This window comes from Bos taurus, chromosome 10, assembly GCF_002263795.3.
Source record: "Bos taurus isolate L1 Dominette 01449 registration number 42190680 breed Hereford chromosome 10, ARS-UCD2.0, whole genome shotgun sequence".
In the NCBI taxonomy this organism is placed as follows: Eukaryota; Metazoa; Chordata; class Mammalia; order Artiodactyla; family Bovidae; genus Bos; species Bos taurus.
In genome coordinates this window covers 21310151-21449632 of record NC_037337.1, presented here as the reverse complement: position 1 = coordinate 21449632, position 139482 = coordinate 21310151, and the positions used below count along the sequence as shown (strand labels likewise).

Here is a 139482-nt window from a genome sequence, read left to right as displayed (position 1 = left end):
TTAGTGACTGAGCCCACACACACGCAGTGTATAATATATAATTTTTAATGTTGTGTAAAGCAAATAAAGATCTCTCTCAAAATAAAAAGCGCTTAAATGAACATGTAATGTCTCATCATGGATATACTATAATTTATAAAGCCATTTCTTTTTGTTAGACATTTAGTATGTTTGCAGGTTTGTTGTATTTTCCTTCTATGATGGACACCCACGTCTTTATACAGAAATCTTTTGCAATTTTCTGAAATGAAATTTCAGGGGCAAAGGATAAAGAACACCATTCTGGTCTCTGGAGTAACTGCCCCTGGAGGAGCTTATTATTTATTTTTTCAAATAACTTATTTTTTGAGTAGGTAAATAAAGTAAACACTACAAAAGGGAGTAGGTACTACAGTGAAATTTCCTACCGCCTTCATCCCTCAGTTCCCCTCCCAGAGGTGTCCTCTGCATGTATAAGCACGTGTATGGATGAAAGTTTGTAAATATAGAGATCACAGTCCCACCTCCCAGAAATTCTAATGTGGTCTGAAGTGGGTCCTTGGAATGTCTGTTTTCCTCCCTAAAGCTTTCTCACTAATTCTCCTGTGTACCCAGATTTTTTGTTGTTAACGTTCAGTCGCCCAGTCGTGTCCGACTCTTTGCAACCCCATTGACTGCAGCACACCAGGCCTCCCTGTCCCTCACCATCTCCTGGACTGTGCCCAAGTTCATGTTCATTGCATTGGTGATGCTGTCCAGCCATCTCATCCTCTGATGCCCTCTTCTCCTTCTGCCTTCAGTCTTTCCCAGCATCAGGGACTTTTCCAGTGAGTCATCTATTTGTATCAGATGACCAAAATACTGGAGCTTCAGCATCAGTCCTGCCAGTGAATATTCAGAGTTGATCTCCTCTAAGATTGACTGGTTTGATCTCTTTGCTGTCCGAGGGACTTTCAGGAGTCTTCTGCAGCAACACAGATCAAAAGCATCGATTCTTTGGTGTTCTGCCTTCTTTACTGTCCAGCCCTCAGAATCGTATATGACCACTGGGAAGACCATAGCTTTGACTATATGGACCTTTGTTGGCAGCCAGATTTAGGAACCATCAAGTTAAATGAATTTCTGGGATTCTCTTCAGCTCTAAAATTTAATGACTAGAACTCACAGAATTAGTCATTTGAAAAATAATATTGATTAATGTTAAGACTCAATCATCATATATCATAAAGATTCTCTTGGAAATGCTCCCTGAGAACCAATTTTTGATACTAAATTTATTATTGTTAATACAAATAATTGCTACCATTTACTGAGTGCTTATGCCACGCCCTGTAAAAAGTACTTTTTATACATTTTCACTTAAACTTCATGAACTAGGTAATCCTTAAACCAAGGCTTTGGAAAAATTAAGCAGCTTACCCATGATCCAGGGACTGTTAAATGGCAGAGTGAAGATTTGAACTCAGGCCTCTCTTCTCCAAGCTGATGTTCATTCACTATCATTAAATTATACCATACCTGGTGTTTGGTAACTTGCTTTTTTCACTAAAAATGTGTCTAGAACATCTTTTGTTTCATACATAAAGGTGGCTTTTATTCTTTAGCTCATTTGTAGGTTTTTTTTTTTAATCATTATTTACTACACAAAAATACATTTCTAAAACAAATTTCAAATAATACAGATAAGGGAAACCCCCTTTGATCCTCACTCCCCAGTTTTTATAACCACTATAATCGAAATCATGTATATCTTCTAGATTCTTGGTTTTGTGTGTATTTTTTTTTTGACTGTACTGGGTCTTCATTGCTGTGCAGGCTTTTCTCTCCTTGTGCTGAGCAGGGGCTGTTCTCTAGTTGCAGTGTACAGACTTCTTCTTGTGGTAGCTTCTCTCATTGTGCAGCCCAAGCTCTAAGCATGCGGGCTTCAGTAGCTGCATCACATGAGCTCAGTGGTGAGGTGCCCCGGGGCTCTACAGCATGGGCTCTAAAGCACAGCCTCAGTTGCTGTGGCTTAGTTGCTCTGAGGCATGTGGGATCTTCCGGGACCAGGGATCAAACCTGTGTCTCCTGCATGAGCAGGCAAATTCTTCCCCATCGAACCACCATGAAAGCCCTTGTGAGGGTCTTATAGTTATTATTTTATTTTTACATGAATAAGAGCACACTATACATAGGGTTTTATAACTTGCTTTTCTATCTTAATGATATATCTTGAAAAATCTTTCCATATCACCACCTAAAGATCTTTCTCAATTTTTTCGCTGCTCCGTAATGTCTATAGTTTATGTAACTGTTTCCCTAATGATGGGAGTCATTGGAAACACTGCTGTTGTAAAGAGTGTTGAGTTTTTCTCATAAATGCCTACAATTGCTGGATAGAAGTTTTAAATGTTAATGGAGACTGAAGTTGCTTTCCAAAAAGGATAGTAAGCCAGTTTATACTTCTACCAGCAGTCCTTGAGAGTGCCAGCTCCCTTGCCAGTACAGGACACACCACAGCTCTTCCCCTAAATTTGCTTTATGTTAATTGCTTCTCCTGGATGGTCTCTTGCAGAACAAGCCAAATATTGACAGATCTCTTTTGATTAAACTCTAGGGTAACTTTTCCCCTATTATTTTTGACCTCCGTCCTGTTCTCTGGGCCTGTTCTCTGAGATACAGACTTCTTTTTTTTTAAGAGTCTAATTGTCTAAATCGTGTATCTCTTCTGGAACATCCTCATTGCCTGTCTGCATCTCCCTCTCGCAGTCTAATACTATGCCTGGTTTAGGCATAAAGCTGTTTACAGCCAGAATAACTTCTCTCAACTACCTACTGGCACAGGGAGAAGAGAGTTGAAGAATTACATGACACTTGGTTTTAACACATGGCTTATTTTCTGCTTTACTATTTTGTTTGGTAGCTGCTGTTATTTGCTATTTGTGATCTGTTTAGAATGGCTGGGTCGGGCTACCTTGAGTGGAAGCCACCAAAGGGTAAGGTCATCACCAGCTCGTCTAAAGGCCTCCTGATTATATGATACCTTTGGCTGGCACCCAGACTCAAAGTGTGCCTGCCTGCCCTGCTGACTTTTGGATCATAAAGTAGGCATTAGTAGACAACAAAGAGAAACAAACCGTTCTAAAGGTAAATGAGGAGAAATAAACATTGTTGCTATGTTACACTGTTCCTTAGTAGTTGCCCTAAGTAGTTATTAGAGGAAAAAAGATAGGAGACAGGTGAGTTCAGGAAAGTTTCTGTTCCTTCTCAGATAGCTCAGCTGGTAAAGAATCCGCCTGCGATGCAGGAGACCTGGGTTCCATCCCTGGATTAGAAAGATGCCCTGGAGACGGGAAAGGCTACCCACTCCAGGATTCTGGCCTGGAGAATTCCATGGACTCACAAAGAGTCAGACATGACTGAGCGACTTTCACTTTCTGTTCCTTAAGGCCTTCCATGATTATTTTCCTTGTAAGTAATGGAAGGATAAGTATATGGAGGGGGTAGGCACTCGTGCAGCCCTGGGGATCTTACTGTGTGTGTGTGTGTGTGTGAGGGGGGGTGTCCTTGAATAATTTATTGTATTTGCCTTTAATGACCATACAGCAGTTAGATAATTTAGCTTTCAACTCTTGGTGCCATGAACTGATGAAGGAAAAAAAAGTGACAGGGAGGGGTCATTCAAGAAATTCCAGAGCATTAGAACTGAAAGGAAGTTTAGAGGTTGTTTAACAGTGGCGTGTGGCTTAATGGGTTTGGGGATCTGAAAAATCCTGACCTTGACATTCAACCACTCCCTCGCTGCATACTTTTGGCAAGTCGCTCTGAGCCTCAGTTGCTTCCTTTGCTTATTGAAGGTACTTTGAACATGTGGTTGTCACATGGACCAGCACCATCATTTGCATGCAGAGACTGGTTCAGGGAGTGATGTGGATGGCATGAGTTCATGAGCTTGTGAGTAGCAGAACTAGGCCCCAGATTTAGTTTTCTAGACTTTTAGCCCAGTTTCCTTTCTACCACCACACAATGTAGTCTTTTTTCATTCTTTTTTTAAAAATTAATTAATTAATTAATTTTTTGCTGTGCTGGGTCTTCATTGCTGCAAAGGCTTTTCTCTAGTTGTGGTGTGCAGGCTTCTCATTGCGGTACAGGCTCAGTAGTTCCCAGCCTCTAGAGCACAGGCTCAATAGTTGTGGCACACAGGCTTGGTTGTTCTAAGGCAAGTGGGATCTTCCCGGATCAGGGATTGAACCTATGTCTCCTGCATTGGCAGGCAGATTCTTTACCACTGAGCCACTGGGGAAAACCCATTCATTCTTTAAGTAGAAAAAGAAAAAAACATGCTACCAATACTCCTCTCGCCTCTCCCTCCATTACTTATTCTTTGCTCTTCTTTGGGTGTAGAGAGACAAACTGGGACAGAAACCCTCCAGAAGTACAGGACAGGAGGCGGTATTCAGTGGGAGGGGCTTCGTTGACTAGCTTAACAAAACTGGCAGCAAACTGGTGTTGCTGGGTCCAGCTCCAGCTCTGAGGGTGAGGAATGCACTTTGAGCGCCTCCCTTCTTTCCTGTTACGCTCCCGCCAGCTGTGCTTGGCCGGGACCAAATGGATGAGGCTGATTGGAGCCAGCGTCCCATGGGCTACCTCTGTCTCCTGCTCACCAGGAGCTGCTGAGAGGAAAACGTGCGGTTGGACTCTGAGATTTTTCTGCAGTCTACAGAGGGAAGAAATGGTACAAGGGGGTGAAACTGGAACGTCCAAGGCTGAGGCTCTGGTCTCAGCAAGAAGATGCTAAGCCTGGGAATCTATGGCTCCCTTATGGCCAGATTCTGCACAGATCTTGCCCTGGATGAAGGGAGTCGGGAACGCTCACCCACTCTCCTTCTTGAGCTTGTGTCAGGGACTGTTGGATCCTGTGCTGATTAGCATGGCTGCCAGAACTCACGTCACTGGCACCCTCTGCTCTAGACCTTTACCTGCCTTTCTGGATCATATTTTATTTTTTCATACCCACCCCCCTTCTCAAAAAGCCTTATTTTTGTTAGGAGACAATGAAACAATGAAATCAGCTAGTCACTGCTAATGAGTTTGCTTTCTCATGGTATCCTTCCCAGGTCCCAAATGCCATGACCTAGCCTAGGTAAGAGAAGTGCATCTGCCTGCAGAAGGCCTGAGAGAACACTCCAGGCCTGGGCCACTGGGGCGTGTGGTGTCTGCTGCTGCTGCTAAGCCGCTTCAGTCGTGTCCGACTCTGTGCGACCCCGTAGACGGCAGCCCACCAGGCTCCCTCATCCCTGGGATTCTCCAGGCAAGAACACTGGAGTGGGTTGCCATTGCCTTCTCCAATGCATGAAAATGAAAAGTGAAAGTGAAGTCGCTCAGTCGTGTCCGACTCTTAGTGACCCCATGGACTGTGGCCCACCAGGCTCCTCCATCCATGGGATTTTCCAGGCAAGAGTACTGGAGTGGGTGCCACTGCCTTCTCCGATGGTGTCTGCAGCAGGCGGCATTTGCTAGGCGTGCACCCAGTCTTTTCCATTCGGCATTGTCAGGTGCTGAGAGAAGACACCAGCCCTCATGGAGGAATTCACGTCTAGAAGGGAGTCGGGCTCTCCTGGTGGCTCAGTGGTAAAGAATCCTCCGGCCAGTGCAGGAGACACAGGTTCAATCCTTGATCCAGGAAGATCCCACATGCTGCAGAGCAACTAAGCCGGTGTGCCACAACTACTTAGCCTGTGCACCCTAGAGCCTGTGCTCTACAAGAGAAGCCGCTGCAATAAGTCCGCAGACTGCAACTAGAAAATAGCCCTTGCTCGCTTCAGCTAGAGAAAAGCCCACACAGCAATGAAGACCCAGCACAGCCAAAAATAAATAAAGTTATTAAAGGAAAAAAAAGGAGGCAGGCATGCTAAAATGGTCACTGTGGTATAGAGTATGTGCTGGAGCACACCATTTCTATGTGGCCCTATGTGAGATGAACTGAGCAGATCCATTAATCAGGGAGATCTCAGGGCCTCTGTCCTGGCCTGGGTGGTAGCCATGGAAAGGTTCATTTTAGCTGTCTGTGGACTCAAAATCTTACAAAGACCTGATACTGTGGTGGATGCAGAACTCTTGAGGGCAGTTTATGCTGGAACAAGCACAGCCTGGCATCTGAGAGGAATTTTCTTGGTGGAGCAGAAGCCTTAATAGCATTGTTCAGTCACACCCAGGGGTAGGGACAGTCTTCACATGCTCTCATCCAGGCCTCCTACCTAGTGGCAGTAGTGTAGTGTTAGTTGCTCAGTCGTGTCCAACTCTCTGCGACCCCATGATCTGTAGCCCTTCAGGCCCCTCTGTTCATGGGATTCTCCAGGCAAGAATACTGGAGTGGGTTGCCATGCCCTTTTCCAGGGGATCTTCTCCACCCAGGGGTCAAACCTAGGTCTCCTGCATTGCAGGTGGATTCTTTACTGTCTGAGCTCTTACCTAGAGAATAACTTTTAATGAGCCCCAGTCGTGTGCAGAGTGAATATGGGAATCAGACATACAGACTCCTTCCTTGACCCCAAAAGCCCATGGCCACAGTTCAGGGCAAAGCTTGTAGGACCTAAAAAGGAAGGGTGAATGTTTAGTAATTACTATTAAAACAACTTAATGGCAGGAATTGAGTTACAAATAATGATATCCTTTTTTTTTTTTCTTTTTTAATAAGTACTCTGTAACTCTTTACTTGGAGCAAGTGTTAGTCGCTCAGTCATGTAAACTCTTTTGCGACCCCATGGACTGTAGCCCGCCAGGCTCCTTCCTCTGCCCACGGGATTCTCCAGACAAGAATCCTGGAGTGGGTTATTATTTCCTTCTTCAGTGGATCTTCCCAACCCAGGGACTGAACCTGCATCTCCTGCATTGGCAGTCAGATTCTTCACCACTGAGCCACCAGGGAAGCTCTTAATAAATAGTTGTTTGAGTAAGATCAATGAAAGATAAGTTGTGTGTGTTTTTTTTAATACTTTTTTTTGGCTACATCGCATAGGATATGGGATCTTAGTTCCTGGACAAGGGATTGAACCCATACCCCTTGCACTGGAATCTTGGAGTCTTAACCACTGGACCACCAGGGAGGTGCCATAGGAAAGTCATTTCTGAGGACCTTGGTTAAGTGATTTGCATCCCTTGAAATTAAAGAAATCTCCCTCAACTTTAGGATCCTTGGGAGGAGATGGTGAACTAAAGGCAGAATGCCATCATTAGTCTGGCCCGTGCTACTGAAAAAGGCTTCTCCTGTGATAGACAGACATAGATAGGTAGATAGATATTAGTCCTTCTTTATAGATGAGGCAACTGAAAAATGCGCTAAGTCCCCCAAATTCACCCAGCTGGTAAGTGGTGGAAGTGTGCATGGAACCCAGGTCTTGTCTGTCATTCATGATCCAAGGCACTTTTCTCTACCCCATGTGGCCTGAACTGAAAACATAGGCATCTCACATCTCATAACAGTACATGGTGAAGTAACTGAGGCCAAGAAAGGCTCTGTGACTTCCAGATTATGTTTTGAGTTGACCCTATCTTTATTTCTGAGAAAGATGTTTGGGCAAATGTTGTCTTCTCTGTGATCACTCCATTCAAAATTGCCCCTTGCCCTTCTCTCTATGTAGAGACCCCAACACCCCTTCTCTGCTTTATTTTTCTCTACAGCATTATCACTATCTAACATTTATATGGACGGGGGAGCCTGGTAAGCTACAGTCCATGGGGTCACTAAGAGTCGGGCATGACTGAGCGACTTCACTTTCACTTTTCACTTTCAGCATTGGAGAAGGAAATGGCAACCCACTCCAGTGTTCTTGCCTGGAGAATCCCAGGGACGGCGGAGCCTGCTGGACTGCCGTCTATGGGGTCTTACAGAGTCGGACACAACTGAAGGGACTTAGCAGCAGCAGCAGAGAGGGCTTGCCTACTGAACATTGCCTTATGGCACACTTTAGGCTGGCATTTCAGAAACCGAGGAAGGAATACAGTGATCAGAGTGAGCCAAGACATTGTCAGTCTTGGGCCTTGTCTTCTGTCTGAAAGGGGGTTCTGATGAGCAGAAGGGTCTTGGAAGTCTGCTTAGCTGAGCTCAGCTTCAGGTCATGGACAAAGCTAATAGTAGATAACATATGGAAAAAGTGATGTGGGTGGTAGGACTCTTGGGTTCCTTTTCTCCTGTGCTTGGTCCTGGGCTCCGCTGTGGTGGGGGGCGCCGGGAGGGCTCTGAGGGCTCAGATTCTCTAGAGTGAAGTCTACAGGTTTGTCCAGTTATGGATAAACTTCAGATCTACGTAAGATGTGATGGTTATTGAGTGAGGGATTACTCTTGAAAGGATTCTGGGCGTCTGTGTGCTGTGGATGCCAGAATCCTCGACTGAGACTTAGCAGCCCCAGGCTCTCATCTTGGCTCTGCAGCTCATCTTCTGGGTGGCTTTATGGAAGGCACGTCAGTTCTCTAAGGCTGGCTTTCCCTGTGTCTCTTTAGCTTGTAAGAATCATGACAGGTTTAAAGGTCTTTAAGGCCTTTGAAGGAAGGAGGACAAGGAATATTAATTAGCACTTATTTGGTGATTCCTAAAGTTGGCTTAAAGCTCAACATTCAGAAAACTAAGATCATGGCATCTGGTCCTTCATGGGAAATAGATGGGGAAACAGTGGAAACAGTGTCAGACTTTATTTTTCTGGGCTCCAAAATCACTACAGATAGTGACTGCAGCCATGAAATTAAAAGACGCTTACTCCTTGGAAGGAAAGTTATGACCAACCTACATAGCATATTGAAAAGCAGAGACATTACTTTGCCAACAAAGGTTCGTCTAGTCAAGGCTATGGTTTTTCCTGTGGTCATGTATGGATGTGAGAGTTGGACTGTGAAGAAGGCTGAGCGCCGAAGAATTGATGCTTTTGAACTGTGGTGTTGGAGAAGACTCTTGAGAGTCCCTTGGACTGCAAGGAGATCCAACCAGTCCATTCTGAAGGAGATCAGCCCTGGGATTTCTTTGGAAGGAATGATGCTAAAGCTGAAACTCCAGTACTTTGGCCACCTCATGCGAGGAGTTGACTCATTGGAAAAGACTCTGATGCTGGGAGGGATTGAGGGCAGGAGGAGAAGGGGACGACAGAGGATGAGATAGCTGGATGGCATCACTGACTCGATGGACGTGAGTCTCAGTGAACTCTGGGAGTTAGTGATGGACAGGGAGGCCTGGCGTGCTGCGATTCATGGGGTCGCAAAGAGTTGGACACGACTGAGCGACTGATCTGATCTGATCTGAACTGTCAGCCATGGAAATCCCACGGACAGAGGAGCCTGGTGGCCTACAGTCCACGGGATTGCAAGACCAGTCGGACATGACTTAGCAACTAAACAAGTGTCAGCCACAGCATAAGATGTTTTCATTGGGAGAATTAGCTCAGATATTCTTCACAACCACTTTTCAGACAAGGGAACTGAGGCCCAGAGGTTTGTCCTCAGTCAGGAACCTTTTCAGGGTTCTGGGTCTGCTTCATGAGCTCCTTCCTCAGACATGGGCCTTGGCCCTCAGGAGACTTCCAGGTGACCCTGCCCTGGGTGTTCTTTGGGGCACAACTGCTTCTCTACTGAGCTTCAAGATGAATAAATAAATAGGTTTTGTTATTCAGTGGTATTAAAATGGAGATCATGAAACACAGCAGTCTTAAACAGTGTTCTTTGTCAACAGCTGGGGACTGGGGACGTGTATAGATTAAAGTGGTTAGAAGATCTTGGGCTTTGCCCGAACCCAGTTGACCCCAGCATTTGACCTGTTGATCGCTTCTCCTAGAAATGCTTCACCCTCGGCTTCTGTGACCCACACTCTCCCCTTAGTCTCTGTCCTTTTGTTCTTTCTTGGTCTCTTTTGGCTCAAGCAACTTCTCCCACCCTTTTATGTTAAGATATCTTAAAGAGTCTGTCCTCCTCTTCATTTCTTACTTTACATGTTCTTCCAGAGTGATATCATTCATTCCCAAGGTTCCAACTCCATGAATTTCCTAATAATTCCTAAATCTCTATCTTCAGTTCAGATGTCTTGTTGAGCTTCCAACCCCTATATTCATTCATCTGATTGTTGGGTATCTCTGTCTGGATGATCCAACAGACTTGACCATAACATTTCTAAAGCCAGCTTCGTCATGTTGCCATCTCATCTACTTCTTGTATTCACTTTCCCAGGAGATGGTTCCATTATCTTCTTGATCACTCAAGCTCAGGTCCTGATCACAGAACCTGAGCATCATCTGGATGTTTCTCTCCACTCTACCCTGTATGCCATCAGTTAAGGAAAGCCATAACTATTTCCCCTTCCTATTTCAGTTTCCACTCTTTCAGTTCCTAATCAGCTCTAACTTCTACCAGCCACAACCTCCAGTTACCCCTGCATCATTCAAATCTAGCCTCCAATTAAATACCAAAGTCATCTCTCTGAAGCACAAATCTTACCATTATCCCCCTGCTTAAACTCCTTCAGTTGCTCTTAATAGGCTGCAGAGTAACACTGATGTTTTTTAATGTGGTGTTCACAGGACACCTCTGGACCTTCTCCTGTGTGTCTGCGTCTTATACTTTATGCTGCTCAGCAACAATCTGCTCTTGGTCCCATGCGCTCACTGCTGCTTTTTTGCAGGTGTAGCCCAGTGCCTGGAGTAGAATAAGTGCTCATTAGTCAAATGATAGTGAATAGTATAAATATGGGACCCACTGAACCAGAAGTATCCCAGGGTTGGAGCTTCTAGAATAGGATACTAGTGAACCAACTTAGCCCGAAAGTTCCCCCAACTGAGAGGGTGTGTGGACTCTACTGACTAGAAAATCGTGCCACACAGCTTATGGGATCTTAGGTCCCCAACCAGGAATTGAACCCCAGCCCACAGCAGTGAAAGCACCAAGTCTTAATCACTGGGCTGCCAGGGAACTCCCTGTAAACTTCTTTTCTGCTTTTCGATTTTGTGGTCGGGACTTGAGTCTCAGCTCTTTTCTGGGATTCAGAACCCTTAGACCTAGTCTTAAATCTGTCACCTGGGGCAAATCCCATCCCATCCCCAAGCCCAGAAGCAGTGAGTGAGCAAAGGAGCTAAGAGAATGATTTCCAGAGTCCAAGCTGCCTGATTGGAGCTCCTCCCTATCATTAACCTCTTCTTTCCTCAGTTTCTCCATCTGTAAAATGCGTGTGATAATAGTCCCTATCTCACACAGCTGTTAAATTAAATGAGTTAATATAGTTCCTGATGTAGAGGGCGTGCCAAATAAATGTTGGTTGCTATGATTGTTGTCGTTATTGAAGGAAATATATTAATATTTGGCCTTAGGAGACCTCCAGATGACAGATAATTATGAGCTTAACTTAGCAGAGGTATAGAGGGAACTGAGGGCTCCTTTTCAGTCCCTAGTCCTGGGGTCTGACCTAACAGATCATGTCTGAGTGACTCAGTGGAATGGGCATGAGTAATGCTTGTCTCTAGTAAGTTCCTGAAGAGTAGAAGAAAGACAACAGGGGTTAAAGAAGCCCTTAGGGTGTCCCCTGTCTCTGTTTGCGTCTTCCTCTTAGATGCTGTACCGTGGGCTCCCAGAGCCCTCATGCTGCTCCTCGGACCCTGGGATGGCCATGATATCCCTTCTTGCTCCTGGCGTGTTTCTCTTCTCCCAGGCCTGTATCCTAGAGAATCCAGGAGTCTCTGTGCTGAGGTCTGATTGCTTGTGCTTAGCAGTTACCCTTCCTGGACAGTCATAGTTGCCCCAGGGAGCAGAGGCCTCAGTGTTTGGAATACTGAGTCCCTTTCAGCCCCGTCCATTAGAGCTTGTTGGGCAGGAGTGTATGTTGGACCCAGTAATTGGAGGCACTCCAGCTGAGCTCAGGCCCAGGCCACTGCCATGGTATATTTGCTGGATTTCTCCATATAAAATGGACAGAGGCAGATGATTACATCATTCTAGACATGCTCATTTTTACCTGCTTACTTTCCAAGGTAAGATACTTAAACTTCGAACCTAACTGCTAAAGAAGCTGTGCAGGATGTGAGGTACAGGGTCAACACACTGGGATGTGGGCATGCTTTACCTTAGCTCTACACTCCACACTGCTCCTTCCTCCACTTCCTCCCTTCTTTCCATGTTTCTCCAACGTGCTAATTCTTTGTTTCTAGTAGAAAAGAAAATGGCAAGCAACCTCACAGGTCCATTTCTTCTGGTGCTAGAGCCACATCCTGGAGTTACGGAGATGCAGAGGAAACAGAAATACAGCTCACTTAATCTATTAATAGCGTAAGTCTGCACCAGAGTTCCTCAAGGTGTGGCCCAAACAATACCTGTTCTTGCCATCACCTTGGGGAGTGGAGAGTGTTGTTAATTATTTCTGGATCCTTCCCCTGTCTTATTGAATCAAGAGTCTCCAGGAAGGTGGCTTGGGAATAAGCACTGTAAACCAGCTTATCTGGTGGTTCCTGTGCTTACTCAAGCTGGAAAATCAGGGCTGTAGAGGTTGGTGTTTAGTCTGGGACAGCTTGAAGCAGGGGACTGAAGTCTTGGGAGGAAGGCTTAGCAACCTGACTGAGCACCAGATAGCAATGTGCTTGGGGTTTGGCAGAAAATATCCCACTTAAACATCCAGGTTTTCCTGAGTGGCATGTTCTAGAGGCTGTGATGGAGACAGGAGGATGTGGGGCATTCAGCAGCCATCTTGCCGGAAGGTAAGAGAGCACTGAAATGATGACCCATCTCTCCCTGTCCCCAACCCCAAGTGATGGAATTAGTCAGATGGGGCTGACCAAAACACGCACCCTTCTAACTTTAGCTTTATTCATTCAGCAAATCCTTTTGAGCTCCACCTATGTGTCAGGCACTGTTATTGGTGGGTTCACTCATGAACAAAGCCAAGATCCCTACCTTTGTGGAGTTTACCTGCTGGAGGTGAGAGTAGAAAATAAATAATAAGTCAGATAGAAGGTAACAAATGCAATGGATAAAGGGAAAAGTAGAGCAGGGTAAAGGGCTTGGGTGGGGTCAGGAGTCAGTATTGAATGGGAGACCTCCTGAGTAAAGGGCAGGAGGAGGTGGGCCGCTGGCTGTGCAGTTGTGTAAAGAAGTGCACAGGGCTTAGAGAACAGTCAGTGCCCAGGCCTGCAGTGGGGAGCAGATCGGGTGTGCCCTTCAGTCTGTGGCTCAAAGTCTTAAGCCCTTTTCCTAGGAAACTTACTACCGTGACCCTAATTCTTTTCATGCTTGGGACCAAAAAGGAAACCGACAGTAGCCTTAGTAAGCATGGGCTAAGCTGCAGAATTGGAGCTCAGTGCTGGAAGGAACCTCTGGCTCATTCCCTTCTTCTTACCAGAATACAGGACATCCAGGGCTGCGCTGAAGGAGTGGCAGAGGTGGGACCAGGCTGTGGGCCCCCCCTTCCTGTTCACTGTGTTAGATTCTTCTGGGGAGTTCTGTTTGGGATTAACCCTCACGTTCGGCTGTGGAAGTGGTGGATTCAGAGGACTTTTCATCTTTCCTGAGGGTCCTCCCCCCAACCGAGGCCATTGCTAACCAGTCTCTCTCCCTTCTTTGCTGCTAATGGTGGGAGCCCTAGAGAGTGGCTGTCAGGCAGAATAATGGTTCTAGAAGACAATATACGCTTTATCAATATTGAATTTTGTAGCTTGCCTCTGCTGCCACTGTAGGAGGGAGCCGGCCAGGCTTGGCAATGTTATTTGATAATAGAATAATCATCATTTATATTGCAGCTCGGAGTGCCTCTGCTACTGACAGCGACTCAGTGCCTGGGTGTTGGGGAGATAAAACAGACTAGAAGGGAGAGTGAACTGGCTTGGGATCCAAGACCCTGGAAGTTGGACTTTGGCCTCTCTCACTGATCTCTGAAAGGGGAGAATTTAGCAGAGATGTCCCCCAGGGATAAAAGCAGCCCTAAAATGCTTTCTATAAAACAATGTAAAAAAAAGGTGGGGGGTACCTGTGACCACACTAGGTCTTACCTCCTGCCCACAGGACCCTTGACCACATCTAGGTCTTACCTCCTGCCCACCCTAGTTGGATAGTTGACTCCACTTTGTACCCCCTTTATCACATCGTTCTTCTGCTGGGGGCGTAGCCAGCAGCTGGACAGCGAGGCACACTCTGAAGTGGCTCTGTGAGCCCAGGGGCGAAAGGCCGTCCTGTTGGGCACATGGCGGGGGAAGGAGGAGAAGAGTCAGCCCGTGCACTTACAGATTCTGAGATTAGAGCTCCGAGGGACCTTGTGATGTGCAAATTTGGATGTCGATCTCTTAAGCAAATCAAAATTATCAAAGCTATTCTGTCTTTAAATGGTGTGGTGAGTTATCTTGTGAAGAGGGCCATCATTCTTGTGCAGTTGTCGGGGAGTTTGGAAGGGTGGCTGTGAACTGGGCCAGACTCACACAATAGGACCCATGAAAGAAAGTAAAAGTCACTCAGTTGTGTCCAACTCTTTGCTCCCCACGGACTGTAACCCACCAGGCTCTTCTGTCCATGGAGTTCTCCAGGCAAGAATACTGGAGTGGGTTGCCATTTCCTTCTCCAAGGGATCTTCCCAACCCAGGGATTGAAGCTGAGTTTCCTGCATTGCAGGGGTTTCTTTACCTTCTGAGCCACGGGGGAAGCCCTTAATAGGATCCATATTCCCCTATATATTCTCACATAGCGAGACTCTCCTGGAGGCCCAGTGATTAGGACTCCATACTTTCACTGCCAAGGGCTCGGGTTTAATCTGTGGTCAGGGAACTAAGATCCCACAAGCCATGCAGGGTGGCCAAAAAAAACCCCACAGTTTAATACTGTTCTTCAGCATTTGAGATGTGCTTGACCCCATCAATCTCCATTGTCTGCCAGCTCCCCAAAGGTCTATGCTGGAAAAGATAGGCCCATGCTGTGGCAGAGGGATGGGTGTTCAGAAACTCGGGGGGCTGTGGGCCCTGGCACGTCTCCAAGGCTGGCTCTGGGGTCTCCTCACTCTCATGAGTCATGTGTCCCTGCAGGTTGAAGACAGCCCATCCTCCTAAGGACTGATGGCAAGGCCAAGCAACCCTGGGGACTGCCGGTGCTGAAGTGAGAAGGACAGGAAGAGGGAAAGTTGCTGGGAATATAGCAGGGGGTGTCCCAGAGACACCTGAGATTTCCTGACCAGGATAGGGTAGAATCTGTGATGGGAGTAGAAGCTTGGGGTCAATACCAGTGATGCGTAGTGGGGTTGGGGTGTCCTGGAAGGGAGGGCAGAGATGGCTCAGAGCTGATGTGAACCCAGGGTACCAGGAACACTTGGAGAGAGTCTGTAAAATGTGAACTTCCGCCACCCATCCACACCCCCAAGGGAGTTCACTCTCTGAAGGCGGTGGATGCTGTGGGTTCTGGCAAGCGGGCGGGGGCGGGGTTTAGAAGAGGGAGCCATGAGGGCCAGGGCAGGGTGGGAAAGACAGGCCCAGGCCTTAGTCACAGAGGAAGAAGCGGGTCTGGGTCAAACTTCTAGATAACATGTTTGTGATAAAACCTGTGCTGGCCTTGCCTGAAATTTTAACAGCAGAAAATAGAGGAGCAGAGCTAGAGGTCAGAAAATCCCAGTCCTAACATAAATGTTCAGTGACCTTGGACACGCTCTGTTACCTTGGACAAAGCACTTCACCTCTCTGAGTCTTGGTTCCTCTTACTCTAAAGTGAAAGGATTAGACTCAGTGGTTGCTGAGGTGTCTTTCCAGCTCTGAAGATACAGGTCTGTGACCCTAAGGGTGATATCATTTCTCCTCCGTGAGCTGGTTTGGTGCTTCGCTGCGCTGCACTTGGAAGACCGGAGCCTGGGCGCTGTGCTTTCTTTCTGGAATGCCACACCTAGGGCCAGCTTGTCCAGCTGCCGGCTTCCAGGCCAGGACCACCCCTGAGCACTTGATAGAGCTTTCCCCAAAGTGGGGCACTGCTTCTGTGGGAATAAGTACATTACATTAGGAAGATTTTAAATCAGAGTTCCAGGTCGGGGTTAAAAGCATTCAACACTTTTTTTTTTTAACAGAATTTCTCAGCGCCTTTAACACACCATTCTACATTTTGAATCTCTTAAGATGGAGAATATAGAGTATTTCCCAAATAATTTGATCATAAGATCCATTTTTCTGAGGCGCATCTCATCAGATTCTCATGTCATAGAGCACCCTCAGGAGTTTTGCTATACTGGCATCTCTTTTTCTTTAAAAACAACAACTCAAAATTATTCTTACTGTCTTTTCCCCAAATTCTTGGTCTTCAAGGTGGGTAGGAGTGTCCACTTTTCCTCCTCTGGAATCCTTGTCACAGTCTTCCTGCACGCAGTGTCATTTATCTTCAGCAAACTGCCATTGACTCCTGTGAAACTGACACCCCTCATGGGTCCCCATACACAGCTGCATGTCTCCCAGCAGCAGAGGCTCACAGGGTGCCCCCCACCTTGACAAGGGGTAGGGAAGGCCAAGTCAAGAGGGCTCCTGTGAGCCCAGAGTCTGGTCTTGGTGACCTAATCTGAGGGTCATTGTGGTTGGATGGACAGGTAGTAGCTGTTGACTGGTTTGGAGTTGGTTTTCTCTAAGAGACAGGAAAAAAGCAGCCAGAGTCTCCCACCCTAGGAATATATACTGATCCTTCTCCAGGCTGGATGGGGACGAGCAATAAGCTGTGTCTCATTCGGGCAGGAAAGCCTGGGTCACTCTCACTTGGACTCAGTTTTCCATGCCATTTTCCACGCCCCTGTCTCATCATTCTGTTCTCCTTCTCTTTCCTCTTCTTTTGGGTTCTCTCCATCTGCCCCCACGGTGCTCCTAAGCAGACAAGCTCTCTTTCCTTCTCCCCGATCCCAGTCTCTTCTTCACACCCCTTCTGTCCCCCCAGCCTGGCAGCCTGCCCTTTAGGAATGTTAATTAGCATTCATGGTTTAATTAATTCAGTAGCTAATTAATGATTGGGGGCTGGGAGTGGAGAGCTTGGGTGCAGGGGAGTTGGGGGCTGGAGGTGGCAGGGAGGAAAAGCGGAGGCTGCAGAAGGCATCGCAGATGGCTGTGCGGTGGCTGGCACGGTGCCCACCGCCATGGATGCAAACACTCACGCGCACGCACACGCACACACTCATACACAAAAAGGAAAGGGTGATCGAGGAATAAAATCAAAAGCAGGGAGAGAAGGGCACAGGGGCCCTGGGAACTGGTGGTGGGGAAGGCTCTAGATCTATTTGAATCTGCTCCGGAAGTGGAAAAGGAGGAAAAAAAAAGAAACCACCACAGGCGCAGAGAGAAGAGAGCTCTCCCGGTACCCCACCCCGCCCCCACCCCACCCCAGCCACCCCTCCTCCCTGGCATGGGATTCATGGGCACCAGCTGAGGACAGGGTGCCCTCCCTTTGCCTGCCATAAACATTGGCACTGAGGACCCAGACTCAGAAGGACACGACATTCCCAAAGAAAATAGTTTTCCTTTTAAGTTGCTTTGTAAAATATACATGTATCTGTTTTTTAAAAACATTGCACCCGTCTTGGTGTGAGGGCGAAAGCGAAGGAAAGAAGGTGACCGAGCCAGAAGGACACAGCACAGATGGCTTGGTGGTGGTGTAGTGTGGTGAGTTGTGGGAGGATGAGAGGGGTCCGGCAGAGGTTGGGGGTGGGCGGAATGAGGACCCTGTTTTCCTCTCTTCGTTTTGCTGTGGATGAAGGAGAGAGAGAAAGAGAGAGAAAGGGGGTGGGGGGAGAAGCGAGACAGATGGCAGAGTGGAGAGGCAGCAGCCAGTGCCGGCACTGCCCAGCCTGGGCGGACCCAGCTCCCCCCTCTGCCAGCCTCCAAATGCCACCCTTCCCCCATCCTCCCTATCCCCATCCCCCCAGCTTGGCACTGATCTCGGAGAGAGAGGGAGGGAGGCTGGGCAAAGAGCATCTGTTCCCTCCATTCTCCCAGCTCCATCGGCTGCCAACCTAGGGCCATCGCCTGCCTCCATCACCCCTCCGCCCGCCCGCCTGCCTGCCTACCCACCCAATCCCAAATGGGTGCTGGATCAGGTGCCGAATCTGGCTGCCTCCTCGGGTATACCAGTCACTATGCATTGCTGTGTGTCTGCCACCGCTGCCTGGCACTCAAGGGGCCGTGTGTGTGTGTGTGTGCGCGCGCGTGCGTATGTGTACGCAGAAGTGAGTGTTATATGTGAGCCTCCTGGGCATGGGTGGGGGTTGGCACTGCGGTCGCCAGTCTAGTGTCCCACCCGAAGGACAGAGGGATGGGGTGGAAGGAGGGGAGAGGTTTGGGGCCTGGGCGAGCAGAAGCAGGTGCCTGAGTTGCTTCATGCTGCCTGCTTACAGGCATGGCCCTGCAGCTGCCACCCTTGTGCCTGTGGAGATGGAAGGAGGCAAATGGGGAGGGGGCAGTGCCGGGAGTCCTGGTGCTCTGGGAGGAAGGCTCGGTACCCAGGAGCCATTGGCATCACATCCGTCAGGCTGGCGCTCCAAGCGGGTGCCGCGGGAACGGGCCCCAAGAGGCAGAGAGGAGGGGCAGGGATGTTTCTGATGTCGCTGTCCATCTAGAGCTCAGCTCTGGGAACTGGTCGGACTGTGAGGTGGTTAGTTCTCTTCCAGCCTGGGAACGTGAAGTGGTGGAGGGAGAGGCCAGGCAAGTGCCCAGAGAGCTTCTAAGAGCCAAGAGGAGAGGTTGTGCCACTGCTCCCCAGGGAGACTCTTTGAGCTGGCAGGCCGGCCTTTGAGAGGCAAGGGTACCCAGCAGGAGGCGGGCAGGTGCTGGCAATGCCCAGGGAGCCTGGCACGGGCTCTGGTGTTGTGTGGAGCGGGGGAGGGTGGCAGTGCCTCTTGCCAATCTGGTTGAGAGGCTTGTTGTGCCAGGAGTGAGAAGGGAAGAGGCAAGATGTTGGGTGTAAGAGTGTGAGAGTGTGTGTGTGTGTGTGTGAGAGAGAGAGAGTTGTTTGGGAACACAGACTTTTTTCTGCCAGGACCTCCTTCCCGTTCCCTCTTAGGCATGGGGAGTAGAGCGACAGACGGAGAGAGGCTTGAGGACACAAAGGAGAAAGCACGCCATTGCCAAGACCCCAAGGAAGGAGGATGGAGAGGCTGGCAGTCCCGCCTGGCCCCCAGCCAGCTTCCTGCTAAAGATGGCCAGATCCTCTCGCCTGGTCTGTATATGTTACTCTGCGGGCGTGGCGGGGGAGGGAAGGGCTTGCTTGCTAGCCGGGGTCTGGAATGAGAAGGGCACCTTGCTGTGGATCCCATTTGGACGCTCCACTCTAACAAGTGAGATGTCTGGTCTTCTCCCTAGTGCCCTCCGCCCCTCCCCCCTCCTTCCACCCCAGCCCCGTTTCATCTCCATCACCACCTGGGTCCTACCGCTTGGCACCCAACCAACTAGATGCCGCCACGCTTGGCAGCGCTGCACTGGCACGTGAACGGCATCCCAGACCCTGGCACTGCAGCAAACCCAAGCCGCTGAACATGCTCACGACCGCCACTTGGCGGCAGGGAGAGGGGTGCACACGGGCGTGCCAGGTACTGGGTGGAGCCCTGCTGTGGGGCAGCACAAGGATGTTCTCCACAGCAGGGCTGAATCTGCGCCCTCTAGTCAGCTCCGACTCCGCCTTCCTCCCAGCCAGACCCCCCTGCCTTCTACCCCCACCACCTCCAAGAAAGGGGTTGAGATGGTGCCACTATCCATATCTGAGCAGAATTCCAAGGGAAGCTAGAGCATGGAGGGATCAGGGCATGTTCAAGAGTCACAGCCAAGGCGCCAGGCTGGTGGACTCCACTCCTGTCTGGGGAGCAAGGACAGAAGAAAAAAAATCCTAAGAGGGCAAAATGAGATCCTAGAGAGAGGTCAGCCAGCTCTGTTGTCACAAAGATGGTGCCAGAAGAGACTTGAAGGGAAAGACGAGAAAGAGGGAGGGGCCCTCAGGCCTTGCTGTTGGATCGTGGGGTGGCTGGTGCCTATGTGGATTTCGTTCTGCCCTCTGTGTGTGATTGGCTCATCTGTGGTTGAGTTGAACCGGTTCTTTTTCCCTTGCGATAAGGCCCATATTCAATAGCAGTCCTAGAAAGATGGAGAGGTGATCAAGGCCTAGAGTGGTGGAAAGGCGTAGGGAAGACAAAGGCACCTTGAACTTATCCTTCCAGAAAGACCACTCTGGGAGATTTTGTGTTTACAAATTTCTCCTTGGCTTCCCAGTTCAAGGTGGACAGATTTTTCTATTTTTGAAGTCCACTCTTGGAAGAGAGACAACAGATCAGCAGTGAGCCCTCCGGGGTAGAACAGAAGCTCTTAGGAGCAGAACCCAAGCATCTGTGGTAACAGAGTCTGTCCCTACACCTCCAGATGCAGTGCCATCAGCAGTCCTGCTAAATTGGACTATGGGCCTCCATGTAGCAGGTTGGGCTTTCCTTGCTTCCTGGGTAGTCAGTGACTAGGAAAGTCTTCAAGTAGAAGAACTGGCGGCTCTGAATGATGTCATGGGAGCTTGGGTGGCTCTGATGAGGGCAGGACCTGCCCAGAGGCCAGTAAAGCCATTGCCCGGGCTGGGGGTATTCTGATTTCAACACCTCTGGAAGTGGACGCAGCAGAGGAGAAAACAGGGAGGACTCAGCCAAGGGGGTGAGTGGGTGATGCCTGTAACTTTTTTCCTGTTCAAGAACAGCCACCATGAGCAAAAGACGCAGTCAGACTTCCAAATGTCAGAGTGATGAGGAAGACAGTCTGAGGTGATGCTAGACCCTGTGGCAGCCCTGGGTGTAGCAGGGTTGAGCCTTGGATGCTGGAAAGTGGTGACAGGTCACAGATGTCTGTGGGGCTGAGCAATACACATCCGTCATTCTCAGACTTCAGAAAGCACAGAGTCACTTCAAGCCTGCAGAGAGGTTATGCTGCAGGCTGATTTAGTTGGTCCGCAGTGTGGTCTAGAAATGTGCATTTAAGACAAGCTCTCAGGTGACTGTGATGCAGAGGGACAAAACTCTTGACAACACTGTCCTAAGAGATGGCAGTCGCCTTAGAGGACAGTTAATCAGGTCTGGATTTCCCATGTCTTTTGCATCTTCCTTCATCCTCCCCAACCGTATTTGTGCCCTTATGTGGTCATTGTGGTGGGATATACGTATTGTGGGTTGTGGGGAATGTGTGTTTTAGGTGTGGGCAGCAGGAGGAAAAGGAGAGATTATGAGGTCAAATCAGGTAGATTTAACTTGTGAGAACTAGGTTTCTCACTGACAGGCATTATTGCAGAAGAATCCCTCATGGGACGCTTTCAACCCCCAGGTTTGATGGTTGGCTGCCCTGTTTCTGAAACCTCACCACTGAGAACCCCTTAGGTTAGGAGTGTTGTCAGGAGATGGCTGTCTGCGGCACAGGCAGTTGGGTGTGGACCGTGCAGCTCAGTATGGGCTGGGTCCTAGTTACGCTTCTTTTTGGAAGCAGGTGAAGGTCCCTGGAAGTGGAAGCAGGGCTTGGCAGAGGCCAGTGCTCAGTGAGCTGCAGCCAGTGCTGCTGTTTGAGCACTTAGCGGGGCGGTCCTGGTTCGAGCACAGTGAGGGCAAGCTGGCAGAGAGAATATGCTGCGGGCTGGGATATCAGGGAGGGCCTATAGATGTGGGCAGTGCTGAGCTCCTGCTGATGATTTGTTCCAGGCTTTTAGCCCACTGTCTGTGTAAGAGTCTGTGTATGGCCAGGGTGGGTATGAGTCAATGCTGGTCACCTTTCCCCGCCTCACTGTCTTTCTGGTCCACTGATAATTCACCTGCTTCCCTGCTAGCCTCTATCAGACACCTCTCCCAGGCTGGGAGCTGCAGGAAGCATGAGGCTCAGACTGCTGACAGGGAATAATGCCATTGACCCCTTGTCTCTCCTTTGTCTGAGGCTGTGGGGATTCTCTACACGAAGGAGAATGGTGGGGTGGGTCCTCACTCAATTTTATGTTCTTCTCAGAGTTTATGTCTTTCCCTGGGAGGCTTCCCCTGAGGATCACTTCCCATCTTGCTCTAAATTTAATGAGTGGTGGTCTAGGTCTTCTGCAGACATCCTCTCTGGGTTTTCTTTCATTTGATCTTTTCACAGTGTAGCCACGCTATAATGCTGTAACCCCTTGAGGCAGGGCCACTAGACTTTCTTATCGGAGCCAGAGCTTCGTTAGAATCAGGGCATTTCTTCCTTACTCAATCCTCTAGGAATGACATCCTGAGGGCTTACAAGTTTCTTATTAGTTGCTCCCCAATACCTGGCCCTTCCTGTAACACAGGCTCCCAGCCTAGTTTATCCCTGTGTTTTCCCCGGAGTTTCTCTCTGGTTTCTCTTCTACCTCCCTCTTCCCAGCATCACACAGCAGAGGAGTTTAAGGTCCTCTCCATGGATTAGTGGTCAACATTTGGTCACTCCTCCTGATACTGGTTACATTTCTCTGTTTATAAGCTTTTCTGAGTTAGTGTTGTATGAAGAAAATGACTGTATTGGAGGGTGTTTCTACTCAACGGGAGGGCCGCTGGGGATTCATGGCCCTTGTGCCTGTAAGCCGTGCAGCCTCTCCTTGCTGGCATCCGTGTGTATCCATGCAGCTTTCTGCGTGGTTCTGGTGCTGTTTCTGAAGGTGTGCTTGCTTGTTCTGTTGGTGCAGTTGCATTTGCAGCGTGCTGTATTTCAGGTGTATGTATCTATACAGGGGTGAATGATTAGATGATCGAGTGATCAGAGTGGCCAAGATTTGGGGATCAGTGATGTGGTCTAAAAGCCCTGAATATGGGGAAGGAACAATAGAAGGAATTAAACAGGTGGGTGCCACTGTGCCAGGAGTAACTGGCTTTCTTGGTTCTTGTGCATGCTTCTGTAAGTCTGTGCCAGGGGCCAGAGGGTCAGGGAAGAACAGCTCTCTTTCTGTGGTCCTCTGGCAGACTCTGACCCATTTGCCCAACAAGTCTTCATATTTTCTCATGTTCTTCTATAGATTTTGATTTTTGCTCCTAGTTGAGAATTGGGTACCTTAAGCTATCCGCACATAGGCTTTGGCTTAGAGCAAAGACAGCTAAGATCACAATAAGTAGGATGGACCAGAATTTGGGTGCTGTAGGATTTACGTATGTCAGAAACCCTAGGCCTTTGCCCCAAGCCGTGGAAGACCAATCTTGGGAGCCATGATTCAGGCTCACTTTAGAGCTGGGGGGAGGGGCGGGGGCGGGTCCTACAGGATGCGGTGGAGGTATTGTGTCCACCACAGGAGTGGAGGTACTGCACACGCAAGTTGGTTTACTGCTTCACAGAAGCTACACGTTTTAATCTGGGCAACTTGGCATTCACCTGTAGCATTCTTCACGGGGCCATGCCGACTCAGCCTCTCTCCACAGAACTACCCACTCATGTAATCTCCAGAGCATAAGTGGAGGACTTGTCTTGGGAAGGGGTTGGGGAGGAATGCTTCACGCCACTGGGAATGTGGAATGGCACCTTCCAGAAAGAAGCATGTTGACTGACTTTAGTCAGCAGTTGGCCAGACTCTTGTGTCCCCAGATTACAGGATTCCTGGTGAGGACAGCTCCGTAGTCAGCTTCAGTTCACAACTGTGAATGGACATGGTGTCCCGCACCAGGGAATCTGGGTGTAAGAGATTGTGTTGAAGAGCAAGAGGAGGATGAATCTGTGGCTATATTAACTCCTGGAAAAATATTCATAGTTCAAACTAAAGCCAACCTACCCTGGCTGTAAATCCCTAAAACGCATGATACCACACCTCTAATCATGCCACACCAGCTGTTTGCCAGTGTGTTTTATAAAATATTTCCTCTTCTCCTTTTTTTTCTTCTAATTTTTGTTTGTAACTTTTATACACAAATCACATTCCCAGAAAGCACAGAGTGAAAAAGCTTTCTTCCTCATATACATGCTGCTAAGAAAATAATTTTATACACAGAATTTCAACAGGAGAGAGCAAAGGATAGGCGGTGTGCATGAGAGATGCTGGGGTGGAGAAAGGTGGGGGCCACAAGAGCGAGCCCATGGTTGGGCAGTTTCATTCCTCTTGCCTGCATTTGTAACTGGCGTATTTAGCATCATCAGGATAACTAATCCACCCAACCCCTGATTTGCTAGAGTTGGAGCTTTTAATTTCAGAAATGAATGGGCCCGGAAGTGAGATTCACAGAACATATGGGGACTAGAGACCGAGCAGTTTTCCCTCCCCTCCTGTCTTTTCTGCACTACTTCAGCATGAATATGTTCGAGGAGTGACCGACAGACCACAAAATCTCAGTCCCAGGGCTGGCTGGATGAGCGGTGTGTATGTATGAAATGGATAATGGTAGCAGAGCAGCCTGAAGGGAGCATGTAGAAGGAAACCACCTAGAAAGAGGAGGTCTTAGGGGCAAGGGTTGGAGGAGAAGCCATCAGGAGGACTGGAAAGTTTCTGCAGGCTTCTGCTAAATACCTGCTTCTCTACCCAGTGCCACTGCAGGTAGGCTTTGGGGTTGCCACAGTTACCACTTGATTCTTACAGAAAAACAAGGTTAAAGATGGTTAAAGGTTAAACCCTTCTTCTAGCTGATTCCTCATCTGTTGGTTCCCTGGGGGATCTCTCCCTATCAAAGATTGACCTTGGGCTTCAGTCATCTCCTTGCCCACCCAGCCCCTTGGATGTCATCGGCTCTATGCCCTATGAGCCTCATAGGGAGCACCTCCTTTGGGGAGGTACCTCCAGAAGCTTCTGGTTCCTGGAGGAAGTAGATGTGGCTGGAGGAAGCTGGAAGCCAGGGCAGAGGATAGGGTTGGGAGAGGGGGAAGAACACAGATGGGGAGGAAGGCTCCCCACAAACAAAAAAGTTCAAGAAGTGCCAGAAATGTGAAGGGGGCACCAGGAAGGGAACAGAAGAGTTTTGTGAAAGAAGTGAATGAGAGCAGATGGAGGCAATTACATGCCTAACTGCCCAGTCCAGTCCACCCTTTCCTCCTGAGATGGCCAAGCCACTTTCAGTGACACTGACTTTTCTAACCCACAGCTGAGAATGAGGGGATGTTACCTGTCCTGAGAAAATACTCAGTTCAGGGGGCAAAGATGGGTCCCTCCCAGCGTCCAGGTTAAAGGTGGTTAAAGGTTAAACCTTTAACCTTTTCCCCATTACCAGCTTGTGGCTGGGCACAGTATGGGACAGGGCTGTACTGCTGGCAGTCTCCAGGACCGCTGTACCCAAGCAAGGACTAAAGTCATTGATCTTCCAGAGACAAGGTGGTTCAAAGAAACCCTTAAAATGGAATGGGGTGGGGAGTGACACAAACAGGAAAAAAAAAAACACTTGTTTGATGGGAGAGTTTTCAGGCTTTTTTTTTTTTTTTCTGTTTTCCAAGTTTGTCATTAGTTCATTCCTCTGGTCTGGTCTCTCCATCTCTCCCACACGAGAGTTCGTGCTCTCTCTTTTTTTTGGTTGTGTGTGTTTCAGTTTTTTTCAAAAGAACTTTGGATTTGCCGTTGGTGGGCAGTGCCGGTCCCGGAGGCTGGATCCCCATGTGGCAGGGCTGGGACAAGGGGCAGGCCCACGGCTTCTGAGAGGATCTCTGTGTTTAAAGCCTTTGAGAATAAGTTAACTGCAGTTCCCAGGGTGCAGGGTGGGGGTTGGCAGAGGGGTTCCTGGTGCCGGCTTCTCTAGAGTCCAGGCCACAGGGGCTCCCCTGTCAGGTGAGGAGGGAGGGCTGTGAGGAGAGTAAGCCGGAGCACTTCCCCCTGCTCACCTCCAGTTTGGTTAGAGTTTCTTGGGCTCCCTGCCCATCTCAGGCTTCAGCCTTGGGAGCCAGCTGAGTATTTGGGAAGAGTTTGTGAGCCGTATGGTACTCTAGCCGAGGAGGGTAGGAAGAAGGGGAAGTGGCAAAGTTTATTTTCCTTTCCCCTTCTTTGTCTTGGGTTTTCTTGTTTTCCTTTCTTTTGGTGTTTTCTCAGTCAGTGGAACAGCATGAGATAACATGTATTTGCATGGTTATAGGCGTTAAGGGGTGACTGGGAATTCAGTAGGAAAGAGGCTGTAGGAAGATGAAACCAAGGAGATTTTGTGCCTGGTGGGCAGGCAGACGTTAATGGATAATCAAGATGGGAAGATGGGTGTGTGCGCCCATGGAGACCAAGGGGCAAGAATTTGCGAAGGGTTGGCGTGTCAGTGGGGGTGGGGGAGGAGGCAGGATTCTGCTGGAGGTGAGGTGTGAAGCCCACTGGGGGTGGGAACGGAGATTCCCGTGAGGTGGGCGGGGCCGGGGGGGGTGAAGGATTTGCGCTCCCCACACACCCCTTGGAGGAAGAGGAGACCTAAGGCCCACCCTTCCCCCACATCTTGGTTTATCTGTTTATAAAGCTAGAAGTGTAGAGGTAGTAGTCGTTTTGGGGTTGGAGTCCGTGTGAGGTAATCTTGCTTCCTCTTTGGCAAAAGCCACCGCAGCCGTGGCGGCAGTGGCAGCGTTGGTGGCCGTGCCAGGTGGGCCCCCTGGGGGCGGGGCCGCCTTGCGCCTGTGGGCCGAGGAGCGCAGGTGCGAGGCTAGGGCCTCTCGCCCACTCAGCAGCACCTCACATGCCAGGCAGTGGTAGGTACAGACGGGCACCCGCAGCGGGGCAGGCACGGAGCCCCCAGAGCCCCGCCCAAAGAAGCAGAAGGATCTCTGGTGAGCAGTGGCCGGGGCCTCCCCATCAAACGCCATCTTGCACTGGCGGCACAGGTAGCGGTGGGTCACATCCACGGTGGAGATGCCAGGGCTGCCCGTCAGCAGCTCATCGGCCTCCCCAGCCTCCCCCTCCCTGGGAGCAGGCAGTTCGGGTGGCTTCGGAGGCGCTGTGGCTGTGGGCTCAGGGGCCTGGGGCGGTGGCGGGAGGAGGGCGTTGGGGAGCAGTCCGATGAGGGTCTGAGGTATCACCGGGTTCATGGGGAACAGCCCCTTCTTCATGCCATAGAGCTGTTGGAAGTAGGCCCCCGGCAGCTGGGGGCCGAAGACCGCTGGCGGTGTGGCGCCCCCTGCAGGAGGCAATGGGAAGGGCAGGAACTGGCCCCCCAGCAGGGCTGGGACAGTAGCCTTCAATGCTTTGAGGTTCTTGAGGGCGTCAGCGGAGGAGTTGGTGGGGGCTGCGACTGGCTTTCGCTCACCAGAAACCTTGTCCCCAGAGGGTTCGGGGGGTGGGCCCGGGGCAGAGTCAGTGGTGCCTGCTGGAGAGGGCTTGGTTTGGTCAGGAACTGGTCTCTGAGGTAAAGGGCAGCCTGGGCCAGCAGTCTGGACCACTGTGGTAGCAGGTAGGACCGAAGTGGCAAGGCCAAGGAGGCCTGAGGAGGCTGCAGGGCCTAGGAAGATGAAGAGTGACGATCAGCCACCTCCCAGCACCACCATCCTGCCTGCTGGAGATGACCTCCTGCACACTCACGCCTTCCACCACCTAGCCTCCATGCTCCCTTCCCTCCCGCACCAGTAGGAAACACAGGGAGGCCCAGGAGGAGACTGGAGGCAGAAGAGTCAGGAAGGAAAAGGAAGGACACCCCATTAGAGGGAGATGCCCTCTGAAGCCCAGCTCCTCCCAAGCTCTCACTCACCTGAACTGAAAGGAGCTAGGCTGCCCAGTGGGGGCTGGGCCAGAGCTGGGCCAGACAAGAGGACGGGGGCCAGGCGAGGCAGGGCCGGGGCAGCCCCGAGGGGCACAGAGGCAGGTGCAGTGGCGGGCGGAGCCTTGGGAGCCGGGGCTGCCTCAGGTGCTGGTGCCAAGTCGTAACACTTGCTTTCACTCTTCAGCTGGGCTCGGACTGCCTCCTTAAGCTTGGCCAGGTGCTGGCGGGAAAAGAGATGGCCTCGGCAGGAGACATAGAAGTCATATTTGACGTCACAGTAGGGGCAGTCAGTGCGCTGGGCTGCCAAGGGGCTCTCACTGCTGCCCCCAGCCCCACCAACTGCTGCCCCTTGGAGCTTGGCCTTCTTCTCCTTGGCGCGAGCATTCTGGAACCAGACCTGGATGACTCTCTTGGGCAGCCCGATCTCCTCGCCCAGCACCTCGCACTCCTGCATGGTTGGGGTGCGGTAGGCTTCATAGCAGGCTTTCATGATCTTCAGCTGCAGGCTGCTCATCTGGGTCCTATAGCGCCGCTGCCCCATCCCATCTGGAACTCCACCTCCACCTCCTGGGCCCCCACTGGCCCCTCCAGCCCCAGGGGACTCTGGTTCGGCCAGACTGGAAGCTGACGAATCACTTAAATCCCCTGCTGATGGACTGCAGGCCTCACTCTCTGGAGAAGCTTTTGATGGCTCCTCTGGGCCCTCGTCCTCACAGGGTGGAGGGGGAGCTGGGAGAGGTAGAAGTGGCTCTGGTGTCAGAGTGGGGGGCTCTTTCCCAGGTGGCAGGAAAGGCAGGGGCCCGGCAGCCGGGGTGACTGTGGGGTAGGGAAGAGCAGGTGCATCCCTCTTAGGGGCCTCCCTCCCAGCCCCATCATCTGCCTTGCCCAGCAAGAGGTTGAACTTGGGGAAGGGTGCAGGGCTGGGTGTAATGGGGGGCTTGACTGCTGGATTGGGCACTCCCCCAGGGGTGCTTCGAAACTGGCCCTTCCGCTCCCGGGCCCTGGTGTTCTGGAACCAGACCTGCACCACTCGCTTCTTGAGCCCCACCTCCTCAGAGATGCAGTCGAGCATCTTGCGTGTGGGATTGGAGTCCTGCATGTACCAGCGGTATAGGATCTCCAGCTGCTCGGGCAGGATGGTGGTACGCAGGCGCTTATCCCTGGGGGGCTCGCCCTCCCCACCCACCCCCACTTCACTGCCCGTTGGGGACAGGCTACCGTCCTCGTGCTTCCGTTTGAGGGGTGGCACTGGCGGAGTGCCTGCCACCAGGGGGTTTCGCTCCCCAAACACAAGCATGGGCAGGTCTAGGAGGTGGGGGGCAGCACTGGGCTGCACAGGTGGCAGGAAGTGGAGCCGGCGGTGGTTGGCCAGGAGGTCCTGGTTGGGGAAAGACAGGGCGCACTGGTCACAGGTATGGACTGGGGAAGGCGAGGGAGGGGCCCTGCCTTCGGGCTCTTTGCCCTCTGGCTTTGTGGCCTCCGCCTGGCCCAGGTCCTCCCTGTCTGGGGGTTCTGGTGGTGGGCCCTCAGGCCCTGCTGGGGGCTCCGGGCCCTGTTCCTCCTCTGCGTCATCCTCTGCCTCTTCCTCTTCTTCCCCTCTCTCTGCCTCTTCCTCCTCGTCGTCAGCAGGCTGGTCGTCATAGCATTTCTTGAGGTGCCGTACCAAGTCAAAAACACAGGAGAAGGTGGCATGGCAGCGCCTGCAGCCGGAGGCTCCCCCGGTACCTCCTCCACTGGGCGCAGGCCCACCATCGCTGGCATTTTTACGAGCTTTCTGGCGGGCGTTCTGGAACCATACCACCACCACGCGGCTAGCCAGGCCCAAGAGGCTTGCGAGCCGCTCCACCTCGCCGTCCTTGGGGTAGGCGCTGGTCTCAAAGAAAGACTGCAGGGCTTGGGTCTGAAACTCTGTGAACTTGGTTCTGGAGAAGCGGCGGCCTGCAGGCACCAGGGGAGGAAGATTCCCTCTGGCGCTTTCATCCTCCTCTGGGGGCCAGCGTCCTCCAGCCCGACCTCGCTCCTCAGGGGGACGGGCCCCCCCTACCTCAGGCTCTGGGACCAGGAAAGGTGGGCCCAGTTGGGGAGCAGGGGAATCCAGGGGCCCGTCGGGCGGTTTGGGGGATTCTGCAGGGGGCGGGTAGAGGCTATCATAGCTCTTTCGAAACTGAGCAGCATATCGGCTCAGGGCCTCGAAGGGCAGAAAGCGGCGGTGCACGTGCTCCTCATGTGTCTTGAGGATAAGCATATTGGAGAAGAGTTTCCCACAGGCCCTGCAGGCCAACTTGTCCCCGCCCCCCAGGGCCTCTGGGGGGGGCGGGGTCGGGGGTGGGGGCACAGTCTGCTTTCCTTCGTTGTACTGGATCACCAGCTCAAACCCGAAGTTTTCTAGAAGGGCTTTGGCTGCGGTGCGGGCTGCCTCATTGGGCGTTGGGTGCAGGGGTGAGGGGGGCCCTGCCTCAGCCCCCTCTTCTGTTGTAGGGGGCCGCTCCCACTCTTGCTCAGCCAGCTCAGCCTTCGGAGGCGGCGGTGGGGGAGGGGGGGCGGCCGCTGGCAGGGACAGCAGGGGTGCAGGCCCAGCCAGTGCTAGCTTGGGCCCTACCTTGAGGTCGTGGAGGTAGAAGGGCAGGAGCAGCTGCTGCTGCTGGAGCTTAAGCAGTGACTCAGGCATGAGAGGGAAAGGGGGCAGGACTGGGGGCGTGAAGAGCGGGGCTGGGAATCGGTGCAGGTCCAAGGGAGGTGGGGGAGGGGACAGGAAGGGCAGTCCAGATAGGAAGCCACCAGGCTCAGGGCCTTTCTTCTCAGGGCCTGCCTCCCCCTCAGTCTCGCCTTCCTTGGGCTCTTCTGGGCCTCGCTCTGGCCCCTCGGCCTTGGCGTCGGTCTTGGCTCCCCTGGAGCGAGTTTGGTGCAGGACGGAGCGCATGTGGATCTCCAGGGTGGAGCTCTGGTTGTAGGAGACCCGGCAGACCGTGCACTTGAAGGGCTTGTCTGTGGCGGCAGCAGTGGCAGGCGTGGTGCCAGCTTCTCGTGCTGGGCCAGAGGGGTCAATGGCGGCCTTCTTCATCTTGTGCAGGTGGGAGACCGAGTTATAATGGACCAGGAGAATGTTCTTCTGCGTAAAGGACTCCTTACACACAGTGCACTTGTAGGGCCGAGCAGGGTCGAGGAACTTGTCCAGGGCAAAGTTGGTGGTCTTCCGATAGGTCAGAGGATGCCGAGAGTCAGCCGGAGCGGGCTCTGCAGGGCGGGGCTCCCCACCAGCCCCCTCTTCCTCCTCAGCCATGGCGGGTGGAGGCGCTACTTCCTCAGCTTGGGCATCAGGACGAGGGGCTGGAGACTGGGCTGGAGATGGGGGCTGATCAGGGCTTCCCGTGGGCTTGTCTGGGGCCTCGACTGAGGGTGGGGGAGGCTCGGGAAGAGGATCGGGACTGGCTTCTGGGGTCAGGTGAGGGCCTTCTAGGGGAGAGAGAAGGGGGTGCAGTGAGAAGGGAACCATTTCTGAGTCAGACCCCACCCACTTAACATCTAGGGTAACTCCTCCTGGCTTCAGGCTTCCCAGGTGGCGCTAGTGGTAAAGAACCCACCTGCTGGTGCAGGAAACATAAGAGACGTGGGTTCAATCCCTGGGTTGGGAAGATCCTCTGGAGGAGGGCATGGCAACCCACTCCAGTAGTCTTGCCTGGGAATCCCCATGGACAGAGGAGCCCAGCGGGCTACAGTCCATGGGGTCACAGAGAGTTGGACACGACTGAAGGGGCTTAGCACACATGGTCCTTGCCTCGGCTGTCTTCAGATCTACTTTGTTCAAGGACCCCAGGTCCCCTTTCCTGCCACCTTGGGAGGTCTGCCATCCAATCCTTACCTGCGGCTTGGGCTCTGCTGGGCACAGGCTCAGGTGCGGGAGAGGGGGGCTCTGGGCCATCCCCCAGAGGGCTTAGAGCAGGCCCGGGCAGCACTTTGGTCGTCAGGGTCATCTCTACAGTTGTGGCCTGAGATGGAAGACAGGTCAGTGACTTCCCCCTACTGGCCCTCTACTCCAGACCCCCCGGCTCCACACCTGGTCGTGCCCAGCCTAGCTCCAGGCTCCTCTAATTTCCCACCTAACCCCTGGCTGCGGCCTCTGCTGTCCTACAGCCTCAGCCGTGCCTGCAGTGGAAGCCAGCTCCTGGCACGCCTCAGTGGTGCTTCCTCACCAGCGAGCAGAGGCTGCTGGACAGGTTCAGCCCCCAGGTTGCCTTCAGCTCTCAACTCCTGTCAGATCCCCACAGAGCCACTTCCTTCAGCACACACTCCCAGCCACACAGCTGCTGGCCCCCGCCCCCCGGACTCACCACGAGCAGCAGCCTCTCCACACACTCGGGCACCACGTTGTGGAGGTGGCTGAGGTGGAAGTGCAGGGCAGGCCGGCCCACCAGCTGCTCCTGGCATAGCGGGCACCGGAACGTGGGCTGCACCGCGTGCTGGGAGAGCGCGTGAGCCCTCACCTGCTCGGACTCCGGGCTCAGGAAGCTGCAGAATGGGCAGCAGAATGCCTGGGGGCACACAGGCGGGGTGTCAGGGATGGGAGGGCCCCACCACCTCTGGGCCCTGGGGTTTGTGGACATGGCTGGGTCCCCCCACTCCTGATGGAGGAGGAGCCCCAGTCCTGAAAGCTGACTCCGCCCTCGCTTCTCTCCCACGGGACCAAAGGCCCAGGCTGAATTGCCCTAGCCTGCCTTCCTCAGCCTGCCCTCTGCTCCGGTCTCCTTCATCCCGGTTCCTCTTGCTCCATCTCTGCTGCCTGCTCAGGTCTCCAGCCGACACAGGGCCCTGTCCCTACCCCTCTGGTTTAGTTTTCTTTTCTTACCTGCCCCTGCCCTGCCTGTATCTCCTCCGTGAAATGGCCCCCCTCCCTTCTGGCACTTCCTGGACCCCACAGGCTCCCTGCCCGCTCTGCCTCTCTGAGGAGCGGGCGCTCCCTACCTGTCTGCTCAGAAGCCGCCTCATTCTCCCTCAGAGACTCAGCAGCTCCCACATTCTCCGCCTGCCTTTTTCTCCCCTTTCCTTTTTAATGTAAACAAACACGACAGCTCCCCCAGTGGCCCAGGAGAATTCTGGCCTGGCTTGGCTGGCACATTCCTGCCCACACCTCCAGAGGGTGGGGCGGGGAGGCCCCTCTGCTTCCGCCTTCGTCACCTGACTGCCTGACCTCCAGCCTGCATTTCTGTCTTCCTGGCTCACTTCCTCCCGATGCCAGTGCCATTGGTCCAGGACTGCACATCAGGGAGGGAATGGCCAGAATGGAAGGGTATCCAGATGCTCAGCTTAATGCACTCAGGCCTGGGAGCGGACATCTTGAAGTCAGGATGCAAGGGAGCTGAGGACATATGCCGTTACTGCAGTGTCTGCAGTCGTAACACACACGGGGTGTGCGGTCCAGATTGGAGAGATGGGAGGCAGGGGTGGCACCTCAGGACCAGAGGCTGGGGATCCCCCCAGAGTCAACCTAAATTACCCTTGGGTCCTGCCTAGGTAGGCATCCAGACTGGCAGAGCTTGCTGTCTGATCACCTGGGTCAATGGGTTAGTTCCTCTGCCCAAGGAAGGAGGTGCCAGGGCAGCGCCACCCAGGGCTCTCAAGGAGGTGAACTTCATGTCTCATCTTTCTGCTCCCAACAGAAATAAAGAACTGGGCAGCAGCTAATGTTTTATTTTTGCCTTTCTCTCTTCATTTCTTTCTTCCCTCCCTCCATCCACTTCCAGTCTTTCCTCCCCTCAGAACAGTTTCTTTCGTCACCTTTCCCTCGAATTCCCACCATCGCTTCCTGTTTGTTATCCCCCTTGTGCTCCACCCCTCAGGGTCAGCTGTGCTCACATCTGCAACCAGACCTAGGTGCAGAATTGTATTCAGAGTGACATGAGTCACAGGCATGACAAAATTAAGTCTACCTTTGGTCTGAAATCCCTTGTCTGTAAAGATCTACAGTTTAGCCTTTAGAGTGTGAGCAGATCTCAGTAAAATCAGAGCCCCCCCAGCTCTTCCCCGTTACCCCAGTTCTGACCGTGGTCTGGTTGGCACTGTCTCCAAGAGGGCCAGTCTTGTTCTCTGCCTCTTCAGAAACTGAAGATGAAAAGAGAGATTCAGAGACTGTGACAGCCCTCCCTTTTCCTTTCACAGACCCCGGGCCCTTAAGATGGTCTGATTTGTAGTGCAGGGCTTGCAAGGTAGAGGGTGGGCCCTGGAGAAAGGGAGAAAGAGCAGAAAACTACAGAACTGGACTCATGCAGGGAGCAGGGCTTGGCAGGGCTGACCCCAGGCTGGCGGGATGGCCAGAGGGCGGAAGCACCCAGCTCTCTGTGGCTCCACCTCCCTTCCCTCTGATGAGCCATTTCTTTTGATCATGGTAGCTCCTTCTAGACAGGAGGCCTTGCTGGGTGTCTGGATTACCAAGAGGTTCCATGAGCACCTCAGAATGTATGAGAATTGTGGGGCAGGTGTTGGGGAGTGGTGAGGAGGACAAGGGATGGAGGGAAAAATGGACCAGATGAGCAACTCACCCAACTGTTCTGTCTTACTCTGGGCATCTTTCTCAGGGGTGGGTGGCCCAGCTAAGAGGGTGACAGGAGTCTTCCCTGTGTAGGATGAAGGGAGAGTCAATTTAAAAGGATGAAGCACTACAGAAGGAAAGAAAAAGGGCAGAGGAAGCAGGACAAGCGGCCAGGCAATGAAGGAGAAAATGGGTAGATGAATCAGTAGGCAGGAGAAGACAAAAAGCTGCCGAAAAGAAATACAGAGAATGAGGGGCAAAATTACAGTGTTAGGACTGGTTACTGTTGTTTTAGTCGCTAAGTTGTAGCCTATTCTTTTGTGACCCCTTGAACTGTTGCTTGCCAGACTCCTGTCCATGGGATTTCCCAGGCAAGAATACTGGAGTGGATTGCCATTTCCTTCTGCAGGGCCCAAGAAATCTTTGTGAGTCTAGCCTGGAAACTTAAAGACGAGGGAACAAGCCCAGCAGTAGACAGGAACAAGAACAAACTCAGCTCCCTGTCTTGACTGATCCTGGAAGCAAGGGAGCCCAGAAATGTAGTGAGAAGCACCAAAGTGGGGAGGTGAGGTTGAAGGGAAGCAGCTGTGGTGAGTAGGAGGCGGCAGGTCTGGCTGGGAAAGGAGATTACCACTCAAGCAAGAATTGACAGATGTGTAGGAATTTATTTTCGGTGGCGGCCTAATTAAAGTGTTAAAGTTCCTTAACTCCATTCAGCCCTGCGCCAGAATCGTTAGCTATTGATCTGGGCCCCTCCGGCACTTAACTCCAGCCAGCGTATTGGCAATTCAATTAGCACCAGTCAATGCTGCCTGTTCCTGGTTCTTGCTGCCTGTGCCCTCACCCTCACCCACCACCGGCCCCTGCAAAGCCCAGACGCCTGTGCCCACGTCTCAGAGTCCCTTTCAGGCTCTTCTGCACTGCCTGGATCAGTGGTACCCGGCAGGCTATTCCCAGTCTCTCTAGTACAACCTCAGCTGCCTAAGGGGGACCCTTAAGCCCAGCCTTGGGGCTGAAGAGCTCCTCGGAGACAGGAAGAGGCTGGGGAGCTCATCAAGAGCATCCCATCCTGCTGCCTTTGGGCCATGCCCCTGGCTCCCACCTCCTTCAGACGAGTCCTGGCCCAGCCCAAAGCTGTCTATTGTTTTTCTGTTCTTCTCCTTCCTCCTTTCCAACCAGCTCCTGCCACCCCCCAACCCTCAACCCCGCCAGCACTGTAAGCACACAGGTCACTACTCAGAGTCACTGGGTGGTTCCTTCTCACCTCCCTCCCTGCTCTATTTCTCCACCCCGCAAAATCTCTGCTCTTCTCTTCTTTCTCCTCCAATAGCCTCTCTTCCCCACTCCCCCCGGCTGCCCCAGCGTTCCTGAAAGCCAGTTTTAGCACCCTTCACGGCACCTTTCCACTTGCTCTGGACTGCACACAGACCCGTTTCTCATCCCTGTGCCACTCTCTCCTGGGCCCCCCACTCCCGCCCGGGCTGCCCTTCCCTTCCTCTCCTGTCCCCTCTTCCTCACCGCGAGGCCGGAGCTGCCCATGGCTGAAGCTCAGGATGCTCTGAAGAGCCGGGAGCCCCTCGTCAGTCGCGGGGCCTCTCTGTAGTAGCTGCAGGCGCCGCTGGGCCTGGGCGTCGCGGTGGGCAGGTGCCCGCAGGTGCTGCAGCACCGCGAGGCGGGAGGGCGTCTCCCAGGCACACAGCAGGCAGCGGAACAGCCCCAGTTCCGGCCCCGCGGTCGCGGTCCCCTCCATCTCCAGCAGAAACTGAAAGCACGGAAAGAGGCTGCTCAGGCCCAGAAGGACGGATGCCCCGGAGTCCAGGGGGCTCCTCTGCTTCCCCCAGGGGAGCCTGACCAGCGGCAGCACCCCCACGTCCCTTCCTCCCTTTTGAGCCCTTTTCTTTCCTTTGGCCACCTTAGTGTGACTGCTTTTGCTCCCTCGCCTCCCTTTCTTCCTCCCACCAATCCTGGATTTCCTCCTAGTTGTACAAATAGAATCGGTTCTGTCTTCTTGAACTTCTGGTGACGAGGGACTGAGCAGACGTGAGAACCCTCCCCCCTAGTCCCAAACATCAGAAAAGCCGAATAAAGTACTGGAGTCACCTGGTCAGAATCCACCATCCTTGTTCTCTTTCTCCACATCTGACTCCAAATAGCTTTCACCCTGGTGCCCGGGCCTTCTGCAATTCCGCTCCCCTGGGTTTTTATCACTTTCTCACTCTGCATCTCCTCACTCCATCCCAGTCCCCTTTTCTTCCTCTGTCTCCCCCAGGCTCTGCGCAGTGTCCTTTGGATTCCAGACCTTCCTGCCCCACTCTCACCTTATAGATCTGGCTGTTCTCTTCGTGGGCTGCCCCCCGGGCATGCAGCTGCATCTTCTCCTTGCTGTTGGACTCAAAGTCACAGATGTTGCAGCGCAGGTGCAAGGTGGGGACAGAGCCATAAGGAGCCCCATCTCCCAGAGGCACTGGAGAGGGCGTGCCCATGGCCCCACCCCCCTCCCTCAGGTGGGCTGCCAGCTGGTACTTCTGAGCATGTTTGTCGGTCTTGAGGTGGAGTTGGAAGTTGGCCTTGAGCTGGGTGCCATAGCAGCAGAGCTTGCAGCGGTGGGTGTCACCGGCCACCTCCTTCCACTCGGCCTCCGGGAGGCTCCGGCCCATGCTGCAGTGGTAGAGCAGCAGCTCCAGGCTGTCTGTGCTGAAGGCCTGGCACACCAGGCAGCGGAACACCTTCAGGGATGGGCTGTCGTCTGGGGGCGGCGAGGTGGGCAGCCCGTCAGACAAGGCTCCCAGGAGCTGACTTTGAGGCAGGTGGGTGTCTGGGGAAGGGCTTCCAGGGGCTAGGGAACAGAGACAGGTTAGTGACCCTGGGAAGGAATGGGGCAGGATTAGCTTGCTGTGTGGCAATGGAGGGGTGGGTGCTGAGGGAGCTGGCATTAACTAAGGGTAGGGGTGCTGGCCCTCAGGAGAAAGCAGGGAACCAAGTTTGGCCCTGGGGAAGGGAAAAGAGGAGAGCACCCAGGGAGCTTACCAGGTGCAGGGAACTTGCGGGCAGGCGCTCCAAGGTGGTGGAAGCCATTGAGAAGCAGCTGGGCTTCCAGGGGCTTGTCTGGCCTCAGCCCGGGGCCAGGCAAGGGAGCCTGAGGCTGCCCTAGGGCCTGGGGTCCAAAGTACTGAAAGAGGTCAGGGGGGGTGGCAGGGGCAGCCCCCGCCTGGGGAGGGGGGCTGGGCCCCACCAGCCCAGGCGGCAGGCCCAGCGGCAGCCCCTGGTGGAGCATGAGGACGTTCTGCAGGTGCTTCTCAGAGGTCATGTGGATGCGCAGGTTGCGGGAGATGTTGGTCTCATAGCTGCACACCTTGCACTGCCACGATGACTTGGTCTTGGGCTCCTTGTCCCCTGCAGGGGGCGGGACCACGGCTTCCTGGGGGCTCCCCTGGCCCCCGGGCCCAGCCTGGAAGCCCTGCAGGTTGGCCAGGTGCTTGTCAGACTGCATGTGGATGCTGAGGTTGCCCTTGGTGGTGGTGGAGTAGTTGCAGACCTCGCAGCGGTAGGGCTTGTAGCCGCAGTTGTAGCTCTCTCCCCGGGCGAGGCGGGGGTGTGCGCCCCCTGCAGTACAGTAGCTGCAGTGGCTGTTGCTCTCAGGGTGCTTCTCCCGCATGTGCACGTCCAGGGTCTGCTGGTACTTGTAGTGCCAGTTGCACTTGGGACACTTGAGCGTCTTGCAAGAGTTGCGTGAGTGCAGCAGAGACATGTGGCTGGACAGGCTGAGGCCCTGGAAGGCTGACGGGGCCAGGCTGTAGTCATCGGCCAGGCGATAGGGCTGGGCCGGGTCGCCAGGGTCTTCAGGGGAGCCCCCCAGGGCAGGGAGAGTGCCCCCCTCCTTGGAGGCGGGTGAGCTTTGGTTGAGTGGGGGGCAGAGCCCGCCATCTTCCTCATGCCCCTCAGGGAACCAGTCTGGCCCCGCCTCGCCTGCCAGTGTTGGTGATTCTTTGGCTTGGGTTGGGCTGGGGTCCCAGGTGGCTGGAGTGGTCTCGGGAGAGGGTGGGCTAAGGGCCATGACTTCGTCCATGGGCGGGACAGGGGCCTGGGCTTCTGCCATAGGGGGCCCGTTCTTGGTCTGGGCTGCATTGGCTTCCGCGTTCACGGTGCTGCTGTTGTCAAGGGGTCTCTCTAAAGGGCGAGCAGGCAGATTTGGTTCCAGGAAGCTCAGCAGGGCCATGCAGGCCTCGTCCCCCTCCTGGAGCACGGCTGGGTTGCCCAGCAGGCCCTGGTGTTGAGCAGCGGTTAGCTTCACCCCGTGAGACCGTGTGTGACCCACAAAGGCCTGGTGCCTGCTGAACCCCAGGCGGCACAGGAGGCAGAGCCAGAAGAGTGCCCTGGGGTCTCCTCCCCTGCTCCCCGTGGGGCCATCTTTGGGATCTCCGGGTGGGTTTGGAGCCAGCTGGTAGCTCCAGAAGGCTCCGTCCCTTCCCTCACAGGTGGCCGGAGATGGCGCTGAGGTATCATGGGACAGAATTTGGTCAGAAGAGCTAAAGCCTTGGATTGGGTCAAAGCCATGTTGGACGTGAAGGGCAGTGAGGTGTACAGGGGGCAGGTGGGCAAGGAGGGGCAGGCTGGACTCTTGCTTGACGCCTGCCTCACCCCGGGGGAAGCCCTTTGGTAATGGGAGCTCACTGTCACCTGCCGGGAACAGCTTGGCCACTAGGCAGGCCTCACCTCCAGTTGTGAAGAATAAGTGGTCACTCAGATCCACAGGAGGGAGCTCTCCCTCCTCCTCCTCCTCCTGCTCCTTGTCCTCATCCACCCCCAGGTCCTTTGGTGGGAAGCCACCACAGCCAGGCTCCTCCTGGGGCTCCCCTATCTCCTTTGGTGGGACGAGGCCACAGCCTGACTCCAGGGGCTGCCCCCCTGCCTCCAAGGACCTCATGCTCTCAGAGGGGGAGGGGGCATCAGGGGGATCTTTGGTGACAGGATCAGAAGGGGTGCTGGGGGAGGAGGTGTCCAGAGGCAGGGACGGGGCATCATGTCCAGGGGAGGGGGTGGTGCCAGTGTCAGAGGACAGGTTAAGGGTGGCCATGGCAGACGGAGGAGAGCTGGGGGTTCATTTCAGCGTGACAGCCAGGACCCTGTTGGGGAGACATGGAGAGAGCGGAGCAGTGAGGTGGCAGGAGAGACACTCAGCCAGGCAGCTGATTCTCCCGATACTCCAGGCCCACCCTCTTCCCTCAGCACCATTCAAGTACCCATTTGCCAACCTGAAGCTTCATTAGTGTCTAACAGACTTCAGACTCAACATGTCCAAAGTCAGAACTCTACTTCTGCCCAGAACTTGTTCCTCTCCATCTCTCCTATCTCAAAAATTGGTAGCACATTTATCTGGTTGCTTATGCTAAAAACCCAAAGTTTCCTCTCACCCCCGCCCACAGGCAGGCCATTCGACAGTAACCTCTCAAGTGAGCTCAGTCCTCCATTCATCCTCCCCACGAGCACCACCTTGGCCAAAGCCACAGCTGTCTCTTTCCTAAACTAGTGCAAGAGACTCCACGTTGGCCTCCATTTCCACTACAGCCCCTCCTTCCACTCAGAATGACCCTTCATTTAATTATTTAATTCTTAATTATGACAAATGCCAAACATAAAGATAGACCAAATATAAGGAATCCCTTTGTTTTTACTGATCACCCAGCTTCAACAGTCTTCAAACTTGGGCCAATGTGGGTTTTTTAAAATTAATTAATTTATTTGGCTGCACCAGCTCTTAGCTGCTGCATGCAGGATCTAGTTCCCTGACCAGGGATTGAAGCTGGGCCCCCTGCATTGGGAGTGCACAATCTTAGCCACTGGACCCCCAGGGAAGTCCCTGTTTTGTTTTTGTTTTTTAACTGAAATATAATTGATTTATAATGTTGAGTCAATCTCTGATATACAGCAAAGTTACCCAGCTATATACATATATACATTCTTTTTTTATATTCTCTTCCTTTATGGTTTATCACAGGATACTGAATATAGTTCCCTGTGCTGTATATTAGGAGCTTGTTAACTCGGGGCCAGTCTTGTTTCATCTGTATCATCAGGCACTTCCCCTTTCCCTGTATTGTTTCAAAGCAAAATTCAGACATTATAATCACCTTTCAAAATGTAAACCATACTATATTCTTACAACCCATCAGTGATTTCTCACTGCACTGTGAATAAAACCCAAACTCCACTCCCTGATCTACAAAAAGGCCTATTTGATCCGGCACCTGCCTACTTCCAGCATATCTTTAATACTCTCCACCCCACCTGGCTGGCCAGCGCCAGCCCACTGACGTTCTTCGTTCCTCAAACACAGCAAGTTCATCCCCACCTTAGCCGCTGGCCAGAGCTGTTGACTCTGCCTGCAGTGCTCTTCCCCCAGTCTCTGCCCAGCGGCTCCTTGTCCTGTCTGCTTAAACAGCACCTCTTCCAATAGGCCTCCCCTCTCTACAGAAGCTAACATAGCCTGGGGGGTCTGTTTTCTCCAGAGATCTATCACTACCTGATATTTCCTGGTTTCCTTATTTTTCCCTTCTAGAAACTAAATTCCATGAGAGCAGAAACTCTGGTTTATTGATTGTTCCATCATGGGTACCAAGAAAGATGCCTGCCACATATCCATACGTATCTGTTGAGTAGATGAACTTTGGAAAAGACCCTCAGATTTTCTACACCCTGAAGAGGTAATTTCCCTAAGTCAAGATCCTCTTGCCAGAGAGGCCACAGTGAATTTCCTCTGGCCCGCAGACCCCATGCTACTCTCAGATGCCTTCCAGATCCATCTCTGGTCACAGGTGGGAGCTTCTTGGCCAGTTGAAAGACAAACGCTTATATGAGATAATCCTCCTCCCCAGAGATTAAAACAAAAAAAGTAACAGTAATATTAAGCTGTCAAGGTACATATACTATGGTCCCCGCACTGCAACCTTATTTAATGGGTGACCAAGAAAGAGAGGCTGAATGAGCTGCTGACTGTCACGAAGTTCCAAAGTGAAACTAGAAAAGGACTGGTGGGGCGCAGAGCTAGACCCCAAAGCTGTGGCCTGGGCTCCGCCCTCTACTGGGACTGGCCCTCAGACAGAGTACGGGCAAAATGAGCCTCCAAGTCTAGAAACCAGGATTCCTGAGCTCCCTCCAGCTGATTAAAACTACCCAGCTCTGCATGCTGCTCCCAAACTTTTTAATCTTGGTTCCCCGCCTAACTCAGCAGTTTCCCACGCCTCACCTCCCCATACCTCTCAGTGTCCCACGTGTCCTAACTCCTCTTCAGTTTGTAGTATCAGCAGGTCCCTAATGATTAAACCTTTAGTGCTCAGGCCAGAGTGTTTCCAGAAAGTGGTGGGGCTGGTGGGGCTTCTCCCTGCTTGGACCACGTCTTACCCTCACCTTCAGATTCCTTGATTTGGAATGGGTCCTCCATCTGGCCCCAGTCAGCCTGGAAGCCTCCATTCCCACTTTCCTCCTCCTGGGGGACCAGCCAGGCGTGAAGTCAGAGTAGGAGCCATTAAGGAGCTCCGCGTGGGGCTGGCTCCGCATGCTAATGAAAATTCAAATCAGCACCTGGGCCAAGGGTGGGGGGTTGGGGGGGCTGGAGAACTAACAGGGAAGTAAAGGAATTGGAAGGTGGTGGGGGGTGTTATCTTAGATAACTAGAAAGCAGAAGCCCTGAATTTGTGGGATACAGGCATTCCTCCTATGGAATCGTTGGGGAGCAGGGGGAAGTGGGGGATACATGTGCTGGACTGGAGGGCCTGATTTTCCACTGTCACCCCCATAATGGGGGCTCACCTGCTAGGAAGAGCTGAGGCTTGGCAAAAGACGCTGAGGGCTGAACATGGTGGGTGCTGTGTCCCTGCTGGCCCACCTCACGTCCATCAGCAAATTCTCCCTAGCCCCAGACTCACAACTCTATATCACACTGCAGAGGAGGGCTACGAGGGCCTAAGCCCCAAATCCTCTCTCCAAGCTTCTACTTCCCAGGACAGAAGAAAGACACAGCTCATTCCTAGCTAGAAACCAAAGGAGCTTAGCTTTGGGCTAGCTAGTGGGTGAGACCTGGATCAGTGCAGGGAGGGTAGGTCTGCAGCTGTTTAAAATTGCAAATCTCTTCCCCACCTCCCCCCTCCTCCTCAACAGGAAAGAATTTCAATTGCAAATTTATCTCTGCCTCAGTGCATCTCCGCCCCCCCACTCCCCTCTCCCCCTTTCTTCTCTGTGCTTCCCCCATCACCCACTATTTATTACAAACCTTTAACTGCAGCAATTATTTTTTTTTCACTTTTTCCCCTCCTTCCATTTTCCTCCGCCTCAATCCTTTCTTCTGCCCCGCTCTGTGACCCTTTCTTTGCCCTTCCTATCTTGACCTCAGTTTTCACCTCCTTCTGGAGATGTTCAGTCTCTAAGTCGTGTCCGACTCTTTGCGAGCCCATGGACCGTAGCATGGAACCAGATAACAGGTCCCCACTCACCACCCCCAGGACCAGAGTCCTGTTCTCCCTCAGACCACGGACATCCCTGCTGTGGTTCCAGGCTTTCCTTAAGGGCCTCTCCTCTCCCTCAGGGTACATCTTAGCTGTGGGGCTAGGGAGAAGGCAAGTCCTCAAAGGTCTTGGCATTCCTGTGTGTGGAGGACGGAAGGAGGAAGAGGGCAAATCAGGTGCAGGGTGTAAGTGGGGGCAGTCAAAAGGAAGGACCTGGGTAGAGGCGAGGGCCGGGGGCCCTAAGGAGAGGGGTTAGGGGAGACAGAGCAGGCGGTGGTGGCGGTGTGATTAGAGCAGAGATTGATGTGAAGGGGCGCCACAGACGGCAGAGAGAGTCAATAAAACGAGAGGATCACATTAGAGGCGACAGAGAGAGCTTTAAATTACAAGGCTGCTGCCACCGAGGGGGATGGGAGGAGGCAGGCCTGGAGCCAAGGGAGGGTGGAGAGTTCTGAGGGTGTAGTCATCCCCGGAGATGAATCTTCCAGCTCCAAAATGGCCCTCAGTCTCCAGAGCTCCCTCGGTGCCCCTCCATTCCATCTCCTTCCCTAACGCTTCCTTCCCTCACAGGGTGGGGAGAGAGGGGAAGATGGAGAGGAAGCTGTGGGAGACAAGAGATTGGTTTTGGTATTGCCTCTCTCTTCCTCGGTGCAGACCCCACTCCCTGGCTGTTCCTCAAGGTGAGCAGGAAAGGATGGAGTGCTGCTTTCAAATTTCGTGGCCAGGTCGGGGGATGGCGCTGCTAGCTGCCCCATCATGAGAGTCTCTGAACAGATATTCCTCAACGGGAGGAGGGCCGAGAAGCACCCTGTAAAGAGCTGGACAAGAATTCCTACTTCTTGATATGCCCTCACTGTTCAGGGGGGCAGATACACTGTACTTAGAACAGGAAGAAGCCAGGGAACTTCCAGGAACCTTCAGTACAGCCTGTAGGGCCTGAGAGCTACTGAAGATGTTACGAGAGTGACAGAAAGGCTTGGATGTGAAGCGGAAAACCGCAAAGGGGGGTCTCTGAGACCACACTTGGCAGAACAGACCTCAGAATCTTGAGAATTAAGGAGCCAAAGGGACAAGGGCAAAGGAAGGACCAAAGAAGTGAGGCCTGAGGAAGGAATGTGCCCCTCACCAAGGGGCCAGGCTGGCCAGGGGCGCTCGCTCTGGAGCTGGAGCCCCTCCCATCTCGGGCAGAGCTGGAGCGGGAAAGCGACAGGAATGCTCCCTAGTGGCTACAAAGGGAACATCACTGAGGAGGGGACAGGCCTGCCTGGTGAAACAGTGGCTTTCTCCTCCCAGCTCCCCTCCTTTTAAAAACAAAGCCTCTCCTCACTTTTCTTCAAACCCACTGGCAGGGCAAAGTCCTTCCCAGCAAAGTCAGCCAGAGGGCACCAGACATATTTGCTTACAATTTGCATACAGTGATTTCCAGTCAGAGCCCTCTAGACTTGTTTGCCAACTTTTCAATTGTTCCATCTATTCTCCTTCCTTAGAGCCCGTTTTGGGGAACTTTCCTTTCGTTCTCTGAAACCCCTGACTCCAAGCTGCCCCCTCCACATTCACTTTGTCCCGCCTTTCTCTCCTTTTGGTTTCAACCTGTTGCTTTCAAGAGGCAGCCACAGAGGGAAGGGGAAGATGGGAGTCTGTGAGCCCACATTAGGGGGATCAGTTGGTACCAACAGCAAATAAATTCTAACCAGATGAGATTTCTTTTCTAAGGCAGTGGAAGAACATGGGCTAAGGATTCATGCAGACCCAGGTTCAGTCCTGGCTGTCCCCACTCACCAGCCGTGCAACCTTGGTAAGTTACTTATCCAGTCTGTTTCCTCACCTGGAAACTCCCTGGCCCTCTAGAGTGCTCACACAGAAGGGTTCAGAGCTGGCTTCGTGTCCTTTGCTGAGCCTGGGTCTCTCCAGTGCATCTGCAGGATCACACAGCTGTGCTCACCCGGCTTTTGTGAAGACTAGTGCAGGTAACATGTGAAAAGTGCCCATACTGGTGTCCATCAGGTCAGTTCCTTTCCTTCTCTCTGGCTTTCCCTGCACTGCACCTCATCCCACCCCACCTCTCCCCGAAGAGCTGGGCAAGATGTGTACAGCTAGGCCAATGCTTTCTTTCGTTCTTGCCCCTTCTTGACCTGGCCTCTTCCTCTCATCTCTGCCCTTTAACTGAGGGCAATTCTTTGTTGAGTAGGATTTCAATCTAGTCTGCCCAGCAGCAGTGTTCATTTCTCATAGGCCCTCTTGATGGCTGGGTCTAGATACACCCCATTATCCCGAACCAGAGACTGGAAGCTCTGCCCAGGTTCACACTTGGATCAAAACTATTATGTCTTCTCCCTGCATTAAAATTATCACTGCCTCTGTCTCTAAAGCTCACCTTCTATATTTAAAAAGAAAACAACAAAAAAGGTATTCCTATTCCTCCATTTTAATTCTACCTATCTCTTTTAGATCTCTCCCCAGCACCCCAACATTTAGGGAGTGCGTACTTTGTGCAAGAGAAGTTTTGTCCAAAAGAGAGAAAATAAGAATGGCAGGGATTGAGGCAGGCAGGGAAAGGAGTATCAGAGAGAGTGAAGAAAGGGACAGCCAAGGCAGATAAGAGGAGGGAGGGAAAAGGGAGGGAGAGGTAGGGAAGGGGCAGGGAGTTGGGTCTTGATCTGCACAGGTAAATACTGCAATCAGAGTCTCCTCAAGACCTCCCAGCTTTGGCATCATATTGGGCAGGGGCCTGTCCCCACTGAGAAGGATGGAGCAAGGAGGTTATCTCTTACACTTTGCAAGATGCTGAAGGTAGGCAGAAGGGACATAGGTGGGGTGTGAGGAGAAAGGAGAGGCTGAGAAGAAGAAGATGGGGGAGGGAGGGAGGAGACGGGGCTAAAAGGGAAGCTACAGATTAAAACCACAAGCAGAGAGGGACATCCGTGCACACTTGCGTCACTTTGCTGAGATGTGCCGCAGCATGCCGGCTGCTGGAGTTGAGGATGTCCCAGAGAGAACAGGAGCCTCTTGCCAATGTGTCTCCCTCAATGATGCTGAAGTGTTAGGACAGCAGTGTGCGGAGCTGTGTGGTCTTCAGGCGCACTGGAGAGACCCAGGTTTAGATAACCGCACCAAGTCAGCGCCGAACTCTTCTTCTGTATCAGCACTCCACAGTGAGAACAGGGGGCTGCACCCTTGAATTCAGATTCCGGACCCTGTCTGATCCTGGCATGGGGTACCTCTGTGGAAGATCTTTGATCTCCCTGAGCTTGAAAACAATTACATGCAATTCTTCTAGAATTATTTGGAAGGGTACCATTGTAAATGGCTGTGTATATAAAATCCTTCTCGTTCTTTGATTCTCATGAACCCTCGTGATGGTAATGACTATTTAAATACTATTAAAACAACAACAACAACAAATAATATCTTTAAATGTTTATCATGTGTCAGGTACTGTGCTGAGCCCTCTGGAAGCATCACGTCACCTAATCTGCCACTACAATCTGATAAAATAGATACAGCTAGTCATTCCCATTTACAAACATGGCAGCAGACTTAGATGGGTTATGTAATTTTCAAGGTCTCTTACTTGGAAAATAGAGTCGAGATTGGCCTCAGGTAGCCTGACTCCAGCACTCTGCTCTCAAGTTAATTTGTAAGCCTTTAAGCTTGGGCTGGTAGGTATTTGAATGAGATCTTTGAGTCTGAGTGTGCTCCTCTGCCCTTGTGTGTGTTGCCTTGAGCGTACATGCTGTCGCGCTCTTTGAGCTTGTCAGGGCCTTCTCCCAGTTGTTACAGTAAGATGGGCCACTGCTGTCTGTGCAGGGGCCCTGGCCATTCTGGGTGCATGTCTGTGTCTGTCTGGCTACTGGAGGTGAAATGGAGATAGCTACCACAGATTTGTGATAAATTCTGAAAGTCTACACATGTGTATTCATAATATGAATATGAATATGAAAAGTGAAAGTGAAGTCACTCAGTCGTGTCCCACTCTTTGCAACCCCATGGATTGTAGCCTACCAGGCTTCTCCGTCCATGGGATTTTCCAGGCAAGAGTACTGGAGTGGGGTGCCATTTCCTTCTCCAGGGGATCTTCCTGAACCAGGGATCGAACCTGGGTCTCCCGCATTGTAGGCAGACGCTTTTACCTTCTGAGCCACCAGGGAAGTCTCAATAGTAATATGAACTTAAGAAAAAAAAAAACAAAAAACGGTATGGTATTGTCTGGAATCAAATTCTAGTTCTGTTCCCTATGATGTAAATGTCCTCAGGGTGGGTTGCTTAAAGCTTGTTTCTTCATAAATAGAATGGGGAATAGTTCCTTATAGAGTTGTGCCCACTGAGATGATCATTATTGAGACTGGCACTTTGTATGTGATCAATAAATGGGAACGATAATTGCTCATCCACCTACCTAACTCCCTGAGTTGGGGTGTGTGTGTGTTTACTGCTTTCTGCTCTTATGTGTGGCCGAGGGCCTGGCTATAGCCTTGTCCGGGCACCTCTTCGGGGTTAGCGAAGGGGCCCCCCAGGCTCTCGGTTACACCCCCTGGGGCCCTGGGTTTCCCGTTCAAAGGTAGGGGTGTCCTGTGCGGGTGTGCTGCCGCGTGCTTGTTTGTGCGCGGTGGCCCGGCTGGCGCGGGCGTGTTTGGGGTGGTGGTAATTACTGGGATGGCCCAGCCCTAATGAGTGTGATCTCGTTACACTCTCACCGCCTCTAATGGAGCTAACCTCATTTCACAGCCATTAGAGATGGAGATGAGGCCCCGCCCCCAGCCCCGCCAGCTGCAGCTCCCACAGCCCCGGCCACGTTCTTCCCCTCCGGCTCGCCATTTCCCCTTGCCACCGCTCCTCTCCCTCCCGGGCCTCTGCTCCTCCTTCCAGGCTTCCCTCTCCCCTTCCCCATTGTTCTTTCCCTTCCCATCTTTCCGCGCTTCCCTCCCCTGCCCTCCTCTCCTCCATTCCTGGCTTCCTTTACCCCTCCCTCTGCCTACCCCCGGTCTGTCTGTCCGCTGCGTCTCCATCCCCCCGTCCCCTTCTCCGCTCCCCTCCCCCGCCCTTCCCTGCTGCGGGCCCTCCCCTCCCCCACGGTGCCCCGTCTGGCCAAAGGACAAATCTCAAGGGGAAACCTGCAAAGACAAACAAGGAGCAGTGACTTCATTATCGTCGTTAATTTGCCACTTCAGTTCCTCCCACAAGGGTCAGAGCCGGCACGGCTTGAACTCAGGACTGAGGCGGAGGCCGAGCCGGCCGCCTGCCTTTTCCGCCTTAAGCCTCTCCCACAGCCACTCGGCCTCCCCTCCTCCTCCCGGCCTTCATTTCTCTGCAGGGGGTCAGGCTCCGGGTTTTTCTCTTCCGTTTCGCAGTCCTCGCAGCCTCAGCCTACCGCCCTCCTTTTTCATTTAAATTATTTGGCCTTCCCTCCGGCTCTCCTGGCTCCAAAGGTTTATACCTTTCTTGTTCTATTCTCCCGGTTTCCCCTTTTCCCACTCTTCCCTGCCCTGCCTCCCTGACTCCCTGTCTTGGCCTTCCTCAGTCTTCCCTTTTCCTAACCTCAAGCACACTCCTGTCCCTAAAGCACTAGGATTTATCTCTAGGTTTGAAGACCACATAGCCTGGTGACGCAGGGAATGGGAGGAAGGAGTCTGTGGTACAAGCAAGAAAAGTAATACAGAAGGTGGAAATGGCTGGATTGAAAGGAAGACAACTGTGATAAGGGATGACAGGCACCTGAGTCAAGGCAAGCAGCAGAATCCAGACTCAGAGACTCAAGACACACTGGGTTCCAGAGAAACCACCTTACCAAGACCAGAGAAAGATGGGCCAGAGGGCCTTGCGGTGGGGGGTGGGAGGGTGTTACCGACAAGACAGGGAATGAGAAATCTGAGGATGGAAATGGTGCTCACCCCATCAGTTCCCCAGGGAAACACAGACTAACACTCCCCTCCCACCCTCTGCCCTCCTCCACTGAGAAGCCAAATGACTGACAATTGACTCTTGACCTTTAGCCCAATCCCAGCCCCAAAGGGAGAAACTGAAGGTAGCTGGCTGTGACTGGAGGAGGCACCGCAGAAATGTCTACACAGGAAGTAAACATTTCTTTACCCACCCCTGCCCTTCCAACTGTGCACTTCCACACGCTACACAGGACCACATTGCATATGAATGCCCTCTTCTCTCCGCAGAAACCGAGTGCTACTTATGCCTTCTAATTGCTCAGGCCCCAGTGCCATCACAGTTCCAGTGGATGGCCCTGCTGTGATTCCCGTCCTGGAACCTTGTATTCCTGCCCCAGTGCAGAGGCAGCTCCTATTCTCTCATTTGACTTTGAAAGAGATATTTTGAGGGAGTGCCATGCTGTCTTGGGAGGGATTAGGAAAAGGTGTCTTTTTCCAAGTATGTACAGCTTGGTGACAGGAGAACAGGTGGATCTCGGCTCTGTCAGCCCCTTAGCTGGGTACCCTAGACAAGTGGACACAGAGGCCCTGGTCTGCACGTGTGCCTGTAAGAGGGGGGCAGTGAGAGCCAATGGGATTACCTCAGGGTGCTGAAAGGCACCTCTAAATCCTTCACCCTATCTCACTGGCCTAGGGTGGAGGAGGGGTGGGCAGGCAGTCCCCTGGAGCTTTCCACAGAGAGGCAAGGGGCTCTGGAAAAGTGAGTGGTGGGATGACTGAGAAGCCAGAGAAGAAAGATGGAAAAATCAATGAAATGAGTTTCTAACGGTGAGGTAAAGGACCGCTGTGTCGACAGCCTGTCGCCTGCTGCAAAATATGAGCTGCCCAAGTCCATGGCAGCGGCTGACAGTGCATCCACCGCCACCGTCCTCGCTGGAGGCCCCCGCCCGCCAGACCCTTCTCCAGCTGCCCTGGCCATTCTTATTATAGACAGGCTCTCCCTCAGGGCTTTGCGACCTCTCTTCCAGGGCTTCTTTCCTACATTCCTTTGATCCATTCAGGGCATTTTTGACTCTTCACCACAGGCACAGGTTAAGTTATAATTCCTGACTGGGTGCATCCTTTTCCTCTACGGCTTCTGTGTTTAGCAGCCTGCTCACAGATCTCAGAGTTGTGATGAGCTGTGCATCTCTTGCCATCTCCTGTTTTACTCTATACCTCTAGACTCCAACAACGCAATGCATAGTCAGAGGTCAAGGCCCTCCCTCTTAGGGCTTCTTGCATCTAAGTCTGTGCCTCTTTCTGCCTTTTGGCCCACTTGGCCAACACTGACTTCCTCGTAATTGCCTAGATTTGGGCAAGATTTGGGGTCTGTATTGATTTATGAACTCTGTGGCTAGCATGTCTGTGCGCATGCATGTGTGTGTATTTACGTATTTACATATGGCAGATTCCATTGTGGTTTCATGACTGGGAATGGGGTGGGTTAAGGATGCTACTTCCTTTTTTTTTTTTTAAGGATGCTACTTCCAATTCAAATCTCCAAATCTGTCTTTAGAAACAACTCTTAACCTTTTCTGGAAATCACCTCCTTTCTCTGCTGCTGCTGCTGCTGCTGCTAAGTTGCTTCAGTCGTGTCCGACTCTGTGTGACCCTATAGACGGCAGCCCACCAGGCTCCCCCGTCCATGGGATTCTCCAGGCAAGAACACTCCTTCATATCTTCCTCCTGGGCTTCTAAGACTGTTTATTCATGTTTTCTCCCAGGATCTCTGCAGACTCCCCAGATCAGCTCCTAGAATCAGCCCTGGATGCCTCTGAGTGTGCCCCTAACCCAGTGTCTCTTCTCTCCGCCTCAGGTTTCACAGGCACTTCTGGTAACTGCCCTCCAGTCCTTTCCTCCAGTGTCTGCTTTCTCAACTTGCCCATTTATGCAGACTTAGGCCTGAGAGCTGGGGTGAAAGGAAGGCGGGCACCTCTTCCTTAGCCTCCTCTTATTTATTCACCATCTTGATCAATAGATATTAAGCATCCCTTGTGTGACAGACATTGTGCTAGGTGCTAGAAAACAATCAGAAACTAGACACAGGCAGTGCCGGCTCATATGGCCATCAGGACTAACCCTGGGTCTCTCACTGACAGCTTCTCTCAGAGTCCCCCCACCCCACCCCCACTTTTACCTTCACAGCCAAGTTCCATTCAAGATCCTTCCTTTTTCTGTATCTCTGCTTCACACGGCTCTCACATGGCTCCTATCCCCTCTAATCTGCATTTCCAGCTTCGTGTCTATTCCTAAACCCAAAGCCCAAAGCGAGCTACATCTTAAATTTTTAGTAACTCTCCTTCCTGCTCACAAAGCCCTTCTCCTTTCACATTCTGTAACTGCCCATTTCCACTCTCTTCCTTCTTTGCCTGTCTTTCAGTCCTACCATCCCATCCTCAATGCCCCGGTCTCCTGAGATGTTTCCTTTTGCTCCTGCAGGCTCTAGTGAACCTCAGGTGCCCACAAACAAGACTTCATTTAGAGCTAAGAATAGCTGCAGGGAGGCAAGGTCAAGCTACCAACCTAGGAATCCTACAGATTTGACTATGGCCCTCGCCAATATGTGTACAGATCCCCAGCAAAGCAGCAAGTTGTTCCTCTGTGGGTTTTAAGGTAACACCCGCTGCTCTGACATCATGGAGGGAGGAACCCTGTCAGGTTGCCAAGGCAACACCAGCAATTTATGACATCAGAGGCTGTAGGTCTTTGGTGCTCAGGGGCTAGAAAGATTCCAGTTCCTATCAGTTAAAGTAAATGGGAATTTCTAGTGTTTTTTTAATCTCTGTGCTCACTGTTGCCCTGGCTTGGGAATGAAATGCAAAGGCCTCCAGTAGCTTAGTGAAGAATTTGGCCAACAGAATGAGCCAAATCTCTCCTCTTCACCAGATATCTTTGCATTTCCTCTCCTCTCCTCTGGCATCCCTCTCTTTTGGGGATTCGCCCAATGGTATTTCTGCTCTGCCTTTTTTCCAAATTGCCCCTCCTGCGGCGCTCTCTTTGCATCCATCATGCTGTGTCCTTCTCACTCCAGAGGCATTTGTTTCCTTTGATACCTCATCCTCTCCTCTTCCGTACCAAGCTCCGTGCAGCTCTGATCTGCTTCAGCAGTCCTCTTTTTGCCTTCCATTCCCCTTCTTTGTACCATGTTTTCCCACCTCATCTTATTCTTTAGTTCCTCCCTTCCCCCACCTTAACACTGTATTTATTCATTTCATATTGCTTTTTCTGTTGACCTTCCTCTTGAGAAATAGTCTATCCTTTCTCTCCCTGTCTCCTTCTGTATCATTATTTATTAACTCATACTTTGTTTCATTCTCCCAATTTTTCATGAATCACCCCGATTCCTCCCCTGCCCCCATCCTGCATGAATTTTCTCTTCCTTTGCGTGTTCCTCACATCATGCATTTCTCTACCCTGTGCATTTCTCTCCTCTTCCTTTCTGTCCCTGTTCACCGCTGAAATCTTCCATCTTCTGCCCATATCTACCTCCTTTTATCCTTCAAGCCCCTGAAGTCTGGAAAAACAATGAGCTTAAAACAAGGTGAACTCTCCCACTCTTTATCCACCTTTCCCATTCTTTAGGCCTGAATGAACCTGGCCCTTTGCATAAGATAGCTTCTGTCACATGGATGAAAACTGCCTCCTGAAGCACACTGAATCCAAATATGGTAAGATCAAGGACCCAGGAAGAAGACAAATTAGAAAGTAGAGAAAAAGCCACCAGGGTCTAGAATGAACTGAAGGACAAGGGGCAACCAAGCAGGGTGGAGCTCTGAGTCCCAGAGAATGTCCCCTTACAAAATCAAAGTTGACAGTGAATGAAACATAATGGCTCTGACTGATGAAGGGGTTATATGCCCCTGGAAGCCCATTAAATTGATTTCTTGGCCTGTTTATGTGCCTTCACTAACCATACTCCCCAACTCTCCCAGCCCCTTTGCTCCCTGGTATTTTTGGCTGCTGCAGTTAAAATGCTGAGTGAGAGGGTAAGAAATACAAGAAACTTAGGGTGACCAAAGAGAAAAGGGAGGAAGAGGGCAGATTACAGGAACAAAGGTGAAGAATAGGCAAAGGAGATCATGGGAGATGGGGATGGGGAAAAAAGGGGGTGAAACAAAACGGGGAAATGAAAAAAATATATAATGGTAAAGTTAGGGAAGGGAGGAAAATCGAGTCAGTGATGAAGAACTATGTGGTGGGAAGCTCCTGGAGAGGCAGGTGACACGCAGGAGACCAGCGGTGAGGTCCTGATGGGGGACACAAGCACATGGCAAAGGGGACAGTTAACAATGCTAGGAAGTTCCAAAGTTCCCTGGGTGAAGACCGAAGACGAGGCCGGCCTGGCTATGCGGAAAGGGCACTTGAATCCTTGAGGGAGATACACCTATCCCTCCACTCTTCCAGGCCCCTGACCAGTGACTACCACAATCATCAATCATGACTGATAAGCAAACTCCAAGGCAGCCTGAAAAGGCCAGAGAGATCCATTCAGACCCCGAAGGAAAGGGCACGGAGTCCTAGATGGGTAGACCAGTTATGCAGCCAAGGTGTGACACACAGTGACAAGAACACACAGCGAGAGGATCGCCCGGATAGGAAGTCACATCCGGAGACAGTGACACACAGACGGACCCGGACCCAGAGACGGAGGGGTGGGGAGAATGAATGAGAATGGCAAGATCCAGAGGTAGGGACATGGACAGCGATCGGCAGGGCAACAGGCGCAGCGTGGTCCAGTGCTCAATGATAGAGCTATTCAGAGAGAGGGACAGACAAGAGCGGATGGAGAGTTGGGGGGCCAGGAGAGGCACACTTCACCTTGAACAGGAGCGGTGGCCTCCCCTCACCTACTAGTAGCACCTTTCAAAAACCAAAAAGCAACAAACAACCCAACTTCAGGCAAAACCTAAAAATCAAAGATTAAGGGTACCCACCTCCCCTCCCATCCTCCCACCCGTGGTGAGCTTGCCCATCCATCAGCCCGCCTGCTAGCCGCCGTTCCTCACCCATCCTGAGGCTGGCGGGGGGCCGCCGAGTCTCAGGCCCCTCCAGACTGACAGCTCCGAGCCCCCATAGTCACCCGGCCTCCTCTTCCCTCCAGGATCCCCGCTCCCCGTACTGCTCGGCGCGACCCGTCTAGCCTCTCGTTACCCTCCGCCCGTCCGGCTGGCTTCTAGTCCAGCTTTGATGCCTTTCCGTTCCCCGCCTCTGCCTCCACCCCGGCATCTTTCTCTTCGCACTCTCGCAGGCCCTCTCCTTCCCTCCCACAACCCTGTCTCTCCTTCTCAGGCTCTCGGTCTGTCCGTCTGTCGGTCTGGGTCCCCTCCCCCAGTCCCTTTCGGTCCCTCTCCGTGCCCTCCAACGGCAGTCTCCGAGCGCCTCCTCTCCCCTCCGTCTCAAGCTTCCAAAGAGCAAGGAAGGGAAGAGAGGGAGAGGAGAAGAAAAAAAAAAAAAAAAAACCAACCAACCCAGCAGCATCGGAAATCGATGCACTTACACCTCAGCTGGAAGCAGGGACGGGAGTCGAACCGCGGCCGCCGAGCAGCGCGAGGCGGGGAGGGGAGGGGGTGGCTCTTGGAAGGGACTTCTCCGATGTGTTGATTCCTTTTTTTCCCCTCCTCCTCCCTCCCTCCAGCGCTCACTCCGGGGCGTCGGGGACGGAGATGGAAAAAATAAATAAATTCACGGCGGTGAGGGAAGTGAAGGAAAATAATCAATGCTATTTGGCTGCGGCTGAAGTGTTTTCCCGGCTTCGTGAGGGGGTTTCCATTGATTCACCCTGGGCACTCGCTCGCTCCCTGCCTCCTCCTCCTCCTCCTCGCCCTCCTCCTCCTCCTCCTCCTCGCCCTCACTCCTCCGCCTCATTCAGTGGCTGGAGCCGAGGCGTCCCACACAATGGAATAATCAATACCCAGGCGCCCGGGGCGGCCCCACTGAGCAGGTGCAGCGGCCCGCCCGTCGCGGAGTAAGCCGGGAGTTGTAGTCCGCCGGCCCTAGAGCTTGGTGTCTGCTTCACCAGACTGTAGGCGGAACCTATGACAGGCGGACTGCGGTGCTGGCCACCTGCTTGACTGTGGCTCCAGGTCCAAGCCGGTGCCTGCAAAGAGCATTTTAAACACTTTCCCGAGTTCTCCTCCTCTTTCTTCTGTCTACAGAAATATACATGTGTTTTGTTATTATTACTCTTATTTTTTTTTTAATCAGCTCTAGAGCAAGCCATGGCTTCTATGAGCTTTCCAGAACCACCAGAGACCTCGCTTTTTTTTTTTTTTCTCACTTTAACTCCCTTCTTTTTGCCTTATTAATTCCCCTCCCTTCCAGTTGGGCACTATAGAACCTTGTCCGCCGCAGCAATTACTCTGAGTCACCGGAGCTTCTGTCTCCTTCACTCGGTCACATAGTCCCCAGAGTTGGGTGCAGGTGGGGTGGGGAGAGGGCCTGGTTCCCCATCCTTATTTTCAGTTTATCAGCTCACATAAACTCCGTTATATTCTAATAACTGCTGAAACTTAACGAGTGCTTAGGGACAGTACCAAGCACTTTAACATATATTAACTTATTTAATCTCCACAACTAGTCTCGTTTTACAGTTAGGAAGGCCTGCATGTATGCTCAGCCCTGTCTGATTCTTAGAGACTCCATGGACTATAGCCCACCAGGCTCCTCTGTCCATGGGATTTTCCAGGCAAGAATACTGGAGTGGGTTGCCATTTCCTCCTTCATGAGATCTTTCCAACCCAGGGATTGAACCTGTGTCTCTTGTGTCTCCTGCATCAGCAGGCAGATTCTTTCCCCTGGCACCAGAAACCAGGGCACAAACAATTCACTGGCCCAAGGTCACATGGCCAGTAAATGACCCAGCCAGGATCCAAATCCTGATGCTCAGACTCCAGAGCCCATACTAGCTGCTACAGCCTACTTCTATTAATAGAAGGAAAAAAAAAAAAAAGGTCCTAGGGTTCACAGGAAAAAAGGAAGGAGAAAGAAACTAATATTTTGAATCTCTATGATGTGACAGCATGTCATTGAATCCTCACACTTATCTGTGAGGGAGTCCACATTCTACTAAAGACAAAACAGAGATTTCAGGAGGTAGAGTATCTTTCCCAACACCAAACACCAATAAAGTGAAGACCGGAGTTGACTCCAGGTCTGACTGACTTCGGAGTCTAATCTTTCTTTCTCTTTAAACTGCTGCCTCTGCCCTATTGGATTTGAACCCTATAACTCAAGGAAGAAATTAAGTCTTCTTACTTTGAGCAACAAAACTTAAAAGCAAAGGACAGATGAAAAGCAGACCAATGAAAGGAGTTAGGGGCTGGGATCCCTCTCTTCCCTGCACACTGGTTCCTGTCATTGGGTGGGTGGGGGTGGGGGGGGGTGGGCGGTTGCAGATAAACATTCAAAACATGCCAGGTTCAAGATGCCATGTCTGTAAACCAGTGTCCTCTCCACGGTACCTCCCATGAGTCATGTGTTTCCAAAAACATACTGGGGAAAGGATAAGTGTAAAGAACCTGGCCCTTCTCACCCATCATAGGAGGGAAGCCAGGAGTTGACAAGAACCACTGTTTCTCAGTAAGCTACCTTACCCAAAAAACCAGACATACAGTAGATGCCTCCAGGTAATCATAACCCTGGGAGGGAGTAAGGAGAAGCAGCATTCTCTATTTTGTCTCCCAAAGCAGTCAGAGGGCCATTCTCATGTCTTCCTATATTTTAAATGAACACAAGTATTTCTCCTATTCCTGACAAAGCCTGCACAGGGGCCACAGGAAACAGACAAACTGCTCAGTTTGGCATGCAAAGCCTTTTCCAGTCTGCTCAGCGGTATTTCCAGCTTCATCTCTTTTCCCTTAAACACTGGCCAGGTGCTCTCCAGCTTCTGGGTCTTTGCTCATGCTGTTTCTGTCTCCAGTCGTTGAAATCCCATCATGTCTTTAGTTTTCATCCAAAATATCATTTCCTCCTCTTACAGAAAGTCGTTGGGGGAGGGGGCTTCCCTGGTGACCTAGTAGTTAGAATTCTGGCTTTCACTGTGGGAGGCTGGTGTTCAATTCCTGGCCAGGAACTGAGATCCCTCAAGCTGCACACACACAAAAACAACTCTCCTATCCACCGTTATCCTGAACATTCTTGGGGATGTTTCAACTCTCCTTTAAAACTCCAGAGTCTAGAGTAACTAGATTGGTCTTAGCTATCTTTCTTCTTCCCCCAGCTCATTGCCATTGGCCTGCATTTAATGGGCCACCACAATAGTCAATAAAGTATCTGCTGGACAGGGTCTGAGTGAGTGGCTTGTATTCCAGGCCCATCTGCCAACGAAGTGAGAGGGTTGAAGGCGGGAATGGGGTCTGAGTTCCTTTTCCATCCGACTTAACTTCAGATAGACTCCCACAGGCGTCAATCGAAGCTTTCTTGTCACCATAGCGACGAGTGGGCAAGAAAGCAAAGTTTCCCTTCGGAACTACACCTCCCATCATGCACCCGGGCTCCAGGGTGTCAGGCTCAGCCTGCGGCCTGAGACCCGGGCCGCCCCTCGGGAGCTGGGAGAGGTCTGGAATGACGAGCAGAACGGAGGGGGCTATCCTTGCTCTTGGCCCACCGCGGAGGTTGCGGCCCCTCATAACTTAGCAGGCTTCTCGGCCCAAGCCTGCCCTCGGCATCGCTACATCGGGCCTAATATGGCCGCTTGTGCTGGGACCTCCCCCGTGCGCAGAGAACCGGGCCGAGGTCCGGAGCCAGGAACTGCTTCCGGCATTCCTCGCGGGCGTGGCGTGGGCTTCCTTCCCCTTACTCCAGGTCCCGCGAGAGGAAGACCGTAGGGCTTTCAGGTGAGAGCCGAGGCTCCGCGGGTCGGTGCTCTGGGGGGATCGGGCGGGGTCATCTCCCGCTGTGAGTAGCCGTACTCCCGAGGTAGAGTATGTCGAACGAGGGGCGTTGAAAGGATACCCGCTACACGGCTTGCTTTCTAGAGAGCCCCTTGGATTTTCCAGGGAATCCTTTGGAATAGGACATCAGCAGCAGAAGGGATCCAACTGGAGATCTGTGCCTGTTGCTGAGACTTAAAAAACATCAGAGACAGACAGAGCCATCCATCACAGAAGGAGGAAGGACCCCCGACAGACAGCCCTGCGACGGTGTGTGCCCCTCACAAGTTCTTCCGGGGGGAGGGATCTTCGGGAGCTCATCAGTGTTTGTTGATTGACTGATTGCAGGTAGCATGGCTCAGGGCCTGATTGAAGTGGAGCGAAAGTTCGTTCCCGGGCCCAGCACAGAGGAGCGGCTGCAGGAGTTGGGGGGTACCCTGGAGCACCGAGTCACTTTCCGAGACAGCTACTATGACACCCCTGAGCTGAGCCTCATGCGAGCTGATTACTGGCTGCGACAGCGAGAAGGCAGTGGATGGGAGCTCAAATGTCCCGGAGCGGCAGGTGTCTCAGGACCCCACACTGAGTACACGGAACTCACAGCTGAGCCTTCAATTGTGGCCCAGCTGTGTGAGGTGCTGGGGGCTGAGGTCCCGGGGGCTGGGGGCGTGGCTGCTGTGTTGGGCCCCCTGGGGCTGCAGTTAGTAGCTAGTTTTGTGACGAAGCGCAGTGCCTGGAAACTGGTGCTGTCCGGAGCTGACGGAGAGGAGCGGCTGCTCAGGGTGGACCTGGATACAGCTGACTTTGGCTACGCTGTGGGTGAGGTAGAGGCGCTGGTGCACAAGGAGGCTGAAGTCCCAGCTGCCCTGGAGAAGATCCACCACCTCAGCAGCCTGCTTGGTGAGGGAGACAGGCTCTTCTGTCCTTCCCTTGTTCTTCTGAGTGTACCCACTGGGCCAATTGTCGGGGATGTCTCGAGGCTATTTCTTTAAGAGGAATTACTTTAGCAGTTTTCTAGAGGACCCAGTTTGCTCAGGGCTCTATCAAATCTGGTTCATCTTTTGCAGTAGCTGTCTAACCTGCACTGAATCCTTCCGTGTGTCTCTAATCCTCCCCAGCCATTGGCTCATGTCATTCTCATACCTCCAGCCCCTCTAGGTATCCTTCGATTCCATTTGTCAGTTCTCTTCAATCTTTCCATCCATCCTTTCTCCCCTCAACTCCTGTCCTCTGATTTTTATAATGAAATCCTCATTGGTCCTACTGGCTTGAGTAAAAGTCAAGAATGTTGTTCCTATGCGACAGAAAGCGGGGCAAACATTAGCAGGTTGGTTCTGTTCCCAGGCTTAGCTCCCCTGTACACAGTTCATCCATGCAAGTACAAGGTTGTGCCTCCCACGGGGCCTTACAGCCCTGGGATGTTGCTCTTGCCTCCTCAGCAAACCTACACTGAGTTCCCTGCTATCGGCCCAGCATGCTGCGAGGCACTAACAATCAGACACTGGCTAATTGTGGCTCCACACCACAGAGGCTGGAATTCTCTGCAAATCCCACCTCATTCATGGTCGTAGCTGCTTCTCCTTTCTACACCCCTTGGTTTCTCTCTGTGTGTGCATCTCTGCATGTGCTTCATTACCAAGCTAATGAGCTTTGGCATGCCTGGAGAGGCTTTAATCTTGATTGGGGGGCAGGAGCAGTAACTGAAATGAGTTGCTATTGAGGCATCCTCTGTCTTCCTAGCGCCTGAGTGCCCTTCGCCACTTCTCCTTGCCAGAGGAGAGGCTCGTGCTTGGCTTCCTAGGCCCACTTCTGCCTCAAGTGGCCCTCTTCGGCCCCGCTTCCCCAGGCCAATCAGGGAGTAGGCTGGTGGGTTAAATAAGCTGGCTGGCTGGCGTTCGGAATCCCAGTGCTGCCTTGGAAACAACTTGGGGTCCAGCTGCGTGGGCAGGGAGAGGCACAGTATTTGTGGCTGTCTGGTTCTCTCCTCATTCTCCTTTTGCCTGTAGGTGTGCTGGAGCAGGGGAGGGCACCTGCCAAGCTGATTGTGTACCTGCAGCGCTTCCGGCCCCAGGACTACCAGCGCCTGCTAGAAGTGTACGGCTCCAAAGAGAAGCCTTAGGGGACTGGAGATCTGGATGTGACACGGGGCTGAGAAGCTTCATTCCTGGGCTCACCGTGCCTCTTCCCTTCTGGCTCCCCTTCTCACAGTGACTCCTCTCGCTCCAGCTCTGCCTGTTCCTTCACCCTACCCTCCGCTATCCTTCCTGGAGCCTTCCTGGCTGCCTCCTCTCCCTCATCCGTCAGATGCAATCTGTGGGCCGCCCCTCTCCCCTGGCCGCTAAGCAGCCTCCATTGATTTCCGCTCGTGTTTATAGGATTTCCACTTAGCCGTGATCAGTAGTTAAGCACAGGAAAATCCCTTGCCACCCCCCTCCCTTGGTCGATGCCATTGATTCTGCCAGCGGCTCCTAAACTGCCTTACAGCTGAGTTAGAGAAGAGGGGAGGCAGCAGGGATTTCCCTGCCTGGGGCTACAGGGAACAGCAGCAGCTTGGGGAAGCTGGTGAGGATTCCTGTTAGAGATCTAAAACTTCTGGTTTGACGTTGCCCCTATGCCCTGCCCTGGCCTAGAGAGTAGAGTGCCTCCTGTGGAGGTTTAGGGGCACATCTGCTCCCCAGCCAGAAAGGGGGTAGAAGGAAAACCTTCCTTTGTTGAAACCAGTTCCAAAAGCTTAGGGCAAGATACCTACTTCCTGTGTAAGAAGGCTCTTCCCTGTCTGTTATTCACATACATTTTCTACCTCAAATATGGCTTTGCCCCCTAGGGCTTTATTGGCTTTCATCATTTGTGGGGTTCCCCCCACCCCAGTTTCTGCAGCAGCAAGGACAGGACCAGAGTGCCACCTGCTGGTCACCCTCAGATATGGATCCAAGTAGCTCCTGATTTGGGGGCACAGGAGGAGTTCAGGCTTTGAGTGGAGGCTGAGTTATTGCCATGTCTCCACGGGCAAGTTGTTCACCTCAAAGATTTCCTGTACCGACTGGCCAAAGTGGTCGTAGGTGAGGCGCAACTTCAGCCGCAAGGGGGCCTAGGAATAGGAGAGCGAAGACCAGGGTAAGCACAGATGACTCCTCCCTGCCCTAGGTCTTAGCCTCGAGGGGCTCCTGGAGCTCACCTTGTTAGGATTGAGGATTCTGAGCAGCTGGGTCATGGGAGGGCCACCTTGGGCTGGAACAGTGTCTCCACTGGGGGCCTGTAGCTGCAGCTGGAAACTCTGAACACAGGAGGTTGGACAGAGCACACAGTAAGGCAGCTGGCTGGCTCAGGCAACCACTCCACACCCAGTAGTTTTACACCCTCTTCCCGCGACTCCCCAAGTGCCTGTCTCTGCAGTCGCTCCCTTCTCATCTCACCCTCCCTCCACCCCCAGTGCCTCCTCTACTTAGTGGCTTTTTCTCCTGGAGTATCCAGGCTACCTCTGAGTCCTGGTCTTCTACAAACCTTAGGCACAGCCGCCTGGCAGATGAAGTGGGTGACGTCACCCCCTGAGGTGTTGGTGGCAGTGACAGTGATTAACAGCAAAGTAGGGGTTCCAGGGGGTCGAACAAAAGAAAGATTCAGCTCAAGTCCTTCACGCTCAAATACTTTGAGATTTGGGATGGGAGCTACAGTAGGGAGAGAGAAGTGACTCTGTATATGGGCTGAAGATAACAGTTCATTCATTCATGCAAGAAAAATTAAATGAGCACCCACTGGGTGCAGGGAACTGCTCCAGATGCTAATGATCGAGTGGACAAGAAGATGAGGTCCCCAGTGGAGCTCACAGCTTAGGAGAGAAAAACAATAAACAAGGAAACAATCACAGTCTGTAACTGGTGCTCTCAAGGAAATAACCTGTGGGGGGAACTAACTTAAGCAGGAGAGGGAGGGGAAGCATCTGACATTTTAGCTGAGGCTGAAGATGGAGAATGAGCCAGTTATTTTAATGTGCTGGGGAAAGAACATTCCACGTGAAAAGAATATGAACACCAAGGGCTTGAGTTGAGAGGGGCCAGTGGAGCGGGCAGTGGGAAAGCCTGTGAGGTGGGCAGGGAGGAAGCAGGACCCCGGGCCAAAGACATTGGAGGGTATCCAGGAGGGGACTGTATGATCTAATGAATCCTTTTACTAAGATGGGGATGTGATGGGAGCACACAGCAGGGACAAGGGAATCAGAATCTCGGTCCTCAGCTTAGAAGGGGAAGCACCTATTTCCACCGCCCCTTCTTTAAGACATCTCCCCTTTGCTGAGGCTTACCAGGGGGTCGGGGAGCGCAGGGAAGGTCAAGGAGGTGTATTAAAGTATCTCCTGGGGTGGGATCCAGAGGGGGAGGGTGCTGGGCATTCTCAGAAGGGCCATCCAGGAGATCTAACAGATCCAAGAGCTTTGAGGCCTGGAGAGAGGGCAGAAGGGTCAGGGCTCGGTATGGAAGCTGGACCATGCTCTTCCCCCAGGGCTCCCCTGGCTTCTCACCTGGGTCTCTGTGGGGAGAGGGGCTGCTTCCGAAAGCTGGGCTACTTCTTTGCTTTCCTTTGCTTCCTCATCAACCTGAGGGCCACCCCGCTCCACAAGAGGCATCTTTTCCAGGACGGCAGCCCTGAGAAGAAGAACGCAGGTGTACCCCTCTGGGTAGACCCTGGGGTTTTCACAAGAGATGTGTGGGAGGAGGGGTAAGAATATGAGAGACCTGGGCTCATGGCGGGTCAGACGTACCCCTGTGATTTCCTAAGACGGAACAGTTTTACTGGCTTTCAGATGAACAAGGAGGGTGGGAAGCCCATTTAGTGTCCATGAACTGTGGGCGGGCACAGGTAAGGCTGCGACCCCTGCACCCAGAAATGGACATAGGGAGCGAGCTGGGGGTTGGGTCCCACACCGTCAGCGGCGCACCTCAAGTGGTCGTACTTCCGGAAGAGGGCGTTGTACTCCACTGCCCGCTGCTGCAGCTCCACGTTCTGGCAGCTCCCGTAGATGGACATCACCTGGCAGATGCGGCTGGGCCACAGGATGGTCTGTGACTGGGACTGGCCATCTGCCCTGCCCTTCACCTCTAGGATGCAGCAGGGAAGGAAGAGGCCCCCACAGAGCAGGGAGAGACCCACGATACTTGGCTCAAAAGGACCCAAGGACAAGGGGCTTGGGATGGAGATGCAGGAAACTCAGAAACTGGGGGCCATAGTGAAGGGACATCTCTCGCTGGAGGTACCAAGAAAAGGCTCTGTGGGAGGGGCCGGGACCCAGTCTTACTTGTTGTCCCCATGGAGCCGGGTGCTGAGCTTCATGAGGGCCGTGAGGGCATATCCCCTGGTGGCTGGCAGGGACATCTGGGACTGCAGCACCCTTTCCAGTAGTGCCAACACCTCCTCTTTCTCCACCTTCCAGGGGGCACACAGAGAGTAATCCTGGGGCTGGCTTTGACTCCCCTCACACGTCCCTCCTCAGTGTACCCCCAACGCAGGACCCACCTGCAGGGGCTCGGTTTCCTCACAGGTCCCCTCCAGCAGGAGGTCTCCGTATTCCCCGATGCACCAGGCTGCCACCTGCACCAGTGGTTGCTGTGGGGGATGAGAAACATGCTGGGCCATGCTGACCCATGAGAAACATGGGTCCCTTCCTCACTTCCAGACCCCGTGACATCCCTTTAGGCAGTGCAGAGATAGTGGAGTTTGCAGGGGTGGGGAAAGGGAAGGCCCTTGGCACAGGGAGCAGTTATGAGCAGTTGTGTTAGTTCCGGGCTCTGTCCTGGCTCCTGGGCTTCCTCTGCTCTCTAGTGGCCAAGTATAAGAACTACATGGCTTACAACAGATCTCATGATTATACTAAGTGAAATAAGCCAGAGAAAGACAAACGGTATGATATCTGTGAGGAATCTAAAAGATATTACAAATGAATCCAAACACAAAACAGAAACACTCACAGAAATAGAAAACAAACATTGTTACCAATGGGGCAAGGGATGGGAAGGATAAATTAGGAGTATGGAGATAAACTGATACAAACTACTATATATAAAATAAATATGCAAGGGTTTACTGTATAGCACGGGGAACTACATTCAATATCTTGTTATAATGGAAAATATATATATATATTTATAATGGAAAATATAATGGAAAATATAAATAATCTTGGGACTTCCCTGTCAGTTCAGTCATTAAGACTTTGCCTTCCAATGCAGAGGGTATGTGTTTGATTCCTGGTTGGGGAGCTCAGATCCCACATACCTCAGGGCCAAAAAAAAATATATATATATATAAAACAGAAGCAATATTGCAACAAATTCAATAAAGATTTTTAAAAAATGATCCACATGAGAAAAATAATCATCTTATAACTGGATCCCTTTGTTGTACGCCTGAAACTAACACAGTGTTGTAAATCAATTGTTTCAGTTTTTAAAAGTACTGTAGGATAAAATTCAGAAAGAAATACCAAAACCAAAACAACCCCGCCCCCCTCCCATGGCCTAACCACAAGGGGTGCAGTGAGGATGAAGTGACGGGGCCCTCCCTTGAGGAAGGGGTAGGTGGTTTCTGCTAGACTACTAACGTAATATGGAAAGCGGTATTGGCGTATTGGTTATTGGTTGGCATCTGTGAATTCACTCAGCATTCAAGGTAGTAATAAGAACTAATACATGCAAAAAGAGCTTTTATCTATATCCTGTTTGATCAAGACAGCTCTGGGTGGTAGGCAGGGTAGAATGCTGAGTAGACCTGGTATGAAGAAAGTTCAATGAGTCATCTGTGGTTGCACAGACAGTAAGTAACAGAACCAGGACAGAAGTCCAGGTGTTCTAACTATAAGCAGGGCTCTGTTCTTCAGTGACTCCTCTACTAAGTAGAAAGCTGTGAGGATAAAAAAGAGAGTGAGACAGAGCTGTGACTCTAGGGGAAAAACAGTTGGGAATCTGGTGTATGGAGCAGGTAGCCCAGGAAGGGATGAGGCGGGTGGACAGCCCTGCGCCTGGTGGAAGGAGCGGTACCTGGGAGATGTCCTCAGCCAGGGCGCTGTAGAGGCGGTGCACAGAGTAGGCGTGGAGCTCCTGGGCGCCCCCAATCAGCTGGATCAGGTTGGCCACTGCATCATCGCGCACATAGGTGCCTGCCTGGAGGAGTGAATGTGGCTTGGTCAGCGTGGTGAACCCTGCCCGCTCCCACCCAGCTCTCAGCCCAGCCCCTGCCTCACCGTCGTCAGCACACGGAGGATGGTATCTATGTGCCACCGCTTGGTTGGGGCGAACCTAGGGGACATCATGGCTCTTCAGTCCTGGCGATGACCCTCCCTGGATTCCACCCTCTCTACCTCCTGGGCACCCATCCCCTCACCTCTCTGCTGCCAGTAGGATGCCAGAGGCACAGTCGGCCCGTAGATCAGGGGGGCAGGACTCCAGAAAGCCCTGCAGCTCCTGGGTCATGGCTCGTACGTTAGAGCTATTCACCAGGGCCAGGCTCAGTTCCAGGGCCCGCCTGGAGAAGAAACGTGTGTTTAGACAAGGTCTCCCAGGTCACCCCACGACATTCCTTGGGGCTCCCCTTTCCCAGGCACCTGTCTCCTTAGTCCCCTTTCTCCAGCTGCTAAGCTGGCCCGGTGCCTGGGCCCTCTACTCTTTGCTATGGTTCCTCTGCCCTGCTTACCGGCTGAGGGAGGCATCAGGTTCCCACAGACATTCCACCACAGTGGGCCGGTGCCGCTGCACGGCACTGTGATCAGACTGCACCAGCTTCAGCAAGGACGTCAGCGCCACGTATCTGGTCAGAGCACGAGGGTCCTTAGCATACCCTGGCCGTCAGCCCTCTCCCCACCCGTCCTGCTCTGGTATGGAAATAAGAGGCTGGTGAATCCGGAGATTCTGGAAGAAGGAGGGCAGAGGGTCAAGGGCTCAGTGGCACAGCCCTGCCAGACACCTGGGCCTATTACCTAATGTTCCTGTCACTGTTGAGTAGGAAGCGGCCAAGAATGTTGACAGCTAGAACCTATGGAAGGCAGAGGTTGGGAGTCAGGGAAGGAGCAGCCTGCTCATTCAGCAGTGGGGAGTGCATGGCACAGGGTGCCCAGGGTGGGGAGAAGAAACTGGAGAACAGGACCTGTCTCCCTGGCTGGAGTGGGTGGGAGGGGCCCAGGGGAGGGGCCTCGGGGACGGTACCCTTAGGCCCGCGGCAGAGCGGATGTCCATGATGGTCAACACTGTCTCAAACAGCACCGCGTTGCCCGCGTTTCGGCTGGTGTCCGTGTTTGTGGCTACCTGCGTGGATGGGAGAGAAGCTCTAAGGGGCTCCATCCTTTCCTCATGTCATCCCTCAAACAGCTTACAAAAGTCTATCCATCCCCTCCACCCCCACCCCCCCCCCAACTATGTGCCAGGGATTACTGCACTGCAACAGACTGTGTCCCTGACCTCAGGAGAGATCACAGTCCAGAAAGAAATGGAGACACGATCATCTGGCCACTGCATGGGGAGTGGTCATGGGAGGGACGCCCAGGCCAGTGGGATCACAGAGCAATACACATAACCCAGGCCCCCACCCCAACCTGGGCCAGCAAGTCATTCATGGTCTCACTGCTCTCCTCGTGGTTCCGGCCCAAAATCCGAAGCAGACGAAGTATCTGGACCTGAAATTGGGTTAAATAAAAGTTGGGCGTAAGGGGCTGAGGATAGAAATCCAACGTTGAGAGCGCTGTGAGGGGTCTGGCTGGCTCCCAACAGTCTCCTTGCACTCCCTCCTCCCAGCCTCCTCTGTCCCCTTGGGCCCTGGGAGGGTTCAGAGATGAGTGAGGCCAGGAGATCTGGGGACAGTCTTTTGAAAAAAAAAATTGTTACCAAGTTGGACTTTCTAGTTTTCAGGCACTCCCCCTCACCACACTGGACCTGGGATGAGCTGGTGCCTGCTACCCTCCTGCCCAAGTTATTGATGAACCAAAGTATTGTCTTGGAGGGGACCACTGGCCATGGGCTGCCTAAGCTTTTTGTTCCAGGGATGCAGCAGGGAAGGATCAGCCCACCTGCAGGAATGGGTCGCTGACTCCAGACACGCTGTGTTCTGCGGAGCATCCTGTCATCACCAGAGTCCGGAGGGTGTGCACCAGCTGGGGTACCACCTGAAGGGAGGGCAGAGCCTGACCTGGGCATTCTTCTTAATCCTCTCTCCCTTCAGCCCCCTCCAACCCCACTGCCCTTCTCCTCCTGGCCCGGGGCCCACCCCTTCACCAGCCCACCTTTCGAAAGTGCTGGAGGGCTGCAGGGCTTCGTTCGCAGAGCTCGGTGATCAGCGTGACAGTGCCCAGCAGGATGCCTGGGTCAGGGTGAGGGAGCGAATGGTGGACAGAGCGCAGGGGAGTCTACTGTGTGCGTGTTTGCATGCACATGCTGCCCTTCACCTAGGAGCTACTGTTCCTGTCCTAGGGCTCCCTGCTGCCCACAGCCAGAGCTGAGGCAGTGGACGAGGAGCCCCATGGCCTTACCATGGTGGCGTTCATGAAGCAGCTGGGCACAGGGTGGGAGGAAGATGTCAGAGAGTTCAGGGACCTTCCGGATCATGTGTACTGCAGTCAGAACAGCCTGCAGAGGTCAGGGGGCTCAGAGAGGGCGGGGGTCTGCCAGGATGGAATCCCCCACCTCTATCATGTGGCAGACAGGACAGTTTGTGCAGGAGCAAGAGCCTAGAACCTGCTGTCTCACCTTCTTGCGCACATAGGGGCTGGGCTGCAGGAGCAGCTTCTCCACCTCCGGGGCCAAGTCCCGGCACATCTCAGCAGAGCCCATGGCGCTCAGTGTGCACAAGGCTAGGCCTTGGACAGCCTCAATCCCCTGGCTCAGGTCACTGCAGAGTTTGGGGAGGACAGTCAGTCAAGCCTCTGAGAAGTCCAGTCCTCCAGTACCTACAGCAGGCAAACCCCTGGGATTTCCCAGTTCCCCACTCTCCCATCTCCCTGATTCCAAGTGCTTCCCAGAACCCTCTCACTTCTTGATGCTGTTGGTAATGAGCAGGTGGGCATCCTGCCTCTCATCCAGTAGAAGCATGGCCCCCAGGTAGCCCACCCTCTTGTCTGTGAACCTGGGGGAGGCGATCAGTTTCAGGCACTCCATCTACAGGGAAGCGGGCAGACCAGGAAGGGGTAGGGGTGAAACCGGAGGCACTAGCGTGGCTTTTCTTTCTCCTTTACACCAGATTAACCTGTGGGGGCAGCATACCCCAGGACCGCCCCGTTCAACAAGAATAGAGGTTTAGGAGATTTAGTTTCAAGGAAACGGAAGATTGGGAGAGAAGAGCAGGGGCCTTGAATGGCGCTGGCCAGAGAATGAGGGGTTCAGTCCATCTGATGACCAGTTGGGGTTGTAAGGGCAAGGAGATCTGCGGTACACCCTGTGAGGGCCCAGCACCTCCGCAGAATAAAGAAATCGAGAAACAAGTGAGGGGGGTGTTCGCTACCGTGCCCCACTAGCTTCTCTCATCAAACTCGGACGGGAGGCGTCCACGCCCAGTACCTGTCCAAAGTGGGCGGGGTAGCCTAACATGTGGACGTAGAGCAGTTTGGCCAGCTGGCGGTGGCTGTGCAGAGGGTCCCCATCGCGGAAGGAGGCCCGGATGTGGGCGCACTCTTTCTGGATCACCTCCCGCTCCTGGGCCTGGGTCTTGGCCCCACGAATCTCCTGGATTAGATCCTGAAGCTTCAGCGAGGACGCCACCATCCTGGCGGGCAGAGCCCGGAAACGGAGAGGGCCTTAACCCTCTGGCAGTAAGCATCCGGCCTTTTCTGCACAGGCTTGCAATAAACCAGATTCCTGAGGGTCCGGGTCCCAAGACACCCTAAAACTGATTTCTGTCACCAAATCCCGCCCGAGACCTCCATTACGCATGCGTCCTCGCCCCACCCCCGCACCCGTCGCTACCGAGCCTGCGCTGGAACCCCGCCTATTTCTCCCCCAAAGGCGGGTCTCCACCTGGCTTCCCATCCCTAGTTCAATTATTCCCTTCCTTCTAGAGCCCGGCGCTGTTTCTTTCGCAGAGACCCCGGTCCCCTTCTCAGGCGGTGTCAGCTTCCCCACACCAGGACGCCAGCCTCACCTGGCTTCAGTCTCAACTCCGCGGCTCTCCCCCCAGCGCTTCCTGGTCCAAGCCCCGAGGAAGGTCCGGGCTTGGTCTGATCCTTCCGTCTCCCCGCCCCTATTGTGGGACCCCGCCCCTCCTGGGCCGCCCTGCAGAGCAATCTTGAATCCTCTGACCTCAGGCCTTTGTGATTTAGAGTTTAAGGGAAGGATCTTTTTAACTACTTCGAGGCGGCGAGACTGTCTAACAGGCCTGGGACTTCCCAAGAGGGCTCCTTCACTGGAGAGCTTCTGAGAGCTTGGGTTTGAATCCATCGCACCCAAAGGAGAGGACAATTCCCCCCCCTTTTTTTGAACTTTTTTATTAATATATTTTTTTTGGTTAAATTTCTTTGTTTTTTTTTTTTTTCCTGCAAGACTTGGTGTTGGCGGCACTGTTGTAGTTTAACGTCAATCCCAAATTCCATGAAATAGAAATCAGAAGTAAAGGTTGAGAGGGGAGGAAGGAGGGAGGCAGGCCAAGGAGTAAACAGAGTTTGACTAGAAAAAAAAGAGTTTGTGTGTGGTGGGCATTCCCAGGCAAGGCCATTCCTTGAGGGAGGGGGTTGGCAGGCAGCTTGCCTCTGCCTCATGCAGGGGAGGGAGGAAAGATCCCCTGGGGACCCTCAAGCCCCCTCTTCCTAGGGCTTCCTGTCCCCAGGGGAAAAGCTAGTACCAGGGATCAGCCACAACCTCCAACAGAGCTCTCTACCCACCTCTCACCCGGGTTTGGCTCTCACCTCTCTGCTCTGCCTGGAAAGTGTGTGAGAGATTGGCTTCCTCGATCCCCTCCTTCCTGTTTTTTTCCATTTCACAAGATTCTGATATGATGGAGGAAGGGATCTAACCCACTTAGAGACTACTGACCAGCTTCTCCTGCCCTGTGAGTTCCTATTTTCTTGTGTGGTTCCTTTTCCAGAGCTGCCTCCCCTGCCACTACTGCCAGAGTTGGGGAGTGGGGTCCTTGCTCAGGTGCCCCTAACCCTCTGCAGTAGAAATGTCTTCTTCAGGTCCCTTAGGAATTTAATCAAAGGCCACACGTGAGTCCAGACCAACCAAATAAACTTTTAGGGGGAGAGAGAAAGGTGGGAGAGGTCAGCAGGTGGGCTTGGCTGCATGGGGCATTATCTTTCCTTTACACATTGCTTTTGACATGGCATGCCACCCTAGGGGGTTGGGTGAGGGGCTGGCTGTTAGGGAAAGAAAGAGGGAGAAGATGCTGGGGAGCTGTTCTACTTTTCATTTCCCTTATCTCCTTCAGGGAAGGATGGAGTTTGGTAAGAACCTAGCTCAGTGCTTGGAGGTGAGATAGGCTCCTCCGAGGTCAGAGATGGAGGCTGCACCCCTTCCAGCTTTGTCACTAGGCCTCAGAGGGACACCTGGCTCCTTGGGTCGGGGAGTCCTAGCAGCACGGCCAGCGCCTTGCCCAGTCGATGGTCTTCTCCAGTATCAAGTGTACCCCTTCCCCATGTTCCTTCCTTTCCACTTAGCTTCCAGGAGACTCCTCAGGACACCAAACCCCCACCCTCATCCAAGTTCAGGTCTAAAGAAAAGGCAGGGAGGGTGTGGGGGCAATGGTCTGACTTAGAATTGTGTGTCTCAGAGAAGAGACTCTGAGCGAGAAAAGCCCTTCGTATGTAAACAATCTAGAGAGAGAAGGGTTGGGTAGGGAAGGGAGTGGGAAAGACAGAGACAGAGCCAGAGGGAATGAGAGAATCTAAAAGGAGAGAGGGAAAGAAAAAGCAAGAGATAAAACCAGAGAGGGACAGAAAAGAAAGAGAAGGGAGAAGAGAAAGAAAGACAGGAGAAAAAAACAACCAGGGGGAAGGAAAGAGAAAAAAGGCAGGTCAGAGGAGTGAAGAGGCAGCGACCAAAGCCGGAACTAGGCCAGGCAGGTGCCTCAGGTGAGGAGCTGGGAGAACAGGAATGCCAGGCTGAGGTCCAGGAGGGCCACGGCTCCCACCACCAGCGGGTTGGCAGCTCCCTAGAGAGATGGGGAAAAGGCAGTCTCAGTGCCGGAGGACCAGGCACTACGAGTCCCACCTCCTGCCTTGACTGAGGTGGCAAAGCAGAAGGGTCCCGGACACCCTTCCTCAGAGGAGAGCAGGGATATCTCCAACTTTGGCTTTGGATTGCAAAACAGCCCTCTACTCCCAGGCAGAGCCCTGCCTTCCCTCTGGCTCCCTCAAGTGAGCCCATCCCCCGCTCCTCTCCCCTCCCTGCAGCACGTGGCCCAGGCAGAAGGTGCCTGGCCTTAGTAGCAGACGTTGGCAGCAGGCGCCTTTACTGCAGTGAAGCAGAGAGGGATGAAGGGGTGAGGATGTGGTTGCTAGGAAACAGGAGAAGGCCTGGAGTCCAATCAGAGTAGAGGGTTCTAGGGAAACTCCACCCTTCCAGTTTTCTGCCTTCTTCCCTATTTCCCTTCTTCCCTGGAGAGGGAGGGAGAGTCAGGGTAGGGAGGGAACAAGCTTTTCCTTTTTTATTCCTGGGCACCAAAGAGAGAAAGTGTGGAGGTGGGGGTGGGGGTGGAAGTGATATGAAAGGAGAGCACGGGAAGATGTTCTGGCTCTACTGATAATTATTCATTTGTAACCTTGGTGAGTTACTGTAACTGCTCTGGGCCTCAGTTTCTCCATGTGTCAAGTGAAGGAGTTGGAATGTGAAGGTCTTGGAGGTTCCTCCCAGCTTGAAAATTCTCTATTTCTATTTTTTTGAGGCAGGATATAGTCCAAGACTGGGTAGGCAAAAAGAAAGCTAAGTGCAAATCAAAGCCCCACAGGGGATCAGAGAGAGGCCTGGAAGTGATGATAGGCCAAACTTTGAGGGGTAGCAGGGCCAGAAAGGATGGGAGACTCAGAAGGCACAAGGTTGGTGGCGGGGGAGAGTTTCTTACCGGCTGGGCAGGCCTCTCCGTTGCAGCAGCCTCCTCAGCCTCTTCCACCAGGCACCCGGCTTCAGGACCCCTCGAGGACAGGCCCCTCAGGACTGGCAAAGCTGCAGGTTCTGGCTCCGAGCCCCCTGGGGTGCTCAGCTGGGGAAAGGGCTCTTCATCCTCCCCTTCCTCCTCTCGAAGACTTCCAGAACTGTCGCTGCAGCCTCCAAGGAGTGGGGAGCCATCTCTGGGCTCTGGCCCTTGCATCCCAGCCTCATCCTCAGCCTCATAGCCAGCTAGTTCCTCTGCCTGCTCACCCGGGCCCCCCCACTCCTCAGGCCAAGCTTTGGGGCTGGAGAAGGGACCCCGGTCCCCTCCAGAAGGCAGTGGGCTCCGGCAGGTAGGGGGTCGCCAGGGTTGGTGGGAGGAGGCAGGACTGCTGGGCAGTTCAGGGGAGCCCTCTGAGGGGGTCAGTCCATTCTCGTATACCCCAGGGCTGTCCTCATCCAGGGGCTCGGTGTCGGAACCTTCCGAGTCCTGTCTGGGTCTGCGGCCTGGGGTAGGGACAGCTATGAATCAGATGTGCTGAACTAGCCTTGGGCTACCAAAGCTACAATTTTATCTCTCTGTCTGGTCACCCCTCAGGACTCTGGTACCCCAACTTTACAGCTTCTAAATGCCAGGTTCCAACCCCCAGTCCTTATTACTCTATTTTTCAAATGCCTACTTTAGTTCTTAAACAACTGGGCTTGGTCCCCACCCTCTGTCCCCTTAGACTCTCATACCCTGGCTTTTCCCATCCCCAGTCCCCTGCAGGGATTCACTGCCCCCTTTTCCAAGCCCAGGTCCCTCCAGCTCCCAGGAAGCCAACCCCCTACCCCGCCTCAGGCTACCCACACCTTACCTGGGGCTTCCAACATTGGCTGCAGATCTTGGGCTATCAGTTTGGCCATTCGAGCTGCCTCCACAGCCTTCTCGGCAACGCTGCTGGCTGCCACTGCCTTGAGAAGGGCGTCTGCTGCCCTGTCGGGTTCCGGGGACAGGGTCTTAATAGACCTACTCCAGTCCCTTGACCCATCTCCCTCCCAACCCACCACCCCCCATGTCACAGCCCCCAGATCTGAGATCACCTCTGGCAGCCTCAAGCTGGCTCACACTCTGCCAGCTGCTCCCCTTCCACGGCCTGGCAGGGCAGCTGGCCTTTGCTTTCCTCTCCAATACCTGGGCTGGGTTTGCTGTCATCACACCTTCCCGTTCTTCTCGCACCCCTCCACCATTTCACCCAATAGTAACACTTCCCTTCCCCCAGCTGCAGAGGCCAGGCCCTCCCTGCTGCCGGCAGCCCTGTAATTCCATTCCTGTCCTGCTCCCTCCCAATGACAAATGAGGCCTCACTCTCTTAGCACCTCTCTGCAGCTCACCTGCTTGGTGCTCAGAAGCTATGCCACTTTGCTGTGTTGATACCTCCTGTGTTATGAGAATTTAAAATCTTTTCTTCAGCTACTTCTGTTATCACATCCTTCTCCCCTGCCCCTGATCACTGTCACTGTCCCTCACCCCATCTCCTCCTTTCTGAGCTCTGGAACTGGGTGGGTCTCCCCTTTCTGCCACTACCTATTCCCTCTCCCTGCTAACATGCATGCTTTCTCACCATTGTGATTATACCTTCTGGGTGAGTGCTTAATCTCCCTTCCACAACCAGCCTTCAACCCTGCCCTGCTCCTTGAGTGTTAGTTGTTCAGTCGTGTCCAACTCTGTGTGATCCCATGGACTGTGGCCCGCCAGGCTTCTCTGTCCATGGGATTTCCCAAGCAAGAATACTGGGTTGGGTAGCCATTTCCTCCTCCTGGGAGTCTTCCCAACCCAGGGATCGAACCCAGGTCTCCTGCACTGCGGGCAGATTCTTTACTATCTGAGCCACCAGGGAAGCCCAGCCTTGCTCCTCAGTTAATCTTGCTCCTCAGGTAATCTTGAAGCACTATCAATCCCTTCCTCTTTTTTATTTCTCAGTTTTCCATCTGATGTCAGATGTTTCCTCAATTTTCCCCTCCCTTTTACCCTCTGCTGTTATTCATAGATGCCTTATTCATTAATGCATTAGTTCTGTAATCTTGACTGAAGATGGGGTGTAGGATCAGAGGCAGAGGTAATCTTGACTGAAGGACCAGAGGTAAACGTAATCAGATATACTTGCCATGGGCTTGAATGTATCAAGACCTACGACTCCCTCGGGCCTAGGCTTGTTTTATCTGGCCTAGGAAAGTGGTCTGGGTATCAGGGTATGGAGAGGGTCAAGGTGTCCCCTACCATCTTAGGTCTACTTCCTTTTTATATACTGTGGGAGATGTGGTTAGCTTCCTCCCCTCAGACCTGGTCGGTCAAGGACTGTTAGAACCTGCTTAGAGGGATCTCAGATACCCCTCCCTGTTCTTCTGTCTTACAGCTTTCAGGATCTATATGCTTAGCCCTGGTCTGAAACTGAGCTGGTCTCAGAGTTTAAGACAGGGGATTAGGATCACAGTTTGGGGTCGCATTGTGTTCTGTTGGTGGCCAGGAAACTGCAACATTGACAAGGGTCTGTGCTTTTCACTTCGGAGGGTATGGTTGGTCAGAGCCTAGCCACTAGACCCAGTCTGTGTTCAGGAGTCAGGCCAGGCTCAGGCTACCTGAATGATGTAGTCTATGTGCACCTGCTGCTGAGGCTCTGCTGTTTCCATGGCAACCAGCAGCCAATCAAGTTTGCCAGGCCTGTTGCTGGGGAGATCAACCAGCTTCCTCCTACTGCCTGATCTTTCTGGCTACTGAGACCAGTTTTTCCTGCACATGCCCACTCCCTATCCAGCCTAAAGTGCTCCCTGGTGCTCTGCCCTCCCCCTTCCCTGGCTCAAGGCCCTGGACTCTAACCATCCAGAAACTCACATATATCCACACATAGACATAGACATTCTCTGGTTCAGGCCTCTACTCTGGATATGACCTATTCTCACACACACACACACACACACACACACTTTACACCCAAGCATATTTGGACATATCTTGACTTTCATCCACTGAAACCCTCTCAAATTTCAAACAAGATCCTTCAACTGTGCCCTCCCCTTTCAAGAAAAAACAATATCTAAAAATTCCTATGTGTAAATTGTATAATTAGGAGCTTATGAACTCATTACAAATAGATTTTTTGGCTTTCTTCAGTCACAAGCCATTAAGCACTTAAAATTAAGCACTTAAAATGAGGCTAGTCCAAATTAAATGTTGTACTCTAAATGCAAAATATATATTAGATTTCAAAGATTTAGGGAAAAAAAGAGGGGGTGATATAAAAATCTCTCCTTAATTATTTCATACTTATTTTAGATTGAAATGATAATATTTTGGATACATTGGTTTAAATAAGATATATTATTTAAATTCATCTTTTTCTTCCTATTTTTTTCATATGGCTACTAGAAGGTTCAAAATTATGTATTAGGCTTACATTATATTCCTACTGGACTGCACTGCTTGAGATAATGAGGTTCCTGATGCATGAAATGTAATCTGATTTACAGAAAGAAAATTTCATTTACAGGCAAGTCTGCTTCCCTCCAACCTTTATCAGTTGGGTTAAGGGAGTCCGAGGAGTCAGAGCTGAGAGGGACTATTTTTTCAGGTGGGTAGATCAGCTGTGGGCTTGCGTGATAACTCAGTTGGTAAAGAATCCGCCTGCAATGCAGGAGACCCTGGTTCGATTCCTGGTTCGGGAAGATGCGCTGGAGAAGGGATAAGCTACCCACTCCAATATTCTTGGGCTTCCCTTGTGGCTCAGCTAGTAAAGAATCCGCCAGCAATATGGGAGACCTGGGTTCAATCCCTGGGTCGGGAAGATCACCCGGAGAAGGGAAAGACTACCCACTCCAGTATTCTGGCCTGGAGAATTCCATAGACTGTATAGTCATGGGCTCACAAAAAGTCGGACACAACTGAGCGACTTTCACTTTCCAGATCAGCTGTACAAACTAGACCTTCCCCAGGCCTAAGGCTGAAATGTTATCAGACTGTGGGCTGGCTTGGATGTGGTTAGGAATGTACACCTCTTGTCTCTCTGCCTGGGGCTGTTGCTCCCAGCAGCAGAGTCCTGGAGGCTGGATCAGCTACAAGATGAGGAAGACTAGGAACATGTCTGAGTTCCAAGAGGTTTCCTGGGCCGGCACAAGGCAGCGCTCATTGCTACTCCCACACACAACAATGACACACTCCCTACAAAAGACACTGAGACACACTTATAGTCTAACAGGGCTTCCCTCAAATACCCAGCCACCCACAGTTACACCTAAGTCCACCTGTAGCCTCAGATATAAACACAACAAATTCCCAGGGCTACAACTGCCAGGTCCTAGGCCTTGGGTCTTGGTCCCCCTTTAAGCAACGCCCACCGCCCCCCCAACCCTTCCGTATCCACGGCGTACATTCTCGCCTTAACCCAGCTCCGGGCTCTGCAGTGGGTGCCCACCTGGCAGCGGCGATCTCCTGGCGCTGGCGGGCAGCGCTCACGGCTCGACGAGCACCCTCGACCGCCCTGTCCACCTTCTCCTTGACTTTGCCCCGGCGAAGGGCCAGAGGGAGGAGGCTGCGCACGCGCCCCCCGTGCACTAGCCGGTTGCGCTTGTACTTGCCCTCCTCGCGGGAGCCGTCGGGGCGGGTGGTGCGCCCGTAGCCGTGCCGCCGGTTGCCCAGCCACTCGCCCTCGTAGCGTAGCCCGTTGGAGCGCTGGCTCACGCCGTAGCCGCTGCGCCGGTCGGCGCGCCATTCACCCGCATACACCTCAGTGGCCGAGCCCTCGATGAGGGCAGGCGGCGCTGGGGCCGGGGGCCCGCTGGCCTCGGAGCCCGGGGGTCCCGTGCTGCCCACCTCGCTGCTCACCTCGCTGCGCAGGGAGCCCCGCTTGCTGCCCAAGGAGCTTCGGCGCCCGCCCGCCCGGAGCCCGCTGAGCAGTAGCGAGCGGCGGAAGAACCCGCCGGCCGCGGGGGTGCGCTTTCGGGAGGACGCGCCGTCACCGTCCCCGGGCCCGGCCAGCACGAAGCCTCCCCGGGAGCCAGAGGCCGGGCTGCCTCCTTCGTCGCCGGGCAGGGGCAGGGGCGGGGGCGGTGTCGGGGGGTCACTGTGGCCGGAGTCCAGGGAGGTGCGGCGGGGCGAGCGCAGCAGCGCCGCCTGATGGTAGGGCACACTCTGGCGCACCCCGTAGCCGTGGCGCTTCCCCGCCTGCCACTGGCCCTGGTAGGTGCCTGCGGGGGCGGGGTAGGAGCGGGAGAAAGAGTCAGGACCTGCCGTTCCTTGCACCCCCAGCCCCATGCGCCCCTGGAAGCCTCAGAGTCGGGTGGGAGAGGTGGGGGCAGTTGGCGTGGAGGTCGGGGAGGGGCACTAGGAACTGGGGACTGGCCAGGTTGGGTCACAAGGTGTGGAAGAGCCGAGTGAAGACTCTGCAGGTAGCAGGAGATGCATGGATTAGGGGCGTGAGAGTAGACAGGGGAAAGGGGAAGGGACAGGCAGGCTGGGGTGTGTGAAGGACAGGCAGTCCAGAAGGCGTGAGGGGCAGGGCGACGGGCTGTATAGATGACACATGGCAGGCAAAGAGAACTCTCAGGGCAAGCTGGCCGAGGAGATGTGAAGGGACAGGCAGAGCAGAGGCGTAAGGGTCAGGCAGGTGGAGGGGGGGAATGGGGGGGACTGGCAGACGGGGTGGTGAGGGTCAGAGAGGCGGGATGTGAGGGTCAGGCATACAAGGAAGGGGAGAGGGCAGGCAGATGGGGGAGAGGAAAAAACAGGCAGGGAACAGGCAAATGAGGCGTGTGTGATGATGGGGGGAGAGGGCAGAAATATGGGCGCAGGGGCGCTTATCGATGGGGAAGGAGTGTAGGACGACAGTGGAGCACAGGGGCGTCTGGCTGGGGAAAGCATAAGCGGGGCAGGCCAGCGGGGAGGCGCACGCGGACGAGCAGACAGACAGTGGGCAGGGCCCCGCACCTCCGTCGGAGTAGGTCTCGGTGCCGTAGCCGTCCTGGAAGCCGTCCTTCCAGAGCCCGGCGTAGCGCAGGCCGGACACGCTCTCCCACACGCCGCTGCGCCCCTTCAGCCCGCCCAGCCACTCGCCGCGGTACGTCCAGCGGCTCTTGCGCTCCACGCCCAGCCCTTCGCGCTTGCCCTGCTGCCAGTGGCCCTGGTAGCTGTGTCCGCCGGGCCCCGTGAAGACGCCCAGTGACTCGAAGCCGTGCGCCCAGCAGCCGCTGTATTCGCCCTGGGCGCCGGGCCCCGTGCACACGCCGTAGCCATGTGCCCGCCCCGCCTCCCAGCCCCCCACGTAGCAGCCCCCGTCGTCAAAGTCGAACTTGCCCCCGGGGGACATGCATGTAGTTGGCGCGGCCTCAGCCCCCCGGTGGCTCAGCGCATCCTGGGGCTGGAGAAGCCGGCTGGGGGCCTGGGAGCCGGGCGAGGCCTGGGGGCGGGGGCAGTTAGACCGGGGCCGGGCGGGGGGGCCCCAGCGCGGGCTGGCAGGGCCGGACCCTCATCCTGAGTGGCTGCGGAGAAAGAGGGGGGGAAGTGGCGAGGGAGGCCCCTCCTCTTTGCCCGCCGCTCCCTGGCCCAGTGGCTCCGGGGCACCAGCACCGCCCCCCAACCCCCCACCCTTCGGCAGCATCTTCCAGCAGCTCCTAAGCTTTGGAGGCACAGTGCTCCCCCACCCCTCTTTTCTTATAAAGGGCCGCTCCCAGGGTTTGGGGTCCTCACCCCTAGCGGGAGTCCCACTTTTCCAACCTGGAACCCCAAAGTATCGAGTGTGGATGGCAGTAGGCGGGGGTCCTTAGACGGGGGCTGGGCAGAATCGTAGGCCACCCGCTTCCCTGCCTGCTGTCAGGACCTCTCTGCCCCGGTTCTTTGGCTTCCCTGGCAAGGGTGGGGGTGGTTGAAAATGTACGGGGGAGATCGGAGCAAGGTGGGTAGAGGGTTTGGTGGGGGAGAGGATGGGGCTGGGGGAGGCTCTGCAGGGGAAAGGCAAGGATAGGGATGGTAGACAAGCAGAAGGGAGGAGGCAGGTTACTCACCATGTGGGCTGGGGCTCAGGCTGCCTCCCAGGCACAGCATCCATGACCGGAGACCTCCACTCCCACCTCGCCCAGACAAGCCAAGCCCCCTCCCCTTCCGGAGAGACTGCTCCAACCCAAAGAGCCGAGGTGGGGGAGCCGCAGGAGAGAGTCCCCTCTCTCCCCAGCTGGAGGAGCAGGCGGTGGAGGGAGGGGGCGCGAGGTAGTGGCAGGGGTAGGGGGAGATGAGAACAGTGTAGGGAAAAAAAAATCTGCCTTGGATGGAGATAAGGAAGAGGAGCTGGGAGCTGGATGGGAAGAAAGAGGGGGCTATCAAGAGGGGGTGTTTTTATTATTTTCTTCTTATGGTTGGGAGAGGGGAAAAAAAATCAAAATTCTGATTCCATCCCAGCACAAATCAATGTTTGCTCCCTCCCAGCATCGCGGGGGAGGCTGGGCCAGGCAGATTTAAAGGGGCAGAGAGAAGAGAGGAGAGGGTGGGGAGAGGAGGAGACCCGGCTGAAGAGGCAGCGGCGGTGTTAGCGTTGGGGGCGGGGCAGGAAAGGATGGGTGCCTGCTCTACCTGCGCTGAGGGAGGAGGCCAGTAGAGTGGACGAAGAGAGGCACCGAGCCCCACAGGGTGAAAAGAAACCTTGGGGTGCAGGCCGGGAGTGGGGTGAGGCTGAGGGGAGGGGAGAGGAGCCAGGGGGAGGAGACTGAGCTGAAGATGGGGAGGCTGGGGGAGGCCGAAGCCAGCCGGGGGAGGAGAGATGCTGGCGGGGCCGGGAGAGGGCGAGAAGAATACAAAGAAAGAGGTGCAGGGATGAGAGCTAAGGCGGGGGGAGATTCTGTCGGAGAAGGAGAAGGGGAGGGAGACCCATTCCGGGGCTGGTGAGGGATGGCAAGCAGAAGAGAGGCAGGGGAGGAGGAGAAGGAGGGAGAAGAAATAGATATGGAGACTGAGAGAGTGAAATAAGGGTTGTGAGGGAAGGAGAAAGCTCTGCACGGGGAGGGCGGGCCTGGGGAGACATCTAGGCAGGAGGAGCCCAAGCAGGGGCTGGAGGGCCGGAAGTGGTGTTTGTGGGGCCCTGGAGAGAAGGATGAACCTGCCAGCTGCTTGGACTGAAGTCAGGAAGCCTTTGGGCCTGGACGCCTGTGTCCACCAAGTCCACTGTCCTCCCTAAGAAACCGCTGCAGTGGACCGAGAGGCTCTGCACCTGCGCCTTCTGAGCGAGCTTGAAATGGGGCCCTGCCAGGAGGCCTGGCTGCACAATCCTCCACCCCCTCCACTGTTTCTCCCTGGGTTCTTCCCAGGGAGGGGAAGGGCAGGCATGAGGGGGTGCATTGTTTTTAAATAGGGAACAGGGGTCTTGCTTGGGTGGTGCCACGAAGAACCTGGGTGTTTGGAGTCTTCTCTTTTGCAAACCTAGAGGCAATGACGTGTTTTTTTGGGGGGTGCTTTATTGTGGCAAGGTCCCCTTCAGCCTTCCACTGCTCCCTGAGGCTCCCTGACCAGAGGGGCCACACAGCCTGGGTCTTCCTGTTTACAGACAGAAGTAGGCACATCTTTCCTCTCCTCAGCTTACTCAGACACTGAATCTACCCTGCCCCTAAGCATTAGGAAGGAGAATGCTGTCCAGTTACCCACAACAGGGTAGAGAGTCAACTGCAAATGAATGCTTTTCTTCTTTTTTTTTTGGCTGCTTTCAGGATCTTATATCCTGGACCAGGGATTGAACCCAGGGCCCCAGCAGCGAGAGCGCTGAGTCCTAACTACTGGACTGCCAGGGAATTCTCTCAAGTGCTTTCATTTTCATACAAATTCTGGTCTACCCTATCATTTTACAGAGACGAGAACAAGGCCCAGCCAGGGTTTGAGGGGAGATCACTTACCCAAGGTCACACAGCAGAGGTGGCAGAACTAGGATTAGGACAGACAGAGACGCCTTTTGAGCCTCCCAGGAATAATTCCTCCCAGGAATCCCTTGTACTTGGAATCTGCCCTTAAACTCAGGAGATCCATTTTGAGTACTGAGGTAAAAGAGCATGAAGTTTGGAATAAAAGGAAATTTCTCTTGCAGGTTGTTTTTCTAAAGGTGGATATGAGGTTGGAGAAACATGTTAAGCCTTCAGGGTTGGGACCACATCTAAGAGCTTAGCACGGAATGGGGCAACTGTGGGTCTACTTGGGACAAGGCTGCCGATGGAGAGGTCCTCCCTTCCCCTCTCTCTTCGCTTTCTTTCTTGCTGAATGGAGAGACATGTACATAGTTTACGATGTATTAGGCATGTTGCAGGGGAGACAGATTCAGTGGTGAACAGTGTGGTGCCTGCCCTCATGGAGCTTATTATCTAGTAGAGAAGACAGACAACGAACAAGCAATTCTAGAGTAGTTCATGTTACCATGAACTAGGGGTAGAAATAGAGAAGAGCCTAACTTTCGCTGGCTCCCTAGGGAAAGAGCATTGAAGATGAATCCAGGAGCTGTGGAATAGGCTCAACTGCATTGCAACACTCACCCCTAGATACCAAGGCCTTCCTTCTCCACACAGCACACGGTACTATTCAGACCCTAAGATCCCCCTTTTCTCCAAAAAAAAAAAAGGGTAGGAAACAAGAAGAGAAAAACAAAACTATGGGTCTGGGGATACTTGTGCCCTGTGTTTTAGGGAGGAATGGTGGCAGGGTAAGTGAAAAGTGGGGAGCAATGCTTATTGGCAGGGTGACTCAGTACTGAATTCTAAGCTGCAAATCAAGGTATCGTCTGATGAAGTCCCTGGCAGGACTACCCTGGAAACTGCGGGGCACGCACAGTCCTAGCCCCTCATATTGCCCTGAAAGGCAGTTTTCCAGCCCCTCTCTGGTCTGTCTCTACAGGTCCTATAACCCTTCTTTTAGGGTCAAGATGCCTTTTTTTTTTTCCTTTGGAGGTTGCAATGGTTTGTTCTGCCACAATTTCCTAAGGCCTGGAGGGTCGTAGAAAAGGGAGCCAATAGTATATGAAGCAGCTCTGGACTTGGAGCCCCACTGTGGGTGGTCTTCCACCTGTGTTACTTCATTCAATCCTCATAACAAAACTAACTTTGAGCAGCCCAGACAGGAGGCCAAGAACTGGGCTGGCAAAGACGGACAGGCCTCCGTCTGAACCCTGACTCTACTGCCAGCTAGCTGGGTAAAGCTGAGCACAGTCTTTAACTTTTCCGAGCTGCAGTTTGTGTATTTCTAAAATGGGAACACTGTAACCTACACTTCAGCTTGTTGTGAGGATTGAAATGATCATGTATGAGTAGCACATGTGATTATACAGCGAGGCAGAACCACTTGGTCTAGTGCCTCGTACATAGTAAATGCCCAGTAAATGGGGCTTGAAAAATAGGTGGCATTATGCCAGTTTTATAGGTGAGGAATCTGAGACCCAGAGGTTAACTTGCTCAGTGTTGCACAGCTAATATGTGGCAGCCGTTGGAGTTGAATATCTGTCAGACTCTCAAGAGTATTATTTTAACATGCAATTTTGGGGGCCTATTTATTAAAGTTAAACATGTAGAAATACAAAAGCACAGTATCAAGAGTAAAAATCACCCATAGTCATTGCATGACTAGCAATCAAGTGTATTAATGTTTTCATACTGTCTTCTCCTCTATGCATTTTTTATTTAACATAATTATTTAAATACTGCATAAACAATTTTGTATCCAACTTATTTGCTTTGCATTACACTGTGAGCAATTTTTCATATCATTCAAACATCCTTGAATTTTTAATGACTGCATAATATTTCACTGTTTGGATGCAACATAAATTGTTGAACCATTCTAGCATAGCACATTTATGCTATTTATAGTTTTTATTATTAAATATTAACATCAATTTTTTTTCTTTTGACTATGCCACAAGGCTTGTGGGATTCTTGCTCCCTAATCAAGATTTGAACCCACTCTGTTGGCATTGAAAATGCAGACTCCTAACCACTGGCCCACCAGGCAATTCCCCCAGATTAACACCTTTTATACAAATCCTTGCATTTCTGATGCTTTTCTTAAAAAATGTTTTGAGAATTCCCTGGCAGTCCAGTGGTTAGGACTTGGTGCTTTCACTGTAGTGGCCCGGGTTCAATCCTTGGTCTGGGAACTAAGATTCTGCAAGTTGCATGGTGTGGCCAAAAATACATATAAAGTTTTATCACAGAAAATTTCAAGCCTATACCAAGATAAACAAAAAATAGAATAGAAAACTCCTATATGCCCATCCCCCAACTTCAACAGTTACCACTTTTGGCTAATCTTGTTTTCTCTTCTATTTATTTCAAAACCCAGGCATCATGTTATTTCAGTCTGTTGATTTCTTGAATTTCCCAGAATTACTGGACCAGAAGATAGAAACACTTGGTAAGATTTTGGATTTTTTTGGCTAGAATCACTTCTAGAAAGGTTGCACAAATTTGTACTCTCACCAGTTGTGCATGAGAATGCTGGTCTGATTGCCTTCATGTATTTGTCATGTTGTAGCCACGCGTTCCGGGAAACAGACTCACTCAGAAAGACAGTGCAGATAGTGGAGTGCAGTTTATTACAGCGGCGGGCCCAAGGCAGAGTCTCCTCTTAGCCAAGGACCCCAGCCAGTTTTTGTGAAAACCTTATATACCCTAAGTGTACGTGCCCAAACCCACCTCCCCAAATTCCCTGAAACTAATCTGAACAAAGATACAATCAAAGTTAACCCGGTGATTCATATGCCTTAAGCCTAGGTAGTTAACAGTGGGCAATTATCAATAGGCCTGTGGTCATACTCCAATAAGTATAATAGAATATATGATTCTAATCAGTTACACAGATAATTAGCATATTCTTTTAGGCTAAGGAGAGTCTATGGAAGAGCCCTGGGGCCTGGTTTTCCAGTTTGTGTGTTGTTTCCATAGATACTGGGCATATAGCTCAAAGTCCACGGTCTGGCCCAAGATGGAGTCCTGCTTTCAAGATAGAGCCTGTTTTGTCTATTTCCTCTTTCAGTCTCTCTCTCTCTCTCTCTCTCTCTCTCTCACACACACACACACACACACCTTTGGCCAACTTGACAGGTGAAAAATGTTTTTTTTCATGTTCATTTGTTTGATTGCCAGGCTTAGACTGAGAAGGCACTGTAGTTGAGTCAACCCCCTGAAGCACCCTGAGAAACATGCTGATATCTCCTGGGGACCCCAGCAGGGGCCTGTAGGCTTGGAAGTTCATCTTCCAATGTTGCTTCCCCTTCCAACCCCCACGGGGCAGAGGGGAGCTTGGGAAGCTCTCTCGCCTCATCCCATTGGCAGCCACCAGGGGTCAGGATGGGGCCAGAGATCCCCATGGTGGGAGAGAGGGTAAGAATGGCCAGGGTCCAGACACTGCATTACCTCTGTCTGGCCACAGCTGTTGGGACACAAAGCTTCCCCTGCTCATCAGATCATGATTCCAGAATGTTCAATATGCTGTCTTTCCCTGTGTGGCCACTCCTGCCTCTCCCTGCTCCCGGTTTTGGCTTGCCAGAAGGGAAAGGGTGTTTGAGACCTTGTTTCTGTTTCTTTTCCCACACTCTCTGTGGGGTTGGGTTCTCTACAGAGCAGGGATTTTTAACCCAAAGTCTATGGACTAAAAGACCCAAGGATGGGCCTTCAGGGACTGTGAATCCTCTGAACATGGGCAAATGGGGCCTGGATATCCATTTTTCCCCTGTGGGAGAGGACAAGAACTTCAGATTCTGTTGAAGGGATCTATGCTTGGCAAAGTCTGGCATCATCTGGTACCCCTCATCCCTCCTAAGCTCATTTGTTTCCTATGGTGGCTGTGAAGGGAGCAGCTTGGTGTTGGAAAGAGGGGTGGTCCTGGGGGTTATGCTATGGGGTTGGGCCTTCAACATCATCCAGTGGAGCTGAGAAAAAGAACCTAAGTTTTTCCCGGGGTGGGATGGGAAGGAGAGGGGATAACAGGCTGTCATTAGGGCTGACTTAGATTTGGGTGCACACTGAGGTACCCTGCCTCACACTGAGGAGCACGTGTTTGTATGCTTTAAATGACTGGTGTGGGGATCAGAGGATCAGGGGAAGAAAGGCCTGGGTATCTTCCAGGTCGTTGGTCTTGGAGCCCGTACCTCTGAGCCATGGGAGGTGGCAGGGTAAGATGCCCAATAGGCAAAGAAACCAGCCAGGTTACATTCTGCTACAGCACTGGTCTGTGCCTTGTTTCATCACAGCTTGCTCTGAGTCCTAGCCCCGTGCATGTGTGGATGGGAGGTGGGATTCCAATCCTGGAGATTCTCAGAGCAGGGCAGGCTGGCCTTACAGCAGAGGGAGGAGCCGGGGGCGTGGAGAAGCTGAGATTCAAGGCCAGAGTCAGATATGAAGGGGAAAAAAACCCCTGTGCCTTCCTAAATCCCACACTAGTATCCTGTTTTAACTCATAATAATGGTTTATATTTGTACATGAAGATAACCTGAGGATACAGCCAATCCAATCATTCTCCACATTCCTTTTTGGCAACTGCCCGAACAGCAGGAGGTAGCGGGTGGAGACCTTAAACTGCAGTCATCGCATGTGTGTGAATACTTGGCATTCTGTTTCAGGTGTCTCAGTTTCTGATGTTCACTCTGGACTCAGTTGTGCTCCCCCATCTTATTTTCCAGGGTGGAATTTCACCTCTTGCAGCTGCAACTGCTACTTCCCACAGAATTTCCTTATTAAACGGAGAATTAGCATGTGTTAAAGACAGATTCACATCTACTTGACTCTTTCTCTCTGATGAAAATAGAAAAATTGAAAAAAAAATTTTTAAGTGACATCTTCGAAGAAAAATGGGAACAACTGTTCAAAACACGGTGTGCCAGGAATAAATGCAGGGAAATAGCCTTCTCTGTGAAATTCATTTTCAGGTTAAGAGGCTTCTCATCCTGCCCCTTGGAGTTGGTGGGAAATGGCCCCACCCTTTCCTCCCTTGCCTTTGTGGGATCCCTTCTTCCCGCTGTGGCAACCACGGACTCAGTTCCCGCTCTTTACCCTCTGGTCCTCCTGGACGAGGCTGCTCTTGGTAACCATAGAGACCAGGATGTGCCCTTGCACTAGCGTTAGGTGGGAGAGCAAGGGCGTTCACACTGTGAAAAGCCTCCCCTCCTCATGTTTCAACTAAAAACATCTTTGCACCAGCACATTTATCTATCTAATCCGTTATTTGAGTCACAGTTTTCTATTAACTCTGGAAGAGGTGGTGGTGGTGCAGGCTGATGTGAGGCTTGGAGAAGTTGATTTTTACCCTTCAGTGAGGATGGAGCAGCCAGTGTGTCCCTGGTCCCCTGGTGTGGGACATACAAAGGGAAGCCCACACACAGCTGAGCTCCCTGGCTGGGACCTGAAGCAGGTGGCCTCCCAGTCCCTTCCCTTCCCTCAGTACACAGTGAACACCCCCCTGAGAGGGAGGTGCACTAGGTATCTTCCTGTTAGCACTGCATGCTTGAAAATGACACTGACTAGGTGGCCCAGGAAGAGGGCAACACTAGGCCCTGGGTTCCCTTCCTTTTGTGGAATAGCTGGGAGATGATAGTACTAATAACTGACATTCACAGAAGGCTTACCAAGTTCTGGGCCAAGTTCTGTATTTGCAGTATCTTATTTAATCTTCACAATAACCTTATGAAGTAGGCACTATTATCTTCACTTTTCCAATGAGAACAACTGTGCCTTAGAGAGATTGGTAACTGTCCTAGGTTAGCAATTCTCAAACTCTGGCATGCAGTAGAATCAGCCAGAGTGCTTGATCAAACAGTGAGTGGGATCTCACCCCCAGAGTGTGATCCAGAAGGCTGGGATGTGGCCCAAGAATCTGCATTTCTCCTAAGTTCCTGGGTAAGGCTAATACTGTTGGACCAAGGAAGGCACTTTGAGAATCACTGTCCTAGGCCATATAGCTACTAAGCCTAGCAAGTAAGCAAGCATGCATGCTTAGTGTCTGTAGCCCATGGACTATAGCCCTCTAGGCTTCTCTATCCATGGGATTTCCTAGGTGTGAATACTGCAGAGATTTGCCATTTCCTCCTCCAGGGGCTCTGCCCAATGCAAGGATCCAACGCATGTCTCTTGCATCTCCTGCTCTGGCAGGCAGATTCTTTACCACTGAGCCACCTTTAGAACAGTTTCTTTGGTGTCTAAAGCTTGTGGGGTTTTTTTGTTTGTTTGTTTGTTTGCAAATGTTTTCTGTTATGGCCACACCTTGGGGCTTGCAGGATCCTAGTTCCCTACCGGGGATTGAACCCTGGCCCCAACAGTAAAAGCACCGAGTCCCAGCTACTGGACCATCAGGAAAGTCCCTGAAGACTGTTTTTCTAGCCACTGCACACATTGCCTTTTTGTAGACTTTTCCATGCAGATTCCCCCAAACCCTGCCCTTGATGGGGGATGGACTGGATGAGGAGGGCAGTCAGCTTCTTCCTAATGACCCCAATCACATCCATAGCTTTCTCCCCACCTGGAAAGACCTGTCCCAGTTTCTCAGCTCTTTTTCCTTGTGGCTTTGTCACCCTGTGGGAATATCTGCCTAACAGCTTGATTCCTCCCTCACCTCTGCCCTCAGTTCTGGGAGCACTCCTGCTCCTGCCCCATGGATGGGAGGAGTGATGATTCCCATTTGTTAACCTGGCTTCAAGGCCTGTGGTGGCTGGTGTTGCGGTGAGCCTATTATTCCTTTGTATCTTTAGGTCTGTCATTATGACTTCATGCTCCAGACCACCTGGTGACTGAGGATCCTTCCCCGGAGCCCCTGGTGGCCAGACCACTCTTGTGCTGTCCTTCTGCCCACTGAAATCTTGCAGGTCCCTCCCTGCTTGAGTGAGTGCTGTGTTAAAGCAAGGGCAGGAGCTGCCCTGAATATGCTCAGAGTGACTGGACATTCATCACCTGGGGGATATATATAAGATCATAATCCCATCCTTGGAGCTGGCTTCCCTTCACTTTATCCACCACTGTGTGCCTGTGCTAAGTACAGGAAAATGAGACTCAGGAGGCTTTTATTGCCCTCGTATTTAGCAGCCCCTCCCCTGCCAGAGCAAAGTTCTAGGGTGGGAGTGAGGGAGTGGCTGACCTTGTGGTGTGACAGAAAGCATCCTGGAGGAGCAACATGAATATAAGGACCCACATGCCACATCCAGCAGCCCCAATGCCTAGTAAGGCTTCCACCGCCAAAGGCCACTGTCTCCTCTTTAATAAATCAAGCATTAGATTAAGCACATGAGAAGGCCAAGTGTCTCATTTCTATTTCTGGCCTTCAGACACCGGTGACAGTGGTGACCTCAGGCTGTGGACGGGAAGGATTTGCCCCAAACCCTACCCAGGAGTGCCCTGAACAACTCAGGAGAGAGTCTGCCAGTTTTCATTTTGGCCAATGACACGCCAGGCCCTCGGCTTTTGCCTCAGTTCAGATTTGATTTCTGGGCCTTTGTCTCTGTGAGCTTCCCCCTTGAACAGCCCCATCCATCACACTTTCACCGGCTTCTGGACGGCTGTCCTAGCAGAACACGGGACTCTGTTCTTAGGGTGGCCCTGGGGTTTCCGCCCTCGTGTTGTTTGCGGTAGTTTTTCCCTCACCCCATTCCTAGGCCTCCTGGGGCTCCATTCCAGGGTTAAGCAAAGCCTGACAAGGTGCAGTAAGAGCCCAGAGGCTGTCACACGGCCCCGGGGACTACGAGTCCCTTCCCAGGTCCCACTGGGCTACCAGAGCCTGGTCATCTGGATTTGTTCTAAAAGTCAGAGCTCAAGCTACTCCAGTCAAATTGCCACCCAGGAGAGGAGGAGGCAGCCAGTGAAGGGGAGGTGGGTGAGGGCTGCTGTGGAACTTCAGTGGGAGCTGGGAACTGTTCCTTATGCCAGGCTCTGGTGCAAAAAGGAGAGGAAATGCTGGTGGGAGGGAGACAAAGAAGGCAGGAGGCACTAGAGGCTGGCTCAAGCCTCTAGCCATTGAAGGAGAGAGGCTTCTCTTAGCCCCAGTGTGCTGACCTCCCATTAGCATGCTTTCATGCTATTGAAAACCATTATCAAATGAGTTTGGGATCTGCAGGCTTTAAGGTGGGAAGGGCAGAAGGCCTGGGGCCCCTGAAGAGGGAGGTGAAGTCGCTCAACATTTAACTTTCCAGGAACCATCTTCGCTTTATCTCAGACCCCGCTTCTTTGGTCTGCAGGCAGACCTTTGCATGGGCAGGTGGGTGCTGACTATCCTGCAGGGGGCTCTTTCTCAGATGCACAGCTGTCAGAGAGGGCGCTGGAGCCTGTACATACATACACTTTGTGCGTCTTTGGGAAAGCAGTCACCCCTCTGAGACCAAACCTGCAGTATCTCTGAGGTATGCCTGTAGTGGCTGTGTGACCTTGTGCAAGTTACTGTATTTATCTGGTGCCTCAGTTTTCTCTTCTGTGAAGTAGGAATGATTATGATATCTACCTTAAATGGTTATATGAGGATTAAAGACTTAATATTTACAAAATACTTGGAATAGTCCCTGGCACATAGTAAAAGCTATACTAGTATTATAGAAATATAAAAACAAACAGGTCATAGTTGAACCTCAGAGTAGATGAGTGGTTTGCCTCCTCCAGGTAATCATTACCATTGTGAAAGAAAAAAGAAAGGAAGGAAGAACTCCTGTTCCTTTTGAAGTATGCTAAGTAGATTTGACCAGTCTTACAAAATCTTTTCCAGAAAATGGAAAAGGAAAGAAAACTTCCCAACTCATTTAATAAAGAGATTATCTTGATACTGAAACCAGACCGAACATAGGAAGAAAAAAGAAAAGAAAAAGAAAACGACAATCCAGTTACCCTCATGAGGGACTTTCCTGGCTAAGACTCTGTGCTCCTGATGCAGGGGGCTGGGTTTGATCCTAGGTCAGGGAACTAGATCCCACATGCCACAACAGAGAGCCAAGATCCCACGTGCCACAGCCTGGCACAGCCAAATAAATAAATAACTATTGGAAAAAGAACCCTCATGAATATAGATACACAAATAGAAAAATATTAATGAAATTTTAGAAAATAGAATTTAGCAATGCCTAAAAACCATTATCTGAGAAGGCAATGGCACCCCACTCCAGTGTTCTTGCCTGGAGAATCCCAGGGACAGAGGAGCCTGGTGGGCTGCCATCTATGGGGTCGCACAGAGTCAGACATGACTGAAGCGACTTAGCAGCAGCAGCAGCAGCAAAAACCATTATACATCATAATCAACCAAGACTCAAAGCTCATTCAATGTTCAAACATCAGTCCATGTAATTTATCATATTAACAGGCTAAGGAAGATTACTGTATGTTTTCTTCTAAAAGTTTTATAGTTTTATGTTTTACTTATAAATCTGTGTGCTATTTTGAATTAATTTTTGTGTACCATGTGAGGTTTAGGGGCAGGCCGACTTCATGGATACGCCTGGAGCTGGAAACCCAGGAGGGAGATGAGATGCAGAGGCTGGGAGGGCAGGAGGGAGCACAGGATGTGAGCAGAGTCCTGGGACATTCTGTGTATTATGTTGTGAGATGAATGTCAGTGAGAAAAATAATTTATGACTCAGCAACAGTTTGTTGAGGCAATATTTAGGACTGACAGGGAGAATATATTCTCAGGAAAGAGGAGGATGGGGGTCAAATGCTCTGTCTGGAACGTCCTTGGTATGCAGCCTTGGAGGACACACTATCAATCTTCTCCTTAAACCTACCTATAATTTCCAGGAGCCTGACCTGTGCTCAACTGGAAAGGCCTTGGGTATAGATAGGGATTAATAGACCGTCAGTGAGGGTGGAGTCTCCTAGTGGGGGAGGGGGGAGCTTTTCGTCCTTGGTGGGATAGCAGGAACTGGTGGCTGTGTAGGGAGCCTGCCCTCTGAGAATTTTTCCTTGGGGCAGAAACAGGGTGGTGGGAATCTGAGAGGAGCTGTCAAGGGCCTGCTCTCTGCCCTGGTTCCCCTCCGCCCCCGGGCTACTGCTCTGCCCGGTAGATTGTGGAGTGGGCTTCTCAGATCTGAGGCTGGGGGCAGGAAGGCTGATGGGAAGTAGCCTTGGGAAGTCTCAGGCAGGTTGTTGTTTAGTCTCTAAGTCATGTCCAACTCTTTGCGACCCCATGCACTGTAGCCCACCAGGCTCCTCTGTCACTGGGATTCTCCAGGCAAGAATACTGGAGTGGGTTGCCATCCCCTTCTCCAGGGGAATCTTTCTGATCTAAGAGTTGAACCCACATCTCCTGTGTCTCCTACATAGGCAGGCAGGTTCTTTATCACTGGCACCACCTGGGAAGTCCCAAAATTTACTGTAATAGAAATTAAAACTGAGAAATTTTAACTTATTCATTAAAACCCATTATATGTTCATATATATAACATTTTCAGCTTTATTGAGTTATAAATGATAAAAGATTTGTAAGATATATTTAAAGTGTACAATGTGATGATTTGATATACATACACATTGTGCAAGGATTCTCCCCATTGAGTTAACACATCCATCACCTCACATAATTAACTTTTCTTGGTGAGAACATTTAAGTTCTACTCTCTTGCTGCTGCTGCTGCTAAGTCGCTTCAATCGTGTCTGACTCTGCGACCCCATAGACGGCAGCCCATCAGGCTTCCCTGTCCCTGGGATTCTCCAGGCAAGAATACTAGAGTGGGTTGCCATTTTCTTCTCCAATGCATGAAAGTGAAAAGTGAAAGTGAAGTCACTCAGTCGTGTCCGACTCTTAGCGACGCCATGGACTGCAGCCTACCAGCCTCCTCTGTCCATGGGATTTTCCAGGCAAGAGTACTGGAGTGGGGTGCCACTGCCTTCTCCCTACTCTCTTAGCAAATTTCAGTTATTCAACGTAGTGTTTATCAACTCTAGCCACCATGTTATACATATATTAGATCCTCAGAACTTTTCATCTTATAATTGAAAATGTACCCTTTTACCAATCTTTCCCTATTTCCCCTACTCCCCAGCCTTGGAAAAGACTTTTTTTTACTGTTTCTATGAGTTTGACTTTTCTTTTTAGATTCCACATGTAAGTGATACCATGGAGTATTTGTCTTTCTATGTCTGGCTATTTCACTAGGCATAACGCCCTCCAGGTTCATCCATGCTGTCACAAACGACAATATTTCTTTCTCTTTCTTTTTTTAAAGCAACTTTTTATTAAACTATAGTTTTCTTTTTTTTTAAGGCTAAAATATTGTGTGTATATATAATATACACGGTGGTGGTAGTTTAGTCACTAAGTTATGTCTGACTCTTGTGACCTCATAGACTGTAGCCTGCCAGGCTCCTCTGTCCATGGGATTATCCAGGCAAGAATACTGGAGTGGGTTGCCACTTCCTTCTCCAGGGATTTCCCCGACCCAGGAATTGAACCTAGGTCTCCTGCATTGCGGGCAGATTCTTTACCGACTGAGCTATGAGGAAATCCCATACTATACATATATATCACATTTTCTTTATCCATCTATCCATTGACAGATATTTAGATTGTTTCCATACCTTGGCTATTGTAAATAATACTGCAATGAACGTGAGAGTACAGATACTTTTTTCAAGATAACAGTTATATTATCCTTCAATTAAAAATTTTTTTAAAAGATAATTGTTTTATTTCCTTTGGATATTTACCCAGAAGCAGAATTCCTGGATGAAATGGTAGTTCTATTTTTAATTTCTTGAGGAACTTCTACACTGTTTTCCATGGTGGCTGCACCAGACATTTTTTCATAAATACCGTGTTAAATGAAAAATAGCTATACTTTCTAAGGCAAAAATATAGTGAGAAAAGTGGCATTATTGTACATTTCTACAAGCCTCTTTAATGTCAGGCTTAATAATAGACAGCTAACATCTCATACCTGCTTCTGCATTTACTCTGTTATAATGTGCTGTTTTGATGGAAGTAGATGAAGCATATCTGGACTCATAGATACGCAGTTGGAAAGAGAGGAGTATCAGCTTTCTCAGATAATTGTGAATATTTCTCTTTCATACTACAGCAACACTTGACAACTGATAGTTTCTTTTTTAAAAAAGTTTACTTTATTTGGGCTGCACTGGGTCTTCCTTGCAGCGTGTAGGCTTTTCTCCAGTTGTGCTCGGGGTTAGTTGCCCCCATGTGGGATCTCAGTTCCCTGACCATGGATGGAACCTGAGTCTCCTGCATTGGAAGGTGGATTCTTAACTACTGGACCACCAGGGAAGCTGGTAGTTTTCGTAAAGCTTAGTTTCAGTGCGGAATGTGAAACCATATCAACACATTTTTCAGCTCTGTTATATTAAAATTCCTTTGATCTATCTTACACTTTGAGTGGATCATTCACCTACGTGTGATGCCGTAACATCATGTGTTGGTCTTCTGGAAAATTTTGGTTCACTGAGCTATGCATACCCCTCTAAACGCTGATGTATTTTATTGCACAATACTAAAAATCACATTTATTAATATCAATATTGATCTCATTGGAAAACTCTTATAGTGTCAGGCAGTTGTTAAATTCAGGATGGCAGATGCAGATTTCCTACAATTGTAATTTTTGTTGGAAAATTCAAATTGTATGAATGGCAGCAAGTATTGTCACTTATGTTCCTTGAAGTGAAGTCTCCTTTGTTTATTTTTGAGAAAATACCTGCCAAATATCCAAATATAAATAATCACAGTTTGCCTATCAGTCATTCTTTCCAGTAAAATAGTGCTACACAAAGAAAATGGACAGTTCAGTTTCCGTCTCAGTTGATTGTGCAAGTGCTTTTCCTTGAGATAACCATTGTTCTTCAGCATGCATCAGCAATGTTTTATGTATACTTCCCATTTCTTCACAGTTCAGTTCAGTTGCTCAGTTGTGTCCGATTCTTTGTGACCCCATGGACTGCAGCACGCCAGGCCTCCCTGTCCATCACCAACTCCTGGAGTTTACTCAAACTCATGTCCATTGAGTCGGTGATACCATCCAACCATCTCATCCATCCTCTTTCGTCCTCTTCTCCTCCTGCCCCCAATCTTTCCCAGCATCAGGGTCTTTTCAAATGAGTCAGCTCTTTGCATCAGGTGGCCAAAGTATTGGAGTTTCAGGTTCAACATCAGTCCTTCCAATGGACATTCAGGACTGATTTCCTTTAGGATGGACTGGTTGGATGTCCTTGCAGTCCAAGGGACTCTCAAGACTCTTCTCCAACATCACAGTTCAAAAGCATCAATTCTTTGGTGCTCAGCTTTCTTTATAGTCCAACTCTCACATCCATACATGACTACTGGAAAAACCATAGCCTTGACTAGACGGACCTTTGTTGGCAAAGTAATGTCTCTGCTTTTCAATATGCTGTCTACGTTGGTCATAACTTTCCTTTCAAGGAGTAAGTGTCTTTTAATTTCATGGCTGCAGTCACCATCTGCAGTGACTTTGGAGCCCAAAAAAATAAAGTCTGACACTGTTTCCACTGTTTCTCCATTTATTTCCCATGAAGTGATGGGAGTGGATGCCAGATCTTTGTTTTCTGAATGTTGAGCTTTAAGCCAACTTTTTCACTCTCTTCTTCACTTTCATTAAGAGGCTCTTTAGTTCTCTTCACTTTCTGCCATAAGGGTGGTGTCATCTGCATATCGGAGAAGGCAATGGCACCCCACTCCAGTACTCTTGCCTGGAAAATCCCATGGACGCAGGAGCCTGGTAGGCTGCAGTCCATGGGGTCACTAAGAGTCAGACATGACTGAGCGACTTCACTTTCACTTTTCACTTCCACGCATTGGAGAAGGAAATGGCAACCCACTCCAGTGTTCTTGCCTGGAGAATCCCAGGGATGGGGGAGCCTGGTGCGCTGCCGTCTATGAGGTCACACAGATATGACTGAAGCGACTTAGCAGCAGCAGCAGCATCTGCATATCTGAGGTTATTGATATTTTTCCCGGCAATCTTGATTTCAGCTTGTGCTTCTTCCAGCCCAGTGTTTCTCATGATGTACTCTGCATATAAGTTAAGTAAGTACGGTGACAATATACAGCCTTGACGTACTCCTTTTCCTATTTGGAACCAGTCTGTTGTTCCATGTCTTCACAAAGAATGATAAAAGATGTGTTCTCAAGGATCAAGGTTTTTGTGTGTGTGCTAACTAGTTTTTTTTTTTTTTAATTGAAATATACTTGATTTGCAGTGTTTAAGGTGCACAACAAAGTGATTCAGTTACATATACATGCATGTCTATCTCTATTCCTTTCGGATTCTTTTCCATTATAGGTTATTACAAGATACTGGATACAGTTCCCTGTGCCATACAGTAGGTCCTTCTTGTTTATCTATTTTATACACAGTAGTGTGTATCTGTTAATTCCAAATTCCAAATTTATCCCCACCCTTTTCCTCTTTGATAGTCATGTTTGCTTTCTTTGTCTGTGAGTCTATTTCTGTTTTGTGAATAAGTTCATTTGTATCATAGATTCCACATATGGGTGATATCATCTGATATCTGTCTTTCTCTGACCTGCTTTACTTACTATGATAATCTTTAGATCCACCCATGTTGCTGTAAATGGCATTATTTCATTCTTTTTCAGGGTTGGGTAATATTCCATTGTACATATATGTGTATGTACCACATATTCTTTAAAAGGTTAAGACTTAATGAAATAATCTTATGTGAAGTTGGCATTTTTTTCCTAAACCGCAAGTATGTGCAGTGAAGAACTTAATGACAGTTTTGTGCCACTGTTTTATTTGTGCTAAGGTAAGGGCCAGCAGCTAAATATCAAAACAACTGTTTCAGGAGAAACCACAAGATTCAAGAAGTCAGCACTGAGAATTCGCCACTACTTTTGTTTGCTGCCAAGTATTCACATAAAAGAAGACCTTTAATGATTAGTTAGTGCTGACATGAGATGGATACAAGAAAACAGCATGTTTCTCCTATGTATGTTGATTCGTTCATTTATGAAGCAGAAGTACAATTCTTCAGAATAACTCAGTCTTCATATTTGCTGCTAAATCTTTAATTTGATAAGTGACTGTATTGTTGTTAAGTGGCAGCGCTCAGATTTCTTTCATGGCTTTTCATCCAGCAGGTGCTCAGTGATGTCAAGGTACGAGGCTTTATTATCTCTCAGCTATTGTGTGCACTTCTCCAGTCAATGCAATGCAATAACTTATCCTGTATGATGCTTCAGTAACTTTTTCATTTCCTCTTTGAAGGGCTGAAAGAAACAATTTTTAGCTTTTAAAGAACTCAACATATCTACATTTAAAATAGGCAATTCCTTTTTCTCTAAACTCTGAGTGATTAGTCTCATAATGATGCTGCAGTATACCTACTGCTATAACACTATTCAAAATGTTCTGTTGCATAAGACATAATAAAATAAACTATTGGTAGCTATATAGTTGAGGGAAATATAACTTTCATTATATTTTTGTTTCTTAATTTTGCCCAATTGCTTTGGAATCTATTGTTCCTTTTAGCTACTTAGAGAACTCTGACATGTCAGTTTCATCTTTTCCAGTATTTTTAGACACGAATGGTGCAACTGTGGGTTGAAGAAGCAAGTCTTCTAATCTGTCTTTCTTAAGCCAATGGCAAATTCTTGAACATAAGAAACATATAAAGAAGTGATGATGTGTGTTAGAATAAAATATTGTAACATTTCAAAGTATGAATTTTAGATACAATTACAGATTTTTATCATTATTTTAAGTTAAAAAACTTTTCTTGGTCACACCTCGCAGCATGTGAAATCTTAGCTCCCAGATCAGTCATTGAACCCATGTCCCCTGCAGTGGAAGCTCAGAGTCTTAACCACTAGACAGCCAAGGAAGTCCCACAAAATGACAAATTTTAGAAAGGTTTTTGAAAAACATTAAAAATATTATTGCAGAACAAAATAAAGTGTACTTATTTCTTGTGTTTCCCCATGGGTCCAAGGAAAACATCAGAATTTCAGAATAACAATATTGTACAATCACACAGAAATTAAAGCAGGTACAATTGAAGTTAGTAAGGAATAACACAGTAGAAGTTCAAGAACAAGCTGAATTCATCTTTTGGAAATGCACATATTTTTTACCCCAAGTCTACTTCTTTAGAACATTTTGGAAAATATTAGAAGTACACGTATTATTTCATTAGCTATCAGAGCCATGATGTCATCACATGTCATGGAGCCCCTGGAAAACTCCACTGTGCATTTGTAAGGGAGTGAGAGTGCAGAAGGCAGATAATGTCTTACTGTTATGAAAATAATTTTGATCTTATAGGCCCCCTGAAAGGATCCCCCAAGGGGTTCCCAGACCACACTGTCAGATCTGCTAAACTAGGGTAGTATTTGTTCTGTGGAATATTATGTAACTTTTAAAAAGCTGTGAGGTAGATCTGTATGCACTGTCATGTAACAAGAGCAATGCGATAGGGCTTCCCTGGTGGGTGGTCGTAAAGAATCCTTCTGCCATTGCAGGGGACACAGGTTTGATCCATGATCTGGGAAGACCCCACATGCTGCAGAGTCTTTTCCAATGAGTCAACTCCTCGCATGAGGTGGCCAAAGTACTGGAGTTTCAGCTTTAGCATCATTCCTTCCAAAGAACACCCAGGACTGATCTCACTTTCATCTTTCTTTTTCTTCATACAGTTGCTTTTCAATGTTGTGTTAGTTTCAACTGTACACCAAAGTGATCACTTCCACCTTTCTTAATTCTAGAGCTGTAAAGTCCATGTATCCCTTAGCTCTTCTGATAGAGAAACCCAGCCTGCTACCTAGTCACATCTTTGCACTTAATTGCAGACTCCACAGCAGAGGAGACCCTGACCCATGCTCAGGACAGACAGAAGCACAGCCCAGTAAGGGTAAGGCTGAGCTGGCCTCACCTCAGCTCAGGGCAGGAATGTTGTACCCAGGTTGGGGTCTGTGATGCCAGAACTGCCCACTTCATTCCTTTTTACTTTTTGTGCTGGGGCTTCTTTATCCCTGGCTCTCTCTGCAGCTCAATCTTGATTTCTTCTCTGATTCTCATAACAAAGCTCTTGGGACTGTCACAGCCCTTCAGTTCAGTTCAGGTCGCTCAGTCGTGTCCAACTCTTTGCGACCCCATGAATTGCAGCACGCCAGGCCTCCCTGTCCATCACAAACTCCCGGAGTTCACTGAGACTCACGTCCATTGAGTCAGCGAGGCCATCCAGCCATCTCATCCTCTGTCGTCCCCTTCTCCTCTTGCCCCCAATCCCTCCCAGCATCAGAGTCTTTTCCAATGAGTCAACTCTTCGCATGAGGTGGCCAAAGTACTGGACTTTCAGCTTTAGCATCATTCCTTCCAAAGAAATCCCAGGGCTGATCTCCTTCAGAATGGACTGGTTGGATCTCCTTGCAGTCCAAGGGACTCTCAAGAGTCTTCTCCAACACCACAGTTCAAAAGCACCAATTCTTCAGCACTCAGCCTTCTTCACAGTCCAACTCTCACATCCATACATGACCACAGGAAAAACCATAGCCTTGACTAGACAAAACTTTGTTGGCAAAGTTATGTCTCTGCTTTTGACTATGCTATCTAGGTTGGTCATAACTTTCCTTCCAAGGAGTAAGCGTCTTTTAATTTCATGGCTGCAGTCACCATCTGCAGTGATTTTGGAGCCCCAAAAAATAAAGTCTGACACTGTTTCCACTGTTTCCCCATCTATTTCCCATGAAGTGATGGGACCAAATGCCATGATCTTCGTTTTCTGAATGTTGAGCTTTAAGCCAACTTTTTCACTCTCCACTTTCACCTTCATTAAGAGTCTTTTTAGTTCCTCTTCACTTTCTGCCATAAGGGTGGTGTCATCTGCATATCTGAGGTTATTAACATTTCTCCCAGCAATCTTGATTCCAGTTTGTGTTTCTTCCAATCCAGCATTTCTCATTATGTACTCTGCATAGAAGTTAAATAAGCAGGGTGACAATATACAGCCTTGATGTACTCCTTTTCCTATTTGGAACCAGTCTGTTGTTCCATGTCCAGTTCTGACTGTTGCTTCCTGACCTGCACACAGATTTCTCAAGAGGCAGGTCAGGTGGTCTGGTATTCCCATCTCTTTCAGAATTGTTCACAGTTTATTGTGATCCACACAGTCAAAGGTTTTGGCATAGTCAATAAAGCAGAAATAGATGTTTTTCTGGAACTCTCTTGCTTTTTCCATGATCCAGCGGATGTTGGCAATTTGATCTCTGGTTCCTCTGCCTTTTCTAAAACCAGCTTGAACATCAGGAAGTTCACGGTTCACATATTGCTGAAGCCTGGCTTGGAGAATTTTGAGCATTACTTTACTAGCGTGTGAGATGAGTGCAATTGTGCGGTAGTTTGAGCATTCTTTGGCATTGCCTTTCTTTGGGATTGGAATGAAAACTGACCTTTTCCAGTCCTGTGGCCACTGCTGAGTTTTCCAAATTTGCTGGCATATTGAGTGCAGCACTTTCACAGCGTCATCTTTCGGGATTTGAAAAAGCTCCACTGGAATTCCATCACCTCCACTAGCTTTGTTTGTAGGCCCACTCGACTTCACATTCCAGATGTCTGGCTCTAGGTCAGTGATCACACCATCGTGATTATCTGGGTTGTGAAGATCTTTTTTGTACATTCTTGCCATCTCTTCTTAATATCTTCTGCTTCTGTTAGGTCCATACCATTTCTGTCCTTTATCGAGCCCATCTTTGCATGAAATGTTCCCTTGGTATCTCTGATTTTCTTGAAGAGATCTGTAGTCTTTCCCATTCTGTTGTTTTCCTGTATTTCTTTGCATTGATCGCTGAGGAAGTCTTTCTTAACTAGTCTTGCTATTCCTTGGAACTCTGCATTCAGATGCTTATATCTTTCCTTTTCTCCTTTGCTTTTTGCTTCTCTTCTTTTCACAGCTATTTGTAAGGACTCCCCAGACAGCCATTTTGCTTTTTTGCATTTCTTTTCCATGGGGATGGTCTTGATCCCTGTCTCCTGTACAATGTCACGAACCTCAGTCCATAGTTCATCAGGCACTCTATCTATCAGATCTAGGCCCTTAAATCTATTTCTCACTTCCACTGTATAATCATAAGGGATTTGATTTAGGTCATACCTGAATGGTCTAGTGGTTTTCCCTACTTTCTTCAATTTAAGTCTGAATTTGGCAATAAGGAGTTCATGATCTGAGCCACAGTCAGCTCCTGGTCTTGTTTTTGTTGACTGTATAGAGCTTCTCCATCTTTGGCTGCAAAGAATATAATCAATCTGATTTCGGTGTTGACCATCTGGTGAGGTCCATGTGTAGAGTCTTCTCTTGTGTTGTTGGAAGAGGGTGTTTGCTATGACCAGTGCATTTTCTTGGAAAAACTCTATTAGTCTTTGCCCTGCTTCATTCCATATTCCAAGGCCAAATTTGCCTGTTAATCCAGGTGTTTCTTGGCTTCCTACTTTTGCATTCCAGTCCCCTATAATGAAAAGAACATCTTTTTTGGGTGTTCTAAAAGGTCTTGTAGGTCTTCATAGAACTGTTCAACTTCAGCTTCTTCAGCGTTACTTGTTGGGGCATAGACTTGGATTACCGTGATATTGAATGGTTTGCCTTGGAAACGAACAGAGATCATTCTGTTGTTTTTGAGATTGCATCCAAGTACTGCATTTTGGACTCTTCTGTTGACCATGATGGCCACTCCATTTCTTCTGTGGGATTCCTGCCCACAGTAGTAGATATAATGGTCATCTGAGTTTAATTCACCCATTCCAGTCCATTTTAGTTTGTTGATTCCTAGAATGTTGACATTCACTCTTGCCATCTCTTGTTTGACCACTTCCAATTTGCCTTGATTCATGGACCTGACATTCCAGATTCCTTTGCAATATTGCTTTTTACAGCATTGGGCCTTGTTTCTATCACCAGTCACATCCACAGCTGGTTATTGTTTTTGCTTTGGCTCCATCCCTTCATTCTTTCTGGAGTTATTTCTCCACTGATCTCCAGTAGCATATTGGGCACCTACTGACCTGGGGAATTCCTCTTTCAGTATCCTACCATTTTGCCTTTTCATACTGTTCATAGGGTTCTCAAGGCAAGAATACTGAAGTGGTTTGCCATTCCCTTCTCCAGTGGACCACATTCTGTCAGATCTCTCCACCATGACCCGCCCGTCTTGGGTTGCCCCACAGGCATGGCTTAGTTTCATTGAGTTAGACAAGGCTGTGGTCCTAGTGTGATTAGATTGACTAATTTTCTGTGAGTATGGTTTCAGTGTGTCTGCCCTCTGATGCCCTCTTGCAACACCTACGGTCTTACTTGGGTTTCTCTTACCTTGGGCATGGGGTATCTCTTCACGGCTGCTCCAGCAAAGCACAGCCACTGCTCCTTACCTTGGAAGAGGGGTATCTCCTCACCGCCGCCCTTCCTGACCTTCAACGTGGGATAGCTCCTCTAGGCCCTCCTGCGCCCACGTAACCACCGCTCCATGGATGTGGGGTTGGTCCTTCCGGCTGCCACCCCTGGCCTCGGTGTGGGGTAGCTCCTCCCGGCCGCCACCCCTGACCTCGGACGCGGGGTAGCTCCTCTCGGTCGCCGACCCTGACCTCGGAAGTGGGGTAACTCCTCTTGGCCGCCGCCCTTTGGGCATGGGGTCCTCCTGGCTTCTGCCCCTGACCTCGGACGTGGGGTAGCTCCTCTTGGCCGTGCTTAGTGTGTCGGTCACAGCCCTTAGGACCACCTAACTTAGTTCTTATCAAGGTGCCATTGGAGTCAGAGAGAGGAATAAATGCCCAAGATCACGCAGCTTTTGTTGACATGTCCCTCGTTTCTCTCTCCTGATTATCAATGTTTCTAATGACCGGGCATCTTTCCCTAGTCTTTGTTTTCTTTCCTTTACCATTCTCTTCTCTTTTTGGTCCCATCAGTGAAGGCCATCCACCTCCACTTGGGACTAGATTGAGGGTATGTCTACTTGGCTTCCCATCCTCCACATTTGGGCATCTGAACTGATCTGCATGGGAAGGGGAATCAGAGTGGGCAATGCCAGGCTCAGAGGCCACTCTAGGCTCCCAGGACCTGTGCTTCAGAGTGAAGATGAGTGAGAATGAAGGGAGAAATTGCCAGAGTCTGGGCCCATGGAAGTCATTCAATCTCAGGCCTTGATCTAGGGGAACTTGAACAGGAAAGGGAACCAAAGGAGATAGAGGAGGTCTCACCAGTCTCTCCTGGAGTTGCTTTTCCTTACAAGTAGGGCAGCTTTCCGGCAAATGACTTTGCTGCAAGTTGAAGGCTTGGTAAGAAGTGCTGGAAGCGGCAGACTTGCTGAGCAATGGGACCTGCTTCCCTGAGGTGCTATAAAACCAGCCTTCCAGCAGGGGGTGTCCTGCCCCGACAAAAAGGGAATCCTCTTTTTCCTGCTGCCCTCCCTGCCAAGGAGACTGATTTCCCTTGGCACATGATGGGGTTAACCTGTGATCGCAGCTGCAGGGGAGAGGAGTCCCCCAGGGGTCAGAACAACATTTAGAATCTGTTGTCCTGTTTAGGAAAGGTAGAACCATCAGAACCTGAAACCCCTCATCCCCTCAAAAGAAAGACTGTATTATGACCTTGCAGAGAAGAGAGAGAGAGAGCAGAGTGAAAGCAGCTGGGATTTAACAACAACAACAACAACAAAAAGCAAGGAGATCTAGGACCTGCAAAGGGTGTTTTTGGAAGTATGGTACCAGTAGAGAGACCAAAATTGACTATCAAGACCTTCCTTCCCAAAGCAGACCATTTGATCACCTGCATTATGACACTGACGCAAACTGATATTTACTCTGAAATTTCTCCACTATTCCTGAGCAGCACCCATTCACTTATCATGTATAGATACCAACCCCTAACTCCAAGGAACTGGGTTATGCAAGGGTTGCTAAGGAACGAGGGGAGATGCAGTAGGTACGGCAGGGGTTGCTTAGTAACCAGAGTCCCTTGTGATGGAGTGGCCAGAGCAGGTCTGGAACAGATGAGGGGTCTGTGGACAGAGTCAGCCCACATCAGAGACTCCTGAAAGGGTATGTTTGTTGGCCCCTGGATTCAGAGCTGCCAGGGCTTGCCTCTCTTCAGCTCCCTGACTCTCCATACCCCAAAAGTATACCCCAAGTCCCTGAGTGTCCTTGACAGTCCCTTGCTCCAACCATGCCTTCCCCATCTCCCTTAGCAGGAAGCTAATCAAATTCCTAGATTCAAGAAGGGACAGTGCTCCTCAGCAAGCAAATGGAATCTCATGCTGGGGGAAGCAGGAGCCTCGGCTCACACTGATGTGGAGCTAGGAAATTGGAGGTTGGAGGGAAAGGTTGGAGATGTGGAGCTCACACTGATGTGGAGCTAGGAAATTGGAGGTTGGAGGGTCCCCTAGGCAAGCATCCCTGATATATTTCCAGTTCATGGGGAACTGGGAATACGTGATTCCCCCATGCCAGTTCTCACCCTGTGCATAGATAGGGTGGCACACCTCTCCTTTCTGAGTGTTTCCGAGGAGCAGGGGTCTCCACACCAGTCTGGCTTGGGGCTGATTTGACTGGCCTGGGGCTGCTTTGACTGGCCTGGGCTCCCCACAGCTGCCCTTCAGATAGCTTCACTTCAGCACAGCCTGGTGGAGTGATCATGCAGGCATTGGGAACCACAGCCAGGTTTCTCAGCCAAGGGTCCCTCGTTCTCTGCTCCCCTGGCACAGAGAGGACCCTACTCTGTCCCAGCCACCATGGACATTCACACCCCTCTGCTCTACCTCTCAATCTGTGCCCCTGGACTAGAGTACCCATTCAGCTACTTCCCTCATCAGACCCCCCTTCATCTTCCAGGTCCTGTTTTCTGCAGTCTCCCTAATGACGGTTCTCCCAGCCTGAGCAGAAAGGAGCCAGGCACCCTGTACTGAGTTGGCCTGACCAAGCACCCCTGGCTTCAGGCCTGGCAGGGATCTGGGACCCAGAGAGGAAGCAAGTGGAGCTGCCCTCAAGGAGCCCACTGATCCTCTGCTTCCTCCATTGCGGGCAGGATTCTCCCAGGAAACCCTTTGTGGATCGAATGTTTATACACAAAAGCTTGTTGTTCCAAACAAAGCCCTTTGCACAGAACATCTCTGAGAAAGTGTTTGAGACACTGGGATGTTTGCCTCCAAGAAGAGAACTGGGAGATTTAGTTTATGAGTTAGCTTTGAACTGCTTGAATTTAAAAATTTACCATAAGTAGATAATCTTAACTTTTTAAACATTTTGATTGTGAAATATAATAAATACATAAAAGTGTATATGAATGCATACACACAGACACACACACACACACATATATATATGTATACACAATATATATGCACACACAAGACACATGTATCTTTTTTTCTTGTGGGGGTATATTCTTTTTAAAAATTTTTATTTATTTTTATATTTTTGATTAAACATTTTATTGAAGTATGACTGATTTGCAGTGTTTCAGGTGTACAGCAAAATGATTCAGTTCCATATATTATTTTTTCAGATTCTTTTCCTTCATTCTTTACTGCTGGCCTTGTCTGTGCGGAGGAGCTGGGCTTTTTTTTTTTTGCCTTGCAGTGCAATATGTGGAACCATGTGGGATCTCAGTTCCTCTTCCAGGGGCTGAATTTGTAGTCCCTCAGTGGAATCACAGAATCTTAACCATTGGACCGCCAGGGAAGTCCCTATCATAGGTTATTATAAGATATTGAATGTAGTTCCCTATGCAATACAGTAGGTCCTTGTTGTAGATCTACATTATACACAGTAGTGTGTGTCTATTAATCCCAAATTCCTTAATTATCCCTCCCTCAAGTCACATATGTCATAATGGACACCATAGACATACAGTGGAACGCAACCAGCACCCCAGGAGTCCCTAGGTTTGCCGCTCCCCAGTTGTAACCTTCCTTTTACCCTCGGAATATTCACCATCCTGAATTTTGTGATAAGTATTGTTGTTTTTCTGTGCAATTTTACCACCTGTTTGCATTCTTAAACAACACAGAGGGGTTTTGACTGCTTTTGAAACTCATGTATATACAATCACATAATAACACATGATTTTGTGTCTGGTTTCTTTCCCTCGAGGATATCTTTTATTTTTTTTTTTTAAGATTCATATATGCTGTTCAGTATGTAGCTTCAATTCACTAATTTTCATTGCTGTGTAGTATTCTGGTATATAAGTGCAACCCAATTTGTCTACTCTACCATTAATGGATGTTTAGGCTTGGTTCCAGTTTGAGGCTATCACAAAGCATGTTGCTGTGAACGCTCGTGTGCAGGCTCGTGGTGCACACATGACCACCCTCTTGGGCTGTGAAAGTGCGGAATCAGAGGGCTGTCTGTTCAAATTCCCTGGGCAGCGCCGAACCATTTTCCAAAGTGATTGTGCTTGTATTCCCTCCAGCTTTGACTGAGAGTTTCGTTGAATTCTGTTTTTTCAACCATAAGCAGCTCATTAAAATTGATGATTGGTATAATTATTGGTTTGGTATCTGGCATCCTCACCCTACTGGGAAGCACCATGGGTGGGGATCAGAGGGCATGGTTCACCAGGGTCATGACGTCTATTGCCTGGTATCCGACACATTGCAGGTGCTTCAGTGCTTGTTTATGGACTGAATGGGAAAATAGCCTTGTCTACTGAATTCTGGGTCTCCCATTCTAATTTGCCCCTTTTATAAACAGGAAATTTTCAGAAAAGTTTCCCTGGCCTGAGGCTCACCTGTTGATTTTACATTCTCTGCTCCTGGCCCTTGTCTGTCCGGAGGAGCTCGGGGTAATAAGTTTTAAGTTTTTGATTCTTTCCCCCAGGGTAGAGTTTAGCAGGGAGCAGGCCAGTCACTGGCCACCATGCTCCAAGCAGTGGCCTGGGTCCCTCAGAGCTTGTTCCATCCTCTGCTGAGCTCTCTGGACAATGTAGCAGCAGAGGGATAAAACAGAAGTGCATCCTGGTCAGTTGGGTAGCCATGGTCATGGCGTCCACTGATGGGTGAGCACCCCATTATCCCATGGGCCCTGACCCCTCATAGGGATCCTTACCACAGAAGGACCTCAGGGCTGCAGGGCAGGGCATGGCTTTGTTGATTTTCAGAGGGGAAAGGAGAATGGCAGCAGGGAGCTGAGGCTGCCTTATTCCTTCCATCTCTGCCACAGGATCAGCTTCACCACGATTCAGTGTCTGGCAGCAGAACATGGACTGGGCGGTGGCAGAGCTGAAGGGCGAGGGGCTGAGCATGATGGGCACCATGTGCCCCAGGGGATGGCAGAGACCAGGAGCAGCTGGTGGCCATAGTAATAGGCCACGGAGGTGGAAGGACACAGAGAGGAGAACATGCAGAGCCTTCCCCTCCTTGCTCAGCTCTGGGGGTGAGCAGGGAGGCAGGGACTGGGATGGGGGCTTGGAGGCCCCAGAATGTGGCCTGAGACCATGACTGCTCATGGTCTAACTAAGCCCACCTCACTGCTCACACTGGCACTCTGTAACGGGGCCTGTTGATGGGAGGGCCTCACTCCCACCCAAGCTGAGAGATCTATGGTTGAAGAGAGCTCTAAAGGGATTCCCCCATCCTCACCCCCCAGAGGGCTCCTGGATAGGACTTTCCTCCCCTGAGGACCTTGGCTCCGGATAGCCTGGCCCGGGCCTGTCCGAGGCCCTTACTTTCACTGAGTTTGGTTCTCACAGAGCCTTGACACCATTCCTACTGGAGACGGTATCTGATTAACAAGCTTTGTCTCAACGCCCCTTGCACTGGACTGCTCTGGGAGGGCCAGGTCTGCTCAAGCCAGCTCCAGCTTACCCAGCCTTACATGCCACCCTGCTCTGGAGCACTGTGGGGGCGTTGACTTCCTGGTGTGCAATGCAGTGGTCAGCCCGTTGGTGGGGAACACCCTGGGGGCCAGTAAGAAGATGGGGGACAGGTGAGAGGCTGCCCCTGGGAGTTGGCAAGGGGTCTGAGGCACTCCCCACTGAGACCTGTAAAAGCAGGCACAAACCACGTGTCCCTGGGAATGTGCCATGATGGTCCTTTCTGGCTTTTAAAGCTGGTTCCTATACTCTCTGCTCTCCTTTCTCATGTCTTTTGCATTTATTCATTCAGCAAATATTTTTCGAGGGCTTGCTCTTTGCTAGGCCCTGTTCCATCCTCCGTGGGTAGAGTTGTGGATTAAGTCTCTGCTCTTGGTAAGAGTCAAGAACAGGTGTCCACTCTCTGCCAACAATTTATGTTTTTCACATCCTTTGGTGGGGACATACATTGGTGATTGTGGTCCTCCTTGGTGACTGTACCTGACACTAAGATTCTCCACCTTTTTTAGACAAGGGATTCTCAGTGTCTCTCAGACGGATCTTGCATTAGACCCGCCCCCAGCCTTGCATAAGCTCAGGTGTTCCAACCCACTACAGTCCACCTAGCCGTCCTGCCACTTGGCTCACCTGGGTCTGTGAGAGACCTTGTAAAATGCCTTGAGGTCCATCTCTGGCTTTGTTATTCTCCTACAACTATGTTCTGTTCACTCGGGGGGTTTGTCCCCTAGCCCCTCTGATGGGCCAGATGGACTGTGATGAGGTCACGGTTGTCCTGTCATTGTTATCGTCCCCCTCTGCCCATGCACTGGTCAGAGCTTGCCTTCTGCCTCCCTAGTTCTCTGTGCTCTGCCAACATCCTTCTCAGACTGGTCCCTCCTGTGTATCTGCCCTTGGCCAAGTGCCCTTGCCTCCATCCTCAGAGATGACCTGAAATCCGAGCTCCCTGTGGCCTCCCCAGTCTCTTCAGCTTCCTTAGTGCCTCCGAAGGCTCATTTGTGAGTCCGTAGCTGAGATTTCATTGCTGACAGTCTACTAACCCTCCTGAGTCATTTTCCCTTTTAGCATCTCGGTTCATGGGATCATGCCTCTTCTCGGAACTGTTTGCAATCTTCCCTCGTGAAGCTGAGCACACTCGATGATGGCCCGCCTTACCTTCTCTGCTGCCCCCCTGTCCTCCAAGGGCTTGATGCTCTACAAACAACTCTGGCTACGGGACAGAAATCTTCCCCCATCATGTCTGCCACCACAGAGGTGAAATGCTCACAAAACAAGCTGCTCTGCTTTCAATGGAATGCAATTAAAAAAATATGGGGGGGGCACTGTATGGTGAGGGGAATTTCTCCTTGCTCATCTTATCCGTGGTCCCGTTTGTGCACCACCCTCAGGCAGATGCCATTATCTCCGACTGACTGGGAAATCTCTCGTCTCCTACCCCACCCACCTCTCCTCCATCCCTTCCCCAAGCACGCACCCTCTTTAGATTCACAGAGCTCCACAGAGGTGCACAGGGCAAAGTACGGGGCAGAAGGACTTCCCTGGTGGTCCAGTGGTTAAGAATCTGCCTTCCAATGGAGGGAACATAGGTTCAATCCCTGATCAGGGAATTAAGATCCACATGCCTTGAGGCAACTAAGCCTGTGCACAGCAACTATGACCCAACACAGCCAAATAAATAAACAAATATTAAAAAAAAATAAGGTATGGAAAAGAGTACAGAGCTTCCTTGACCTCTCAGGCACCGCTGTCCCCAGATATCCATGTGCTCACCAACTCAGGAGTTCTCTGAATCCTGACCTTTGTGTTTTTATGAAGCTTCATTGCATAGGCATGATTGATTAAATCATTGACCAATGGCAATTTATTCAACCTCCAATCACTCTCCTCTCCCCAGAGATCAAGGGGATGGGGCTGAAAGTTCCAGCCCTCTAATCACATAGTTGGTTCCCCTGGCAACCAGCCCCCATCCTTAGGTGTTTTCCAAGTTGCCTATTAACATAAACTCAGGTGTAGTTGAAAGAGATACGCTATGAAGATCAAGACACCTTTACTACTTCTGTTACTTAGGAAAAAGCCATGAAGTCTCCCTGGGGTTGGGACAGTTCCGGGCTGCAGGTTCAGGGCAGGGTGCCACCTGCAGCAGCCTGACTGAGGGCTCTGAAGTGGGGAGTCAGAATTTACCAGTGAACCAAGAGTATTTAAGTCTCTGGGCCAAAGGCTTCGGTCCTTGCAGAGTAGGTTTTACAGACCTGGAAGAACTGGGGCCTCAGGGGGTGGTTATGCTGGGAAGATGCAGACAAGCAGGGTGGGACAGAATGGTTCCGTGAGAAGGCCAGGCCCAGAGAGGGGACTCGGTGGGGTGTCCCCTAGCCCTTTAGTAGCCAGGGCCATGGGCAGAATCTTGCCATTGGATCTCCAGTCCCAAGACTAGAGATCCTACACTCTGCAGGGGCTGAGGCAGGGGAGGACAGTCGCGGGCAAGCCAGGCCAGTGCCCTGCAGGCCTGCAGGGGAGAGACTGAGAGTGGTGCAGGGGGCCTGCAGGGAGAGAGAGGCCGCAGAGAGGAGGTGGACAATAGGAGCCTGACAGCAGAGTCAGGGCTGCTGACCCCTCGCCTCCTGCAGTGAGTGAGGGAAGGTGCTGACTGCCAGGGTAGCAGTGGGGATGGCTGTCACTGAGAAAAGTCCCACATGCAGGAGGCAGGGATTCGAGAGAGACAAGAGAACTTTGCTTCCAATAAGGAAATGCTCAGAGAGGGGATTTGTGTGTGTGGCTGTTGGTGTGTGTCTGTGGTGGAAAGACCTCAGGGATGGGAAGGGCTGGGGGAGAGGGCAGGAGAAAGGGTAGGGGTGCAGAGGGAGGGTCGGCACTTGATCTATGGCCCTTGCCCCTTCTTCTGTCTGGAAAAGCCCAGCCTGGGCTCAAGTTGCCTATGAGATGAGGCTCCCTCAAGAGCGCCGTGGGATGAGGGAGTGTCCCCAATGTGGAGGGGGCTGTGAGAGGCGGAGGGGCAAAGAGAAGGAATGGGCTTTGTGTCCACCGCTCACCTGGCTCTCACCTCGTTGCCTCACAAGGGGACAGGGGCTGCGGGAAAGGCAGCTGCCCGGGTTGGGTGAGGACAGGGGCTGGACTCTTTGGGTCTCTCCATCCGTTCCCCCCAGAGCCCTCCCCAGGTCAAATTTCCAGCCAGAGGCTGTGGATTGTGGGTAACCAGACCCAAATGCTTCCTGGGAATAAACCACCTCAGTATTTATTTGGTTCCCAACAGCCCTTGAGGTGGTATGAGATGCTTTCATCCTAACAAGTGAAAAACAGAAAGCCACCGAGTTTGGAACATCAGAGAGTCCTGCTGTTCTGCAGATATTTGTGTGCTGGGAGGCCTGGGGAGGAGAAGGTGTGAAGCCTGTTTGGGAGGGAAGGCGGAGTGGGGTGGGGTGGGGACTAGTTAGCTTGCAGCTCCTACAGATGTGGGAGGGAGGTCCTCAGGACGGGTCAGACTTTGGCGCTGAGGCTTGGCATATGTGACTCTACCTGGGAGCATTTTGTCTGCGTTTATACATTTCAGGTTAACCTCTTCCTCTCTGATGCCTTAAGAAAGATCTGGAAAGAACTCTTAGGGCAAAGGGGAATTCTGGGGTGTCCTGAGATGGCCACAGGTGAAGGTTATGATAAACAGGGGTGACGCCCTTCCAGCCTGAGGGTTCTCTGTCTTGTTTGGATGTGGGGCCCCTTGGGAATAAAAAGTGGCATAAGTTGCAGCCTCTGGCCATTTTTCTCTTGTTTTTACCCCAGACTACTGTGGTGGTTGGTCCCTTGTCCCCTATAATGCCACATTCACCCCTGTGCTGACATCCCTGGCTGCCTCTGCCCAGGTCCCACTCGTGGGGCTGAACTTACGGGCAGGAGGCAACTTGAGGGTCAGTGCCTAGGTGGACAGTCCTGGCGCAGCACTGGAGCAGAAGAGGCAGTCCCTGGCTGGCCTGAGGCAGTGTACCTGGGCTAAAGAGTCCATTACCTGAGTTTTCATGGAGGCTGGGTTCTGTGGGATGAGGGTAAAAATCTGCTGTGTGGTGCAGATCCTGGGTCAGATTTACCAAGAAGTTGCATGACCCTTTCACCTAAAGGGAATGCTCCTTTTGGTCAGTTAAGCAGTGGGCCAAACATTATTTTATTTAAAATATTCCTTTATAGTTTTTTCTTAAAATCGTTTATTTATTTTTGGCTGCACCGGGTTTCATTGCTGGCGGGGCTCCTCTAGTTGCAGTGCACAGGCTTCTCGTTGCAGTGGCTTCTCTTGTTGCAGAGCACGGGCTCTAAGGCGCGAGGTTCGGTTGTTGTGGTTCCTGGACTCTAGACCACAGGCTTTAATAGTTGTAGAGCATGGACTTAGTTGCTCCATGGCATGTGGGCTCTTCCTGGATCAGGGATCGAACTCGTGTCTCCTGCACTGGCAGGCAGGTTATCCCTGAGCCACCAAGAAAGCCCCACTCTTTTATAGTTTTTTTAAAAAAAATTTTCCTCCTCATATTCATTTTTATTTCAATCTTTTGGCCACACCATGCAGCATCCCTGCAACCAGGGATCAAACACACGCCCCCTGAATTGGCGGTGCTGAGTCTTAACCACTGGACCGACAGGGAAGTCCTAAACATTAGTTTATTAACAGAATAAACGAAAGATTGGGAATAGAACAGGAATGGAGGACAGGAGTGATCAAGGAAAAGGTTCAGAACTAAGGCTAGAGGCCATAGTGTGCCCTTGGGCTTCCTTAGGGATGGGACACTGTGTGGAGGTTGGGGGTGGGGGCACGGAGGGAGCCTTGCTGGGCGGGGCTGTTGAGTGTGCCCTGGCTGACTCCGCTTAGAGTCTCCATTGCCTTAGTAATTGAAAGTCAAAAGATGCTGTTCCTTCTGCAGGATGGGTCCCTATGAATCCCAGTGAGTAAAATGACTCCCTTTGCTGATCATTTTATCATCAATCTTTGATGTTTTCCAGATGCTGCCGGCTCCGGAGAGGTTAATCTGTCTAAATACATTAGCTTATAAAAGGCAAGGCTTTTTTGAGATTTGAATCCACATCTGTCTCTCAACCACCCTCCATGAGAAAGTGATGGCCAAGCTCTGTCAGTCCACTTCTCTCTTCAGGTCTGTCTTAGTTTGGCTTCTTTTGAAAACAGTGACAAGGGCTTTTGGACAGGAGATGGGAGGAAGCAGGAGCGAGGGAGTGAGTGGTGAGTGATCATGGAAACAAGGAAAGCCCATATAGGGGTGTGCAGGGATGGGTGCCATTCCTGGCACAGACTCCTTCCCCCGCCACCCCCAACTTTCCAAGGAGAGTAGAGAATGCCTCTCAGACTGGAAGTGTCCACCCTAAGGCTGGTAGGCAGAGTGTTTACCGAGTGTTTCATCTCCCATCCACTGAGGGCTGTACTGGGTTTATCAACATTCTCATTCTTCCAATCAGAGGAAGATGCTTTCTGCAGTGTGACAAGTCAAGACCCACAGGCACAATCCACATACTCATGTCAGAAATCAGGAGGAAGGCAAGAGGGGTGAGTCAGGGCACATAAGTGTCTACCTCCGGTCTCCAGGAAGTAACCATCTGTGGTCTCAAGTATGTTTCAGGGACAAAACACTCAACCATTGCTCCACTGAGGCCCCAGGGAGAAACACAATCTCTCCTCTTCCCCAAATAGCAATTAGTCCACTTCCCCCAAGTGACAGCCTTCAGAAATTTTCACTAGAGGCTTTAGAGCTGCCAGATCTCATATCTGTGGTTAATGGTTTGAGCAGTCCACGTGACTGTCCCATGGGATTCCCAGAAGAAACCAGAGGATTAAAAGGTTGAGGAGATATTTGCAGAGCAGTAATGGGGACACAGACATTGAGAACAGACTTATGAACATGGCTTGGGCTGTGGGGAGGAAGGAGAGGGTGGGATGAATGGAGAGAATTACATGGAAACATATATTATCATGTGTGAAAGAGAGTGTCAGTGGGAATTTGCTGTATGACCAGGGAACTCAAACCAGGGCTCAGAAACAATCCAGAGGAGTGGAATGAGGAGGGAGGTGGGAGGGATGTTCATGTGGGAGGGGACATGGATAAATCTATGGCTGATTCATGTTGGTGTTTGGTAGAAACCAATGCAATACTGTAAAGCAATTATCCTTCAATTAAAATAAATAAATTTTTAAAAAAGTATGAGGAGGCAGGGAAGGAAGATGAGAAAGGAAGGTCTGAATAAACTCATTACACACAAAAGAGAGCTGGGCTGGGGTCTTTCAACAACTGGATGTTGTTGAACAACTTGTCAAAAAAACCCAGAATCGTTTAAATGCAACATTTAGTACAGTGAAATTTACATATTAACAATTCCCTTTACTTATCCCTGAGTAAAAATCAGGACAGTTTAGAATGTGAAGACCTGGCAGGGGAGGAAGACAAAGCTTCCTTTTGTCTCATTTCTGGTGACCCAGCTTCTGGAGACAATTGACAGAATATGTTGATGGTGAGGCTGGGACCTTGGTGACCTGACGTGCTCCAGGTGTGGGACTGAGATGGGTGGGGGGTGTGGCTTGGGGCTAGTAACTGGATTCCTTGACAGGAATCCTGACCAGAGCACTGGGTCTTGAGTTTGGGTCTTGAGTGTCCTGGGTCAGATTTTATCACTTAAAGCACATGGTCCCATTGGCCAATTAAACAGCTTATTGAGAGTACAGTTGGCTCCTTTTAACAGGCACCAGGAAGGAATATGCGGTGCCAAGCAAAAGAAACCATCACCCCCACCACCCAACTTCAGAACAGACCCCAACTGCCCACATTAGATGGATCTGTGTCCGTCATTCTCCTCTAACTCCTTTCTTCTCTTCCCCAGTCTCCTGACGCTCATCATCTAACTCCAAGTCAAACATTTCACCCTCCTGCCTTGCTTCACTTGATGGTAGTTAAGAACTGAAGCAGGTTTGGGGAGGTGTGGCTCCCTGAGGATTTACAAAACCCAAGTCACTTGCTTGTCAGAGGCTGTGTTTTTCTTGCCGAATTTGCTGGCTTCTCTCCAGTGCACCTGATCTCTTATCTTTTCCAAAAGAGGTTGAAACCTGCTCATCACCTGCCTTGGCAACATCTGTACCCCAGAATCAAGGAAAATAGAAAATGTCATACAAAAGATCTGGTTTACCCCACCTTTCCTCTCCTCTGTCATTTTACAGATGAGGAAACAGTCCCATGGACGGTAAGGAGCTTGACAACATGATGGGCTGTTCGGGAGAAGTGGTCCCCAAATCAGGTTCCTGGTCCTCATTCTGAGCTTATCCCAAGAAAGTCCTGTGCCAGGTACTCTTGGCCATTACCTCTTGCACTGATGTTCCCCAGGAAGTTCTCTTTTCCAGGGCAGCAGCTTCTGGGTTTGCACAGGGAGATGGATGGAAGGTTTGTGTGCCTCCCCCAATAGTCATGTGTTGGAACTCTCACCCCAGTGTGATGGTGTTTGGAAACTGGACCTTTGGGAGGTCATTTGGGTTAGATGAGGTCACAAAGGTGGGCCCTTCATGGTGGAATTAGTGCTCTTATAAAAGAGATATGAGATCTCCTTTTCTCTCTGCCGTGGGAGGACACAATGAGAAGATGGCCAGCTGCAAGCCAGGAAGGGTGCCCTTACAGAACCTGGCCAAGCTCACTGTGGGCTGCTCTATCAGAGGTGGTGGGTACAAGGCGTGCTCTGGACTGCTGGGGAGGACATTGTCACACTAGGCAGTGGAGGCAAAGTCCTCCTCGGTGACACCACGCCTAGCTTAAGTGTGGCAGGATTAGTTTTCAATTTTTATATTTTGTCCACAGAATGTGGCATGTGGGATCTTAGTTCCCCAATCAGGGATGGAACCTGCACCCTCTGCATTGAAGCTAGGAGTCTTAATCACTGGACCACCAGGGAAGTCCCCAGTGTGGCAAGATTTTATAAGAAATCACTTTTTCTGGCTTTGCAGATAGCAGGTAAGACAAAACAAATTTCCTTTATCATCCAGGCGAGTCACCAAGTGCAAAGAAATGCTTTGGAGACAAGAAAATCCATATAGTTTCTCTCTTTTCCTTTCTAAGAGTGAAGTCCAAACTCTACTCTTTGAAAATCTTCCTTGAAAATCCTAAAATTCCACATAGGAGCTCATTCCTCCCAATTTAACTTCTGATCTCCCTGAGATGATACACTTCAGTCTGTTATTAGTCACCTTCAAGTGTGAATCGGCCTCTGATCCTTCTGTGAAAGCAGGTAGTGTTGGGGAGAGGTAAGGGGTTAGGGACCTGATGTAGGCCATCTCAACCTAGCTCAGCTCGATTCCAGGTGGCTGAGTCCGAGTGTTGGTTTTGAAAGGGACTAGGCATTTCAAAGAACCCTAGTGCCCTCCCTGCTGGACTGTGAACCTTAACAGTACAAAAGCCAAGATGCTGGGTATGAAAGGCCGAAGAGAAAGATGCAGACACAGGGCAGAGAGACCGGAGTGGACCAGCAGAGGTCTGTTTGTTTTGTTATCAAAGGTTCTGGGATAATACACAGGTATCTGGGCAGAGAGGAGAGAGTGTCTCCAGCTGTATCAGCTCATATCTTAGCAGGGAGAACCTAGGTCCCGCCATGTGGGGAGGATGGAGGGGTGCAACCCAGGAGAAGTGGGGTGGGCAGGGACGCTACCTGTGGACCCTAAGAAGGGCACCTGACTTGCAGGGTTTTTTTTTCCCCTAACATTTATTTATTTAGCTACACCAGGTCTTAGTTGAGGCACACAGAATCTTTAGTTTTGGCATGTGGGATCTAGTTTCCTGACCAGGGGTTGAACCCAGGGCCCCTGCATTGGGAGTGAACAGTTTTAGCCACTGGACTGCCAGGGAAGTCCCCTGACTTGCAGTCTTTACTGGTGCAGCCAGAAACCTGGAGCTGCCATCCTCTGTGGCTGGAGAGTAGACAAGGATGGTGGCATGGCCATTATAGAGCCAGGCCAGTGAAACGGCTGAGAAACTGCATCTTCAGGAGGGGAATGTCTCCTGACCCCCTAAGAGGAGCTTATTTCCCAGGAGTGTTCCTGTGAGTTAATTTCCAAGGCCAGCATCGTTTCTCCACAGATCCTTTTTATTGCCATGGAGACAGTCTGCACAGCTCTGTCCAATGAAAAGTCTGAGCAGCAGGCACCATGACAACCTGTGGGGGCTGGAAGGAGAGCTCCAAAGTACCTTGCAGACCAGAGCAAGGATGGAGGCCTGGGGACATTATGATTGTCACAAGTGTGGTTGATGAAAGGAGATGGCCTGACTATTCACTGCCTTCTCTGTGAGCAGTGAGCAAGGGATGGGTGTGATGGTGGGCTTGTGGCTGGTGGTGTTGAGGTTTGGGGCTACCGAAGGCAGTCAGCATCATTCTTTTATTGATTGTATGCTGTGTTTATCCCCGGCCAGGCCAGTTAATATGTGTCTGAAGCTGTGACAAAGCCAGAGCAGAGCAGATCTGTCTGGCTCTGGGTGAGGGGTGGGGGTGAGAAGGAGGAAACAGCCTTCTCACCCTAGGAGACATCTAGGATGAGATCTAGGAGACATCTCCACCCTAGGAGATGTCTCAGGGCTAAACAAGTCCTTCTCTGTAGAAACCACCCCATCCCGCCCAACAGGGTGGAGACAGCTTGCTGCCAGGTTGACATGAAGCTTTCAGATTCCCGTGTTGGGGCATCCTGGCCTGAGGTGTTGTGGTATGAGGCCTGAGGCCTGAGGCCGGCCCTCCCCTCCCTGCTTGTCCTCGGCACTTGCCTGATGCCTGCTGAAGCCTGCCAGACACATAGGGGTCCCATGACCTCTATGTTCAGCCCAGAGCTGGCTACTTGTCTGAACAAGCTCAGAAGCCTTGCCCATCTCCTTCCTTCCTTCCTCCCAGGCTCTCTCTCCATTCTGTCTGTCCCCTGGCCCTGGGCTTCCTCACTCCCAGCCCAGCACTCTTACTCCCACTATTCCGTGGTTGGGTTATTCAGAGAATCAGCTTGTGTCTCTACACCAGGCCTCATCCCGAAGGGCTGGGAGGAGCAGAGTGGTCCTGATATCTCTCTGCTCCTGGAGGGGCTTAGGAAAGTCACAGACATGACTTACGGCCTGCTTGTCCTACTGGGAGCTATCCTTGTGAAGGCTACATCTTAGGGGATAGATAGCAGATGGTCTCTAAGAACAACTGTTAGGACTAAACTCATAACCAAATTTTGATAGTAGATGCAAGTTACATGACTCCAGTTCTGGAGGGTCAAGCTCTGCATGACTCATTTTTCTCATGTGCAAAATGGGTATAAACTTGTAAGGCTGGGATGAGAATTAGATGAATTAACACTTGGGCCTGGTTTATGGTAGGTTTCAGCTGTTGTTTTGATTCTTATTACCTCATACAGTGCTTGGGAACACGACTTGTTGTTCAGTCACTAAGTCATGTCCAACTCTTTGCAACCCCGTGGACTGCAGCACACCAGGCTTCCCTGTCCTTCTCTATCTTCTGGAGTTTGCTCAAACTCGTGTCCATTGAGTCAGTGATGCCATCCAACCATCTTGTCCTCTGTCATCCCCTTCTCCTCCTGCCTTTCTCTGTAGATGCTCCCACATCTGTCCAGCAGGGGCTTTGCTTATTTCCATCAACTCCAGTGCTGAGGAGCAGCAGCCCCTGGCCTACTCTTCCACTGTGTAGGAAGTGGCTATCTTACCTGGAGAGTGGCTATCTCACCCCGGAGCAATTCATCTGCATCTCCCGGGGATCCCCAGCTGGTGGGATCAGCACCTCCACCCATCTTGGATAAGAGAGTATCTCCCTCAGCCAGTCTTTATGGTTGATGGCATTACCTTTCTCTCTCATGGCGTCTTCCATCTTCTATCCACCAAGCACAGATCACAAGCTTCTAACTGCCCATCATAAGCCCTGTATGCTCTCACATAACCAAAGGATCAGTTCTGCATTCAGCACTCTGATCTGACTCCTGTATGGCCTTGCTTCTTTGCTCATCACCTCACTTAGCACGAGTACATACCTCCATTCCTTCCAGCCCTCAGCTGACCCACTTAGCCTGCAGTGGTTCTTCTGAACCATTCCATGAGACAGGTCTCAGTCAATTCACCAAGAATTTGTCATCAGAAGCTTCTTTTCCTGGCTCATCACTGTTTGGTGCATCCCATCACTGTACTTATGTGATGTCTTTCGCTCCTCCCCATGTCAGAACCTGCTCTTAGGAAGTTTTGCAAACTCATTCATTCTGATGGGTGAAAGTGACTATTAGGACTTAGTCATTCTGACAGTTACAAGGCTTCCAGGTAGCCATCCTTAATGCGTCATGTCAATTAACTGCATGCTCGTAGATTCAATAAACATACCTTGATGGCATGCTCCAGTGGATGCTGCTATAATTATCATGATAACCATTTACGAGCACTTACTATATCTCAGGTGAGATAACTGACCATAGTAGAGCGAAATGGTCAACATCTGTACTGGGTCTCTACGCCATTCGTTTTGCCAAAAATTCCGGAAGGACCAACAATTTATATGTAAAGTAATATAACTTGTGTTGAGACTTATGGACAAGAATACACTTTATAGCCCCATGTACAATAGAAAAAGGCAGGAAACCACCTAAATGCCCTTCAACACAGCATCATTAACAGGGGAGGATTAAATAAATTATGGTATATCCATTTATGGACTGCTCTGTGTTGTTTTTTTTTTTAATGGGCATAGATTTGTAACTACCGATAATGAAACAATCTCCAAGATAACAATTAAAAGGGCAAAAATCAAGTGTGTAGCACAGCGTATAGAGTGTGCTACTGTGTGTGCAGTGAGGGCAAATCCATAGAGGGGTGTATGCAGAGACTACTTTTGGAAGGAGAAGAAAGTTGGCAAGAGCAGCTGGTTCGGGGAATGGGACTGTTGATCCAGGTAGGAAAATGGCTTACTTTTTATCCTTTAATGGAGTTTGGATTGTTTTTATTCCTTACCACATTCAGGTATTATTTCTGAGTTTCAAAAGCTTAAGAAATGAGCAGATGCTATGGAATCAGACACACTTGGATTGAAGTTGAATTTGTATCGGTTTCTACCTGCGTGGTCTTCACTGTGTTACTTACCCTTATCTAGTCTCTGCCTCTGCGGAGTGGGGAGTAATAGCACCCACCTCTTGGGTGGTGGTGAGGATTAAGGGGGAGCGTGCCTGGGAAGTTCTCAGCACAGTGCCTGGGACAAAGCAAGCCATCAGTCATCAGGCCCTTTACATAATCATCTCTAATTATCATTCTGGGTCCAGTACTATTCAACAAATCTGTGTCCTGTGCATCAGGCACCCAGCAAAGTCTGGCGATACAAAAGCAGTGGGAGAATCAGGCCGTGGAAAACCAACCATAGCAATCCTAGAAATTTCAGAGGAAAGCATGTTGAACTCTGCCTGAGGGGCAGAGGGCAGGGGTCCCGGAAGGGTTCCCTAAAGTGACATCTGTGGTGGGGTTTCAAAGGATGAGAAGGAGCAGCTCCAGCAGAGATGCCACATGAGGCAAGGTACAGGTGGTGGGGCTGGGGCCCTGGTCCCTGCCACAGGAGCGCATTAGTGTGAGGGAGAGAGTGGGGGCAGCACCCTCAGATAGAAACCGTGCTGGAGAGAGGCAGAGCACCAGTTCCTCGCAACAGCAGTGCCTCGCTCCCTCCTTTTCCCTGTGGTCACCTCTTTGAGATCCTAATCTTTTACAGTTGCTGTGGTGCAGTCTGGGGCAAAAGTACCAGGAGTCTTTATGCAAATGTGCTCTGGGGACTCCTCTTCTAGCCCCAGCCCTCGGAAGTGGCAGAGACACCTGTTCTTCAGGGCAGGCGTGTTTCTATTCTACATGCTCTTAATACTGCAGTCAGTTACCTCTAGACATTTTTCTCCTCTCAATGATTCACACCAAGGGCTTGTATGGATGTTCTGTTTTCTCTATCAATTATATATCTGCCTATAAAATAAAGATACGTTTCTCCCTTTCTGGATAAGCAGGGAAGGACCAATGCAAGGAACCTCGACTGAACCAGACACTCTGGAAAGAGGAAGAGCTGGAACAGCCGATGGCTCTGGTGGTCATCCTACAACCAGAAAAGACAGCCCACTGTGCTCTGTCAAATGACGACTTGGCCACGCCCGGAGAGGAGCAGAGAGTGCAGCCTCCCTCCCTGTCTCCTGGGTGACAAGGTCTCCGGATGACCCCACCAACAATGAGATGAAAATGAAGAGCCCTGCAGCATAATGAGTGTGATAAAAATAGGAACTTGCTGAGTAAAGGGCAGGCCACAGTGGAGGCGTGGGAGGAGGGGGAACCCTGCCCGGAGCAGGTGGACCGGGCCTCCCGGCCTGACACCCTACTCTGTCTCTGTGACTCAGACAGATCAAGGCTGGTAGAGGGGGTGGCAGGGAAGCCAGAGAGGGACTGAAGAGTGGGCTTACTTGAATGTCCCAAGCAGACTCTGTCCTGGTCACTGTGACTCTGACCTCCACAGGGGGTGGACAAGGTGTGGCCAAAACACACGCTGATGGGGGTTGGGAAATTCCTGCCCATGTCTTGAACCTCTTGCCTGCCAATAAGCGTCAGAAAATGCATTAAGAGTTAATGTGTCAATTTTTCTTAAAACACTGTGCCTTTTGTCTGTAGTATAGAGTGGAAGAAGCCTGCTAACTGTGCCTCCTTCCCTTCTTCTTTCCCTTCCTTTCTTCTCTCTTCAGTTGGCAGCTTGGAGTGTCTGCCAGCAGAGGCAGCCGCTCCTACAGAAGGAAGGCTCTAGGTGAGCAGTGACAGCTGTCTGTGATGCCTTCTAGCACCTTGCCCCTCTACAGTCTTGCTTTTTTAAGTTATCTTCTAAAAAATTAAAATTTATTTTGATATTCAGCCATGAGAAAGGAAGATATCTTCCCATTTATTTGTGACGATGTGGATGGACTCTGAGTATTTTATGCTAAGTGAGATAAGTCAGGCAGAGACAGGTACTACATAACATCACTTACATGTGACATCTAAGAAAGTTAAACCAGAAAAAAAACAGAGAGTAAATGGTGGTGACCAGGGGATGGGGGATGCTAAGGGCAAGGGTGGGTTTTTATTTTAATTTTGGCTGCACTAAGTCTTTGTCGGTGCCTGGGCTTATTTCTAGTCGTGGTGAACAGCAGCTACTCTCTAGCTATGGTGCTCCAGCTTCTCATTTCAGTGGCTTCTCTTGTGGAGCACAGGCTTAGTTGCTCAGAGGCACATGGGATCTTCCTGGACTAGAGATCGAACTCATGTCTCCTGCATTGGCAGATGGATTCTTTACCACTGAGCCAACAGAGAAGTCCCAGAGTGAGGGTATTTAGGGGTACAAACTTGAAACAGCTAGTAAACAAGCCATAAAGATCTAATACACAGTATAATGAATAGATAATATGATATTATAATACTATAAATACGTAATGTGATCATTAGTACTATATCACAGTCATGTTACAATATATAAACGTATCAGAGTAGTACAGTGCACACCTTACACCTGCAATTTTACATGTCAAATTCATTTTAAAAATTCACAAAAATTATTTTTTGAGTAATACATGCTTATAGTACAAAATTCAGAAGGAAAAAAAAAACTATACAATAAGATAATTTCCCTCTATCCTGCTCCGCGACCCAAGCCGCCACTTCCTAGAGGCACCACCGTTAGCAGGTTCTGTGCAGCTTTCCAGAGCTGTTAGCGAACATAAGTGCATGACCGCAATCTCCCCAACTTGCAAACTTTTTTTATATAAGTGCTAAATACTGTATCAGAGTCCTGACAGAAAACAGGTGGTGCACATAGATATGAGTCATTTGAGTTGAGTTTAACGAATGGCCTGCTTATAAAAGTGTGGGCAGGACCTAGGAGAAGCCCAAGGAGGTGCAGCAATCAGGGCCAGCAACAGTTGAGCTGGGTGACTCGTGGTGAGTGACAAAGCCAGCTGGAGCAACCCAGGGAGGAGGCAGGGCCCCAAAACCTGGCTCTCTTCCCTCCCTGTGCCCCGAGGGCTGAACCCAACCTGCGCCAGAGACCAAGGGAGTCTGCCCATGTAGTTTACAGAGGTCACTCTGTAGAAAGGGGGCAGAGGGGGGGCGGGGACGGGTGAGGAGGGCAAGCGGCGCTGTGACGCCAGCACGTGCACCCAGCCCCTCCACCTGAACTTGACAGTCCGCCGGTATAGCTAGCCTCCTTCTTTCTGCTGGCCTAGCGCATTCTACAGGATTCCTGTTCTGGAACACTATACCATATATATAATATATATAATAATATATACCACATATAATGCATCTCTGTAAATATAAATACCTATGGTATATAGAAATTCAATATTGTATATTGTAATATTATAATGTATAGTTATATAAATATAGAGGTATATATAAATTATATAAATAATTATATCTATTTGTATACCTCTATATGTATATATGACTTTACATATATATAATCCCTCACTGATGGACTTTGAAGATTGTTTCCAGTCTTTTGCAAACAATGCTGCAAGGCATAGCCTTTTACTCAGTCATTTCACATGGCAAGAATATGTAGAGAATAAATTCTAGGAGAGAGACTGCTGGATCAAAGAGCGTGTGCTTTTGAAATGTTGATGGATACTGGCACATCACCCTGCAGAGCGTTTGTACCAACTTACACTCATATCAGCAACGTGTGCGATGCCTGTGCAGTGTCTGAACATCTGGGTTATCAAGATGTGAATAAACCTATTAGAGCACCTTTCTGTCAGTGTCTGTACCTTCACAAAATGCGAACTTCTCTTTTTTGGGGAAATTATGAAAATACACATTTCCCTCTTGTTTTCTGTCATTTCTTTCAAGTTTACTCAGCAGCGATAAAATTCCTCCACCCACGAATGGAATTCTGCTCCTTCTTTGGGTACAATATTGTGTCACTTTGAGTCACAAATAGCAGCCTCAGCTTAGAAAAGTTTCTAGTTTATCTTTCTGTGTGTGAACAAACCAACTACATATATGTATATGTACACACACACACACACACATATATAAAATAAAAGGCATCTAGGAGACAGGTAAGGAAACTATACATGTGTCTGGAGGCACCAGAGGACTCCAGAGGATCACCATTAACCCCACTAGGTATGACAGCATTGCTGTGATTGCAAGAAAGTGCCCCAGTTCTCTGCAGAAGCAGCCTTAAGTATCCACAGAAGTGGATGGAATCCCAGAAGTCTGCAATCCACCCCAAAACACCTTAGGAAAAACAGTGAGGCAAATGTACAAATCTTAAATAGTCATTAAATCTAGGTGATAGATCTTTTTGTATGCTCAAACATCTTCATAATAAAAAAATGTAAGTATCCAACCAAGATAATAATCAATACTTCATACTGTGAGACTTCTCCTTCTCCTCCTCCTCTCCCACCTCCTCTGGCTTCTGCCTCCACCTCCCCCCACACCACCCCCAGATCCGGTGGTCACCGGCACACCAATGATTGAGGTCTCTTCACTCTCCACCTGGTCTTCATGTGAAGCTCTTACAATGGCTCCAGCCTGGTTTCCCCTCTGCTGAGTGGCAAACACTCCACGGAAAATCCTCGACCCTCCAAACAACCCTGGCAGTGCAGGTCCCCTGTCCTGTGGCCACAGGCAGCTTCCACTTTCTCAGGCCCAGGTTAGACAGGAGTCTCAGATCCCCTCCAACTGCAGAGATGCACAGCAGGCTCTCCAGTGTCCCCTGGAAACCTGCTCTCAATACGTTTACATTGGAAAGGAGCTTTCTATTCTCTCCCTGGAGATGAGGGAGTGAGAAAATATCAGCATTCTCCAAGGAAATCTCATAAATCCTCAGGTAATACACTTTCCTCCCACCTTGATATTAAATATATCTTAGTTATTATTAAACAGTTACTTTCCACTACATACATTTAGAGTTTTGCCCATATTTACATAGTTGGATTTACTACACTTAACTCAATTTGTTTATAATTGTGCTGCTGCTTCTGCTGCTAAGTTGCTTCAGTCGTGTGCGACTCTGTGCAACCCCATAGACGGCAGCCCACCAGGCTCCTCTGTCCCTGGGATTCCCCAGGCAAGAACACTGGAGTGGGTTGCCATTTCCTTGTCCATAATTGTGCTAGAAGAATCTTATTTTATTACCTATTGCTACAGTAGCTTAAAACAGCCAGTATTTATTCTCTCATACAGTTTCTGAGGATCAGGAATCTAGGACTGTCTTAGTTGATGGCTCAGGATCTCCCATGAGGTTGCAGTAGAGAAGCTGGCCAGGACTGGGCTTGACTGGGGCTGGTGGATCCACCTCCAGAAGTTTCACTTATGTGGCTGAGCCTCAGTTTCTCACCAATCAGGCCTCTCCACAGGTCTATTCAAGACAAACTACTGCTTTTCTCTTGAGCGGGTGATCTGAGGGTGCAAGGAAGAAGCCATGATCTTGATCTTTCATGGCCAAGCCTTGAAAGTGGCATGCCATGGGTCCTGCCATATTGAAGCTGCAGAAATGCATCTTGGGGGGCTCCAAGGAACTCCAGTTTTTTATGTCTCAGTGCAGAATGAATTCAGCAAGAGGCAGAGTGATAGATAAGAAGTGGCTTATTAGAATAGGACACTTGTGAGCTTTACAGACAGGTGGGCAAGGGAGTGCCACACCCAGAGCTTAATGGGCTACAGTTTTACAATCAAAGGAAGAGTGGGGAGGTAGAGAAGATCACCTTCTTCCTGATATTTTTGAGTAGATATCCTCTTTGCATCATCAGCTTTTCCTCCATGTTGGGTGGGGGAGTTTTCTTGTCCCTACATGGTTAAACTAGGACTGTCATGGTGCAATGGAAATGAGCAAAAAGGCAGTAACATATATTAAAATATGGCAAATCGTCTCAGGTTTCAGTATAAGGTTACATTTTCCTTGAGTTTTGTTTTTCGTGAGCACAGAGGAGCATGTCCTAGGAATCATAAACTTACTGACCTCACTGGGTGGGATGTGGGTCTCAGTCCACCATTCTTTTATTATTCTGGAGCATGTCTTCATGCTTCTGTTGCATGGTTTTGCTGATAAGAAAGTCTGCTTGGTTCTGTGGTTAAACAAACCTGCTTTCTTGAGTGCTCTTTAACTTACAGGGTCTACCATGCTTTTTTCTCTGCTTACGATCCCTTAGTGGGACTAACAATTTAATCACCTGCTTTTTCTCCCTTTACTCTATCCCTATCTGTATGCTGTTGGTCCTGTGGTTCAACAATGACACATGTGGAAAAGGACAAGGATGTGATGCCAAGAGGCAGGGGCCACTGGGGTCATCTGGAAGGCTGCCCACCATGCTTACTGACATCATCTTGCACGTGTCTTAGCTGTCAGTGTCCGCTTTGTCTTGTGGACTCGTGACCCACAGAGTTACATTCTGTGGGGGAGAATCCCGCCAAGGTTTTCAGTGTGGCCCTTGCTCACTGGGTACCAGCACTCAGCGGAACCTGCCTGTGTCTTCCGGAGGTCATCTTGATAATAGCACCGGCACTCTCTGCAGTGAGTCTGGGCCAGAGAATAAATCTTCCTGACGGACCCTGTTCTGCGTTCCTAATTTCCCTCCGTAGTGCCCAGTGCTCTTCCGTGTTCTTACCATTGAGTCTCATAAAAAGAAGACCCAGGGTGGCCTGGCATGTCCAGACATGACTGAATCCTAGTAAAGATTAGGCTCAAGTAGGTACTTCTGACTGCTCCCCGGCAACCCCCCAGCACACAAATAAGCTCTGTCTGCAGGGGTCAGGGTGATAAATGGGGACAAGGCAGGAGTGGATTTGTGCTCAGGTTGGGACTTAGGACATCAATCTCCCTGTCACAGGAGAAGTGAATCCTAACACAAGGCTGCTTCCATGGAGGGGAAGAGGAGATACCAAAAGCAAAGGTATAGAGGGTACACCCTTCCCCTCGCACAAGACTAGTGAGTCTGTGAATTCAGTTGTCCTGTAGCACCAGGGACCCAACTCTGTAAGAGAAGGAAAGGGAGGGAGAAAGGGGAATTTCTTCTTGAATCTGGGGAGAAACTCTCCATTTGACACTTTTACAAAAACAAACTTTATTTGCACATAGTTTCTTGTAGGTTAGTTTTGCTGGAGATTTTTTTTTTTTTTTTTAAAGTGAGCTTCTAGACCATCAAGGTTGCAAACTAGGTTCAGAACTGAGATGGCCCCTGAGGCATTTATCCCAGGGAGTGGCAATACTGTGCTGGAGCAGGATTTATGGCCACACCTCACGGCTTAGGGGATCTCAGTTCCCAGGCCAAGGACTGAACCCAGGCCACCACAGTGAAAGCCTGGAATCCTAACCACTAGGCTACCAGGGAACTCTGTAGCAGGTTGTTTTTTTTTTTGGCTGCATTGGGTCTTCGATGCTGCGCACGGACTTTCTCTAGTTGCAGAGAGTGAGGGCTTCTCATTGCAGTGGCTTCTCGTTGCAGAACAAGGGCTCAAGGGCGCGCAGGCTTGGTAGTCGCAGTTTGTAGGTTCTGAAGAGCAGGCTCAGTAGTTGTGGCGCACGGGCTTAGTTTCCTTGTGACACGTGGGATCTTCCCGGACCAGGGATCGAACCCTTGTGGTCTGCATTGGCAGGTGGATTCTTAACCACTGGACCACCAGGAAAGTGCCCTAACAGGTCTTTATCTTAGTAATCAATAATAACAGCTGTTTACCAAAGGCTAACCATGTATTATAGAGTTGGACATACCAAAGGTTAACTATAACCATATAGAGTTGGACTATGAAAAAAAGCTGAGCACCAAAGAATTGATGCTTTTGAACTGTGGTGTTGGAGAAGACTCTTGAGAGTCCCTTGGACTTAAAGGAGATCCAACCAGTCCATCCTAAAGGAAATCAGTCCTGAATATTCATGGGAAGGACTGATGCTGAAGCTGAAACTCCAAAACTTTGGCCATCTGATACGAAGAACTGACTCATTGGAAAAGACCCTGATGCTGGGAAAGATTGAAGGCAGGAGGAGAAGGGGATGACAGAGGATGAGATGGTTGGATGGCATTACCAACTCAATGGACATAAATTTGAGCAAGCTCCAGGAGTTGGTGATGGTCAGGGAGGCCTAGAATGCTGCAGTCTGCTGCTGCTGCTGCTGCTGCTGCTAAGTTGCTTCAGTCGTGTCCGACTCTGTACGACCCCATAGACGGCAGCCCACCAGGCTCCCCTGTCCCTGGGATTCTCCAGGCAAGAACACTGGAGTGGGTTGCCATCTCCTTCTCCAATGCATGAAAGTGAAAAGTGAAAGTGAAGTCGATCAGTCTTGTCCGACTCTTAGCGACCCCATGGACTGCAGCCTACCAGGCTCCTCTGTCCATAGGATTTTCCAGGCAAGAGTACTGGAGTGGGGTGCCATTGCCTTCTCCATGCTGCAGTCTATGGGGTTGCAAAGAGTCGGACATGATTGAGCAACTGAACTGACTGAACCCTGTCCAGGCACTGTCATCTAAGTTAGCCTTTCCCCAAACTCAGAGAGGTGGTGTCACTTTATTCTACGGGTGAAGAAACAGGCTTGGAGAGGGAACATCTTGCTAAGTTATTTCTAAAACCCGGTGGAAGGTTGATACCCAGATGAGAGGAAGCGCATCCTAACTGCTGTGCTAAATTTTCTCCCAGGCTGCTGGAGACGGATTTTACCAGTGCTTGTCATTTTCTCACAGACTATTATCCATTGTCTGTGCTCAGCAACACCTTTCATGTGGTCACTCTCTGGTCAGAAAAGAAAGCACAACCTGAACTGACTCACCACTTTCCGGATCATTGGTCTTTCCTGCCTTGTCCTTCACTAACGGTCCACTTGCCCCTGTGCAGGTTAACAATGCTGCGATGGTGTGGTTTCCGAGCGTGTTACTCCCCTGGAGGTCATGGTTGACGTCAAAAGAAAGGATGAGCTTTCTCTTTCAACCTTTTCGAGGCACCTTTCAAAGTCTTTTCTCTTCAAACAGCATTGAGCTGGATTAAAAAAAAAAAAACTGATCTGACACATCTCATTTTTCTTTTTTTTATTGCTTTTATTATTCATTTAATTTTGGTTGTGCTGGGTCTTTGTTGCTGCTTGAGGGCTTTCTCTAGTTGCAGTGAGTGAGGTTACTCTTCGTTGAGGCGCTCAGGCTTCTCACTGCAGTGGCTTCTCTTGTTGAGGAGCACAGGCTCTAGAGTGCAGACTCAGTAGCTGTGGTGCATGGGCTCAGTTGCTCTGTGGCATGTGGAATCTTCCCAGACCGGGAATTGAACCCATGCCCCCGGATTTCTATCCATTGTACCACCAGGGAAGTCCTGACACACCTCATTTTTAAATAGTTGACTTTAGTCTGCATTTTTTTGCAATCCCTGATGTATTTGGATTTTTTTTTTTTACCTTTACCAAGGTTTTTTTTCCCCACGTTTCTCTTTTTTTTCCCCCTTTTCTCCATTCTTGCCTTTTGTTGGATTAATAAAGTTTTCTTGGTTCTTCCATTAATCAGAAGTAGTAACTTCTGTTTCTATACCCATTTTCTGTGGCTAGGTTAAAACCATGCATACTTAATTATATTTTTCTATATAAGTCAAAAGTTAATGAAACTGGTGATTCTTCTCCTCCACTAAAGATATAGCATGCTTTAATTTCCCTCTGCAATCTTTCTTCCTAACTTCCACATCATAGTTGTCTAGTATTTAAATTCTTGTAAGCTTTTAACCTCTCAATATAGCTTTATAATTTACCATCAATCAAAGATTAGATTTGCTAACGTGTTTTGTTGCTATTTTGGCCCACTACTGCCTCTTGCATTCTATTCCTCCTCTCTGATTCATTTTCTTTTTTGTTGAGGTAATACTTTTGAAGTTCTTTCAAGTCATTCTTTCTCTCTGATAGTCTGTAATTGCACTCTGATGTCTCCAGCAGAGGTGAGGATTTGTCTTTAATCATGTTGCTTGATATTTTGTGTATTCGTTCATTTCTGGAAACACTCAGCTGTATTTCTCCACAGGACAATGTCTTAGAAGTGTCTAGAGATGGGGACAATGTTGCAGAAGACAGTCACAGAAAGGTCTCTGTGGAGGGGATATGGAGCCAAGATATAAATGACAAGGAAGGCTCAGCCCTGGTGAGACAAAGTTCCAGGCAGAAAGAAGGGGTGATGCATGGGCTTGGTGAGATTCAGGAAATGAACGAAGGCCCATGGGATGGGGGCAGGGTGAGTGAGGGGGCTGGTGGCAGGAGATTCGACTGGATCAGAGAGGGAGGCAGGAGCCAGCGGGGTAAGTGTTCCTGGGCACTTCAGAGAAGTTGGTGTTGAGAGATGAAGGCTTTCTGTGTGAGCTTTTGTGGTAGAGACACACCATTGTTCACCAAAATCCCCTGATTCTTTTTTTTTTTTTTTCGGGCTGTCAGGAATACTATCTGCTGTGCCATTGGGTGTGGCTGTGTGACATAGTTATAAAGCCAGAATGGGAGCAGAAGTGATGTCCCTACTGCCTGTCCTGGCCTGCAAAACGTGCCCACAAGTTCTCCTCTTCCTCCTTTCTTCGCATCTGGTTAACTGAGATGGGAACAATCACAAGAGTGGTGAAAGCCTTGTGTTGAAGATGGCAGAGTGGCCTCTAGTTTGGGTTCATGAATGACTTCATGGGGCAGAACGCCCACCCCCAGCCTTACCACAGCCTTTCTGACCTGGAACCGCCTTGGAGTGCAACATGTGAAGAAAAATCAACACCCTGTTCTAACTGTGGAAAGCTGGTCATTGCAGCACAGCCCAACTAATACTGCCAGGAAGACCTTGGCAATGAAACCTGAAGTCCTGTGGGTCACAGGGGAGAGAACAGGATCTTTAGGGTAATCTGAAAGTATACAGATTAATAATGTGAGAGATGGAATGACTTGTTGAGGGACTCTGAGTTCAAGCCTACCATTTAACAGATGAAGCAATCATAGCCCAGAGAAATTAGCCGCTCTTTCCAAAGATACTCAGTGGTAAAGGCCAGATTATAAACCAGAATTCCTAGTCCAGAGTTGTTTCCTTTGGGATTGCAGGAAGGAAGGTGGGGAGACTTGGAGGAGTGGGGGTGAGAGAATCTCTTAGATTCATTGGCCACCTGAGGGCTATGCTTTTCACTGGTGCCTTTAGGACACCTCAGCAAAAACAGCCCAGCTGCCCCTCTCACTCTCTGGACAAGTGTGCTCAGCCTTCCTGTGGCTGAGGGTACTCAAATCCTCACGGTGGTGCTTTGGACTCTGGGTCAGTTTAGAGTCTCAACAGGAAATGGGTAATAATTCAAACTGGGTAATTGGAAACAGTCCTTTTATTAAACAACCCTCAAAGGTTTAAGGAGTTTAGAAAATCAACTAGGATGGAGCAGTGCCCTGGAACCATTGTCTCCTCTAAGGGGTATATTTATTGGTGTGGTAAAAAGTTACTGCAAAGTGAGTGGCTTAAAATAGCACAAACGTATTCTCTTACATTTCTAGGGGGTCAAAAGTGTGAAGTGGACCTCACTGGGCTAAAGTCAAGGCGTTAATGGGGCTGGGGTCCTTTCAGGAAGCTTTATGACTTTTGCACATTCTTTGGCTCACAACCCCCTTCCATCTTCAACGCCAGCAATGGCTGGTCGAGTCTGTCCAACGATACCATTGCCCCACTTCTGGGTATTCTGCTTCTCTCTCAGACATTTAAAGGATCGTGGTGATCACACTGGGCCAACCTAGATAATCCAGGATAACCTCCTTATTTTAAAGCCACATGATTAGCAATCTTAATTTCACCTGCAACCTTACTCCTCCCCTTGCTGTATAAACTAAGAGACTCACAGGTCAGGGAATTAGGGACATGCATATACTTGGGCACCATTATTCTGCCATTATAAAGAGGCAAGGCCAAGGGGTAGTTACTGGAACCTAGATGAGGTAGCTCTATGGAAAGAAAGGGTCACCTGACAGGAAAGTGACCTTTGGTGAGAATAGATCCCCAAATCAGAAGTGGGAGATATCTTCTGGCCACTTTTCTCCATGACCACAGTGGACCAGGAAGCCAAGGAAGGGCTTATTGTGTTAGTCGGGTGATCAATGAGGAACTAGGGTTGCTTCTATGCAGCGAAGAGAATTTGGGTGTCCCTTAGTATTCTTGTGTCCTGTAATAACCTTGGAAATCACAACTATAATCCGCCAAGGGCGAGAAAAAGCAGGAGTCTGAAGGTTTGGTTTACACCACCCAGCAATCAACCTTGACCAGGTTAAATGTAGTCAGGAGATGAGGACATTTAGAACGGAGGGCGGAGGAGAGATGATGATTATCAGTTAGGACCTGGGACCAGCTGCGACAGCAACAGCTCTTGTTTCTGACTCTTGTGTCTGAACTGCAGCTGGCTGCCAACTTTAAGGGACTCTGACTGATTGGACCCCATACCTCCCTACTGGGGAAGGGGTTAGAGCATCTTGTACTCACAAGAAATGGAGTCCCTACAATGTAGTGTGGAGTCAACAATGGAAACTGGTGAATCCGAGTGGTGCGAGGAGTGGGTTATATTTAACTCAAATCTATGTTCATCCTCAGATTTCCCCGGCACCGAGAGCCTCCTGGTCTCTACCGACACCACCAGGCGCTGACCACAGCTTTCTCCGGAAATGGTAAGTCCTTCACCCGGACTGCCCCCAGGTAGCCAGGCTGAACACCCAAGAACCCAGAGTTCCTGGCTCCTCCCACCACATCCGGACTTGGATGAAACGTCACACTGATTCTTACTGCCAAAAGGGCCACTGACAACACCTAGCACTGTTGGGGAGTTAGCTTCCTGTGGACTGAATCTTCACTAATGGAAAACAGGAGATGAGAGGGAGACTGGCAGACGAATCCCCCTTCCTCCTCCCTGCCATGGCTATCATGTCTCTCTGCAGCCCTTTCAGAGACGAACCATATGCCAGCCAGACATGCTTGCTGAGTACCCTGCTGTGATCTCTGAGGCTTGGCATAAAGTGTCAGCCAGAAGGACAATGCACCATTTCACACATCCTCATATTTCTTTGCTTTGCTTTTCCTTGTCTCAGCCTTGCTGCCTTTGTTTGCATTTCCTAAATGTAATAGTTAATTTTATGTTTCAATCTGTTTGGGCCATGGTGTCCAGGCATGGTATCAAACATTTTTCTGTGAAGAGATAAATTTATATATTTGGGAGGCTATTTTGGGGGTGAGATTAACATTTAAATCAATGGACTCTGAGGAAAGCAGACTCTTTCCCATAATATGGGTGGGCTTCATTCAACCAGCTGAAAGTCTGAACAGAATAAAGGGCCGACTTCTTTTGAGCAGGAGAGGGAGGTTTCTGCAGCAGACAGCCTTCAGAGGGAAAGACAGCATCAAGCCTGCCCTGGGCCTCCACCCTGCTGGCCTGCTCTGAAGATTTTGGACTTGTCAGCCCATAATTGCAATCGTCAATTCCTTAGAATAAATCACTTTCTATATAAATCTGGTTCTGTTTCTTTGGAGAACCTCGGCTAATACATTAAGTAAGACTTGAGCTCTCCCCTCCCTGCTTTAGCCTCTGTGTTAGAGGCAATCAGACCAAAATAAAGTCCCTGCTTCTCATGGATCTGAGGCCTTACTTCCCTCCCCACGTGGATACTAAAGCCTCAGACGCTGGACCCTACGGGTCTGTCTGCAGGTCCAACACTCCACAGATAGCCCTAGTTTCTCCTTCCTTACCTGCTAGCTTTGGTTTCCATCTTTCTTTCTGAGAGTTGAAAATTTCCTACTATTTATTTTTATTATTATTTAATTTTTTTGATTTAAAAAATATTTATTTGGTTGAGCCAGGTCTTAGCTGTGACATGTGGGATCTTTAGTTGTGGCTTGTGGACTCTTGTAGCATATGGGATCTAGCTCCCTGACCAGAGATCAAACCTCTGCTCCATGCACTGGGAGTGCAGATTCTTAACCACTGGACCACCGAGGAAGTCCCTCCTATATTTATCATATTCTTATTGTTTTACCATAAAATTCCTTTTTATTAATTTCCTTCCTCAACTACATATTTCTAATATTACTATATGTTATTCAATATCTCTCTGTATTTGTCCATAGGAGGGTCATCCTGGCTCTGTCCAGCACATCAATTAGAATTCCTTGTGTAATTTGCAGGTTGTCTTTTACACAGGTATAACAATATAACATATGTTATTTAATGAAAACAAGCTCCTCATACATGTATGTATATGAGCCTCATACTTTCTTTCACATGGGGATTTAATTTTCCTGACCATTACACTAGTGTTAGATATTTAGATTGACTTTTATTTTTACTATTATGAATCATTTTATGATGAATATATTTATGGGCAAAGCTCTTTTAAGTATTTAGTATTATGCCCCTAGTATAGATTCCAAAAAGGAGAATCACTGCATCAAAGAATATAAACATTTAAAAATCCAAATCGTTCTCATCAATTATGCCTTCATGTAACTTCACTCTAGACATCTTGATTGAAGTTTGCATCCACTTGTCTTTTCTAACTTTGATCTGTTCTCTAAAGTGAATTCTTTAGCTAGCTACTCTCATCCATTAAAGATTTCTTTTTACTGGTGTAAGTCTCAGAGGGCAGGCATCTACAAGTTTTATCTTTCTGGGTCTAAGGACAGAGTCACGTTAATGAACAAATATCTCACATGCTCTTCTGTAGCTATTGCTTTGGATTATGTCTTAATGCCAAGATAATTGTGTGGACATTTACTTCAACTTATTAGATAATCACATTGCAGCAAAATGGTTAGGAATCTGGGGTTGGACCTGCCTGGAAACAAATTATAGTTCCACTGCTCACTTGCTTTGTCACTTTGACAAATTGTTTACACTCACTGAGCTTTAGGTTTTTCATCTGTCAAATGGGAGGAAAAATAATTAGATCAGATCAGTCGCTCAGTCGTGTCCGACTCTTTGTGACCCCATGAATCGCAGCACGCCAGGCCTCCCTGTCCATCACCAACTCCCGGAGCTCACTCAGACTCACGTCCATCGAGTCAGTGATGCCATCCAGCCATCTTATCCTCTGTCGTCCCCTTTTCCTCCTGCCCCCAATCCCTCCCAGCATCAGAGTCTTTTCCAATGAGTCAACTCTTCGCATGAGGTGGCCAAAGTACTGGAATTTCAGCTTCAGCATCATTCCTTCCAAAGAAATCCCAGGGCTGATCTCCTTCAGAATGGACTGGTTGGATCTCCTTGCAGTCCAAGGGACTCTCAAGAGTCTTCTCCAACACCACAGTTCAAAGGCATCAATTCTTCAGCGCTCAGCCTTCTTCACAGTCCAGCTCTCACATCCATACATGACCACTGGAAAAACCATAGCCTTGACTAGACGGACCTTTGTTGACAAAGCAATGTCTCTGCTTTTGAATATGCTATCTAGGTTGGTCATAACTTTCCTTCCAAGGAGTAAGCATCTTTTAATTTCATGGCTGCAGTCACCATCTGCAGTGATTTTGGAGCCCAGAAAAATAAAGTCTGACACTGTTCCACTGTTTCCCCATCTATTTCCCATGAAGTGGTGGGATCGGATGCATGATCTTCGTTTTCTGAATGTTGAGCTTTAAGCCAACTTTTTCACTCTCCACTTTCACTTTCATCAAGAGGCTTTTGAGTTCCTCTTCACTTTCTGCCATAAGGGTGGTGTCATCTGCATATCTGAGGTTATTGATATTTCTCCCGGCAATCTTGATTCCAGCTTGTGTTTCTTCCAGCCCAGCGTTTCTCATGATGTACTCTGCATATAAGTTAAATAAGCAGGGTGACAATATACAGCCTTGACGTACTCCTTTTCCTATTTGGAACAAGTCTGTTGTTCCATGTCCAGTTCTAACTGTTGCTTCCTGACCTGCATACAGGTTTCTCAAGAGGCAGGTCAGGTGGTCTGGTATTCCCATCTCTTTCAGAATTTTCCACAGTTTCTTGTGATCCACACAGTCAAAGGCTTTGGCATAGTCAATAAAGCAGAAATAGATGTTTTTCTGGAACTCTCTTGCTTTTTCCATGATCCAGCAGATGTTGGCAATTTGATCTCTTTTTCCTCTGCCTTTTCTAAAACCAGCTTGAACATCAGGAAGTTCATGGTTCACATATTGCTGAAGCCTGGCTTGGAGAATTTTGAGCATTACTTTACTAGCGTGTGAGATGAGTAAAAATAATACCTAACTCAAAAGGCTGCCATGAGAATTAAATGAGATAATGAACCCAAAACCTTGGATATACACAAAATAAGGCACACAACCAGTTCTCACAAGTGTAGCTGTCATTAATAAGCAGATTTCAGGTTCTGATGGCCTCCCCCTATGGCCCTTGTATCCTGACAGCATATCCAAACTCCACCAGGGCACTTTTTGTCATGCCCACTTTTTGCTCCTAACAGCACTTTATAGATTAGCTAAGTATAACATTATTACCTGTTTTCTTCTATTTTCATTTTAGTCTTTTAAAAATTGTTTGTTTTTTAAAAATTGAAATATTACAGATACTGCTGCTGCTGCTGCTAAGTCGCTTCAGTCGTGTCCGACTCTGTGCGACCCCATAGACGGCAGTCCACCAGGCTCCCCCGTCCCTGGGATTCTCCAGGCAAGAACACTGGACTGGGTTGCCATTTCCTTCTCTAGTGCATGAAAGTGAAAAGTGAAAGTGAAGTTGCTCAGTCATGTCTGACTCTTAGCGACCCCATGGACTGCAGCCTACCAGGCTCCTCCGTCCATAGGATTTTCCAGGCAAGAGTACTAGAGTGGAGTGCCATTGCCTTCTCCAACAGATACTGCTAAAGTCCTTTAAAAATTTTTTTAAATATGGTTCAATAAACTTAAAATTTACCATCTTAATCATTTTGAGTATACAATTCGTTGGTATTAAATGCATTCATAATGTTGTGGGACCATTACCACCATCCATCTTCATAGCTCTTTTCATCTTATAAAACTGAAACTCTATACCTGCTAAACAATTAATCTCCATTTCTCCTTGTCCTCAGCCCCAGGCAACCACCCTTTTACTTTTGGTCTCTATGAATTTGACTCCTCTAAGAACCTCACATCGGAGAAGGCAATGGCACCCCACTCCAGTACTCTTGCCTGGAAAATTCCACGGATGGAGGAGCCTGGTGGGCTGCAGTCCATGGGGTCGATAAGAGTCAGACACGACTGAGCGCCTTCACTTTCACTTTTCACTTTCATGCATTGGAGAAGGAAATGGCAACCCAGTCCAGTGTTCTTGCCTGGAGAATCCCAGGAACGGGGGAGCCTGGTGGGCTGCCGTCTATGGGGTCGCACAAGGTCGGACACGACTGAAGCGACTTAGCAGCAGCAGCAGCAGCAAGAACCTCACATAAGTGGAATCTACAGTATTTGTCATTTTGTGACTGGCTTATTTCACTTAGCATAATGTCCACAAGGTCTGTTCATATTGTCACATATGTCAGAATTTCCTGCCTTTTTTAGGCTGAATAATATTCCACTGTATGTGTAGACCACATTTTGCCCATCTGTTCACACTAATTTCCCTTTGGCAACACTCCCACCTTTAACCCTTCTTCACACCTGAATTATACAAACTCAAGAACTTAGTATTCTTTCTTCCAGGCATTTTTTTTACCCAAATATTTGTATTCACAGAAAATGCATAGTATTATAACTGTATGACAGTTTATATAATTAATATCAGACTGCATATAATATTTTGCATCTTGTACTTTTCACTTAATTTTTAAAAAATTTACTCATGTTGATCTATACAAATCTCGTTGCTCTATTTTAATACTCCATAATTTTTCCATATTACAGGTATATTTCAAGTTATATTACCTATTCTCCTATTGATCCCCAGGATTTGAGCCCAGTAACTTTGATAGCTTTCTACTACCTTAAAATACATTAAAAATATTTTGTCTAGTTTTCTTAGTCCTGAGAGAGAGAGCTGATCTTGGCTTTGTTTGCAGCTTTTTATTCTGCAAACCAAAAACACAAGAATATGCTCCTGGAATTCTTTACAATAAATGTCACAGAAAAGTAAATAAATAAATGCCACAGAAAAATGTCAAAAAATTTTCCACCCAACAGATAGAGAGATTTGAAAGAGAGAGAAAGAGTGAGAGAGATCCAGTTACATTTTTTTCCTTCAGTTCAGCAAAATTAGAATGAAAATAGCTAACTGTATTAAGCATTTAATAAGTGCTAGCCATAAATCTTGATGCTTTAAACATTGTTGTTGTTCAGTCACTAGGTTGTGCCCAACTCTTTGTGACCCCATGGACTGCAGCACCCCAGGCTTCTCTGTCCTTCACCATCTCCTGGAATTTGCTCCAACTCATGTCCATTGAGTCCGTGATGCCATCCAACCATCTCATCCTCTGTCATCCCCTTCTCCTCCTGCCTTCAGTCTTTCCCAGAATTAGGGTCTTTTCCAGTGAGTCGGCTCTTTGCATCAGGTAGCCAAATTATTGGAGCTTCAGCTTCAGCATCAGTCCTTCCAATGAATGTTCAGGGTTGATTTCCTTTAGGATGGACTGGTTGGATCTCCTTGCAGAGAGTCTCTTGGACTGCTTTAAACATAGTAAGCCATAAATTTCATTTAATCAGCACAATAATCCCTTGAAGTAGGATTACTGTATTATCATACACAAATGAGGAAACTGATGTGAAAATGACAGGAGCAGTGTAAAGGGAGAAAGTAGCTGATTAAACAGTTAATACAACTAAGGGATTGTAGGTAAATAAAGAAGGATGGGAGAGACCCCTGTAAGTTAATAATAACTCAAGAAAGCAGGCCTGCTTAGCAATGAAACCATGCAACAGAAGCATGAGCTATGCCCCTAAATAATAAAGCAATAGTAAAGCAGGATGTGACCTGAGACCCACATCCTGCCCAGTAAGCTTAATAAGTTAATCACCCCTAGGACATGCTCTCTGCACCCATAAAAAACAATCATTTATGGAAATGATGATATTTTATTTATTTTTTCTTTTTCCTTTGTCTTTTTTTAAAATTTTATGTTATTTTATTTTTAACTTTACAATATTGTATTGGTTTTGCCATATATCAAAATGAATCCACCACAGGTATACATGTGTTCCCCATCCTGAACCCTGTATAATATCATATATGAAACAAGTCGCCAGTCCAGGTTTGATGCACGATACTGGATGCTTGGGGCTGGTGCACTGGGACGACCCAGAGGGATGGTATGGAGAGGGAGGAGGGAGGAGGGTTCAGGAAATGATGATATTTTAAAGTGAAAGACCCTCAACATACTGAGACCTGAGATAATTTTTCCATAGTGCATGACAGTCCCAACTTGACCATGTTGGGACAAGAAAACTCCCTTGTCCAACCTGGAGGAGGCACTGGTGATGAAAGTGTGACATCTAATCAAGAATGAAGAAGGTGGTCTTTTCCCCCTCTCCACTTTTCCTTTGATTATAAAACTGTAGCCCACTGAGTTCTTGGGGCCCTGCATCCCCTTGCCCACGCACTTGTAAGCCTCACAATAAATCACTATCGTTTTGCCTCTTCTGAATTCTTTCTGTGCTGAGACTTAAAGGACTGGAGTTTCTCAAAGCCCCTCAAAATGGCACCTAGCGGTTTCAAAATAACTTGCCCCACTTCTCACAGGGTGTCATAGGTAGAACAAGGATTCAAAAACAATAGCAATCTGGTTCCATAGCATTTAATCATTTCATTACACTGCCATATTGAAAGTAGAATTAGAAAGAAAGAATGAACACTTGCAAATTAAAAGTCAAAGAGACAGTAAGATGATCCTACGGCGCGCACGCACGCACACACACACACACACACACACACACACACACACACGCAGGAAAAAGAAAAGCCTGGAAGGCTCAAAGTATGTTTACTGGAAAACCAGAAGACTGATTACTAAATGAAGGCAAATGGAGAGGGAAGGTATAGGAAGCAAGAAGCAGTGGTAATTATTGAATTCTGTAAAATGTTTTGGTAAATGTGTTTGAATGGACAGTAAATTTCTTGTTAATATACTTGTGTTGTTTTGAAGGTGAAATAAAATCTCTAAGCAAATGGTATCCAAAATGGGGTGCTTGCACACCAGAGGGTTAGCAAAATGATCTCTGTGTTCAGAAAAAAAAATTAGAATTTTTACCTTTGTATTTCTTTTTTATATTTTTAATATTTTATAGTTTGTGTAATATGTTGATGTGATACATGTATATAAACTAAAAATAAATGAAAACACAAACACTACAGCTGTATTCTCAAAGTTTTCTGATTGGGTGTTTGGAATTTTTGAAGACCATTATTCTAGACAAAATAACAAAGAGGATTGGGTAGAGGGTTATTCAGTGATCAATGAAAGTATGCTAATTTGGGGGTCTACTCTGTGGAATGTAAACACTGAAAAATTAGATTTCATTAGAAAATTTTTTGGCTATTTATATGTTAAAATTTAAGGACACTTACCAAAATTAATGTAAAAAGCCATAGTTTCTGAACAGAGGTAAAAAGATGAACCTTTGTCAATATGACATTAGTCAAGAAAGAAGCCAAAAATTTAAAAAGCAAAGAATAAAGAATAAGAACGGGCCTGAATGATAGCCCCTAAAGATGTACCCACATCCTAATCCCTGGAATTTGTGAATGTGATTTATTTGGGAAAAACGTCCTCGCACATGTAATGAAATTAAGGATCCCAGGACTTTCCCTGTGGTCCAGTGGGAATCTGCCTTCCAATGCAGGGGGCGTAAGTTCAATCCCTGGTTAGGGAAGTAAGATCCCACCTGCTGTAGAGCGACTAAGCTCCTGCACCTGTGAGTACTGAGCCTGTGCTCTCTAGAGCCTGCACGCCACAGCTAGAGAGAAGCCTGCTCACTGCAGCTAAGACCCAATGCAGCCAAAACCCAATGCAGCCAAATAAATGAACAATTATCTAAAAACAATTAAGGATTTCTAAATGAGATCATTCTCAATTGTCTGGGTGTGACCTAAGTCCATTGATAACTGTCCAGCAACACATGGAATAAGGAGTTGATGGTTATATCTACTGAAGACAGAGGCAGGATGGAAGTGATGCAGTGAGAAGCCTGTGGATGCCCCTAGCCACCAGAAGCTGGAGGAGGCAAGGGATGGAATCTCCCTAAGAGTTCCTGGAGGGAACTCAGCCATGCCAACTTCTGATTTTAAACTCTGGCCTCCAGAACTGTAAGAAAATAAATGTCTGTTTTTTGAAGTTTGTGGTAATTTGTTAGAGCAGCCCCAAGTAAACATATAGTTGATAAGC

The 139482-nt window shown here is 49.9% G+C and overlaps 4 protein-coding genes and 2 long non-coding RNA genes across 15 annotated transcripts; 3 read left to right on the top strand and 3 right to left on the bottom strand.

Annotated features, from left to right (window-relative positions):
* Nucleotides 1-25259: 25259 nt before the first annotated feature.
* Nucleotides 25260-54388, bottom strand: ZFHX2 (zinc finger homeobox 2). Of its 2 annotated transcripts, none has more exons than XM_002690443.7 (10): nucleotides 53973-54388; nucleotides 37084-39179; nucleotides 36375-36892; nucleotides 35575-35818; nucleotides 34067-34141; nucleotides 33571-33629; nucleotides 31862-32062; nucleotides 31393-31519; nucleotides 27522-30986; nucleotides 25260-27275 (listed from the first exon to the last, which is right to left on the bottom strand). In XM_002690443.7, exons 2-10 carry the CDS (start codon nucleotides 39128-39130, stop codon nucleotides 26296-26298), a joined length of 7716 nt encoding a protein of 2571 aa, XP_002690489.2. In that variant the 5' UTR covers nucleotides 39131-39179; nucleotides 53973-54388; the 3' UTR covers nucleotides 25260-26295. The 2 variants fall into 2 exon arrangements, with proteins under 2 accessions (XP_002690489.2, XP_005211498.1); XM_005211441.5 differs by having other exon boundaries at nucleotides 36375-36802.
* A 2876-nt stretch (nucleotides 54389-57264) lies between these two features.
* On the top strand, nucleotides 57265-61209 carry THTPA (thiamine triphosphatase). 3 transcript variants are annotated; one of them, NM_174470.5, is made up of 4 exons: nucleotides 57265-57309; nucleotides 57472-57615; nucleotides 57694-58245; nucleotides 59352-61209. In NM_174470.5, exons 3-4 carry the CDS (start codon nucleotides 57699-57701, stop codon nucleotides 59462-59464), a joined length of 660 nt encoding a protein of 219 aa, NP_776895.1. In that variant the 5' UTR covers nucleotides 57265-57309; nucleotides 57472-57615; nucleotides 57694-57698; the 3' UTR covers nucleotides 59465-61209. The 3 variants fall into 3 exon arrangements, with proteins under 3 accessions (NP_776895.1, XP_059746213.1, NP_001422304.1); XM_059890230.1 differs by having other exon boundaries at nucleotides 57265-57391; NM_001435375.1 differs by lacking the exon at nucleotides 57472-57615.
* On the bottom strand, nucleotides 60152-68529 carry AP1G2 (adaptor related protein complex 1 subunit gamma 2). 4 transcript variants are annotated; one of them, XM_005211248.5, is made up of 22 exons: nucleotides 68452-68529; nucleotides 67872-68076; nucleotides 67348-67472; nucleotides 67065-67206; nucleotides 66848-66944; nucleotides 66602-66678; nucleotides 66389-66484; nucleotides 65918-65998; nucleotides 65532-65630; nucleotides 65306-65361; nucleotides 65023-65136; nucleotides 64714-64854; nucleotides 64574-64628; nucleotides 64371-64493; nucleotides 62851-62940; nucleotides 62633-62760; nucleotides 62276-62380; nucleotides 61859-61982; nucleotides 61643-61778; nucleotides 60847-61010; nucleotides 60521-60619; nucleotides 60152-60433 (listed from the first exon to the last, which is right to left on the bottom strand). In XM_005211248.5, the coding sequence occupies exons 2-22, from the start codon at nucleotides 68073-68075 to the stop codon at nucleotides 60332-60334; spliced, it is 2358 nt and encodes a 785-aa protein (XP_005211305.4). In that variant the 5' UTR covers nucleotide 68076; nucleotides 68452-68529; the 3' UTR covers nucleotides 60152-60331. The 4 variants fall into 4 exon arrangements, with proteins under 4 accessions (XP_005211305.4, XP_010807160.3, NP_001103278.1 ...); XM_010808858.4 differs by having other exon boundaries at nucleotides 60152-61171; NM_001109808.1 differs by having other exon boundaries at nucleotides 67065-68076; nucleotides 68452-68515.
* A 1087-nt stretch (nucleotides 68530-69616) lies between these two features.
* JPH4 (junctophilin 4) lies at nucleotides 69617-77728 on the bottom strand. The gene is made up of 5 exons (NM_001205410.1): nucleotides 77350-77728; nucleotides 75839-76610; nucleotides 72248-72366; nucleotides 71365-71897; nucleotides 69617-70455 (listed from the first exon to the last, which is right to left on the bottom strand). Exons 1-5 carry the CDS (start codon nucleotides 77726-77728, stop codon nucleotides 70372-70374), a joined length of 1887 nt encoding a protein of 628 aa, NP_001192339.1. The 3' UTR covers nucleotides 69617-70371.
* LOC101905427 (uncharacterized) lies at nucleotides 76268-85139 on the top strand. 4 transcript variants are annotated; one of them, XR_009496154.1, is made up of 4 exons: nucleotides 76268-76354; nucleotides 80858-80960; nucleotides 82720-82791; nucleotides 85059-85139. It is a non-coding gene; the product is annotated as an uncharacterized lncRNA (long non-coding RNA). The 4 variants fall into 4 exon arrangements; XR_009496152.1 differs by lacking the exon at nucleotides 76268-76354 and adding an exon at nucleotides 76516-76602; XR_009496153.1 differs by lacking the exon at nucleotides 76268-76354 and adding an exon at nucleotides 78956-79041.
* A 17157-nt stretch (nucleotides 85140-102296) lies between these two features.
* On the top strand, nucleotides 102297-120086 carry LOC112448551 (uncharacterized). Its single transcript, XR_003036953.2, has 3 exons — nucleotides 102297-102410; nucleotides 107245-107433; nucleotides 111175-120086. It is a non-coding gene; the product is annotated as an uncharacterized lncRNA (long non-coding RNA).
* Nucleotides 120087-139482: the final 19396 nt, after the last annotated feature.

Coding starts and splice junctions, on each gene's coding strand:
- THTPA (NM_001435375.1), top strand. CDS start 57,699: ATGGCTCAGGGCCTGATTGAAGTGGAGCGAAAGTTCGTTCCCGGGCCC. Junction 58,246..59,351: donor CCACCTCAGCAGCCTGCTTG/GTGAGGGAGACA, acceptor TTTTGCCTGTAG/GTGTGCTGGAGCAGGGGAGG.
- JPH4 (NM_001205410.1), bottom strand. CDS start 77,728: ATGTCCCCCGGGGGCAAGTTCGACTTTGACGACGGGGGCTGCTACGTG. Junction 76,611..77,349: donor CGAGACCTACTCCGACGGAG/GTGCGGGGCCCT, acceptor CCGCCCCCGCAG/GCACCTACCAGGGCCAGTGG. Junction 72,367..75,838: donor CAGGAGATCGCCGCTGCCAG/GTGGGCACCCAC, acceptor GGAACCCGACAG/GGCAGCAGACGCCCTTCTCA.
- ZFHX2 (XM_002690443.7), bottom strand. CDS start 39,130: ATGGCCACCCTTAACCTGTCCTCTGACACTGGCACCACCCCCTCCCCT. Junction 35,819..36,374: donor AGAACAGCCAGATCTATAAG/GTGAGAGTGGGG, acceptor CCGTGCTTTCAG/TTTCTGCTGGAGATGGAGGG. Junction 31,520..31,861: donor TGGAGAGGCTGCTGCTCGTG/GTGAGTCCGGGG, acceptor CTTCCATCTCAG/GCCACAACTGTAGAGATGAC.
- AP1G2 (XM_005211248.5), bottom strand. CDS start 68,075: ATGGTGGCGTCCTCGCTGAAGCTTCAGGATCTAATCCAGGAGATTCGT. Junction 66,485..66,601: donor CCCTCCAGCACTTTCGAAAG/GTGGGCTGGTGA, acceptor CCCTCCCTTCAG/GTGGTACCCCAGCTGGTGCA. Junction 64,494..64,573: donor TCCTCCGTGTGCTGACGACG/GTGAGGCAGGGG, acceptor TCACTCCTCCAG/GCAGGCACCTATGTGCGCGA.